At 43.1% G+C, this 108,639-nt stretch overlaps 1 protein-coding gene and 1 long non-coding RNA gene across 4 annotated transcripts; one reads left to right on the top strand and one right to left on the bottom strand.

The window, feature by feature from the left end:
• Positions 1 to 34,277: 34,277 nt before the first annotated feature.
• On the bottom strand, positions 34,278 to 47,211 carry LOC140908661 (uncharacterized). Its single transcript, XR_012157947.1, has 2 exons — positions 46,860 to 47,211; positions 34,278 to 36,239 (listed from the first exon to the last, which is right to left on the bottom strand). It is a non-coding gene; the product is annotated as an uncharacterized lncRNA (long non-coding RNA).
• On the top strand, positions 46,095 to 103,181 carry ELOVL5 (ELOVL fatty acid elongase 5). Of its 3 annotated transcripts, none has more exons than XM_073336261.1 (8): positions 46,095 to 46,553; positions 83,538 to 83,603; positions 86,636 to 86,823; positions 96,605 to 96,682; positions 98,037 to 98,208; positions 99,993 to 100,117; positions 100,669 to 100,803; positions 101,326 to 103,181. In XM_073336261.1, exons 2-8 carry the CDS (start codon positions 83,546 to 83,548, stop codon positions 101,455 to 101,457), a joined length of 888 nt encoding a protein of 295 aa, XP_073192362.1. In that variant the 5' UTR covers positions 46,095 to 46,553; positions 83,538 to 83,545; the 3' UTR covers positions 101,458 to 103,181. The 3 variants fall into 3 exon arrangements, with proteins under 3 accessions (XP_073192362.1, XP_073192363.1, XP_073192361.1); XM_073336262.1 differs by lacking the exon at positions 46,095 to 46,553 and adding an exon at positions 47,090 to 47,110; XM_073336260.1 differs by lacking the exon at positions 46,095 to 46,553 and adding an exon at positions 47,188 to 47,526.
• Positions 103,182 to 108,639: the final 5,458 nt, after the last annotated feature.

Raw genomic sequence — 108,639 nt, 5'->3', positions numbered from 1 at the left:
GCTTTCTCTGTCCTTTCTGGCAAAATTTAAGCATATAAAAGATTAAAACTACAACCATTTTTTTTACTATGATGATGATTTTCCTATCAAGCACAATTAGGCCAAAAGGAAGCTCCTCTCCATGAAGATGCTGCTGTAGATTTTGATGAGAGTGTTTTAAATAATTCCCTGTTATCTGACGAGAAGCAGTTGACATATTTGATGGCAAATTGATTTCTTATGTGTCTATCACCTTTCAGTCGTGTCCTTGAATTGCTAAGATTGGGTTTTTAGGTGTTTTGGGCTGAACATAAAGAAATGGATGTTTTGATGGCGTTCTTGACAAACTGTGGGTTGGTGATTTTTAGCTTCCTTTAGAGATGAGAAGCTTCTTACACTCATGTGCTTTCCTTCATTACTCGCACAGGCCTGTAAGATAATGGAAAAGCTACAGGGAAAGGCTGGGCCAGATTCTCAAGGTCTGCCAAGTTCACTTGGTGCCCTTATGAAGTGCAAAATGAACCTAACATGATTGGGGATTGCCACGAGAGTATCCCTCCCGCAAAGGGGGGACTCTCCACTGGTATAAATCACATGAAGGTTGCTCCTGTGCTGTAATCCTTATCCCCATTTATAGGGGAGGGAGGAGTCATGTTGGGGGTGGGAAAGCAGTGGGGAGAGGGAATGGAGGAGTAGAGCCCCACTAGGCCTCATTCTGCATAGTAATAAGGTCCCTGAGGGTCCCAGCTGTCCCTCTGAAGCTTTATCTTGCACTGGGGCTAACTGGCTGAGAAACAGAGAGCTGTGACCTGAGCTTGGACTCTGCAGAGAATCAAGCTCCTTAACTATTTTTTAATTACACATGTTCCCTCCTCTAAAACATTTGCTGGGATGCATTTTGAAATGTCTGGCCATTTCCCACACATGCGCAGCCACAGAATGGGGTATCTGATCCCATTCACTTTACTCACAACGCGGGCACTCAGAGGCCAAGAACTTGTACTAGTTTTCTTGGCTATGTAGGGGATTGTGAATCCATTCCCAGAGACTGCCATATATCTGCCTAATGAAGAACAGGAAAGCATTCCAGAAAAGACTTCACGAAGAAAGGGGAAGGAATGCTTCCTGGATCGTAGGCATTTCATCATAGTAACCTCACCCTTCTGTGTTTCGAACACCAGCCAGTAATCCCAGCTGCTGAGGACAGAACAGTTTGGTCTGTGATACCTCTACTCTTCTTATCACCATACCTCCCAGAGTTGATCTGTTAAGACGCATCATAACTGTGATATGGTCCCATAACTACAATAGTATTAACATTTGCATATAAGGCAAAACGCATAGAGAGTAAGTGACACAAAACAAAAATGGAGTACCCACATTACTAACACTAGCTGGTAGGCCTGTTCAGACAATTAGAAAGCTTTTGTTATAGAAAATAATGAGACTGAGAAACACCTTGTGCTAAACCTAGGGCCATTCTTAGATGACACCCTAGGGCTGTGTCACAATCACAGGGTGTGATTACAGCTCAAGTAGACATTCCTGAGCTAGCTTTCACCTAGTTAGCTCAGGTTCTGGAGCAGTAAAACCACAACAGAGCAGGCTTCAGCATGGGCTAGCTGCCCAAGTAATTGCCCAGGGTTCTAGGTGGGATTGAAGTTAGCTGAAGTATGGAATACTGTACACTTTGGAGATATAGTAGGCATGGTCGCATGAAAAGACCAATTAGGAAGAAAAAGGAGATGAAGGGGGCTGGCAGTTCCTAAAAGATGTAATACTAGAGGCTCAAAACCAAGCTATTCTGATGCAGAGGAAAGATAAGAACCACCACGGGAGGCCAATGTGGCTGCACAAGGAGCTTTTTACCATTATGTGGATACATAAACTGGTTAAACAACTGTAAACAAAGAATTATTAATTGAATGATGTCAGATTGGAGGGAGGTCTCAAGTGGGGTTCCACAGGGATCTGTTCTGGGTCCGGTGTTGTTTAACATCTTTATTAATGACGGGGATGTAGGTATAGAGAGCAGACTGATCAAGTTTGTAGATGACACAAAGGTTGTGGGTGGGTGCCAATACTTTGGAGGACAGAGCTAAAATTCAGAGGGAGCTTGATAAAATGGAGAATTGGAGTAAAGACAACAAAATGAAATTCAACAAAGACAAATGCAAGGTGCTACACCCAGGGAAGAAAAACCAAATGCACAAATACAGAATGGGGGAAAACTGGCTTGGCAGCTACACTACTGAGAAGGATCTGGGAGTTGTGATGGATCACAACCTCAACATGAAGAAAGGGAGGACTTGTGGCACCTTAGAGACTAACCAATTTATTTGAGCATAAGCTTTCGTGAGCTACAGCTCACTTCATCGGATGCTTATGCTCAAATAAATTGGTTAGTCTCTAAGGTGCCACAAGTACTCCTTTTCTTTTTGCGAATACAGACGAACACGGTTGTTACTCTGAACCCTCAACATGAGTTAGCAATGTGACGCTGTTGCAAAAAAAAACCAAATGCAATTTTAGGATGCATTAACAGAGGCATAGCATGCAAGTCATGGGAGGTAATAGTTCTGCTCTACTCAACGCTGGTTAGGCCTTAGTGGAGTTCTGTGTCCAATTTTGGTCACCAATGTATAGAAAGGATGTAGAGAAGCTGGAAAGGATCCATAGATGAGTGACAAAGATGATCAAAGGGATGGAATTTCAAGCCATACGAGCAAAGGCTGAAGTGACTGGGTATGTTTAGTTTGGAAAAAAGAAGATTAATGGAGGACATGATAGCGGTCTTCAGATGTTTGAAAGCTGCCATAAAAAACATGACAGGTTTCAGAGTGGTAGCCGTGTTAGTCTGTATCAGCAAAAACAATGAGGGGTCCTTGTGGCGACTTAGAGACTAAAAAGCTCCTTGTGTTAAAAAAAAATTGTTTTTAGGAAAGCTAGAGGAGTAAATACATGTAACAAAATAACTGAGCACAGGGAGCAAGTTGCACATGATTGTACTATTGTTTCCTTGATGTTATTATACACATTTTTATATCTATATATATTTTGGTAGCAATTTTAACTGTAGAAAAGGACAAGCTGATCTCAAGATCGGGAAAGGAATCCCTTCCCCAAGGCTGTGCTACACTTTAAGTAGTGTGGTCTATCAATGGGGACGGGGACCAAGAAGTCAGAAGATCTGGGCTCTGTTTCTTGCTCTTCTGTGACCTTCAGCAGCTCTTTATCCTCTCTGTGCCTGTTTCCCAGCTGTAAAAGGGGCTCATTATCATTACTATTTTGTAAAGTGCTTTAAGAACCTCAGATGAAAAATGCTTTATTAGGGCATAACACATGTTTATTTACCATATTATACAGTGCTGAACATTTGGGTCACTGCATTATAGGGGACTATAACGATGCAAGACTCATCTGGCGGTGCCTCCTGCTGGTTGTCCAGGGAATTAGCTCGCCAGCCTCTGGAGCGCCCTCTGTCGGCCAGTGTCTTGCCTGTCACTAGCCCCCCATCTCCCTCCCAGACCCCGGTGCCCCTTTCCCTTGGGTCCTGTGCCCTGGCAGTACCCCCACAATCTCTGGGTCTCCCCTCCCCAGGGAACCCCCTATCCCCACCTCACCTCAGTATATGGCTACTGCCAGTCACCACCTAGCCCCTATTCACTGGGGCAGACTGCAGCATACAAGCCACTCATCACAGGCAAGGGGGGTTTGGACCTGTTGCCTCCACCTACCCTTGGGCTGCCCTGTTGCAACCCCAGTACCCTGTCTTAGGCCATCTGCCAGGCCTGCAGCCTGGGACTTTTCCAGCATGGAGCCTCCCAGCTCCTCTGGCCTTCCCCAGCCCTGCTTCACTTCGGGTACCCTGGCACACCAGACCCATCTCTCTCCACAGCTAGAGGAGACTCTTACAGCCCTTTTATAAGGGCCAGCTGTGGTCCGTTTTGGGCATGGCCCCAGCTGTGCCTATTTCCCCAGTCAGCCTCTAGAGGGAGAAGCCAGGAGGCCACCATCGTTACCATCTATGGGTCCCTCCTGCCTGGCCAGCTGATTGCTGCTCGCTACTGCTGCTGTGGGAACTGCTGCTGCTGTCGGGGAGGAGGAAGAAGAGGACTCCCGTGGAGGGACATTGTGGAGGGGGTTTATTTACAAAGTGAGTGACTTTTGACATCTCTGCTTCTGGGGGGGGTGTGACTTTATTGCTGCTGTGGGAAGCAAGGGAGAGAGGTGTGGCGCTCTCCCCCTTGCCCATCTGCTCCCCCCCATCACCACCCCCACCATCATCGCTGCCCGCTCCACCACCCCACTTACCAACCAGACCTGCTCTTTGCCCCTTGATGTGGCTGATTGTTTCCCCGCCTTCACCACCTGGGACTGTTTGCAGCAGTGGGCAGCAATAGACTGAGCTATTAACTAACTATCTTCTGTTGGTTTCAGAGTAACAGCCGTGTTAGTCTGTATTCGCAAAAAGAAAAGGAGTACTTGTGGCACCTGTCATAAATATAAAGGGAAGGGTAAACCCCTTTGAAATCCCTCCTGGCCAGGGGAAAGCTCCTCTCACCTGTAAAGGGTTAAGAAGCTAAAGGTAACCTCGCTGGCACCTGACCAAAATGACCAATGAGGAGACAAGATACTTTCAAAAGCTGGGAGGAGGGAGAGAAACAAAGGGTCTGTGTGTCTGTCTATATGCTGGTCTTTACCGGGGATAGACCAGGAATGGAGTCTTAGAACTTTTAGTAAGTAATCTAGCTAGGTATGTGTTAGATTATGATTTCTTTAAATGGCTGAGAAAAGAATTGTGCTGAATAGAATAACTATTTCTGTCTGTGTATCTTTTTTGTAACTTAAGGTTTTGCCTAGAGGGGTTCTCTATGTTTTTGAATCTAATTACCCTGTAAGATATATACCATCCTGATTTTACAGGGGGGATTTCTTTATTTCTATTTACTTCTATTTTTTATTAAAAGTCTTCTTGTAAAACACTGAATGCTTTTTCATTGTTCTCAGATCCAAGGGTTTGGGTCTGTGGTCACCTATGCAAATTGGTGAGGCTTTTTATCCAACATTTCCCAGGAAAGGGGGAGTGCAAGTGTTGGGAGGATTGTTCATTGTTCTTAAGATCCAAGGGTCTGGGTCTGTAGTCACCTAGGCAAATTGGTGAGGCTTTTTACCAAACCTTGTCCAGGAAGTGGGGTGCAAGGTTTTGGGAAGTATTTTGGGGGGAAGGACGCGTCCAAACAGCTCTTCCCCAGTAACCAGTATTAGTTTGGTGGTGGTAGCGGCCATTCCAAGGATAACGGGGGTAATATTTTGTACCTTGGGGAAGTTTTGACCTAAGCTGGTAAAGATAAGCTTAGGAGGTTTTTCATGCAGGTCCCAACATCTGTACCCTAGAGTTCAGAGTGGGGGAGGAACCTTGACATGGTGGCACAGTGGTGGGATTAACCTGAAATCATTTTGAGATCCAGTTGAGATTTTTTGAACTAGAAATACAGATTTTAAAAAGGAATTTTTAGGAAGTCCAGAAGGCAGCTTTGAAACTGAAAGCAGCTTGGTTTCTCTCTGCTTTGTGGCCAAGCAGAGACAAAAGGGGATTATCTTGTGAATTGCAGGTTTTCTTTGCCTGGAGGCAGGGTACTTAACTCCTGCAGGGAAATTCACAGTCTTCCAACCCAGAGGTTTTTTTTTTTTTTTCTTTTCTTCCTAAAAGTAAATAGGGGGTGTGTGCTCTACCCATTTGCCTGGAGACAAAAGTGGCAGGGTTTTTTTTAGGATTTTGATTTTTTTTTTTGTTTTACAAGGAGCACAGGTTTGAAAAGAAATTTTTTTCTTCTTTGGGCTGGGTAAGCAGGTTTCCAAGTAGTTGGAGGTTTTTTGCTTTAATTTGGGCCCAGAGCAGAGACAAGGGAATTGTCTTTTTCTGTAGGCTGACAATCACTATCAGAGAATAGGTATTCTATTCCAGCACAGCAAAATTTTACAGCCAAGTTTTGTTTGTTTATTTCTAAACCTCGGGTGTAAAGTTAGTTAAAAACAGAGAGGTTAGAATGACCAAATCCTCAGCTCGACTACAGCTGGAATTAGCCAAATTTCAGGCTGAGGAAAAACAAAGGGAACATGAAAGACAGATAGAACTCATGCGGCTGAAGGAGGAGGAGAAGGAAAAAGAGAGGAAGCATGTGGAGGAGATGGAGAGGATAAAGGCCCAGCAGAATATACCAACAAACCCTAGCAATCCTTCTCCAGGTACCACTTCCCATCCCAGAAAGTTCCCCACCTACAAGGCAGGTGATGACACTGAGGCCTTCTTAGAAAACTTCGAAAGGGCCTGCCTTGGGTACAACATCTCTACTGACCAATACATGGTAGAGCTGAGGCCGCAGCTCAGTGGACCCTTAGCTGAGGTGGCAGCTGAAATGCCTAAAGAACACATGAACAAGTATGAACTGTTTAAATCCAAGGCGAGAGTCAGAATGGGGATAACACCCGAGCAGTCTCGTCGGAGGTTCAGAGCCCTAAGGTGGAAACCAGACATGTCATTTACCCGACATGCCTACCACATTGTAAAAGATTGGGATGCCTGGATATCAGGAGCAAGTGTTGAATCTCCAGTAAATTTGCCCTTCCTAATGCAAATGGAACAATTCTTAGAGGGTGTTCCTGAGGAAATAGAAAGATACATCCTAGATGGGAAACCCAAAACTGTAATTGAGGCAGGAGAGATTGGAGCCAGATGGGTGGAGGTGGCAGAGAAGAAGAAAACTGGTCGCAGTTGGAGCGGAGACCAGAAGGGACCACCCCAGACCACACCCTATTACCGGGGGCCGCCCAAAGCCCCACCTACCTCCCAAAGAACCCTCCAGACCCCTTATCGTCCCACCACCCCGTTCTCCAGCAACCCTCCTCGCCCCAGTGACCCGTCAGCTGGACGATGTTTTAAGTGTAACGAGCTGGGGCATGTAAAGGCCAACTGCCCCAAGAACCCCAACAGATTACAGTTCATTGCACCGGAATCACACCAGAGGTCCACAGGCCCAGATACCTCCCAGATACCCTTGGAGCGGAGGGAAACTGTGAGTGTGGGTGGGAAGAAGGTCACCGCGTGGAGGGACACCGGAGCACAAGTGTCAGCTATCCATGCTTCCTTAGTGGACCCCAATTTAATCAACCCAGAGATCCAAGTGACGATTCAACCCTTCAAGTCCAACTCTTTCAATTTGCCTACAGCCAAGTTGCCTGTCCAGTACAAGGGCTGGTCAGGAATGTGGACTTTTGCAGTCTATGATGATTATCCCATCCCCATGCTGTTGGGGGAAGACTTGGCCAATCATGTGAAGCAGGCCAAGAGGGTGGGAATGGTCACCCGCAACCAGGCTAAACAAGCCGTGAGGCCTAGCTCTGTTCCGGAAACTTCTATCAGGACCCAGTCAGAGGTGATGGACCTGGACCCCAGGCCAATGTCTGCAACAGCAGTAGTGGATCCAGTCCCAGAGACCCAGACGGAACCAGTCCCAGAACCGGAACCAGCCGAACAACCAACACCAGACCCCGTGTCAGCACTGAATCCAGTACTTGCAACCTCAACACCAGAGGGCCCCACCGAACCTGAACTGGCAGCAGCCGATAACCCTACACAAGAGGCTCAGCCGGAGCCTGAATCCCAACATAGTGCACCAGCGGAGAGCGGTTCACAGTCAACAGAAACAGCTCCATCCCCTATATCGCTTCCAGAGGGACCAAGCCTAGGTCCACAATCCCATGAGGAACTGATGTCTCCAGCATCAAGGGAACAGTTCCAGACCGAACAGGAAGCAGATGAAAGCCTCCAGAGAGCTTGGACGGCGGCACGGAGCAACCCACCGCCTCTCAGCTCTTCTAATCGATCCAGGTTTGTTGTAGAAAGAGGACTTTTATACAAGGAAACTCTTTCTGGGGGACACCAGGAAGACTGGCATCCTCAGAGACAGTTGGTAGTTCCAACTAAATACCGGGCCAAGCTCTTGAGCTTAGCCCATGATCACCCTAGTGGCCATGCTGGGGTGAACAGGACCAAAGACCGTTTGGGGGGGTCATTCCACTGGGAGGGAATGGGCAAGGATGTTTCTACCTATGTCCAGTCTTGTGAGGTGTGCCAAAGAGTGGGAAAACCCCAAGACCAGGTCAAAGCTCCTCTCCAGCCACTCCCCATCATTGAAGTTCCATTTCAGCGAGTAGCTGTGGATATTCTGGGTCCTTTTCCGAAAAAGACACCCAGAGGAAAGCAGTACATACTGACTTTCATGGATTTTGCCACCCGATGGCCGGAAGCAGTAGCTCTAAGCAACACCAGGGCTAAAAGTGTGTGCCAGGCACTAGCAGACATTTTTGCCAGGGTAGGTTGGCCCTCCGACATCCTCACAGATGCAGGGACTAATTTCCTGGCAGGAACTATGAAAAACCTTTGGGAAGCTCATGGGGTAAATCACTTGGTTGCCACTCCTTACCATCATCAAACAAATGGCATGGTGGAGAAGTTTAATGGAACTTTGGGGGCCATGATACGTAAATTCGTAAATGAGCACTCCAATGATTGGGACCTAGTATTGCAGCAGTTGCTCTTTGCCTACAGAGCTGTACCACATCCCAGTTTAGGGTTTTCCCCATTTGAACTTGTATATGGCCGTGAGGTTAAGGGGCCATTGCAGTTGGTGAAGCAGCAATGGGAGGGATTTACACCTTCTTCAGGAACTAACATTCTGGACTTTGTAACCAACCTACAAACCACCCTCCGAACCTCTTTAGCCCTTGCTAGAGAAAACTTACAGGATGCTCAAAAAGAGCAAAAAGCCTGGTATGATAAACATGCCAGAGAGCGTTCCTTCAAAGTAGGAGACCAGGTCATGGTCTTAAAGGCGCTCCAGGCCCATAAAATGGAAGCATCGTGGGAAGGGCCATTCGTGGTCCAGGAGCGCCTGGGAGCTGTTAATTATCTCATAGCATTCCCCACCTCCAACCGAAAGCCTAAGGTGTATCATATTAATTCTCTAAAGCCCTTTTATTCCAGAGAATTAAAGGTTTGTCAGTTTACAGCCCAGGGAGGAGACGACGCTGAGTGGCCTGAAGGTGTCTACTACGAAGGGAAATGTGCTGGTGGTGTGGAAGAGGTGAACCTCTCCATGACCCTTGGGCGTATGCAGCGACAGCAGATCCAGGAGCTGTGCACTAGCTACGCGCCAACGTTCTCAGCCACCCCAGGACTGACTGAACGGGCATACCACTCCATTGACACAGGTAATGCTCACCCAATTAGGGTCCAACCTTACCGGGTGTCTCCTCAAGCTAAAACTGCTATAGAACGGGAGATTCAGGATATGTTACAGATGGGTGTAATCCGCCCCTCTGAAAGTGCATGGGCATCTCCAGTGGTTCTAGTTCCCAAACCAGATGGGGAAATACGTTTTTGCGTGGACTACCGTAAGCTAAATGCTGTAACTCGCCCAGACAACTATCCCATGCCACGCACAGATGAACTATTAGAGAAACTGGGAAGGGCCCAGTTCATCTCTACCTTGGACTTAACCAAGGGGTACTGGCAGGTACCGCTAGATGAATCTGCCAAGGAAAGGTCAGCCTTCATCACACATCTCGGGCTGTATGAATTTAATGTACTCCCTTTCAGGCTGCGAAATGCACCCGCCACTTTCCAAAGACTTGTAGATGGTCTCCTAGCGGGATTAGGAGAATATGCAGTCGCCTACCTTGACGATGTGGCCATATTTTCGGATTCCTGGGCAGACCACCTGGAACATCTACAAAAAGTCCTTGAGCGCATAAGGGAGGCAGGACAAACTGTTAAGGCTAAGAAGTGTCAAATAGGCCTAAACAGAGTGACTTACCTTGGACACCAGGTGGGTCAAGGAACTATCAACCCCCTACAGGCCAAAGTGGATGCTATCCAAAAGTGGCCTGTCCCAAAGTCAAAGAAACAGGTTCAATCCTTCTTAGGCTTGGCCGGTTATTACAGACGATTTGTACCGCACTACAGCCAAATCGCTGCCCCACTGACAGACCTAACCAAAAAGAAACAGCCAAATGCTGTTCAGTGGACCGGAAAGTGTCAGAAGGCCTTTAACAAGCTTAAAGCGACACTCATGTCTGACCCTGTACTAAGGGCCCCAGACTTTGACAAACCGTTCCTAGTAACCACAGATGCATCCGAGCGTGGTGTGGGAGCAGTTTTAATGCAGAAAGGACCTGATCAAGAATTCCACCCTGTAGTGTTTCTCAGCAAAAAACTGTCTGAGAGGGAAAGCAACTGGTCAGTCACTGAAAAAGAATGTTATGCCATTGTCTACGCTCTGGAAAAGCTACGCCCATATGTTTGGGGACGGCGTTTCCACCTGCAAACCGACCATGCTGCACTAAAGTGGCTTCACACCGTCAAAGAAACTAACAAAAAACTTCTTTGGTGGAGTTTAGCTCTCCAAGATTTTGATTTCAACATCCAACACATCTCAGGAGCTTCTAACAAAGTGGCTGATGCACTCTCCCGTGAAAGTTTCCCAGAATCAACTGGTTAAAATCGTCCTTGAGATGTGGAAAATATTGTTAGTCTTTATGTACTTGGTAGTATATTTAGAGATGCATGTGTCTTATTAACTCTGTTTTTCCTAGAGCTCCAGGAAGAAATCCCAGCCAGTGTTTCACCCTAGCTGAGATTTGGGGGGGCGTGTCATAAATATAAAGGGAAGGGTAAACCCCTTTGAAATCCCTCCTGGCCAGGGGAAAGCTCCTCTCACCTGTAAAGGGTTAAGAAGCTAAAGGTAACCTCGCTGGCACCTGACCAAAATGACCAATGAGGAGACAAGATACTTTCAAAAGCTGGGAGGAGGGAGAGAAACAAAGGGTTTGTGTGTCTGTCTGTAGTCGTCTTGGCCGGGGACAGAACAGGAATGGAGTCTTAGAACTTTTAGTAAGTAATCTAGCTAGGTATGTGTTAGATTATGATTTCTTTAAATGGCTGAGAAAAGAATTGTGCTGAATAGAATAACTATTTCTGTCTGTGTATCTTTTTTGTAACTTAAGGTTTTGCCTAGAGGGGTTCTCTATGTTTTTTAATCTAATTACCCTGTAAGATATATACCATCCTGATTTTACAGGGGGGATTTCTTTATTTCTATTTACTTCTATTTTTTATTAAAAGTCTTCTTGTAAAACACTGAATGCTTTTTCATTGTTCTCAGATCCAAGGGTTTGGGTCTGTGGTCACCTATGCAAATTGGTGAGGCTTTTTATCCAACATTTCCCAGGAAAGGGGGAGTGCAAGTGCTGGGAGGATTGTTCATTGTTCTTAAGATCCAAGGGTCTGGGTCTGTAGTCACCTAGGCAAATTGGTGAGGCTTTTTACCAAACCTTGTCCAGGAAGTGGGGTGCAAGGTTTTGGGAAGTATTTTGGGGGGAAGGACGCGTCCAAACAGCTCTTCCCCAGTAACCAGTATTAGTTTGGTGGTGGTAGCGGCCATTCCAAGGATAATGGGGGTAATATTTTGTACCTTGGGGAAGTTTTGACCTAAGCTGGTAAAGATAAGCTTAGGAGGTTTTTCATGCAGGTCCCCACATCTGTACCCTAGAGTTCAGAGTGGGGGAGGAACCTTGACAGCACCTTAGAGACTAACCAATTTATTAGAGCATAAGCTTTCGTGAGCTACAGCTCACTTCATCAGTTCACTTCTGTTGTTATCAGTTTATTTCTTCATTCACTAGCAATGTTATGTACCTTACAGCTATGCTCAGGGTTCATTTCGACAACAGCAGCATGCTCATAAACTGTTGCTTACTTTAAGAAAAACTTGTTTGTTCATTTGCGTTTTTTGTGCTTAACTTTCCTGTAAGTAGAAGTGGAGCACACCAACCCCCTGTCCACTCTTTAGGGAATGGGGAATAGAAATTAATGTAATTTGGTTGGAACAATAGAAATATTTCTGAAGAGCTCCTTTTCCCCATTAAGATGCACCAAAGTGTACAAAATGCCATATATGAGCAAAATTTTCTTTTAGCTGGTGAGTAGGGGAGATACCCCAGGAATCCTGGAAAGCTTTATTTTCACGTCAGCTGCAAATTCAGACTCTGGGGTGCATCTTGGGTATTCCTAGAACTTGGTTTAATTGCTCTGTCTGCAAGGGATGCCAAAAAATTGGTAATTTCCAATCACTGCAACAAGAAAATGATGATATTGTCTCTTTAATGGTGCCTGTTTCCATGCATTGGTTGTGTAAAACACTAATGTAATGCATTCCCCCTATAAAGGATATTAGTGTAAATGAGAATCAGACCCAAAAGTCACCTCTCTTGGATTATTCTTTTCAGGTATTATCTGTTACTTAAGGCTAGTGAGTAGCTCAAGATGTTTAATTAAGTTGTGCTATTTTCATAGAAAAAACACTGGGAGCCAGTTGTCAGATCTTGCAGAGAGAATAAGAAATCAAGCAAGAGAATGTATATACATAGTAATTTATTTGGTTTCAGAAAAGTAGCGACACTATGGACTCATATAAACTTGTAACCAGATCTTACATTTGGCTTCTGCAATTGCAGCCTGGCAAAAGCCGTTGAGTTAGCATATCCCTTATAGCGTTATAACGTGTCACAGCATTAGTTTTAGGAACACATACAATATGTTGTATGTATCAGATACCCTTCATCTAAGGATCTCCAAGTGCTTTCTAAACATTAATTCTGACATCTTCCCTGTGAGGCAAGGAAGTGTTTTTAATTAGAAATATGAGATTGTTTAGAGAATAATACAATCCTTTAAACTCTAACTTAATCAAGGCCAAAGAGCAAATAATTGACAAAGCCAGGAAGCTCTGATTCCTCATTCCCTGTTCTAGGCATTAACCCATGCTTCTTTCCTCCTTGGATGTCATAGTTGTCTAAAACCTATCTAGAAATAACAGGTAGTTGTTCTTAATGGCTTAAAATATGCAACTTGCCTCAAATGTGACAGAAGAAGCATTCATATATAGTCTTCGTCAGATATACTGTGTTTCTCTTTTGCACATTCATGTTCATAAGAACATAGTTGCTTTCTTCCAGTTTTCCAGTCTTTCTAAAGCAGCTGTTCCTTGCTAAAGAGCAGAAGAAGCAAAACAGTTTCAACTGCTTATTAAAAATAGAGAGACAATGAACTTCTTCAGGCCAGCTTGCCTGAACACATCTGTCTGATTTTTATTTTCTTATCTTTTAATACAACTTCCAGCTTGAAAAACTGTTTGAGAGTTTAGAGAATGCTGATGCAACAGTTCGCAGTAGTAGTTAATGTGTCTGTTTGAAGATTATGGGATGGATCCTGCCTCACAGTGTGATTGCCTGAGTGTACCTGAAAAAAGAATTTGATCCATATCTTTTTGAATCACCTGATTGAACACCATCAATTCAAGGCTGTCTCATCTTGAGACTTACTAGTCCTTTCTTTCCAGCCGTTTTATCACTGTCCATATTAATAACCATAAACCTGGGAGCTAAAATGGTGGTTCCTCTTCCTTTATTACTAGATGAGATCTGTCTGTATTCAGTGGTTTCACTGAAGCCACTGGGAACGGAGAGCACTCAATTCTTTGCACAGCTGGCCCCATACTTTTATACCACTATAGTGCCTTTCATCCAAGAATTTTAAAGCATTTTTACAAATATTAGCTAATTAACCCTCATAACACCCATGTGAATGCATCTCCCAGCACTGAAATCCATCTCTTGGCTGGGAAACAGCAGCCATTTAACAGTGCACAGCAACACTGCACAACAGTTTAGGTCAGGAAATGAGGAAAGATGCCAAATCCAGAGGAAACTGCAGAGGACAATCTGAGCAGGCAGAATGTAATTATGCAAGTTGGAAGATAGCCAGGATGCCAGTTAGCACCCTACAAAAAGTGCCATGGGATCTCTAATGACCACAAATGATCTGGAATATTTGATTAACTACCATCTCCTTATGAATACAGGGGGCCATATTTTCAATTGTATTAACTCTCCTCTGCATGCAGTTGTGAATTATGCAGACACACATTTTGTGCGGGCAAGTTCAGAGACCTGTTCAGTACAAGTTCCCACCACGTGGAAAGAAAAACATTAGGAAATGACAAAATATTTTCACACACCAGTCTTGCGAAACAAAATGGACAAAAAAAAAAAAAATCACAGCAAAATGCTGGAAGCGATGTTCCAGAGAGTGCCATTTCTTCAAAGCCCTTCCCTCTTTCTACCAGCACCACCTTGGAGTTGCCAAGGTTTAGCTTTAGCCAGCTAATGCTTCATGAAGGTGCTGATTTTGTCTAAGCAGTGGGAGAGGTGGTGCTATGTGTGAGTAGATTTTGGTGTTGTCCACATACCACAGGCATTATTTCACCAGTGGAATAACATGGGGGACAGGACTGAACCTGATAAGACTCAAGAACTGTTGCCCCTCCAGAACCTGTGATCCCATAATAATCCTCCAGGCTTGGTCTGAGAGTAAAGACCTGAGACATTGCAAGGTGTTTGTGGTCACACCTGCAGCTTCTGGAAGGTAGAACAGGAGCAGCAGGAGAACAACAGTAGCCAATGCTACAGAGAGATCCAGCAGGAGAAGCATGGATGTACTTCCCTTTCTATGGACACAAGGAGGTCATCCCCCAGAGCAACACTATTTCTCCATACCATGCCCTGGCCTGAAGCATGACTGAGAGTGATCAAGGTCACTGGCAGCTGACAGGATGTGTTGTGTTATAGCCCTGTTGGTCCCAGATAATATTGCAGACTGGCTTTTTGTTAGCTTTTCACTTAGCTTTCTTAGAAAAGGGGGGTCAGACACTGAGAAGTAGCTTGTGAGATCTTTTATCCTCAGTTGGTTGCAGCTCTAAACACTGGCAAAAGGCGTATGTATCCAAGTAACTATAGCTTAGAATTTCTGTTACTATTTGAAAATAAGCAGATGTATTATCCTGTATATACCACTGTTACGCCACAAAAGATAATAACAAATGTAACCTATATGGGGTCTGTGTCTCTAGCAGGCTCCCAGTGGTTCAGATAGCTCAAATTTCATCCCCTTTTCTGTGCAGTTTTTCCTTTTTTTCTGCCCGTGGACTTGAAACGTTATGTAATTTCTTTGTATTGCATTTCTGGAGGGCACATAACACCTTCTCTTCTACTGTCCTTCAGAAGTCTTTGCCTTCCAGTTACTCTCCAGGTCTTATTTTCCTGTGTATTTCTTCTAGTTCTGCTTTTTTTCCCTCTCTCCTGAGTCATGTAGGTGTGGTTTCCTGTTCACCAGTCATCAAGCTTTATATAGATATAGAAATCTAATATATTTTCCCTCTCTTCTCCATTTATTTGAAAGGAGTACTGCAAACAACATCAACATTGTTCATGCTTTTTATTGTTCCTTTAGGATGTACAGAAATAGATTCAATGGGGTTCTGTTTTGCTGGTGTTTGTTTTTTCAAATTGTTTGTACTTTGTTTTTGTTTTTTGTTTTTTTTCCTGGAGAACTGTTTGGAGGACTGGAGAATTAACGCAGTGAAACAATGTTACAATATGCTAAAATCTAGCTGCAGCTCTCAGCTGTCTAAGGCCCTGTCTGTGCTATCATTCTTTAACTGGGTTTGTAACAGGCTGCATCTACACTACAAAACTGAACCATTGGTACTTCCACTGGTGAGATAGCTGCTGATGTAAATAACTGTCCAGTGTACCCACAGTAGCTATACTCTTTTACTTGCAGTTTTTCCTCCCCTCCCTTCATTCATTCACTCACTCACTCACTCCCAGTTCCAGGCACAAATATTTGAAGTAATGGCTTGTGGGAGACTTCATAGGGCCTTATGAGAACCCAAAAGAATTATGTGAGGAGAAATTGTGATCGATCTGCAAAGCAGGGGACTACCATGTTCATAAGCCACCTCCCCACTGCACTTCCCTTGGTCAGGGGAAAGGTCCTGAGCCAGGAAGTGGTTGGACTTTCTTTGGAAAATTGGCAGCAGAGAGCTGGAGAGAAGCCCACAAACTGTGGGCAGATCTGCCTATGGAACAAGCTGTGATTGCCGGATGATGCAGCTGGGTGCAAGTCTGTGTGGGACATATGGGGGAGCAGCAGCGGCTAAGCAGGGAGCCAGTGCGGAGGGGCCTTAATGAGAGACACTAACCAAACCTGTCCTGGAATCCGAAAGTCCCTATTTGCTGGAACAGCAACTGAAACTGGAGGACACCTGAGGCCTGAAGGGTCCTGACTCTAAATTGCTTGGCCCCTAGGGAGGCAAACAACTGGGTCCCTAGGGGCCAATCAACAGAACTGCTGTTGTTCATGTTGAACTCTGTGTAAGTCTTTTTGTCTCCCGGATATTGGTAACCTTTCTCTTTCCTGCCAGCCCTAGTCAAATATGCTTTCACTGAGCCATATGTCTGAGTTGGTATGGGGACCCACCGCGGTTAACGCCTACAAGGCCTAGCTGCTGAAACATCTGCAATGCTTGCCTCCATGTTGTGGTACACCTGGCTTGCTACTGCACCCTAGGGGTTTGGTATACTGAGCAGCCACAATAATTACACTAGTGGTAGTGATGGGATGCCAACTGACAGATTTGGCTGGCAGAGTTTAAGAGACAGGTTCCATAGGTACAAAGATTTCTTGGTTGGCAGAAATGAACAACTCTGATGTTCGTTGTGTTCCCCTAAGCGCCGAGAGTAGAAATAGACAGGGCAGTGCAGATGGAGAGACACAGTGGCCCATCTTCATGCATGGAATTTACACAGGGGATGGCCACATCTGGTCCAGCTGGATGAATCTTTGTGAACAAGCTGCCCAAATAAATGGCTGGGATGAGGCCACCCAGTTGGATTTTCTTGGCCTACTGCTCCAAGACACAGCCCAGGGGTGTCTGAAAGACTGACACATGATATCTCAGAGGAATATGCTTTTGACAAGGATGTCCGACAGCAGTCTCTGGATTGGACCACAGATCCTGAGCAGAACTGAGCAACTTTCAACAATGGCAGACAAGAAAAGGGAGACTGTCAGCAATTTTGGGTATGTCCATTAGCTTGTGTATGCCTGGGCTTGATGTAATTAATTAAATGTGAGGGAGGCGTCATTTCTTGGCAGACAGAACAAGGGAGGTAACTAGATCAGTAGGCTGAAAATGGAATGTTTGTGCCCAGTTAAATAAGTGAGTCAATAAGCTAAAAGCAGCCTGAGCTAGCTAAGATAACAGGGGCAACACCCAGGGCACCATTTACTAAGAAAAAGATAACAATGGGCAAGCAAAGTTGGGGATATAAAGATGAGGTAAAGAGTAAAGTTGAACAGGGACAGCGTCTGGGCAGTGGGTGCTGCACAGGGATTGGTTCCTGTAAAATAACCAAGCCAATCCCCAAATATGTGGTGCAATGTCTAGGAAATGTAATGTGATGTGTAAATGTGTATAAAGTAAGGGGGGGGTTCTGTGTAACTTTGGATGGGTGGTACACCCTATACCCACCCTCTACATTTGAGTCTGATTAACAAAGTGTAGTTTTGCTGTATGGCAAACTAAGGAACCTGAGTGACCAGACCAGAGAAGAACTGAGCTCTCGGGGAACCAACTGGAAGAGGTCTTGGAGGCTATCCCAACATAGTGGTGCTGTGACTGAGATTCGAATCGAGGTTGCTGTGGCCACAACATGGGGTATCTTTACACTGCAATTAGACACCTGCAACTGGCCCCTGACAGCTGACTTGGACTCTACTCATGGGGCTCAGGCTACCACCTCACAGGGTCCTGGAGCCCAGGCTCCAGCCTGAGCCTGAACAACTTCACAGCAATGAAACAGCCCCTTAGCCCAAGCCCCAAGGGCCTAAGTCAGCTGGCAAGGGCCAGACACGGGTTTTTAATTGCAATGTAGATGTAACCACAGAATACTAACCACTGTACAGTCACAGCTTTAATAGGATTGGCACAGAAACTGGACTGTTTGAAATTAGTATGCTATTCTCAAACGAAGCTGACGTCGATATGCTGTCAGCATTTTAACAGAATATAGCGGCAAAAGTACTGCATCCCTTGAATGAGCAAAGCCAAGAACATTAATGAAGCTTTATTAATTGTATATAATACATGATGTGATTGCTTTTTTAAAAGTATGATATTAAGTCAATGTATTTTAATATTGATATCATGTTTAGTCTGTGCGGGGATACATGCTATGCAAAGTAAGAGCAGCCTTCAGCAATATAAAGCAAGAAAGCTGGCCCTCTTATCACCCCAGAAAAGTTAAACATTTGATACAAAAGCAGTGACATCAGTTGATGCAAGGTAAGAAAATTAACAAGGGTCCAACTTCATGAAGTTAAATATGAAACCACTGCAGCCCATACAGTGTGGAAGAAGTTTGTTTTCCCTCCTCAAATACTGTGGCAAGACAATGCAGGGTCTGGAAAGCCCCAGACTCGTACCACTGTTTGTTCCTGGGGGACACTTACACATGCAGCTGTAATGTCCTACAGAGTTGCTGGTATGTGGGTTCACTCTAGGGAACAATCTCCAAGTTGCACAGTAGATCTGAGATGCTGGGACACTGGAAAGTAAAAACTGCCTATACTGGTGATAACAAGCACTGAGGACCACTTCAGGTATGGACTAAGGGAGTGTTACTTTAATTGGCCTATGTTCTGTTTCACACCTGAACTTTCTGTGCTGATAAATGGAAAGATTTTTCTATTTTGTACTAGTTTTTTGTTGTGTAATTTAAAAAAAAAGCAAATTTAAAATTACAGAAGTATACTTTAAAGGAACAGCAAGTTTATAATGTGGGATTACTCCCTGGTGGCCTATACTGGAGGTAGTGATCTTGCACCCCGTGGTTCATAATTTGAGCCTAGTATTTATATGGTTCAAATGATTACAACTACTGTGGTCTTGTGAATATGTTGCTGGGTAATAAACTTTAAAAAGAAGGCATAGATAGAAAGATAACAATATGAGAGAAATGATTATGAAGAAAAGGAAAAAAAAAGACGGAGCATGCTCAATAACACTGCTGAAGCCGGCTGCCCTCACTCTGTGCCCCACTATCTGCAGGCATGGGTTGTTTCTGCCCAAATAGGAATCACTGTTACTCACTTTGAACCGTGTAAGTCTCTGTACCTGGGATACCTGCAACCTTTCCCTCTTCTGCCAGCCCTCGTAAAATACCCTTCACTTAACCACATTTCTCAGAGGTTATTGGGACACTGCCCCCTCTCCCTCCCGAAGGCCTAGCTGCGGAAGCATCTGCAGTGCTTTCTCCAAGGTGTGGTCTCCCTGGCACGCTCCTGGCTGGGTGTTTGGGTTTGGTGTACAATAACCCCCCTTTCTATCACAATAGAAACTCCCATAATTCCCTGGGTACTGCTGCCAGTTTCCTTTTCTTTAACGGGAAGCCAGGATGCATGCTGCAGCCAGGTAGTGGAGGTATACTGCAGAGAGCCAGGGAGAGAGCAGCAGTTCATGGCAAAGAGCTATGTAACCTCCCCTGCTGCAATAGTTGCATCTGTGCATTTATCGAGGACGATGTTCAGCTGATGGAGCACTGTTTTTGTGTCCTGACCACAACCACAGTGGTTCTCGACCTGAGATGAGCAGCAGTCATGAGCAGCAGGTACCATAATCTGGGGGAGCCTGTGCCCTGCCCACATTCCACCCCCAGACCCTACCTCCCGCTTCCTGCTCTATTTGTGGCTCCAGTATCCCTGTGCTGGCCCCAGCTGGGGCTGGGGCTGCACCACCCACCCTCCCAGTGCTCCAGGGCTGGGGGTGCCAGCCTGGGGTGGGGGCTGGTGGCCGGTGGCCATGGTGTAGGGGAAGGGCTCTGGACTCCAGCAGAGGGGCATAGAAGGTGTCATAAATATAAAGGGAAGGGTAAACCTCTTTAAAATCCCTCCTGGCCAGAGGAAAACTCCTCTCACCTGTAAAGGGTTAAGAAGCTAAAGGTAACCTCGCTGGCATCTGACCAAAATGACCAATGAGGAGACAAGATACTTTCAAAAGCTGGGAGGAGGGAGAGAAACAAAGGGTCTCTGTCTGTCTATATGCTGTTTTTGCCGGGGATAGACCAGGAATGGAGTCTTAGAACTTTTAGTAAGTAATCTAGCTAGGTATGTGTTAATTATGATTTCTTTAAATGGCTGAGAAAAGAATTGTGCCGAATAGAATAACTATTTCTGTCTGTGTATCTTTTTTGTAACTTAAGGTTTTGCCTAGAGGGGTTCTCTATGTTTTGAATCTAATTACCCTGTAAGGTATCTACCATCCTGATTTTACAGAGGGGATTTCTTTACTTCTATTTACTCATATTTCTATTAAAAGTCTTCTTGTAAGAAAACGGAATGCTTTTTCATTGTTCTCAGATCCAAGGGTTTGGGTCTGTGGTCACCTATGCAAATTGGTGAGGCTTTTTACCAAACCTTGTCCAGGAAGTGGGGTGCAAGGTTTTGGGAAGTATTTTGGGGGGAAAGATGTTTCCAGACAGCTCTTCCCCAGTAACCAGTATTTGTTTGGTGGTGGTAGCGGTCAATCCAAGGACAAAGGGTGGAATATTTTGTACCTTGGGGAAGTTTTTGACCTAAGCTGGTAAAGATAAGCTTAGGAGGTTTTCATGCAGGTCCCCACATCTGTACCCTAGTGTTCAGAGTGGGGGAGGAACCTTGACAGAAGGGGTGGAGCCTGAGGCAGAAGGGGCATGGCTGGGGGCTAGCCTCCCCCAGCTGACGGTTCATGTGCCGCCCATGGCAACTGCAATTGGATTATGGTTAGAATGAGGGAAAAGGCTCTTTCTGTATCTCTGTGGTTCATTAGCCCCAAAATTGCAGAGTCAGAACAAAAGGATAATATCTCTGATAAGAGTTATCTAAACTGGTTACCCTATCAGTTAGTTGCGCACCACTGTGGTTTTGTGATTTCCAGAGTGAGTGCTGTTCTCACAGAGGCTTGCATGTCAATGCATTGCTTGTTGCAGAGGCATGTGGTCAAAGTGAACAAAGTGCCAGATATCACAGAGCGGAATAGAATTGGGCTCCCAAAAGGCTGTACATATCAATTCTATCTGTATGCCCATTCCATTCTCCCCCACCACCCATTTCCTCCCACAATCAGCCCAGGCTTCCAGAGTGATGTAGGCCCTAGTGGATCATCACAGCAGGTTTTGGACATACCCATCCTATGTGCAAGTGTAGCACAGAATGCCAGAATTTTCCAAAGGGGTGCACTCCTCTCACCAAACAACATTGCCAATACCACTGCCTAATCTATAGATCCTGCATTTGCAGAGAGGTGGACTGGGTAATCCAATGGAATTTTTCTAATTTCTTTGTTTCCCTCTTGTATTCATCAGAGATCTTTCTCTCTTCTTTCTACTCTTTGGTAAAAAAGTTTAAGTATTTTGCTTCTCTTATTTCAGCCCTATCTTTTGTTCTCTCTAAAAATATACACTTCCTTCCTGTATGTGTGTCTCTTCTTTTGTTTTTTATTTCACTGAAATATAGTTTCACTGTCTGATTCTCATTTACACTAGGTTTCAGAGTAGCAGTCGTGTTAGTCTGTATCTGCAAAAAGAACAGGAGTATTGTGGCACCTTAGAGACTAACAAATTTATTTGAGCATAAACTTTTGTGAGCTACAGCTCACTTAATCGGATGCATTCAGTGGAAAATACAGTGGGGAGATTTATATATACAGAGAACATGAAACAATGGGTGTTACCATATGCACTGTAACAAGAGTGATCAGGTAAGGTGAGCTATTACCAGCAGAAGCGCGGGGGGGGGGGGGGGGGGGGACCTTGTGTAGTGATAATCAAGGTGGGCCATTTCCAGCAGTTGACAAGAAAGTGTGAGGAACGGTGGGGGGGCGCGGGGGAGAGGAATAAACATGAGGAAATAGTTTTACTTTGTGTAATAACACATCCACTCCCAGTCTTTATTCAAGCCTAAGTTAATGTATCCAGTTTGCAAATTAATTCCAATTCAGCAGTCTCTCATTGGAGTCTGTTTTTTGAAGTTTTTTTTTGTTGAAGAATTGCCACTTTTAGGTCTGTAATGGAGTGACCAGAGAGATTGAAGTGTTCTCCGACTGGTTTTTGAATGTTATAATTCTTGACGTCTGATTTGTGTCCATTTATTCTTTTGCGTAGAGACTGTCCGGTCTGACCAATGTACGTGGCGGAGGGGCATTGCTGGCACATGATGACATATATCACATTGGTAGATGTGCAGGTGAACGAGCCTCTGATTGTGTGGCTGATGTGATTAGGCCCTATGATGGTGTTCCCTGAATAGATATGTGGACACAGTTAGCAACAGGCTTTGTTGCAAGGATAGGTTCCTGGGTTAGTGGCTCTGTTTTGTGGTGTGTGGTTGCTGGTGAGTATTTGCTTCAGGTTGGGGGGCTGTCTGTAAGCAAGGAATGGCCTGTCTCCCAAGATCTGTGAGAGTGATGGATCATCCTTCAGGTTGTAGATCCTTGATGATGCGTTGGAGAGGTTTTAGTTGGGGGCTGAAGGTGATGGCTAGTAGTGTTCTGTTATTTTCTTTGTTGGGCCTGTCCTGTAGTAGGTGACTTTTGGGTACTCTTCTGGCTCTGTCCATCTGTTTCTTCACTTCCGCAGGTGGGTATTGTAGTTGTAAGAACGCTTGATAAAGATCTTGTAGGTGTTTGTCTCTGTCTGAGGGGTTGGAGCAAATGTGGTTGTATCGTAGAGCTTGGCTGTAGACAAGGACCTGTGACAGACCAATGTACATTTGCACGCCCTTTAAAGGCAAAGCACTGTAAAAGGGCCTTAGTGCAAATGAGAATTGAGCCCTAAACATCTGTTTTAGCTTTCCTGGTCTCATCTCTGACTTAGGTTATGGCTACACTAGAGCTTACAGTGGTGCTGATACAGCTGTAAGCTCTTTAGTGTGGTGGCTATCACCCTTTCCAGACTACTGTACCCTTTCAGGAGTCTGATTTGTCTTGCGTACCCAAGTTTCACCTCACTAAAAAACTACTTACTTACAAAATCAGTAAAAATACAAAAGTGTCACAGCACACTATTGTTGAAAAACGGCTTACTTTCTCATTTTTACCATAAAATTCTAAAATAAATCAACTGGAATATAAATATTGCACTTACATGTCAGTGTACAGTATACAGAGCAGTATAAATAAGTCATTGCATGAAATTTTAGTTTGTACTAACTTTACTAGTACTTTTTATGTAGCCTGTTATAAAACTAGGCTAATATCTAGATGAGCTAATGTACCCCCTGGAAAAGCCCTGTGAACCACTGCTCAAGTGGATCTGTTCTAAGCTGATGGGAGAGAGCTCTCCTGTCGACTTAATTAATCCACTCCCAATGAGCGGCAGCAGCTATGTTGGCAGAAGAAGCTCTCCTGTGCCAACATAGCACTGTCCACACTGGGACTTAGGTTGGTGTAACTTATGTCAGTCGGGGGGGAGGGGTCATCTATTCACACCCCCGAGCTACATAAGTCATACTGACATAAGTGGTAGTGTAGATATAGCCTCAATCAACACCCTTTTCTCCCTCCTGGTCTGCTAGTGATCAAAGATACCAGTGTGGCTCATTCTTTTCCCTCATGTCTGTTCAGACATTATCTTGTAAAATAGATAAGACTGTTCACTTATGTAACTTTTTTTCCCTACAGATCTCTAAAGTGCTTTACAAAGGCCTCCCCAGTTCATGGTCTCAGAAGAGGCCTGGGGAGGAGCTGCCAGTTTCTGGTAAGGAAGCCCCAAGTCAGAGGCACGGACCTGTTTTAGCTACTGGATTTATTCAAACGGCAGTTTGTTTTTTATTTTGCAGTTGAACTGAAAATTGTTGGTGCAACCAATAAATGGTGCTCCGCAGAAAGGGCCTGAGCAGACTCTGGGTGTGGTGTTTAATCCTTCCTGGGCTGGGGGACAACCTGCAGATACACTGACTAATATTTTTGAAAACTGGCAAACAAAATATGAGCTTCCTGGCCCAGAGCATGTCCACCCAAGAAACAAATTCCCTCAAAATGGGATTTACAATGGAAACACTGACAGTGCTTCAGATGCAGCGCATCGCAGCAGAACAGGACTGTGGACTTTCATTTGCTAGGCTATTGTACCTGGCTTCCGGCTTCAGTAATGTCATCTATTGATTACCTGGTTATGCTATAAACAAGAAATCCACTTCTCACTGAGGAGTTCTGGCTCCCAGATCTCCAGGGTATATTTTAGCACACTCAGCCCAAACTAGCCAAAAAGAAAAACTTTTGTTTGTCGTATATGGTCTGGGCAGACCTGACTCAGAAAGATAGCTTAAAACATTATTCAAACCCTAGGAATGGATACAGTGTCAAATCCTTTTGTGTGAAGTTTGTATAATGGGTAAACACTTGAGACTCTTTGGCAGATATTGACTGGGTACAGTTTGCTAATCTGGTTCTGCAAGCTTTAAAACCAAACAAAGACAAATGATTTGTCTGTAAATGGAGCAGATGAACTTGACTCAGGGGGATGTGGGGTTGGGGGGAGGAGAGGGGGAGGAGCAGGAGGTGGAGTTGACTATGCAGAATGCTGTTTGGAGGGTATGAGATGGCTCAGGCAATTGGTAATGAACTGCAGAGTATCCCACCTCAAAATCCCCAGCCTGACTCTAGTCCCGATTGGTAGTGACAGCATGCTGTTATCATGTGATGTCTGTCTTGTGCTCTCAGTTCATTTCACAGTGGGAAAATCATGTCACAAAAGCCAGCACCACATGTGACAATAGTTGTGTTTATAGGGCAACTATATTCAATCTCAACTATCATTTAAGTTTAGAGATGGAAGTCACAGGGCTAGAACCTCGCCAGCCCCTAGTCAAGGTGGTGGGAGGTAACACAGCCTCTCTTCGCCCAAGTCCTTGTTCTAAACCCTTCTGTAGTTAGCACAGTGTGGCCCATCTACTTCCACTTCCCTAGTGGGGTAATGCGGCCTAGAGGCCGGAGTCCATACAATGCGCACCTAGAGCGGTGCGGCCCAATGGCCAGAGTCCATCTAATTCCCCATCTCTAGTGGGGTAATGCAGCCTAGTGACTGGAGTCCAATCAACTCACTGTGTGGGGCTACCCCTTCTCAAAGGTGGGTGGTCGAGGTAGGGGACCCAGTCCTGCCTCCTGCCCCAGGTCCCGACCCAGGGCCCTGTTGGTGACAAGTTTTCCTCACCAGTGGTCTGGCAGGGATCCTCCTGAAACATGCTGGCCTGAACAGTCTCAACACCATTTCCCTTTATGGACTCCCTGGGTCACTTCCTACCCATTCCTCAGATTCAACCAGCTCCATGGCATCCTCTACAGTGCATCTGGGCATGTCTGGCCTCCGCTTCCTGGGGTGCGGGCCTCTCTTCTGCTAGAGAGAGCGACGAGCCTCCTTCGCTGCCAGTGATCTACCCTGACTGAGCAGCTCTGCAGGCTTTTATACCTGACTTCCAGGTGGACCATGCCCGGCAGAGCCTCAGGGGCAGGGCTTCTTCTGCTAGGAGGGAAGGATTAGCCTCCGCAGTACCAAATGCAGGGACAAACCGCCCCATCACAGATAGTCCCACCAGATCATACTTAAGCATGTTAGCGCGGCAACAGGAGCAAATATGCACAGCTATGGCCTGTGCAGTAGCTCTTCAATGGATAAGTGCTGGCTTTATGTCTTCTGCACCATGCAGACACAAAATATGGTTAGCTTTAATAAGAGCAGAGCATGCATGTCTATTTTCCTTAGGCCAGGGAACTTCATATGGATTTTCTGGTTTATTGTTAATTTAGTAACAAAATAGCCAAGAAATGAAAATATAAATAAATAAGAAATGCTGTTCATTTTAGATTTATATTTGACTTTCAATCAGCATTAGAATTAATCGCTTTTGAATTACCCCCAAGAGCCAGCACTGAATATCTTCTAATTAATTAGTCTCAAAGACTTTAGTATGTTATGAATACACCACCTTGACCCTTCCCCCCATGGAAAATCTCCAAAACACAAGGCCTGATCCTAAGCCTATTGTAATCAATTGGAGTCTTTCCATTGACTTCAATAGGCTCTGCATCAGGCGCACAAACAGTAAGGAAGTGATGAAAAACAAATCAAAGCAAATAAAGAAAACTCAAGCACACCCATGTTTGAATATACATGGGCCTGATTGTGAATGTACTGTTTTTACACTGATATGTACTAAATAGTGCTACATACTATTACATATCTATTGGAGTTACTCTTTATTTACAGTGGTCTGAGTTAAATCAGAACTGATCCCATGGGATGTTATCTAGTATAATCTCCCCCAAATCTTTAAGGCATCTAGAGATGTGAAATGAAAGCACTTTCTTAGGAAATCCAGACTTCTGTTCATTGGTTATCATTAAACCGGATACACAATCCATCTTTTCACCTTCACAAATTATTCTCTCCTGAGAGGAGAGGATGTGTCTAATATTAAATATGGTGTTTTATATTGCTTTTCACATACTTGGTGCAATGTGTGCCGATTCTAAAAGTTTGCACAGGAATTATTAGCTAAGTGAATGTTCTGATTGTTACTGTCATCCAGATCAAAGTTGGGGGTTGGTTCTGCTGTCCTTGCAGTCAATGGAAGTTTAAGTGTTAGCCAGATTGGGTCTTTGTTTTGTAACAATGCAAAAATTGACAATAAATCATTCTTTGCCCATTTTTGTTTATAAAAGAAAAAACAACAAACTTGTGCTCAGTGTTGAGTTTCAAACTATCCTAAATATATAATTCTGAAAAGGAGTTCCAAAGATATTTCACCTTTCTTATTCAAATGTTTCCTTTGTATCGTCTTCCCTTATTGCCACAGCCATGGAATTTCTGCATTGGCAAGTGAATTTTCCAAAGTAGGTGGAAGAGGCTAGCTTTAATTAATGTTGTTTTTTATAGTTGCCTATTCCTTGGGGCTATAGTTATCTGCATCTCGAAAACAATCAAGAGCATGCCTGAGACTTTGAGAAGGGAAACCATAGCTCTCACAGCCAAGGAGACTGCCAAAAATAGGTTCAAATTCAAATTGTGGGAGACAATCACAGTGATCATTTGCTTTAAGGATTCATTGGCTATTAGAATAAATGATTGAAGAGAGGGGCTGAAGAGGCTGAGTCAGTTCCTTATTCTCAGTTCCATATTCATGTTACTAGCTCCTCATTCATCATTCACAGTTCCTTATTCAAAGACAAAATTATTTTAAGATTTAATTTTTAGAAATTTCATCAAATTAATGTGATAAAGATTTAAATTAGTTTGATGGGGTTTCTCCTATCACCTACTACAGAAGGGGAAAAACCCCAGTTAGTGACATGCTCCTCACCTTTGGCGGGATTGATTGATTGATTGCCTCCTGACCAGATGAGGTGGAGCTAGCTGATGATCTATTAAACACTGGGCCTTATAAGCAGATGGCAGGAAGTTCACCAAGGGGAAGAGAGATGCCAGATGAGGTGGTAACTTATAACAGCAAGTAAACACTGGGCATAGCCTCTGGAGAGAAAACAAAGCAAAGCACAGATGCTCGCTTTTTAGGCAGTCTGGATTGCTAGGATTATCACAAAGTTTGCAGGGAACTGTCCAGTTTGGAAAAAATCTAGTCTCTCCCCAAAGGAGGTGATGGCTTGAGTGGGTGCCCTTGGTGGATCTCTGATGGGAGGCCAGGGGGAGAGAGGGAATACAGAAGCAGTTGTCCTGAACTGTTACAATTAGCAAGGAGTTAATTATTTATTAATTAGAAAATCAGACAAGGAGCTAGGTTTTAACTGATTGTATGTGACAAAACAAGCCTAGAGTCACCCCAGATGACATGTCCCTTCAACCATCAAACTGTTCTAAAGCAGCTGGAAGAAGTAACTCCCTGAGCTAACACTTTGTTCCTGAGCAACATGCTGTTACATGTTGTCAAGGTTCCTTCCCCACTCTGAACTCTAGGGTACAGATGTGGGGACCTGCATGAAAAACTCCCTATGCTTATTTTTACCAGCTTAGGTTAAAACTTCCTCAAGGTACAAACTATTTTACCTTTTGTCCCTGGACTCTATTGCTGCCACCACCAAGCATCTAACAAATATAACAGGGAAAGAGCCCACTTGGAAACGTCTTTCCCCCCAAAATCTCCCCAAGCCCTACACCCCCTTTCCTGGGGAAGGCTTGATTAAAAATCCTCACCAATTTGCATAGGTGAACACAGACCCAAACCCTTGGATCTTAAGAACAAGGAAAAAGCAATCAGGTTCTTAAAAGAAGAATTTTAATTAAAGAAAAAGTAAAAGAATCACCTCTGTAAAATCAGGATGGTAAATACCTTACAGGGTAATCAGATTCAAAACATAGAGAATCCCTCTAGGCTAAACCTTAAGTTACAAAAAGGCACAAAAACAGGAATATACATTCCATTCAGCACAACTTATTTTATCAGCCATTTAAACAAAACAGAATCTAACGCATATCTAACTAGATTGCTTACTGACTTTTTACAGGAGTTCTGACCTGCATTCCTGCCCTGGTCCCAGCAAAAACCACACACAAACAGAGAGAACCCTTTGTCTCCCCCCCCCCCAGCTTTGAAAGTATCTTGTCTCCTCATTGGTCATTTTGGTCAGGTGCCAGCAAGGTTGTCTTAGCTTCTTAACCCTTTACAGGTGAAAGGGTTTTTCCTCTGGCCAGGAGGGATTTAAAGGTGTTTACCCTTCCCTTTATATTTATGACACATGTGATACCTCTATCTTACCTATGTTGTATATGCAGGTTTTGACTGACCACATAAGATAGTCAGTCTTCTCCACAGGGGAAGTGAACAAGGCTGTGCCGGAGGGCTGGGGTCAGGCAATGGTGTTGGAAGGTTGCACCCCATGAGTATTGCCCACCTGTTGACACAGCTCTATCCTGACCCCAGCATTTTAGAGAGGCACCAGATTCATGAAGAAACTTGCCTTCTCTGCAAAACTGGGACTTTGAATGCAAATCCTTAAGAATACTTAAATATAGTGTTGATCACTGATGACACCTAACAGCAATAATTGTTCAATTAACATATAGTATTATAATAAACTTAATTGATTCTACAACTTCAGAGTCAAAGTGAATAAGCAAAATGGATTATGTCAGTTGAGTAAATGTCACAGAAAATCTGGCTATTTCCTTCAGAAACTGATGTGCACGATAGCAAGTAAGTAGGAAGTTGCTATAGCCAAGAACTAAATGGCATCTATTCAAATGCCATTCACTAACTAGTCAGAGAATGAAATGTCACAATCCAGGAAAACTTTGCATCTGCCCTCTGTGTAGCTCTTTTCCATGTAGTCTGAATGGACTAATAATTAAAATATTTTAAATATTGATTAGATGCGAGTTCTTTGCATAATCACTTTATCAAAGCAAAGATATTGTTATTACAGATACAAAGTTTTTGGCATAACGTACAACGTGGAGAACCATTTTGTATGTGGTCCAAGTGACAGCTGGCATTTCTACAATGAATTTTGGAGTTAAAAAGGAAAGGAAGTGGAGATATTCCAGTCACAAATGAAGAGTTCCTCAAGTTCCTTGAAAAGGAAAGTGTACCAAGCTACATTGCAGTGTACTAGCAACACTAATGATGCTAGCTGGTTCAACTAATCATAGTGTTTGGGAATAGGGTAGTATCCCTGGAAGTGGTTTGTGAACCATAGTCTAGAGGCACTCACTGTGTTCTATGTTCAGGTTTGCAAATCTGCTGGAGGAGGAGCATTTGAAATTGCCAGGATATGATCTGGATCAGGTTTTAGTCCAGCCTGTGAAATTGTATGCCCCAGAAAGGAGAGTTCAGTTTGTCTAAATTTGCATTTGCACCTATTGACTTGAGGCCTGCTTTGCTGATGCAATTTAGTACAGACTGCGGATTGTCATGGTCCTCAGAAGTATTTCCAAACACGATAATATCATCCAGATAGCACTGAACTCCATGTTGATTCTTCAGAATCAATGACATTTTTTGGAAGGCACTTGGGGCAGATGCAAGACCGTATGGAACACGTTTAAAATGAAATAATCCCTCGTGTAATAAATGCTGTGAGGTCTCTGCTATCTTCATGCAACATAACCTGGTAGTATGCGCTCCGCAAATCAAGAGTAGAAAACATCTTTGCTTCTCGGAGTTCTGCAAATACTTCTTCTATGTGAGAAAGAGGATGGCTGTCAATCACAATAGCTTTATTTGGCTCCTTTAAGTCCACATAAAGGCGAATGCCTCTACCCTTCTTCTGCATCACTACTATAGGTGAAACCCATTCTGAGGAGTCAATCTCCTCAATAATGTCCTTTTGAACAAGTTTTCTAAGTTTCTCTGAAACAGCTTCCCTGACTGAAAATGGTAAGCACCATAACTTCTGTCATACAGGCATCACATTATTCCACATTTTAACTTTATGCAGAAACCCATAAGCACAGCTGAGTTTCTCCTCAACCTGGTGTTGGGTCCCAGCTGAAACTGATGTGCGTACCGCAAGAGTGCTTTGCTGACGAAGATCAATTCATCCATTAAATACCCTGAGATTTAAAGCAGACAGTAAATCTCTGCCAAGGATAGGAGTGCCTTTGTGGACAATGTAGAACTCTGCAGTTACACAGCAATCGCCAAAAGTAACTATTACTGGGAGGCAGCCATGTACTGGAATACGGTTTTTCAAATAGCACACCAAGTGAAGTTTGGGTTCAGTAAGAGGCACATCTTTAAAGTAATGCAAATAGATGGAATTAGGTCATATAGATACTGCTGAGCCAGTGTCCAACATTAGCTGAATAAATGTGATTTGCCTGAGGGTATGGTGGAAATGTTTACAGTGCACTTTATTTGTTCTGGAATATGTGCAGTAGTGATTTTGTCCACGCTCAGCACAGTAACGTCTGGTATTGTAATTGCATGCACCTGTTGATTGAACTGGCTGCTGTGACATACTTTAGCAAAATGCCCAATCTTTTTGCAATGATTGCACTGAGCTACTTTTGCCAGACATCCTGTGTAGCTTGCAAGGTGTTGTGGGGATCCACAGCGAAAGCATGCTTTTACTGTATTTTGAATTTGCTGATTCGGTGGTTTTTCATTAGTTTTCCTCTTGTAATCGTTTGTCTGCAGCGTTAGTGAACTTTTCTGCAAAGGAGTCACAGCCTGGACTGTGCCTCCTGTATCCATGCTCATTATTTTGGCTTCAGCTGCAGCTGACTTAATCTGAGTAGCAATGGTTATTGCTTTTTCTAGTATAAGTTGTGGTTCTAGAAGTAAGCGTTCTCTTACATAAAGCATGGTTGTTTTCTCAATGAGCTGGTCTCCAATCATCTCATCTGCCATATTCCCAAAGTCACAAGTTACAATCAGTCTCCTCAGGGAAGCAATATACTGCATTATAGTTTCCCCTGTTTTCTGCTCACGATGGCAAAATCTGTAGCGATTAGCTACTATATTCACTTTTGGCACAAAAAAGTTCTTTAATGCAGGGAGTGCAGTCTCATATTTATCATCTGCAAGGGGAAAAGTGTAAAATATACGCTGCCGTTCTGCTCCAAGACAGTGGATTAGCAGAGCACGCTTTCTTACTTCAGAAATTTCTGTAGCACTGATTGCAAGCAGATAAGTTTTAAACATATGGATCCAGGCAGTAAAAGCAATTGGAGGCTCACCTGGGCTTTGCAGAAAAGATGCAAAGTGGGTTCAGAGGCAGAAGATCCCTCCCTCACCACCAAAATGTTGTAGCAACCGGGCAAGGTACTAACAAACTTCAACAGGACTTTATTTTTAAAGTGGAAACCTCTTTACCAAGCTGCTGCTGCACCCTCGGTAGCTCTCACTCAGCCTCCTCAACTTCCCCCAAGCCCTTCCTGTTTCCTGTCCTTTCACACTCCTAACAGCCAGTGCTCCCAGTTCTAATAATTACAAGCAGCATCTAAACACCACACATTTTTAACCGATATGATCGATGCTCCAAGCAAGAAATGTACCAAGGCAACTATCTCAACGTTGGCCAAAGCAAGAGGAAGAACTGGAATAATTTTACTGAGGGTTTTCATGAACACCTGCCTACGTTAACACCTGTGGAAAAACTCTGTATCCTGGCTTCCATTAATAAGTGAGCATATTCTCTGAACAGTCTCTATTACATCTCTTATATCATAAAATACAACAAATAGCTTTAGTAAGAGTTAATTTCACATTAAAAGCAACAATCAAGTGTTGAAATGGTCTGTTTTAGCACAGATTACACTGAAGCAGCAGGTTTTAAGTTTTTAATGAGCTAGCAATGACTGTGTCCAAAATTCAGTACATTATAGCAATAAACTGGAGCATACACAACTCTTAACTTGTGTAATTATAGCATCGGGTAGTGATGCTGCAGCTATGAATGCAGAGGCACTTTCACATGTTGTCTAGAAGAGCTTCTGGCACCAACCAGGGTTACCTGCAGTTGCAAGAGTTTCACTTTCCTCTATGACTATTACTTTTGAACAGGTATTTGGGGGATGTAATTGTATGTATACGGGTGCTTGAAGGCTCTGATGTTCTAGAAAGAAGCTCTAAAGTGAAACAGGTACAGAGACATAGTAGCTTTAGAGGTAATACTGTTTTCCTGATTCTAATAAACAGTCTTTGTCAATGTTAAAAGAAAGTAACTCCTTCTGTGAGCCTTTACCTTTGTTTCAATACATCCTGGATTTTTAAATTAACCTTCATGAGGAAAAAGCATCACAGAACCCTACTTTGGTTACAAATTTTTTTTAAAAAGGCAAATCCCAACCTCAATACTTTATTTCAGTTTTAGAAAACTGCCTTTCATGCGTGCCACAGTGCTCTACATTAAATAACAGAACACTCTAAAGAGACAAGCCTAGTAAGTAGAACGATACGTTTTAAGCCTTTTTAAAAGTTGTAATAACCAGCCAACTATTTATATGTCAGGAAATACAGACCACCACTAAAATGGAATGGATAAAAGCCTGATGTTTAAGGCTGGCAAATGGTAAAAATGTAGCTCCTAGACTGGGGTGGGCAAACTAGGGCCTGGGGTCCACATCTGGCCCTCCAGACATTTTAATACAGCCCTCGAGCTCCTGGCAGGGTGCAGGATCTGGGGCTTGCCCTGCTCTGGCGCTCCAGCTGGGGAGTGGGGTCAGGGTCTTGCCCCACTCCTCATGGCTCCCAGAAGCAGCAGCATGTCCCCTCTCCAGCTCCTACACATAGGGGCAGCCACGGGGCTCTGCACGCTACCCCCACCCCAAGCACTGCCCCCGCAGCTCCCATTGGCTGGGAACCACATAGGAACTGGAGCAGGGACATGCCACATGCTTGAGGTAAGCACCACCCAGAGCCTGCACCCTGACCACCTCCTACGCCCCAACCCTCTGCCTCAGCCCTGATCTCCCTCCCATCCTCTGAACCCTTTGGTCCCAACCCACAGCACCCTCGTGTACCCACAATCCCGCATCCCCAGCCCCACCCCAGAGCCCGGTACCTCCAGCCAGAGCCCTCATCTCCCCTCCCCCTGCTCCACATCCCAACCCCCTGCCCCAGCTCCCTCCTGCACACTGCACTCATTTTTGGTCACATCCCACAGTCTGCAACCCCAGCCGGAGCCTGCACCACAACCCCCAATTTCGTAAGCATTCATGGCCCGCCATTCAATTTCCATACCCAGATGTGGCCCTCGGGCCAAAAACTTTGCCCACCCCTATGCAAAACGTGAAGTGCTTAGCCTCACATGCTAAGGACAAAACATTATACTAAATACACAGAGAAACAGGAAGCCTGTTAAAGCCCTTTAAATAATTGAGTCATATGAGAGAAACAAGAACAGTCAAAGATCAAGGACTAGATTGTATAACTTTTATTCCTCTGGCAGGCACCTGCTCACATGAGTAGTACTATTGACTTTTCACCAGCGAAAGTAAAATTTATACTCTTGGGCCCCAGGTGAGCTGTATCATATTTTTAAAAACTACAATTTGGCATGTATAGACACTGACACAATATTCCAGTTGCTAGTTTAATGTATCAGTCTTGCCAGGAAGGAATCAGGTCATGCACCAAAGTCCTGATCCTGCAAACGCTTACACGTGTGCTTAACTTTAAGCACATGTAATCTTGTCAGTGTGACGACTCAAACGGTTAAAGTTAAGCTTGCTTTTAAGTGTTTGCAAGGTCTGGGCCCAAGATCATAGGGGCATAAATTTCTCAGATGTTTAATGAAATAGGCAGGTCTTAACAACAGACTAAATTAAGGCATGAAACCTAGAGCTAGAGCTTGGATAGAAACTTTTAATAAACTGAATAAACAGGAAGTTTGAATAATCAAAAGCTGCAGCCCAAATGCCGTGTCACAGGAACAGAAGAAATGTCAGGTACACATATCTCAAAATACCTTAAAGTGGAAAGATGAGCAAGAGATCTGAAAAACTTGGGATTTCAGTCTTTAAATGTATTTGTAATGAAAGACTGTCCAAGTGGCATCCTAATAAGAAATACAAAGAACCCCAAAATTCAGAAGAGTGTATATTCATGTATTGTCTGAACATATATAGGATAATTAAACTACAGAAGTGTTAAATGAACCAATACAGTGTTATTGTTGATTATTTTTTATTGTGGTGGCCCCCTGGCTGTGCAGCAGCCAAAATTTGGGTCCTGGAAGGGTGGTTTCCCTTTAGGTGAGAAATCAGTGACATGGAGTCATAATGTAATTTATTTACAAAAACGTACACCACCCCTGTTGCCTTGAACAGCAGCAGGAACAAACTATCTGCAACCCTCTTTTTCAGAAACCTCTGATAAGCCACTCTGGCCCCTGTCCTGAAAAGTAACTACCTTTTTGTCTCTACTTCTCTTCAGGGACTCACAGAAACTCCTGCTCACTCACTCCAACTGCTTAAAAACACATAATGTTGCAGCCCCCAACCACTTTTTTCATTTGGAAGTGGAGAACCTTGTTAACTTCACACAGGGAGCTATTGCAGAATACTTATTCTGGTTAATTTCCCCATGTAGAGAAGCCCTTTGTTTTGGAACATCAGTCTTCTCCTACCATTACATAAGATCCAGGAAGGAAAATGAGGCATGCTGCACTAGGATTTTGGAGAGGGAAACAACCCCATCACAACATACTTAGTGGTAAAGTTATATGTATACACAAAAATTGGTACTGGGAAGTTAAGAATAAGGCAAATCTGAAAGCATTTGACAGCTGTTTTTTGTCTGGCTGGTTTTCATTCCTTTTGGTTGTGATTCCTTGTTGGTATTATGTACATGCTATGTCTGGGTTTTTTTTAAAATGAATAAATCAGACCATTTATAAAATGCTTTCCGCCCGACTCTTCCACATTTAATTGTCATGATTCATTGTTTGCTCCAAGCAAAGGTGCTGTCTTGAATCATTTTACTACTGGCCGGGTTACAAGGAAATGCATGGGAACACACAATCACAGATGGAGTCTGACTTTTTTCAGTGTAGCTGCCATTGACTCTAACTGAAGATGAGGGTGCTCAATTGCTTCTGAAAATCAGCACTATTACAGTCTCCAGGAATAAATATCCAAAAGTCAGACAGTGAAAATCTGGAAAAAGTGGGGAAGGATGTCCTTGCAGAAGATTTTTTTATCAGAAAAACAGCATTCTCCTTAGCTGGTGAGTATTCATTGTATTATGGACCTGATCCTATGCCTATTGAAGTCAGTAGCATGGATTTCAGTGGTGCAGGACTGGGCCCTCTACGTCTTCTTTTTGTTTAATTTTTGATCTCCACTCCTGCATCCTTTTTGTGCTTGATTTCTTCCTGAAGTGTTTGTCTCCTAATTAGACTATAAAGACAAGGATCTTGTCTTCACATGTATCTGTAAAATATGTTCACCTATGGTACTGTATAAACATGAATAGTAATAAAATATATAGGCATGTGGTTTCAATTTGTGATGTTTGTTAAAAGTGAATGCTATAACTAATTGCTCCTGGAGAATAAATTAGAGTAGCTGATATTCTCATGGAAATATAGTGTCATAATCATACCTACCCAATTATTCTATACAACGCAGTAGACAAATCCTACTTCAACAACTGTTATAAGTTGGGGAGCTGAAAAAGATGGAGAGGTGCAGCAACCGTTGACTGAATTTCAGAGTCCACCGCTGTAGTGTTGCACCTTGAAATTGTGAGATCTTCCTTCCTTCCTTCCATGGATTGGATTGTGATTAACACTGCAATCCACGCACTATACCCCCAAAAAGAATACAAAGATGTAGTCAAGGATGGGGCTTCCAATCAATAATTCAATGTAATTCAGTTAATACTTCAACTTCAAGTCATTCCCTTGTGCTATTACAATTATAGCACCCAGAAGCTGCTTTCTGCAGTAATTAAAGATATGGTCCCTGTCTGAAAAGCTTAGAATCTAAATTCTGATGTGAAACAACAGTGAGGGGGAATAAACAAATAAAAGACAGAGGAAGAGAGAAGTAGGACAAAGCTTCATGGCCTTTCTGCAGTTGTGCACCTTCTTCAGAGGGTGAGGGAGGGGAGAGTGACAAGCTCCAGGATCCTCTGCCTCAGAGCTGAGGTACCCCTAGAATCCTGGCCCATCCACTGCACCATGAAACAACAGAACAAAACCAGTTCTGCTGCCACGGAAGACACTGTGGTTTATACGAGCCAGGATTTTCCCTGAGAGAGAGAGAGGAGCAGGCTGAGCACAGGCCTGTGAGTTAGAAGCTCCTGAATGCCAGTCCCTGTGAAGATGCAGATACCCTTGCCTAGGCGGTCACTTAACCTCTCTGTGCCATGTTGGTGGATAGAAATGTGGATAGAAAAACTACTGATGACACCTCCTAATCTCAGAGGGGTGGTGGGAGGTTTAGTTTATTCCGTGTAAAGTGCTTTCATGATGATCAGTACTCAGTGTTTTTATCTTCCTTATTTGCCTTTCATCCTTTCTTTTATCTTTATGTCGCTTTTGTCTCTTTCTGGCTCTAGCCACCCCTTCCTTTTTAAAATTCTCCTTCTGCATTTTCTACTGGCTGCCAGCAAGGGCCAGGGGGATGATATCTGATGGAAAGATCCACAGAGCTTGCTGTTTTCTCGGATCAAGGCAATCACAAGGTGGCAGGGCTAACACTGATGCCAAATAAATATGTATGTGCTCCTGAGTGGTTAGGATAAGAAGTGTCAACACTGGGAGGTTTTTAATTACAGTTTCTGTCTGAAATGGGAAGGCAATATAACATGAGAGGAAGATGTACTAGCAGGAATGGGAAATACGAATTTAATTATTTGACCTGGACTTTCGTTGTCTTGAAACTATATATTTTCCTGTTGCTAGGCACCACCTGTTCCTTCTAAATGGTACAGCTGGCTCTGGGAATCCACAGTAAGTTTGATATTTCAACTCAGGTCCAGGTCAATCTAATATTTAGGTGTAATCCAGGCCTTAGAGAGTAATCATTTGCCTACAGCACTGAGTACTGCAATGAGATGTAAAAGAATAAGTGAGAATGAAAATCCCATTACACCCTGTCAGTAAGTCTTCAGTTACTCTTAGGGCAGCAGCTTCTGTGTTAATGTGAATCACAGGAAGTGGGTTAGAAATGTTCAGACAAGGCATGACAGTACATTTTAATGGGTGGGAAATTGGCCACTGATTTCAGTAGGGGCAGGACTGTCCTGACATGAATTACATTGGGATGAGATGGAGAGCAAAAGCACTCTCAAGGAACAGAGTAAATATTAAAGATACAAATGCCAGTAATTAGCTCATCTCTAGGAAAAGAGGGTTAGTTTATTCACAGCTGGTCTTGTGCTGTGGTGTTAAAATAGTCAGAACAAAACTTCAGCCAATCATCTGTTTATAATACCTGCCAAGCAAGAAACATTAAAACAAAAAGAAATTTTAACTTTTTCCACGAGGCTCAAGTAATTATGTAGTTGGACACAGTTGTACAAACAGCATGAAGAGAAGCATTTGTCGTTGGTACAAAAGAAGAAAATACCGTATTCAGTAGAGGGAGTAGATATTGAAATTTAAACCTTATTTAATACAATATTTGATTTAAAGAGATCTGTAATCATATCCCCCTTACCTTGCTGATAAAAAACCTGAAGCTGCCTAAGTAAGCCTGGACAGAAGCCAATGAAACATAAGATTGGGGATTTTGGACTAAATGAGAGAGTGGCAAATAATGAATGGTGATGTCTATGACCTTCTAATCAAATAAAATATAATATTTTAAAACATTTATTTAGCATTTATGTGATCCATTTATATCTAGCAGTGCCTGGGGCTTCAAACTGACATAAAATTGTAGCAGAAAAAATATCTATCAATCCAGCTCCATACCAATGTAGAATTGTTCCTTGAAATATATATTTCCATTTTTTTGTCCCCACTATTTGAAATATCTCCAGGGATGGGGCTTTCACTACTTCTTTAGATTGTTTCATGGTTCTCTTATTGTCAGAGATTTCCACCTAATATTAACAAATTATTACTCTCCGTCCTTGGTATTTATACCCTTAAATATTAGTAGTTATTTATTATGTCCCCCTTAATCCTCATTTAGCCAAGCTGAATAGTACATATTTAAAGAGGGAGTGTGTCTAATGACTACAGCAGTAGCTGGCATGTCATGACTCAAGTTCTGTTTTCATGAAGGACTAGTCGACTTCTCCCCAATTTCCGTAAGTGCTCAGCCCTTCGCATAAACGTTGTGAGAACTCATGTTTATGAAGTACTTTGAGATTCTTGCATGAAAGATGCAAAATGAATGCAAAATATTATTTTAAACTTCCTTAAATCTGTCTGTCCAAGTCCCTGATCACTTTTGTTGCTGGGCTCTGACCTCCTCCTACTTCATCTACATCTTTCTGATAATGAGGTGCCAATAACTTACTGAACACAGCATTCTACCTGCAGTGTCAGTAGATTTCTGCAGAAAGGGGCCATTGTGTCATTAATAAGAGTAACATTTTCAATCATGGTGCAGTTGTGATGCATGTTCCAAACCCCTGACCTATGATGTCATGCCTCAGTATACACAGCCCCAAAATCTGACCTCTGCCTGAGCCTTTGGTTAAAGTATTACTCTTAACACCAAAGCTACATTCCAAATCTGAAAGGCTCTTAAATAATTAAACCACAATCAGTTTGTTTGCTTAATTTTGATTACCGGATAATTCTGAGATTGCATTTCACTTTTAATGACCTTGCCCTCTTTTCCTGATTGATAACAAGGTCTGCTTGGGTACCCTCTAGAGATGTCTGGGTGAGCAGGGAAACAGCTGCTGATAGGCCACTTGCAAACTGTCACACTGCGAACCTGCTAGCAAAAACAAAACCCCCCTTCCGTATCTCCCTCGTTCCCTCCACTAACCAATAATGGTCCCTCCCTCCCTTGAGTGCTAGCAGTTGTGGGAGAAGGAGACAATCAGGCAGCCCATATGCAGACTGGGCCTAATGCAAAGCCAATTGAAGGCAATGGAAAAACTCCAGTTGACTATAGTTTGGGTTCCGAGTCATTTTAGTGCTTTTATACCACAGTGACGGGGCACTTGACAGATATGGAGTTCACACCTTATATATCTGCTATGGAATAGTCCCGTTAGCACCTTCATTCTGCCTCAGAGGGCATTACTGAGCTCCATCTATCTATCATTGGAAGCAGTATCTCTGCTCCCCGGCCTTCTGCTTCTCTCCTTTTTACAGGCAGCTCTGGAGTGATACTTTTATTTTAAAAAATACTAGATTGGGTCTTAATTATTTAAGTATTTTTCAGATTTTAAAAGTTGTTTTGGTGAGAAAGTAACACTTTAAAGAATCATAATTCATCCACAAACCAGAGACACAAATGTGTTAGACAGCAGACTGCTGGGGCCCAGGGAGTGAGTTTATTTAAAGCACATTTTCAAGCCAATTTTAGCTCTACAGGTGTGAACACACCTGTTCCATTCTATAGGCATGCAAAGACAACTTAGCTAAAGTGGAAAAACAGCCCTACTCCTTCTCCCATTAAAATCAATGGCAAAACTCGCACTGACTTCATTAGAAGCAGGACTGGGGCCATAGGCTGAAATGAATATTCCTCCAATGTCTAAAAGAAATGGATTTCAAATTTAAGAGCCTCTTAAGTGGCAACTTGTTTGAAGGGCTGCAGCTGAGATATCTTGAGCTTGATTTATCAGAAGTGCTGAACACACTGAGTTCCAGATGAAGTCAACGAGGGAATGTGAGTACTCAGCCCCTTGGAAATTATGGCCAAGTCTCAAGCCATGCACCCAAAGTCACTGGATGCTTTTAAAAATGTAGGCCTTGGTCTTTCAGACATAATGTGCCTTGTGAATTTAGGGTTCAAGACAAAATCCTTACTCTGACAATGTTCTCTATAGACTCCTTTTAATTTTTCTGTTAATAAAAGAATGCAATCAATGATGCAGGAGCAGGTGATTAGAGACAGAGAGAGAGAGAATGTGTGTGAGTGTACGTGTTTGGAATCTTAAAAGGGAAGATATCACCCATCCCCCTTTTCTCTTCTACACTTCTGCAATCTATTCATCACAATAAAATACTAAATTTGAAATCCGTATTACTTTTAGCAGTTTATTTAATAAAGAGATCTACAGTGATATTCCAGTCCAATACCGAGACATGAACTGGCAGATAAAACTTGGAATCTTACCAACGTGCACTTTATATCATCCATCTAAGAGCCATGATAGACAAAGTATTGCTGAAAACTGGCAGTGAAGGGCATTTTATAATTACAGTACTAATGGAATTACTCCACCAGTTACTAACTTTCCCAGTTTAGATTTTGAAGTAACAAAATTGGAGAAAATAACGTAAGTAAAACTACTTCAGTAAAAATCCTTTTTTAGCAGGTTTTCAAAGTTACAAATTTTTTTTAAAGCTTCTTAACTAGCAATAATCAGAAGATGCAATTGCTATCTCCCTTACCATCCACACAAATCCTAGTTTATGTTTTTTAAATAGTCTGCTGATAGTCAATTTGTAGATTATAGTAATTGTTTGTCAGAGTGATTTAGGACTGAAAAGTTGAGTGTTTTAGGCCTGCCCTATCTAGTGGCAAAACAGTTTAAAGCTGGTTGTGGACAACCAAGGGTAAAACCCCCATACATCCTTTAACTTAGATCTCTACTTTAGATACAGCAATTTTATTTTGTTTTTTATTGGGTTTAAAAATGATTGACCCTTGCCACTCTAGCCAACCAAACTGTGTTATAATCTTGTTTTTCTGCAAAAGTTTAAACCAAACTTGGGGCTTGTTTACAAGTATAATTCTGTGAGTCCATGTAATGGACCATTAGGGAATTGTGACATAGGCTTAAACATGATTCCCTAATGGTTCTACGACATGTTGTCCCAAACAAAAATACTGTGTCAATCCAATCGTCTAACTCAGGTAGTCTCGTGCTTTAGATGGGCCCTTTAAAGTTGTTTTATCTGTGTAGACTCTATGCTAAGGGGACTGAGGAAAACAAGGAAAACCCTTCCTTCCTCCTGGATCTCTTCGTCTGTGCCTCTAACTCAGAGATTTACAAACATTTTAAATAGTGTGGATATGAAATAATATCCATTATCTCCCCCTTCTACTGTAATTTCCATTGATCATTTAATCTCCTAGTCACGACTGCATAAAATCCTCATGACATCTACAGCAATTGCTTCTATACAGTAATGTTAGTCAATAATTTCAAGAGTATTTAAGAGCCAGTAACGTGATCAGCCCGCTCTCCATAGACTACCAGTGATCCACAGACCATAGTTTGAGAATCTCTGGTGTAACCACTGAATAACTTTCCAACTCTGGAGAATGCATTTTCCCCTGCACCCTCCCATATTTTCCATTATTATTTTCTAAATGCTACAGCATACTCTTTACTATGCCCCTGAACTTCGTCACCTTTTTTATGGATTCCTCTCTCCTTCTATTCTACTAAAAACATATGAATTTTCTAAATCACTGTTTCTATCCGTCTTGGGGGTTTCAATCACATCCACCATTGTAATAACTAAGGCCCAAATTCACAAAGGTACTTAGGTGCCTATCTGCCTCTTTAGGCCACATTTAGGTGCCACTGACATTCTCAAAACTGCCACTCAACTGTTGCCTAATCCCATAGGCATCTAAATCTCCTAGGTGCCTATGTTCCTACTGGTCAGCATTTGCAAAGTGTTGACTCCTCCCCACAGCAAACAGGCTGCTTGAAGTGCTAGTACAACCCAATGCCCTGATGGCCCCAAAGGGTGATTCTCAAACTGGAGCGTGGTGGGGATACGCCTACCTTGCCCATGGGGCCCAATCCTGTAGGCATGCTCTGAACACATCAAGGACCTAATACTTGCCACATCCCACAGCAGGAGGGCTGGATGCAGACCACTGATGGGGGAGGGGAGGCAGTATATCATCTGTACAAAAGACAGCCTGAGGCAAGCAGGTCAAGAATTTTTTTGAAAAATGTACACGCATCCTGGTAGTTAGGACAATCACCTAGGATGTGAGAGACTTGGGTTCTTGTCCCTGCTCCAGACTTCTACCCAAGCCTCACATCCCCAATGACTACCCTAACCACTAGGGGTCTCTCTCAGCATCTCCTGGTGGAGCTGTTCTGCTTTGTATAAATATTTATTGAAGCAGGGACTTGAGTCTCCCACACCCTAAGTAAGTGCCCTAACCAGGGATTTTTCATGAGTGTTCATGGCTGAGGAGCCCATCTGGAAGGAGGCATCTATCTCTGGTCTGTCAGTCAGATGGCTAATACCCAGATCAATGGGAGTTAGATCCCTCAATGTCGTTAGAGGATCTGGGCCCTATGCGCTGCTGCTGCTTTGCTCAGCATTTCACTTCCGGCTAGCTTAGGTGACTCCCTGCTCAGCTTGCTGGCTACTGAGAATCCCTTCCTTAGGTGTCTCTCCCCCCATGCTTTGAAAAGGGAGCCTGGGTGCCTCTTTTGCAGCTGAGAATTCTACTAGGGAGCAGTGTACATAGAGATTAGGCATTGCACAAAGTCCCTTTGTGAATCTGGACTTAAGTGCTTCTCAGGTAAATTTGATCCTCAATGAATTTCATGAAGTCTGCTTTTCTCCCTCCCCTGATGAAGTGAAGCTCTTCTTGGGATCTGCAACTTTTTATTTAATTTATCTTAACAAGCAAAGAGACTCACAACTTGCTCATTCAAACACTTCAGGTGAGCTCACTCATACTCACTCAATTTCAGCTGACTGGCTGCAAGATGCCTTCATTTACTTTCATTTGTGAAATTCCTTTTTGAGGCGGGAGAGACACATCAGGTAAATACTGATCTCCATTCTAGACTCTAAGCCAGTCACTATCCCCAAATTTTAATATATTATGTTATTACCAAAGAGATGTCAACATCCACACATTACTATTAGTTAAGGCTACGTTTTAGTCATGGGTATTTTTAATAAAAGTCACGGACAGTTTGTGAGCAGTAAATAAAAATTCATGGCCAGTGACTTGTCCGTGACTTTTACTAAAAGTACCAGTGAATAAAACTTGGGAGGGTGGTCCCTGCTTGAGGGCCCCATGGGTGCTGGAAGAGGGTGGCCCGGCTGCTTGGGAAGGAGTGGGGTGGGCGGCAGCATGTGGCCCAGGACCCCTGCTGATGCTTGGGGGGTCTGGGTGGTGGCACATAGCCTGGGAACCCTGCTGGTGCTGGGCGGTGTTGGTGAGGCCAGCAGGCTCCCTACTTGACTCTGCACCTCCCCATCCCCCAGCAGCAGCAGAGTTTGGGTTTGGGATGCAGAGCATGGAATGGGATGAGGAGGGCTCTGGGTGGCTCCCCAGAAGCGGCGACATCCCCCTCGCTCAGCTGCTAGGTGGAGGAGTGGTGGGCAGGCTGCTCTGCGAGCTGCCTCCACCCAGAGCGCTGGCTTTGCAGCTCCCATTGGCTGAGATCTGCGACAATGGGAGCTGTGGCGGCGGTGCCTGCAGGCGGAGGCTGCGTGCAGAGCTGCCTGGCCACGCCTCCACCTAGGAGTTAAGTGAGGGGGATGTCACCAGTTCCGGTGAGCCCCTCAGGTAAGTGCTGCCCAGAACCCGCCTCACCCCATCCCGTGCCCCAACCCCCTTCCACACCCAAACTCTGCTGCTGGCAGGGAGTGCAGGGGCCTGAGACTGCCCCAGCAGCAGCCGGAGTGCCTGGCGCAGGGGCTGCCTGCGCTGCCCCCTGAGCTGGACGCACTGGCCGCTGCAGAAGTCACAGAGATCACGGAATCCGTAACTTCTGTGACGAACTTGCAGCCTTACTATTAGTTTATGTCACAATTCACCACATTCCTTATCCACCCATATACTCTCCCTTTATTTATTGTCCTTATTTCGTGTGTTAAAGTCTATCTAATTTGGATGGCAAACACCCCCAGGGCAGGGAGCAAGGGAATTTTATTTCTCTATTAAGTACCCTGCACACTGGAGAGAAACCCAAGAATATATTTTAACTATGGATACTGTAACTTTTGTAAACACTCAGATATTCTGGTGAGGAGTTGGATAACTAGAGAGAGAGAAAAAGCGGATAGTTATCTAGAATTGTATTTATTATATGACTCAAAAACCATATTAAACTACTGTAATGTTATTAAGGTTGCACAGTCAAGCACTCAAATGTTAGGAAATGGCAGAATTACATTTGACTATGCAACTTTAATTCAACTCCTTATGCATATGAATGATACACTCTTTAATTATATGATCACATGATATTTCTCCACCGGACCTATGCCTCACTCAGTGCACAGGCTACAGCATTTCAAAGAAAAGGTCTCGCTTATGTTTTTCCCTAATCTCATTCTCAGAAACAGCTGAACTGTTTTGGCTTAAAATTTTCCCCAAAAATTTAGCCTGAGGCAGATACTTGGCATGCAAAATTTCAGTCCAAACTGTTGACGTTCAGCAAAGTTATAAGCAACTAAAAACAGGGTCTTATGAGGTACATCTACAATGCAAGTGAAGGTGTGATTGTAGTGCAGGTCGGCAAACCCTTGCTAGCTTTAATCTAGGCAGCAAGGGTAACAACAGCAGTGTCGATGTGTCAGCAGGGCTAGCGACCAGAGTACAAGTGTTCTTGACACTGGCGGAAAAGGGTCAGGCAACCTAAATAACAGGCTGTTCTAGAAACCCTCTCTGTTTGGCAGTGCTGATGTGATCAGAAAACATCAACAGGCAACACTGAAAGAAGAATGTATAGGATGGTTACTGCCAGGCTGGCCCAAAATCCTACCTTGCCCTACATGTTACCCCTTTGCTCCAGACATCGCCCGAGCAGGATCCCATGGGTGAGAGGTTTTTTGCAGGAGTGGGTGGGTGAAATTCTGTGGCCTGCGTTGTGCAGGAGGTCAGACTAGGTGATCATAATGGTCCCTTCTGACCTTAGTATCTATGAATCATTAACCCTTGTGCAGAGTCCTGAACGCAAGCCACGCGGAGTGCAGCGACCTCCTGCACCATTACAGGCCCGCTCTGCCACCCGCTCTCACTGTAGGGGGTAAGATGTCCAGATGTCCCAATTTTATACAGCCAGTCTTGCTATTCAGGGCCTTTTCTGACACAGGAGCCTATTACCCCCATCCCCTGTCCTGATTCCTCACACTTGCTATCCGGCCACCCTAGCAGGGGGCGGGCAGCGTCTGGGCTGACCCCCGCTGCGAGCTGCCAAGTCAGCGGCCCGCGCTAGCAGCGGGGAGGCGTGGGGGGGAGCCTGGGCAGCACCTCCCGACAACAGCCCCGATTGGCCGCCTCGGCCGCCGGCTGACTGGAGTGATGAGCCGAGAGTTTGGGTTTCCAGCGGCAGAGAGCAGAGAGCTCAGCCCGGACCCGCCCCTCACGCGGGGTGGGGCATGCTCTGAGCAGCCCAGGGGGCCGGCTGGTTGGGAGACATAACGGTCCGGGCCGGGCTGTGCAGCTTTTCTCGGGTGGGGCCTAGAGGGGAAGGGCGCGATGGGGCGCAACCAACCCCCAGCCCCACAACTCACTGACTCCCCCAGCCCCACCGCCCCCGCCTCCTCTGGGGCGGACCTCGCCACCCCAGCCGCTCCTCGGGATCGTGCTTCCCTTGTCCCCGCGCCGCTGCTCCGCCGGATCGCACTTTGCCCACCAGCAGGCGCGTCTCCGCCATTCGCTCCCAGGCTCCGCTGCCACCCAGCCTCGCCCCCTTCTCCCCGCCCCGTCTCTTCCTGTCCCCGTGGGGCTCCCGAGTCCCGAACGTTCCATCGTCCCTGGATTGGCCCTGGCGATCATGACGTCATAGCGCCCCCCTTTCTAGACCGCTTCTCATTTGTCCCCAGCACCATTGTTACGTCACAATCAGCCCACGATTTACTCAGGGGACCGCACTTCCCCTTCTTCCCCCCGCCTTCCTCCGCGCGGCGCCCGGCCCGGCCCTTCCCTCCCCGCCTCTGCAGCGTGACAGCGCCGGCCGGCAGCCGCTACCTCGCCGCCTCCCTCCTCCAGCGCTAGCTGCCGCCGCCCGAAGCTGCTCGCGGAGTGAGGAGAAGGTAAAAGTCCTGCCGGGCAAACTTCCCCAGAGCCTCCGGGCAGGGCGCCTGCCGCCCCTCCAGGCGGCCCGGCAACTTGTGCTGCCCCGCCCGGCCCGCGGAGCGGCGGCTCTCGTGGGGTGGCGGCGGCGAGCTGGGCCCCCGCAGCAGCCTGTGGGAGCCGCGGCTGGTGGTTAGGGTGGGCGCCGCTGACAGACGGTGCGGGCTGGAGGAAGCGGCGGCGGCCGGATGGTGGAGGGAGCCTGGCGCTGTTTCCAGGCAGCGTTCATGCGACCGTGCGGTTGCACGCAGTAAATAAATAAATACCTAAAATAAAAATCAGAACATGAGAGGGCGCGCGGTGCATCCGCCGCGCATCTCTGGGCTGGCCGGCGGGGCGGTGCTGCGTCCAGGCCTGGGGGGGCTGGAGCGTACTGCCGGGAGCTAGCGCTGTTTCCTGTGGGGAAGAGTGGTGGGGAGCAGCCGGAGCTTTTTCGATGGCCGGGAGAGACGCAACAAGTGGTGCCTCTGGTGTGCTGCTGCTTGCGGGAATTTGCCACTCCCATGCTCGTGGCCAGGTACCGCGTCTGCACCGAGAGCTACTTCGGACTCCTCCCCAGCGCCCTGCTCCCGCTAGCTGAGGGGATCGCGACCATTTCCTAGTTCCGGAGGGCAGCCGTGGTCTTGGGGCTGGGTGCCCGGAGTTCTGGCTTTTCGGCTGACTGGCTGCGTGGCCTCTAGTTAGCCCCGGAACCTCCGTGGGTCTTGGGTTTAAATCCCCGCTGTAGCATGGGGGTTAGAACCCGCACCTCCTTCCCAAAGATATAAGGAACGCTTGCAAAACATGCTGAGATCCTCAAACGGACGGAGCTGCGAAAGTGCAAAGTGGTGTATCATGCTGGTGGATAAACTGAACATGCCAGATTGACTATTACTGGGGATTTATTCCTGATCTACAGTATATTGCCATATGAATGGAAAATGTGTTGGTTTGGTAATGTCTGAAGGTTTTTTTATTTTATGGAATGTAATTAAGTGAAAGCAAATGGGGGGGGGGGGGGGGGAGAGCACAGACCTTCCCTTCAAGCTTTTTCTTGAGTACAACCACTCAAGAGTGTGATGCAATTTCTCATTGCCATGACTACTGCATCCTCTTTAACTTCAGCAGCAGCTGACTTTCTCCTTTTGCTTACTTGACGCATAAGTAGAGAAAGAGGGAATATAGAATGGAAAGCAGGGAAGAAGTGTTCCCGGAAGTCAAGGTGTTAATCATAAGGGAATTGTAATCATTTGTAAAATATCCCCAAAGGTGCCCCTGAAAGAGTTAGATAAACTGCTCCTGAGGGAGGGCTAAATCCCATTATGGAGTAAGAAGATTTCTGCGGCGTTTCCCCCTCATGTGATCAAATACCATATGGATTAGTATTCTGATGGAAAGAAACAAATTCCAGATTGAACATGTTCAGTGAATAAGAACAACAGGCAGATTTTGATTTTAAGGAAGCTCCACAGGGCATTAGTATCAGATGAGGAGGAGTTCCGTAGAGGTGACTGGATATGAACAGTATTTTGGCAATCTAAATTTAGAGCTGGTGGGGAATGTTTTGATTAAATGTTTTTCTGCCACAAAATTCCAATTATTCAAAACTGAAACTTTCGGTGGAAATAAATCCATTTCTGTGAGAATTTCATTGGGAAGGTTTCTTCAGTCTAGAATGGAATTTTTGGTCAAAACAAGAGAGACACACTAGATAAGCTCAGTAGTTAGGGCACTCATCTGAGATGTGGGAGACTAGTCCTTGCTCTGAATCAGGCAGAACAGGGACTTACTAAATATTTTTTAGGCCAGACAGCAAATCAGGTAGAGCAGAGATTTGAACGGGGGTCTGCCACATCCTAGGTGACTGCCCTGACCACTGGCTATTCTGTGTATGGGTGTGTAAGAGAGAGATCTTGGTTTTTCATGGAAAAAATTCAAACGGCCTTTATTTCATTCTGTATTAGAATTAAAACAATTTCTGAAACCTGAATTTTTTTGCAAACAGGAAATCTCATTTTCTGGCCAGCCCTAAACTACATATACTTTAAAAAGGGAACAATAAATACAGAATTTTCCCCTTAAATTCATGGGGGGGGGGCGGGGTGGCAAGCCATTATATTCCATTTATGCAAAGCCATAGAGGTATGCAATTCTTTTAAAAATGTGAGAAGACTAGGTATCCTGAATAATTTATTAATCCTTGTGTTACTTAACTAATTTAGATTTTAATCAGGTGAAAGAGGAGACAGGATAGTCTCGATGACTGAAAGGCATTGGTGTTGGGGCATTTTTAAAAAATATAGACATAATGCTTAAGGTATTGTATATTGTATTTTAGGGAGAGGAAAGGTTGTCAGCAAAACTACACATTAAAGCTTTGTGGAAGCCAGCTAACTAGTTCTACTTCTTCTCTAGTTCAGTCCCTCCACCTCCTTCCCTAAACACATTAGTCTTCAGAGCCCCTAATCTGACTTTTAAGTACACCCTACCAGCCTATGTCCATGTTTATATTCTTGAGAGGTTCCATATTGTAGCCAGCGCCCTTTCAACGGTAACTTTGTTGTTGTCAAAAGACACAAGACATATCCTCTCCAGAGGTGAGCATGTTGGCTGCACGGCACTCTCAGCCCAAGGAGCAAGAGACTAGCATAAAGGGCCTAACGAGTTTTGGGAGTGCACAATACAACTATTATGGCTCCCCCATGTCCTAACTGACATCTGTTAGTGGGGGAAAGAGTCAGATGCCTGCCTTTGATCAGCAAAGCATTGATGGCTGCTGGTTAAAGTGCAATGCAGGAGGCTCAACAGGGGTATTATTGATTAGGGAGTGGGGGGAATTGATGCTACTGTAGATAAGGTGCTGGGCTACAGAGTAGGAAGCCACTGAAAATGAATGTATGCTACCTGAAGCACAGTTATGCAGCTGAAGCTAAAAGAAAGTAGGTGTAGCTGTGTGAGGAAATGAGTACTTGTGTTACAGTAACTTTCAACAAGGCTTTGTACTTGTAGTATTTTTTCACAAAACCTTCCACCATCACATTATCACTGGTGGCAGCAACTGTTGGAGTACTAGTGTATTCAGGCCATTGGCAGCTGCTAACATTTTAATCATTTGGTTTACTCTAAGGCTTGTGGACTTGGCCTGGTGGTGGTTTATGGCTACAAAATTTTAATGTAGATTCAAATGCTGTACTGTATAGGTATTGAGTTGCTAGTGTAAACAGGAGACAGGTATTCAGATTTTCATGATGGGGGGGGTGGGTAAAACATCTGAGCTTTGTCTGTACTCATATTTACACTATTGTCCTGCCTCATTGGATCTTGTGTACACTGGTAAACTTCATGGCTACAAGATACCACCGGTGTAGCTTTGCCAATGGTAGTAGTGATGGAAGCTGTAATAGAGACAGGAATCAAGCGTTTACCACTGTCCTCTAAACCTGTTCAGCAGCTACGCCTGGAGTTCTGTAACATGGATGCTAATTTTTCTAAGGTGGACTAAACAAGGTTTGGGTAAGGAGAGATCAGCATCTTTTGATGGGGAATTGGGACAGTTGCCAAATGGGGACTTGTACCTGCCCCGTGTGATGGGAACTGCACCTGTGCTAATAGGATGCAAGCCAGCCACAAATGTCTGAGTATTAGTATTTTTCTGCATCCGATGAAGTGGGCTGTAGCTCACGAAAGCTTATGCTCAATAAATTTGTTAATCTGTAAGGTGCCACAAGTACTCCTTTTCTTTTTGCGAGTATTTTTTTGAAGACTTTTGATGCCATTAAACTACATGGGTTAATCTAGAGGAAATAACTTTCCACCTTTGAAGCATGCCTGAGCCTGATAAAAGGACATTGTAGTTAAATTACCAAGCTTACATTTTAAGATTGTTTTTAGAGGTGAAGACTTCATTACTGGATAACAAGACTCACAGGTCAAGTAAACTGAAACAGAAGCCAAAGTTTGCTTATATAACTGAATTCCTTGAAGGGTACATATTGCTTAACAATACACACTGAAAAACTCAAGGGGTGTCTTTCTAAGTGCCTGTTTAATGTCTTTATTGAAAATGAGTTAATACAAATCTTCTGCATGCCAATGTGCAAGTGTAACTGCAAAAGAGGATAGTAGCAAAAATAACTGATGTGAGTTCTGTTGTGTAAGATTAGGAAGAGACTGACAAATGGACCTTTTGTTCTATTATATAGTGCATGCTGTGTTTTAAAACAGTTACAATATACAAGTGTCATATAAAATGTATTTTATATGTCCCATCTATTGATGTATCAAGTATCTTGCCTGTTACATTGTTTCACTGTTAATACATTGGTGTGGAGAAGTGTAAACAAGGTCGGAGGAGTTCTCATTTCACATACCTGTTCCCTGTTAACATAAGGGTTAGAATCAAATCCATTCAAATAGGAATTTTCCCTTCTCTATCCACTTCTTTTCCTCTCTGACCTTCATTTTATGTCATCTAGATGAGGAATTAAATAGAGATGAAGTGATTAATTGAGTTGAAATATGCAATTATGTCAATTAAGAAATATCTAATTTGATAAGAATCCCAGATGATGGGGCTCCAGACCAGAATATCTTGAAGTGGGTAATCTTTTGTACCTCAGTACTTATGGTTGTTTGGAAATGGGTTGAAGACTCCTGATTTTAAAACTCAGAAGTAGTTTTTTTTAAAGATTTCAAACCTATTTCATGTGCTTGCTGAGGTTCCTAAAGTAAGCATTTTTTTTTAAAGTAATGGGAGTTACAATGTTTAGGCCTGGGAAGTTTAAAGTAGTTGGGCTGTGTTCTAAACTGCCTGTTGGCAACCCTCTTGCACTGTAAATACATTTGTTGCCCCTAAATATAGTCCTCTACTGGAGTGATGGGGGCTGAGGTTTTCATCCTCCTGGACTGGACCCCAGCCCATGCAGAAACAGGAAGAGGCTCATTGAGGACTGGGGAGGCCCTGACCAGCCTGAAAAGGAGCAATAGCCTCTGCCTGTCTCCCTGACAGAAGGCTCTTGTATGGGGTGACCACCTTATCAAGCAGAGTGCCCTTACATGGGGAGGGGTTTCTGAGGGATTCTGGTGAAGTGCCGCTGTCCTAGCTGAGACCTCTGTTGGGGTGATGGAATCCCCTATGCTTACACGAAATCTCTGCCACCCAGAAGAGTTAGTGATGGAAGGACCCCTTCACATATGTAGCGCTTTCATGGGGCTCCTAGTGTTCCTAGTTCCACATGATGGTGGCTATTCCTCCACTACCCTAACAGGTGGCAGCCGGGCCCCCTCCTTTCCTATAACGCTGTTGGCAGTGCTGGCGTTGTTTCTTTGTAGATGTACAAAGGTGCTCCATGTGTAATTCCACATTGCCTTTATAGATGGAACACCTGTCTTGAGCTGGTTTGCAAGGCTACCATGCTCCATCAAAGTTCCACTTGATGATGCCGACAAGAAATTGGCAAACTAGGCATATACTTTGATATCTCTCATGCTATGTGCATTAGTAGCATAGTGACACTGAGTAACCGGGTAATCTTACTGATATTGCCTTTGTCCTTCCCCTCTCAACCCTTCTACACTGCTTGTGTTGCCTCCCTTCATTGTTATGTCTGAAATTAGTTTGTGAGCTCTTTGGGGTAGTTTTCCTTTCTGTATTGTAAGGTACTTAGTGTTCTGTGGAGAACACTAAAATATTAATATAGGGGAATGTCATGAAATTGATGATACTTAGTACTTTTCATCCATAGATCTCAAAATACTTCACATGGTGAGTAAGCATCTGTGAGAGATTGACAATATCCTGAACAAACTGTATGTAATTAAGATAAACGTTGTTGAATTAAGTTAACCTGATTGAATTAAGGTTAATACCTTTGGTGTACATTGTATTCAGATGCACTGTGTATGTGTTTATTGAGTAATTGTGTGACTTCCATGAGAAGGGTAAATAGGAGAACAGAAGGGGCAGTCAAGCAAATTCACTCAGGTTGTGAAATCTCCAAAGAAGCCATCCCCATTGAAAAGGTTTGCATATACTAATTGTCTCTGGAAAACCAAATTTTGAACAAAGAAAGGGGGTTTTGGATAAATAGCCTGGTTTGAAAGTGGCTCAGGGAGGCCTGCTTCATGATCAGGACCCGTGGTGCACAGAGGTCCCCAATCCTTTGGGAAAGATTGGAAGAACTTGGCCTACAGAGGTCCCATAAGACGCTGTGCTTGTTCTGAGTGAAATGGTGACGAACTTTTAACAACAAAGAATCCCCCTGGGGTGGGGGTTTGAAGGCCTCTTTGAGCCAGAATCCATGTTAAGGCTGAGGTTAACTGTAGTAAGCTTATTAGCATGCATATAGTTTCTTTTATTGTTTTTGGTGTTCTCTGTAATGCTTTTTACCTTAATAATAAAATATGCTTGCATAGACAAAACTCTGTGGTACTTATAACTGTAGCAATTACACCCGTTAAGTGTCTCTGAAGGAGGAAAGAAGCAGATGCTTTTGGCAACTGGTCTGTGCTGGGAATAACACCGTGAAGGCAGGGAACTGTATAGCTTGGACATTCCCAGTTAGAAGGGAGAGAGATGCGGGTCCCCACACAGAGAGTCAGTGGCTTGGGAGCCAGTGGGTGCCCTTGCTGGACCTTTGAGGGAAACACTGGTACAGTTGCCCTGAACTGTGACAAGATCATCTCCATTTTTGCATGATGATGATCATTGTACAATTGTAAAATATATAATTTGTAGCATGTGATAAATTCCCCTGTTTGCTTCAGGCTTCTCAACTAGCTTCTTGTTGAAAACCTACAAAATCCTTTTACCCTTCAGGTTCTTGCAAACTTTATCAGGTAGAATCCAGCACTTTAGCTCTGGAAATAATTGCCATAATAAAATAACAGTAGTCAATGCCTACATTTAAAAAATAACCAACTATTTATGTTTTCAAAATTTAAAATAGCTTGTTTTGCGTTCAAATCATCTCAATGAGAGTACTTAAAAATGGTTCATCTAAATACTGGACTACTTCAGGAATATGATTAGTGAAATGACATATCCAAGAGGAGGGGAAGGGAGTTGTCTAGATTGCCTCCTCTAAGGTTCACTAGTACTGATCAGTTTAAATGAGATATTTCAGTATTTTTAAATGCACCTAAGATTGTTGATAAAACTTTGTAGCAGCTCCCTATGTTTTCATTCTTACAATAAAATAGATTTCAAGGAAGTGTTTATTTTCAAAGATAAATTGAATAGGCCTTGTGACTTACAGATTTACACAAGTAGAATCTCTCTCTGTTTAATTAGTGAAATTAACTCTCCTAAATACATTCCCTTGGTTTCTCTGATTGTGTGTAAAATAGGAGTTCAAGAACAGACTAGTTCAAAGTAAATGAGTACTGAAAGCTTCTCCAGTGCACTTTGGTGTTTATTAGAGAATTATTTGTATTTTCCTAAGATGGTTAACTTGTATTAAACACACAGCTCCAAGACATTTAGAGAGAAAAACAGCAGTGTAACCGTTTCCCTTACCGGTCCTCCAAGCTTAGCAGATATAGCTATCTAGAATTGCTAACTCCAGTTAAAATTGAATCAGACTGTTTCTCTTGAGCTCAGTATTGCAAGTTAAAACAACAGTCAATCAGTCTGGGCACTGCATCCAGGGATTATATATGCTTTTTACTAAAGCAGAACTTTTACCTCAATGGCTATGCTTCATTAATGGTAGCTACTTCAATGACCCATCATGTTTCTAGTTGGTAGGAATACAAACAACTTGCATGGACTCTAGTTTCTCTGGATTTATTAACCTTTAGTTTAAATTACTACACAAAACACCTGTCCAACAGATGGGATATTTTTTTATGTTGGTTTGGTTTGTGAGGTTGCAGTAAAGCTTGCAGTAAATGAAGCTGGCTTGTTGTTGCTTTTTTGATGTAATGTCAAACTATAGATCAGGAGTCTTAAATTTTTCTTCCCATGATCTAAAATCCAGCCACTTTGTCTCTGTAATCCCCCATCCCAGTACCCTTTGTGCCACTTCTGCAATGATTTAAATGAGGTGCTAATTTTCTTACCTCAAAGGATCTCCTCTCCTCTCCCTTCTGCTCACTACCTTGAGGAGAAAAGTAGCACTCTTCTTCTCTCTGTGGTTTGAAGAATAACTCCTCTTGATCTCTGTCCACAGGGTTAGAACTCCTGTTGTAGAATTAAGGGGATGGACTTCAGCTCAAATGATGCTCTCCTGGCTGTTAAGGAATATATGGCATGGGGGACTAATTTTGTTAGTGTCACAGTTCTTATGCAAAAAGAAAAGGAGAACTTGGGGCACCTTAGAGACTAACCAATTTATTTGAGCATGAGCTTTCGTGAGCTACAGCTCACTTCATCGGATGAAGCTTATGCTCAAATAAATTGGTTAGTCTCTAAGGTGCCCCAAGTTCTCCTTTTCTTTTTGCAAATACAGACTAACACGGCTGCTACTCTGAAATAGTTCTTATGGATATTGCTGATGGTGATGCTTTGAAGGGTTTAAGGCAAACTGGCAAGTACTGAGATGAGGAAGTAAAAATTTAATTTCATACAATGTACAGTATTACTTGGATTTATGCCATTCATGTCAATAAACTATTGATGAGATAAGTGGCTTTCCTTTGCTTCCACTTTAAATATAATAAGGAATATGAAATATAACATTTAAAGTGTTACAACTGAATCTTTAAGTAGCAGATGTTTACTATGAAAGTCTAATTGTGGTTTGTTTGTTTTTTTCTTGAACCACAGGCTTAGAATGTTTATTCTTTCCTGACCACAAGTGCTGCTTGCTGGCACCAGCTCTGAATTGTTTGCCTCAGACTAGGGCAGCAGATCTGTCCATCAGTCCATGCTTGTACAATAGCTTTCTAGGTTCTGCTAAGCTTTACATTTGTCATGTGAGGAGCACCGTTAATTGCATCCATAAGTTCTTGATTATAGGAAAGGCAGCTCTGTTTGTTACAGCAATCAGAATTTCCTGTTCACATCAAAAATATATATTTTCTGGACCGGAAACTAACACTGACCAACAAGCCTAGCAACTTTAGGTTTGGGTCCACCATTTTCCTTCTTTGTCACTCTTTAATCACTTCTCTGCCTATAAAAATGTCTAGCCATACGCTTATTTACATGATCTGCTCTAGTGGCTTTAACAGTGTCTTTCATGTTCATTATTTTAATGATAATTCTGATTAAGTTTCTCACTTTTCCTTATTCTTTAAAGCCTGTCTACACAGCAGCTGTAATTACGTTTTGTAATCCATTCATGACATTATAATTTGAACTAGCTACAACAAACAAGGCTGAGCTGTGCCCACACAGCTGCTCTTTTCACAACACAGTCACATTTGTGCAACCATGCCCACCACACTGCCTACTGATGTTTGTGTCCATGCAGTCTCAGAAAATCTGGGCAGCTCTTGTGTAGTCCCTCCACAGGGGAATGTGCATGGGAAATGCACACAGAGAGCAGCACCAGGAGCCCCTGGAGCAATGCACTTGGGCACACCCTGCCACACCGAGCTGGGAAGAAGTGTTATAGCCAAGCTGGCTATATATACATGTCTAGGAAGCTGTATCTACACGTAGAAAACCAGGATGATGAGCCGGTTATAGGAAGACAACCGTATTTCAGCCTAAGTCACTGAAAGGGTAAAACTGCTTAACTGCTACATTTACTTAGGGAATATTAACTATACTGTGTAGGCAAAAACAATGTTTAGAGTCAACTGCACCCCTGAGGCTACACACTTTAAGTTATCCTGAAAAGAGCATTGTTCTGACTTTTGAACCCTTCACCAACTACCTATATAATTCTGAAATCTTCAGAACTGCCTCCTGAGCAAGACAAAGCCCAAATCTTTTAGCCTTTACTTGTGACAAATTCCTGAAACCTATATCTTCATTGCCCTTTGTTTTGTCCTTTCAAGGGCAATAATAATCGTCCTTTGAAACAGAAACCAGAGCAAGAACATGGTACTCCAGCTTAGGGCTGACAGTGCCTTATAGAACAAACATAGCTTGTGTTGGGTATTTTTTTTATCCTTCCATTGATTTCTCAGTTTCCCATTACTGGGTGGTTTCAGTGGAGAGGTGTGTGTGTGTGAAGAGAAACATTAGCATTATTTCCAAGGGTTTTTCTATAACTCTGGCTAAAATCAGTTGTCTAGTTGTCTTATGTCTACGCTAATCCATTCACTAGGTAATTTATTAATATATATAATCATGGAGCAGTTGCAGGACTTAGCTAAAGTTGCACAGTGTAATTTGTTTACACTAACTCACTCTGTTGCTGGAAAGAAAGAGACTGGTGGAAGGAACAGAAGGTAAGATTACTCAGGGAAGAGGAAAGGGATGCAAGACCACTTCCCTGTTCAAGAATTTTTTATTGTTCACTTTATTTATATATAAAATATCATTGGCTGTTGCCAAGACTGTAAGTGAATGGCCAGTTTGAGGTGACTTATGAAGAGGTGTGGATTATGCCTTTTTTTCCCCTCCCTCCCCCCCCCCCTTCATCTTTTCCTGGCTATTCTTTCTTGCTTTTACATCTGCCCATCCCATCTGGTCTGAGTGTCTCTCTCTATCTTAAACATTTACTTTGAAAAGCCATTTTCCCAGTCACAGAAAATTCTTTGGGAGTTTGTCTTGCAACAGTAGATAGTCCAAGGTTGGATTGTGTGATGAGCTGCAGCAGGGGGTCCCCATCTTTGATCTGGGGGCAAAGGAAAGGGTCAGGACTTTAACAAGCATCCTCAGCAAGGTTGCAGCTAAAATCATTGGGGTGCAGCTTATACATTTTCTTCCTACAGTTAGTTTAAGCAAAACTATGGACAATTTTGTTTTTCCCTTCCCTGTTCTCCCACCAAATTATCAATTCCTGAGTGTGGGTTAGTGAACTCCAGAAGGGTGGATTAACCCTAATTATCTAGAATAACATTGCTAACTTCATGTTTGTTTTATAAATGGCACATCTGTATGCTGAGATTAGGTACTATGGTGATAGGTACTCTAGAAAAACCTTTAATCATTGGGATTTACTTTCTAACTTTATTCCTTAAGAGACATGGCTTGGACCAAAACATTTTTTAGCTTTCAAAAAGTGGTAAGCATTAGAATTGCAGTGATTGGAAAAAGGTAAATGGGAAAGTTGAATGAAACAGCAAAGTTTTCATACAAAAAAAAAATTCCGGTGCAGCACTGTATGTGAAGACAAGCCCTATTTTTCTATTGCTACAATAGACATGAATAAAATTTGTATGGGTACATAAATGATTTTTGTGTATAAGATTAATGATTTAGGTCTGAGCAGAGAGCTGTGATGTTTGATATTAACATGACAATACCTCAGACTTCCTATCGAATTTGGTCTTCTGTAGATTGCTGGTTTTATAGTTTGGCTCAAATCACTGCTATGGACGTCAATTTTCATTTTAGGTGTAATATATTATGGGTCTCAAAGCTAACTCCTCTAAATACAACCCCTTTCTTCCAGAATGTTCACTTTCTGATTAGTCTGAAAGAGGCAGGAAGCTATCTTCACTGACTCAAACTGACTGCAAGCAAAACAATGTGTTTTAATATGGCTAAATGTATACAGCCAGCTGCAAAGAATGTAGGGCATATTTATACGATGGGGGTCTCTACTCTGGGAAGCAGGGACTCTGAAAAAGATTTAGGGGTCCTGGTGGATAATCAGCTGAACATGAGCCTCTAGTGTGTCACTGTGGCCAAAAAAGCAGTGTGATCCTGGAATGCAGAAACAGGAATCTTGTGTAGGAGCAGTGAGGTTATTTTACCTCTATATTTGGCACTGGTCTGACTGCAGCTGGAGAACAGTGTCCAGTGCTGGTGTCCACAATTCAAGGAGGTTGATAAATTGGAGAGGGCTCTGAGAAGAACTACAAGAATGATTAAAGGGATTAGAAAACAGCTTATAATGCTAAACTCAGAGTTCATTCTGTTTAGATTAACAAAGTGAATGTTAAGGGGTGGCTTTATTGCAGTCTATAAGTACCTAAGTGGGAAACAAATAGTTAATAATGAATGGACTCTTCAGTCTAGCAAAGACAGATATAACACAATCCAATGACTAGAAGTTGAAGATAGACTAATTCAGCTGGAAACAAGGTGTAAATTTTTAATGGTGAGAGTAACTAACTGTTGGAACAATTTACCAAGGATTGTGGTGGATTCTCCTTCAATGAAGATTAGATGTTTTCTAAAAGATATGTTCTTGGAATTACTTTGCATAAGATCTTTGGCCTGTGTAATACAGGAGGTCAGACTAGATGATCACAATGGTCCTTTCTGGCCTGGGAATCTATTTAGTCATTTGGCTGAATCCCTGTATTTAAATGTCTATTATTTTTTTCTATATACTTTAATTTTTATCAGTTGTGTTTTTCTTGGAATGTGATACTGTTTTGGGTTGTGCCAAAACATTGGAAGCTGGCTTTCTTTGAGAAGTCTTACAATATATTTGGCCTTTTCACAGCTAATACTCTCCCCTTCCTTAACATTTATTTCTGTCTTGTCAAAAATCTGATTCCTGAGTTGGATCCATCTTTCTTGTCTCCCTGTTTAAGACAGAAGCAAAGTGAAATACCTTTTGTAACAAATCAGCAGTTTCCTTAGTCTTCTGTATACTCCACCAAGTTTGGCCTTTTTTTCCTCTTTCAGTTCACCTTCTTAAATATAGTCTCAAAATCAGAACTATTTATAAACTCTACTTGACATTCAGTGTTTCTTTTTGCAATTTTTAACATTTTTGCTCTCACAGTTTTACAGTTATCTGATCGTCCATATTTTTAAAGATGTGTATAACATACATCTGTTACATTAGCTTCTGTTTAATAGCGTGTAAGTAATTCTGGTTTCTGATTATACAGACATCTGGTATTTGTCTAATGTATATTAAACCTTTTTGCTCTCATGTCAGACCTGGTCTTTGCTTAAAACTTAAGTTGATATAGCTATAGAACTCAGGGACAGGGGTGCTGGAACTAGGGGTGCTGGGGGTGTGGCAGTACCCCTTGCCTTGAAGTAGTTTCCATCATGTACAGGGTTTACAGTTTTGTTCAGTGACTTTCAGCACCACCACTACAAAAATTGTTCCAACACCTCTACTCAGGGGTGTGAAAAATCTGTATCCCTGAGTGCCATAGCTATGTTGGGCTTGTCCCTGGTGTAGACACAGCTAGGTCAATGGAAGAATGCTTCTACCATGCTTTGACCTAGCTACCATCACTTGGAGAGGTGGAGGTCTTACAGTGACAGGAAAAAACCCTTACATCGCTGTAGGCAGTGTCAATGTTACAGGGCTATGACTGCATAGCTATGGTGCCGTACCTGTGATGCTGTAGTCCCTGCAGAATAGACAGTCTCATTTCTCTTAATGTCAGACTAGTCGGTGTGGAACCTTAGGGCAGGTCTACATTACAGGTCTAAGTTGACCTAAATTATACAACTCCATCTACTTGAATAACGTAGCTGGAGTCAACTTACCTTAGGTCGACTTATTGTGCTGTCTCGACCACGCTGGGGGTCGACAGGAGAAACCCTCCCATTGACTTACCTTATACTTCTCATTCCAGTGGAATACCAGAGTCGATGGGAGAGCAGTTGGTGGTCGATTTAGTGGGTCTTCACTAGACCCACTGAATTGACCTCCGGTGGGTCGATAGCTCTGCGTCGATTTCCCGCGCTAAGTGGAGACAAGCCCTATGATCTGTGTAGCAAAGCTTAGGCAGAGGTGTTTTAGCCTGGTGTACCTTGTTCTGAAGCGTGAAGACTGCTTTTCAGAACACAGAATGGCTCTAAGATGAGTTGAGGTCTGTCTTCTCCTTTTTAGATGCCTGGTTAGTTTTTGGAGCAGACTCTTCTGTACCAGGGATCGGCAACCTTTGGCACGTGGCCCACCAGGGTAAGCCCCTTGGTGGGCTGGGCCAATTTGTTTACCTGCCGCATCTGCAGGTTCGGTCGATTGCAGCTCCCACTGGCTGCAGGTCACTGTTCCAGACCAATGGGGGCCGCAGGAAGCGGTGGCCAGCACATCCCTGAGCGGTGAACCACAGCCAGTGGGAGCCGCAATCGGCCAAACCTGCAGACGTGGCAGGTAAACAAACTGGCCCGGCCCGCCAGGCATCTTACCCTGGCAGGCTGCGTGCCAAAGGTTGCTGATTCCTGTTCTGTGCCAAAGGGCAGTGTTTATCCCATAAATCATTAAATTTTTGGATAGATGCATTAAAATAGTAAAACTTTGTCCATCCAAACTTTAAAAATTTGGGTTTCAGTATAATTGGCTTCTTTGTGCAAATATGACACTATTTTTTTGAATGGAAATGATCATTTTTTAGTGCTTTTCGAATATCTGGATTCTTTTGAAATTCTTGTCTATTTTGTGGTGGTGCATGATGAAGAGAGAAATGATTCATTGTACCAAAGTATTTGTCCCCACCTACTGGAAAGAAAGGTAAACTGATGCATTTGAGCTTGCAGAAACTAAATTTTACGGAAACCAGAAAATTACCCTTGCATAGCGCCAGAGGCTTCACCAGTGGACTTCTGTGAATGCCCATCCTGTATCTGAAATCCTAGCTTCTAGGGGTCACCTTGGTGGCTGCAGCACATTTGCAAGTTCAGGGTTTTGCATAAAGCAGCATTTTTCCAAAGTGTGGGGCATAAACTAGCTGAGGGGGCTTGGAAAATGTTAAAAGCTGACATCTTAATTTATACAACACCCGGCAGGGTTGCAGGGTGCGCATATGACTAGTTGTTTGTTTTGGCGGGGGGGTTCAGTTTTCAAAAGCTTGGCAAATGTTAAAATGTGGTGACTGTATACATTTTGTACACCCACATTTTCATTGAAAGTCTCCCCCAACAACTTGATCCAAAAATCTATTACTAGCAAATATAACTTTAAGCTTTTATTAAACTCATGCACCACAGCAGTGAGATGGGGAGGGGAAGAAATGGAAAACTTAGGTGGAGGATATAACAGGCTGATAAAAGTCTTTGGGAAATTCTCAATAACTTTTAAGCAGAGCAAGTTCCTTAGTGGACTTTGCTACAAATTGTGCATTTAAAGTTTCGATATTATGATTGCACTAAGCATTTCCACAAGTTGTGTTGAGTTGTCAGTTTTTCCATGTAGTTGATTCATGCTGTCTCCTGCCTGTGGAGACAAGTAACCTGTATGATTGCTGCAGAATACAGGAAGTTGCAGTGTTTGATGCATCCTGGAACAGAGGTCGCTGATGAAACATTATCTTGAAAGCAGAGCCAACATCTGCATAAGGAGATTTACAGATTAAAATATTTCTGTAGTTACTCCACTGTTGGGTGGACAGCTTTCACTGGAGTAACTGACTGAATTCAGAATTTTGACATGGAAGATCCCATGTCAAATCAAACTGAATGTTTAGTTTAGTTTCACACTTCTTGCAGAAGCCAATATCATGTGCTTTTGGTAAAGGTGAAGACCCCAATAACTCAACTACTATAGCCAGTTTTACAGTGGTAAAGGGGGAAAACCTATGGGTGAGAATTCCTGGTCCCCATAGGTGATCTCCCTACACCTGGTAGTATGAGATCAGGCTATTTTATTATCTTGCATAGCAACAAATGTTGGTGATAAAAGTATTTAGCCCTCCTTAAAAATCCAACCTTAATCCTTGACTCTGAATTTCTGTGTCAGTAAATTTCACGAGTTGACTACATGCTGCTCCAAGTAGTATTTCTCTTTCTTGATTCCAGACTTTGACCACTCCTATTGTCATTTACATAATATGAGGACACTGGATGAAGAGAACAAAAAAGGAGGAAATGATCATTCATTTTGGCCTTTATAACTTCGAATGAATTCCACAGTCAAGTCCCTTCTAGCTTTTTTTAACCACTTTTCCCAGTTAAACAATCTTAGTTTATGATAGGGCGTGTCACACCTATTATGGCCCTTCTGCAAATAGGTACAGGAGAGATCAAACCTTTCTGGAAAGGAGATCATGACCAGGCACATTATTACAGCAGCGTGCTTTACTATTTTTCAAAATGATAAGCAAATTTTTGACATTCTTTTTTAAAGTTGTTTGTTTTAACTAAACTTACAGCTCTAGGGTTATGTTTTGAGCAACATATGACGATGACATAAAGACTGCTACTGGAGTCCTAATTCCATTTTCTTCTTCCGTTCCCTCTCCCACAACTATTCCATCATGTTTTGTCGGGTTGGCTGAGGCATTCACTCTTGCTTTTTTTGACAGCACAAAGGATATATGAGAATACTTTTCTCCATTGTTCAACGGCCTATAGTGAACAGTGTCCACTGGCATAATGTCAACATCTTAGAATGAAGCTTAGCAAGCAGTGGTGCAGCCCTGATCATATGGTTTTAAGTAGTTTATCTTACAAGACCACAATGTTGCAATATTAAAGACATTTTTAATTTAGGTTTTCAAAGTGTCCTCCTATATCCCCAGCCACAAGTGTTCTCTCAGGCATTACCATCTGTGATGCTGTAACTGTTGCTGTATATCCCTCGGTGAACACACTATCAACCTCCTCCCTGCTCTGTCACCCTCAACTTTCTTCCATGCCTCTTCCTATTTGTTTCCCTTCTTTTTATTGGATTACGGTATCTAGTCACTGTATGATCCCTTAATAATCTCTTTTTAACTAATCCTGTTTATTGGATAGCTATCCTCTGAGCACTCTTGCCAGGCACAGTATTTCACTTGTCCAGTAGCAGTGTAATTGTTCTTATTCTCTGAACAAACAGAATGTGCATACTTGAAACTAATAAATCAAAAGCCATGAGCAATGCAACACCTGAAATCAAAACTAGTTCCTGTAGGTTCTGTTTTTCTACTTGAAAGTCACTTGCTAAGATATTTTTTTTTCATATTTCTGTTTCAGACTTGGCAAGATGCCATTCAAAAGCTGCTACAACAGTATTTGTGCAGTAATAGAAGGGTATACTGATAATGAGTGACCTTTTACAGCTGTTAGAAAGTACATTTCTGCTTTGATATTCATAGGGATCAAACTTCTTTTGGTGTTGTGTAGGAGTAATGTTCCCCCTTGCCCCCTTCTCCAATATCTTAACTCTTATATTTGAAATCCTCTAACAGTTCATTAGACAATCAAAGATATAGATTTCTTATGGACAAAGGGCAAAATTCTTCTCTTGTATGGCAGTTTTCAGGTCTGCTGTTCTATGTAGATTTCCTGGTAGGCCCAGAACTCCCTTTGATGGTAGTGGGAGTTCTGTGCTTGTAGGGAGAGTACAACAGTGTTGCTGGAAACTGCCATGCAGAACAGAGAGCGCACTACCCAGAGCATACCTTTCTCAATACTTGAGGAGTGGCCTGGTGATTGGACCTTTAAACTCTCTTCTCAATAAGTGTTTTCCATGCATACCTGTGGATTTCAGCCATGGAACTGTGTGCATTGTGGGAGAGGACTGCTTACTTAGCCTGTGCATTTTTTACCAAGAATCCCCGTTGGTGCAGACTCCAGGACACCCTTCTTCACTATATCTCTTGTTAGAGGTTGAAGGTTGAGATGTTTTGCATGGAAATTCACAAATATTCTGAGACTCAAGTGGTCTACTGTATTTAAAAAGAGAGCGAGAGATTAAAACTGTTTGTTTGCAAAACATATCCAGTCTTACACTCAGAAAAAAGCAACGATGTAGATAGGAATGATACACTTTGGTTTTAGCATTCCTTTTGACCAAGTATGTCAGACTCATGCTGTCTTTTGTCCTCTCTCTTGCCCATCATTTATTGCCTGTGATCCTTTTGATCTGTCTTAAAATCAGGCATCACCCTATGAAAATACTTACCCATTTTTATTATGGTAGTATCCAGACATTCCCATCAAGACAAGGGCTCTGTTGTGATAGGGGCTGAAAGGTAGACCTGCTCCTACTTTAAAAAACTTACTCTAAGAAGACAATTAACCTAATATCTGCTAGCCTGAGAACTAAGATGAGTATGAGTGGGGTGAAAAATATGTGCTTGGTCACACCCCCATGGTCATGTCCTTGGAGTTTAAAGGAATAAACCATTGCCTGGTGTCTATCTTGCGCTGATTTAATTGTAGTACCTGTCAACTTTCTGTTATGCATTTAAAGAATGTTAGTTACCATGCTTCTCTTGCGCTTGTTTTATCTTCCTTCCTCTCCTGGCTTCTTTCTTTCTCAGTACCCTACCTATTTCTCTCTTCTAATTTATCCTATCAGACCATTCCACATTCTCTCAGCCACTAGCTTACAAACTCTCTCAATCCCTTCCCGTCCATTTCCTCAATTATAGCACTTTGAAAACTTTTATTGTACAACTATAATTGTTAAACTGCTAAACTAAGATAAGAGGCCCCACTATCCATGGACAGCACCCTGGTGAGAAGTCAAAATCCCTGGCACTTGGAAGGTGCTTTTACTTCTCCCAGGGGCTAAACTTTTATAGCCTCTGGCTAGTAAGTATCTAGTAAACTAGAAGGGGGTTGTTCCTGAAGGCAGAAGGAAAACTCTTAGGGATCCCTGAATTCTTCCTTAGTCTTTTCTTAATAGATCTGCACTGGTTTCTGACCTCCCCCTTTTTTAGTGAGAGAGTATCCATTAGACTGGAATAGGGTACCTCTTTCTAGCAAGGAGACTTGTAGATTGTTCTGCTTTGCTGCCTTGTCTCACTGTTCCGATTAATGTATTGTATTTAGTACTAGGTGTTCCTTGTTCTTAGCTATCATCCTTCGTTTTCTCCTTCAGGCCTAAGATACTTATCACAAATAAATCATTGTCCGTTATCAAGAGACTGAAATGTAAGATAATGTCGTGAACTGGATTACTAACTTTCAGCTTGAAAGGGGAAAACGCATCTTTCTTAGGGCATGGCTACACTTGCAGATGTAGAGCGCTTTGAGTTAAACCCACCTTTGGAGAGCTCAGTAGGGAAAGCGCTGCAGTCTGTCCACACTGACCGGAACAAGTGCACTGGCATGGCCACATTTGCGGCACTTGCACCAGCATTGGGAGTGGTGCATTATGGGCAGCCATCCTACAGAGCACCTCTTCCCATTCTGCCACTGTGGCTTGGGGGTAGGGGGTGCGGGGCATTCTGGGTCCTGTCCCAATGCATCGGTTCGCATCCCAGTGATCCCTGTGCTTCCGTCCACAATTGGTGCCATCTTTCAGCGTTTTTTGTACTGCGTGCTCTGTCTTCCCTTTCAGTCTGCGGGAATGGAGCCTGAACTGCTGAGGAGTATGCTGATGAGTCTCGCCAGCATGTCACGTTGGTCAGTCAACTTATTCCTTATGATCCAAAGTGACAGTGAGGGCTCTGACGATGATACTGACTCGAGTAATGCATCTGACACGAGTTTGCTTGTGGCATTCATGGACATGCTCACCACCATGGAACGCTGCTTTTGGGCTCGGAAAACAAGCACTGGGTGGTTAGATCACATCGTCATGCAAGTCTGGGATGACAAGCAGTGGCTGCAGAACTTTCAGATGAGAAAAGCCACTTTCATGGGACTGTGTGAGGAGCTCACCCCCACCCTGGGGCACAAGGACATGAGATTGAGAGCTGCCCTGACCGTGGAGAAGTGGGTGGCTATTGCAATCTAGAAGCTGGTAACTCCAGACAGCTACCGATTGGTCACTAACCAGTTTGGAGTGTAGAAGTTGACCGCTGGAATCGTGTTGATTCAAGTTTGCAGGGCCATTAATCGTATCCTGCGAACCGTGACTCCGGGTCATGTACATGACATTGTGGATGGCTTTGCACAAATGGGTTTCCCTAACTGCGGAGGGGCGATAGATGGCACACATGTTCCAATTCTGGCACCAGCCCACCTAGCCTTTGAGTACATTAATCGGAAGGGGTATTTCTCTATGGTTCTCCAGGCGCTTGTGGATCACCGTGGGCGTTTCGTTAACATTAACGCAGACTGGCCCAGAAAGGTGCATGACGCATGCATCTTTTGGAACACTGGCCTGTTCAGGAAGCTGCAAGACAGGACCCTTTTTCCAGACCAGATGATCACCCTAGGGGAAGTCAAAATGCCCATTGTGATCTTTGGAGACCCCGTTTACCCTTTAATGCCGTGGCTCATGAAACTGTACACAGGAAGCCTTGACAGCAGCAAGGAGCTGTTCAACAACAGGTTGCGTCAGTGCAGAATGACAGTGGAGTGTGCTTTTGGCTGCTGGCACTGTCTGTATGGAAAGCTGGACCTGGCCAATGACAACATCCGCATGCTGTACCCTCCATAACATTTGTGAAGGGAAGGGTGAAAAATTCACTCAGTCATGGAACTTGGAGGTTCAACACCTCCAATTTGAACCTGAATTTGAACAGCCAGAGAGCAGGGGTATTAAAGGGGCCCAGTGTGGGGCTGCAAGGATTAGGGATGCCTGGAGGGAGCAATTTGAGGCTGAAAGCCACCAGTAATGTCTGGTGCCCTGCACGGGAGTGAAGTGCAATGGTTCCAACATTAGTAGGAATCAGTGTTTGCTATGCTGACTTGCAGTGCCTGTTTCTTTCCTGGGCTAAGGTATCTTTTACTTTATGCAATAATAAAGTTTTCAAAGCCAAAAAATCCATTTATTGAAAAGAAACACAACTGCTTGGGAAACAGAAAGGGCAAGGGGGTGGGGAATGGGACAATCACAGATTTGCGTGTGCCCTGTTATCATACTCGGCCTTCCTGCCTGGAGTGCCCTGCAATGAGTGCTACACTGGAGGCTGGCTAAAATGCATGGTTATGGGGTTGAGTGCAGAGAGTAAGGGTCGTAGTTTTCAGGGCTGGGTGGTGAAGCTACAGGTGTTGGAGGCAGCTGGTGGTGGTAAGAACCCGGATGTTGGGGAAAGTGGGTTGGAGGTGACATGGGGGCGCAAGGGAAAGAGTTTTGGGACAAGGGCTGCAGGGTGGGTCGGGCACAGTAGTGCTCCGCCTGCATGGCTACGAGTGCCAGGATTGAGTCCCCTTGGTGCTCCATTATGCTGATCAGCCGATCCGTGCTTTGTGCCGGCACTCCTCAGTCTGCTGGCGGATCCTCCTTTCACTGTCCCGCCACTCCTGCACTCTTCTATTTTCATGACTTGAATGCTGCATTACTTCGTGCAACCTGTCTTCCTTGCTTCTGCGTGGCCTCTTTCTGATTCTTTGAGTCTTTCGGCTGGTGATAACAGAGACGACTGAGATCTCAAGGTTGCCTCTGTAAAGGCAAATAACGCTTAACAGAGGCAGCTTTGTTCACACCAGACAGAGCAATGATTTCCCCGTACTTAAGGGCAAGCACAGTCTACGCTATAGCATAATTTGCCTGTCCCAAAGCGAGCGCACATAACCCAAAGGAGCCCCAAAATGGTGAGTAAGCCCAGGGTCAAGCGTGACTGATTGTTTCATGGCTGTACTGCCCTCTGGGTTTCTGTGCCTTGGGGAGAGCCAACAGCGGCAGGGGGCCCCATACTGAACACTGCCCCCACATTTTCCACCGGAGTTCATCCTGGAAGATACCTCGCTGCTGAGGGTGACCTGGGAAGCAAGGGAGGGTCTTCTACTGCAACGCAGATTCTGCCCTGGCCCATATGCAGCTTGCCTGTGTGCAGCAATGGTCCCCCCCCGCCCCTCATGGCACAGTGACGCAGACAAGTTAGTCTTACTGGGACAAGGAACACGGTGGCTCTCCCAAGAAACCCGCACAAACGCATTGTCCAAGCTTTGCTGCTTCTCCTCCTCCTCCTGCCTTGTTGAACTGGGCTGTGAAGTGTCCATGGTGGTACTCGGAGTGGAGGTGGGGTCGGCCCCAAGTATTGCATCCAGCTCTTTATAGAAACGGCAGGTCGCAGGGGCAGCACCAGAGCGGCTGTTTGCCTTGCGGGCTTTGTGGTAGGTATTCTGCAGCTCCTTCACTTTAATCCTGCACTGCAGTGCGTCCCAGTCATGGCCCCTTTCCATCATGTCCCTTGATATCTGCCTGAATGTATGGTAATTCCTACGGCTGGAGGTCAGCTGGGACTGGACAGCTTCCTCCTCCCAAACACTGATGAGGTCCAGCACCTCGCCATTGCTCCATACTGGGGATCATCTGGTGCGTGGAGGCATGGTCAGTTGGAAAGATTCACTAAGAGCACTTCACACCTTGCTGAGCAAACAGGAAGGGGATTTTCAAAATTCCCAGAGAATTTAAAGGGCGGGTCTGATGGTTGGTTGCCTGAGGGCAGGGCAGTAGAGCTCAAAATGATGACCAGAGTGGCTAGAACAGGCATTGTGGGGCACTTCTGTGCACTAACAGACCAGGGCATCCATACTGGTGCCGCAGCGCTCCAGCGCGGGCACACAAAATGTTATTCCACTCGCCGAGGTGGAGTACCAGGAGTGGACCAGCTGTGGAGTCAGTGCGCCCTACTTGTCTTGCCAGTGTGGATGGGTAGTGAGCTAGTGTGCCCGGAGCTCCTTTAATGCACTGTAACTTGCAAGTGTAGCCAAGCTGTTATATGTTTTCAGTGTTCTTGTACTTGCCAGTTACCTGCAAGGCCTCTAGGATTTTGGATAGGTCTACACTGCAATTAGACACCCACGGCTGGCTGATGCCAGCTGACTCCAGCTTATGGGCCGGGGTGCCTGTGACACTCTGTACCTCGGGGAACACCCAGCACCTCCATATTCACCCTTGTAAAATGATTGTGTGGTACCAATGCAAAGTTTGTCATGTTGGGTATCTTCGGAAGGTTCATGATGCACAGAACATTGTTTTACAGTAATCTTATAGTAAGGTTATAATTTCATGTATGTAGTTATGAGGCTGCAAATGTATCCTCGTGGCTTAAAATAAGCCCAGGCAAAAACTCTCCAAGAGGTGAGAGGCAGTTCACACCTCATCAGGGCATGTGTGGGACAAACCCAGCCCAGCCTCACGGGAACAGAGGACACTGACCTAGGCAGCAACAAAAGAATCTGTCAGACTCTGAGTCACTTTGGTCAGTTTGGAACTGCGATGAGGTAATGCTCACCTGACTCTGAAGGAGGGGAGGGGGGGCAAAGCCAAGAGGGAAGAAAGGACATGATAAAAGGGGGAGCCATGTGCACGCGCTCACATGTGCTCTCGCTCACGTGCTCTCTCTCTTCCACTTACATCTACAGACACCACACCAAGCGACTGAAGTGCTGTTCAAAGGGGAGAGCCTGGCTGAAGGGCAACCGGCCAGTCTGTAGTGAGAAGCATCTAAGTTTGTAAGGGCATTGAAAGTGTTAAGATCAGCTTAGAATGCATTTTGCTTTTATTTCATTTGACAAAATCTAAGTCAGATTTGAAGTGATAAGTCAAAATATAACTTTATAGTTCATAAATCTGTTTGTTCTATGTGAAGCAGTGTGTTTGGTCTGAAGTGTGTCAGAGACTCCCCTTGGGATAACAAGCCTGATACATATCAATTTCTTTGTTAAATGGACAAACTCATATAAGCTTGCAGTGTCCAGCGGGCATACCTGGGCACTGCAAGACAGAGGTTCCTAGGGTTGTGTCTGGGACCAGAGAGATTGGCTGGTGTCATTCGGTTGCAAGTAGCTGGGAGCAGTTTACATGCCAGAGGCTGTGTGTGAACAGCCCAGGAGTGGGGGTTCTCACAGCAGAGCAGGGTAAGGTGGCTCTCAGAGTCGAGGATTGGAGTGACCTAGGAGATCATCAGTCCGGATAACACCAGAGGGGAACATCACAGCGCCATTTCAGATTTCGGGGGGCGGGCAACTTTAACTGTGATTCCAAGGGCTACTTAGGCACCTGAAAACTCTAAGGTTTTTTTTGCAGATAACTTAGAAATTAGCTGATAGGAGCATTGTATCTAATTTGTATATTAAAAGAAGAGGATTGAATAAATATTAGATCCACTCATCTCTAATACTAACATGTTCTTACATCTTGTGTCAAGTCACTTAAGTAACACTGGTTAGGTTTAAAATTGTAATGTATATCCTTTGTTACTAACTCTTGAATACAACAATTGTAGAAAAATCTAGATTACTTTTTATTGCCTTTTTGCAGTTCACCAAGCTTGGAATAGATCATTTAACTTTGGAAACCACCTATTAGGGCAAGGCCCTATGAGATTATACAGCCTGGGGCTCTAGAGGTGTCCTCCTACTACAAATAGACTAGAAACTGACCTTAAACAGAAGTGAAACTGACACTTTCAAGTCACTCCAATAGTATTGCCAATCCCAAATGTTCAAAAATGATGAATCAGGCTCCCCAAAAATATGAATTTGGTTTAAAATCATGAGATTATGTAAAAATAACAGATTTGGGTTTTTTTATTTGCTTTCTGCTTTGAGCCTTTAGGGTGCACTGGGGTCACGTTTTGAAACTTTCTCCACAGCCACGAGGACTAGAAACTTCATTTTTCTTTAAGAATGAAGGCTGAAATCATCACATAGCCACTTGACTCCAGGAGCTGAGGCTTTAAGGAAAACAATTATCATGAGACTCACAATAAAATCATGAGTTGGCTACACTACTACTTCTGTTTAAAGGCTAGTTACTTTCCAGAAGGCTCTTAAACACAGCACTACAGTGGCAGGTGCAGTTCTCACAGGAGAATATTTAAAACCAAACACCAAGACAATTCTGTATTTTAAAGTTGAGAAAAAAAAAAACAGACTTCTGAGGTATATCAGGGTCACTGCAGGCAGGAAAGGAAAACAAGCAGGCAATAGGAGCTGTGGGCAGCTCTTCCTTTAGAAAGAAAGTTGGAGGGTCAAATCTTCTAGTCCTTAATCAACTAAAACTTCTGTTGCCATCAGTGCCTCTACTCCTAGATAGAAACATCACAGTGAACATGTAATAACGTGTGGTCAATAACTGTACACTTCATACTTCAATATTTGAGCCATCTTAACTAGAGTTACACATCTTATATGCATTGGCTCAGGGACTGGATTTTCTGGCATATTCTGAACAGTGTTGAGCACACAGATGATGCCCAGTGAATAATGCATATCATGACAATAATCATCAACTTTATGGACTCTGGATGCAGTTTCTGTTCTTTGTTCTGGAATTGGCCCAAATACAGCTGAAACCCTAAGAATTGGAGGCATAAACACATCTGATACTTTCTCATTCCTTTCTTTTTTCAAACTCTGAATAAAAAATGACTGAACAAAATGGTTTTCAGTTAAAATGTAAAATTGCACAGCAGCCATTGCTGTACAACCCACCTAGGGCACCATTGGGAGTTAAGTGATCTCCTCTCATCTGACTCTCATTCTCCATCCTTCCTAACCTCTATGCTGCTTTTCATGCTGTCAACCATGATATCCATCCTGGGACCATTTGCTGGAGTCTCAGAGAACTGGCCGCCTTGGTTTTGCTCCCATCTATCCGAGTGTGGTGTATTTTTGTGTGTGTGTGTGCAGAGAGAGACAGAGGCTGGTCTGCTGGATAGGGAGCTGGCTCTGAAAGTCCTGGGTTCTACTTCTCCCATGGACTTCCTGTCTGACTCCAGGCCAGTGCTTTAAGGACAGAAATTCAAAGGTTTTTAGGCACCCAAAGATGCAGCTAAATATCTAGTGGGGTTTACAAAGCACCAAACCTATGTGCATTTGAAAATCTCACTAGGTGCCTAAATACCTTTGAAAATCTGACCTTTAGTCTGTGTGTGCCTCAGTGTGCCATCTGTATAATGGGGATAATAGCACTGCTCTACCTCACTGAGGGGCTGGGAGGAGAAATAGGTTAGACATTGTGAGGCATAGCCTCATACCATGGTGATGAGGTCACAGAAGTACCACAGAGAGTGGGAACTTCTCTATACGCTGCTAGCCCTTCCCTGGGTTTGATCCCTTCTTTTCACCTACGTCCCCAAATCTCCCCCTTTTCTGAATGTAACCTAGGCTCAGTGCTTTGCTGTATTTTTCCTGAGTCCCCTTTGTTCTCTTTAAAACAACCCCTCCTCCCTCTCCCCCCCACCACAGAGGGATTCCTCTTTTACAGGCTAAACTTCCATATCCTTAATTTAATCACCCTGCCTCTGTTTGTTTGTAAACAAAATACGGACTCCCTGCCTCAAGGGCACCTCTCCTCTGCAGAACTTACATTTAATACTAAGGGCACGTCTACACTGCTGCTCAGAGAGCGCTGAAGGGAAACTGCTGTCGGGTGTTCACACTGCCAGCTGCCTTGCAATCACTTGTTCACACTTGTGGCACTTGCACTCTGGGCAGCAATCCCACAGAGCACCTCTTTCTCTTGTGGGCAGGCAGAGGGGGTCACAGGGCATCCTGGGTCCTGTCCCAATGACCCATGATGCATTGCTTCGTATCCCAGGAATCCCTGTGCTTCCATCTGCATTTGGCGCCATCTTTCAACTGTTTGTGTACTGTGCGCCCTGCCCTTCCGGGGCTGCAGGAATGGATCCCAAACTGTTGACCAGTATGCTGCTTGCTCTGACCAACACATGAGTGGCAGTGGAGTTATTCCTCAAACTACAAAGGCAAGAGGAGTGCGACCTCGATCTCACCATGCGTAGTAACTACAACACGAGATTGCTTGTGGCATTTACGGAGATGCTGACCACAGTGGAACACTGCTTTTGACCTCGGGCTCGGGAAACGAGCACTCTAGTGACGACCTGCTAAATCAACTGCAGATCGTTCTCCTGTCGACTCCTTCTGAATCTGGTGGAGTACAGAGTAGGGAGAGTCGACAGGAGAGCATCTCCTGTCAACATCACGTAGTGTGGACCCAGCGGTAAGTAGATCTAAGCTACGTCGATTTGAGTTTCAGTATTCACGTAACTCAAATTGCGTAGCTTAGATCGAATTTCTCCTGTAGTGCAGACAAGGCCTCAGTCTATTTCTTTTTCTTTAGTTCCAGGTGAGAGCCCTGTGTCTCTGTGAACTCAACTCTTAGCACAGCTCTTCCCTTTGTTCTCCAGCTCAGGGTCTTTGCTCTGCTTCCATGCCAGAGCTATGGGGAAATCTCCTTTCTCTTGGCTGTTGGTTGCTAGCTGTGAATGTTCCAGCCATTTTTGTTTCCATTGTCTCTTCCCCATCCTCCATTCACATGTGTAGACTTAGCCACTTGGTTGGAGACCCAAGGAATCTGAATCCAACATCTTGTTTCTTCCCTTTACACTCAGTGCATTGCAATACAAAGACCAGAGGGAAACGGGGGCTTGCACAGGAATCCTAAAAATATCACCAAAATTCCCATATTTGTCACAGGTGCCCATAGTTCAGTTCCTAAATACCATTGTAAGCACTGAATAAGTGGCCTGACTTTTAAAAGTGTTGAGCAGCGGACGCTCCCACTGATGTCACCGAGAGTACATGTAGACTGCAGCTGGGAGTGTGCTTCCCAGCTCAGATAGAGGGACCCTAAAAATAGCAGTGTAGGCGGGAGTAGCGCACGGGGGGCAGCTTAGGGTAGCCACCTGAGTACAATCTGCCCAGACCGCCTGGATATGTACTTGAAGAGCTAGCCAGAGCCACAATCATATTGTGCTAGATTGAGCAGGGCTAGTGCATGTCTGTCTAACCAAGCTGGGAAGCAGGCCCCCAGCTGCAATGTAGATGTACCTTGCCAATGGCTGGCTGCTCAAGACTCTCAACAGTAGATTTTATTTAATTCCTAAACTAGGATTTAAGAGCTTAATTTTAGGCACCTAATTTTGGAAATCTTCTGTAGCAAAGGGGGAATTCTGTTTACTGCTGCAGAATGAAGAATACACAGGACACTGCTTATAAGTACTTAAAGCAGGGAACTTACTCTTGATATTTGGCATATCCAGCCCAAAATGCATTTGGCTTTTTAAGAAATACTTGAGTTCACAATTAATTTTTAGACCTGGAAACACTGACAGAAGTAGCAACTATATTAGTCTGATCAAGAATGTTTGGAATACAGCATGTTAGACATAAAAATACATACTTTGATTCAAAATAGTGGGAAAGAACTTTCTTTATCACATTAAAAAAAAGTTGGGGAAAGATACAGTACTTTGTCACATTCAGTGTAGCTGCTAGTCAAGGACAAATAAAGAGGTGAAATTCTGTATCTAAATTGATTGGAAGAAACCCAGCTGCACTTTAAGTAGTTGCAGAAGTGTATGTTTGATGTTAACCCTGCTGATTTGAGATTGTTCATAAAGTCTATGCACACAAGCCAGGGTACAAAAACAACTGGTGATCACTGTGTAACCTTTCACCTGCATTTTTATTTGGCATGTGAATGAAGGCAAATCGGTGGTCATCTGTTCCTGGATGAAATTGTAAAGTAGTAGTAATCCCTTCTCAGAAATATGATGTGACATTTTATCCTGATTATAATATAACACAGGACAATAGAATGAGACAATACAAAATGCTTTATTGGACATATTTTACTTTTTCTTTGTTTCACCCTGAATGCATGGCAAAAATTGCATGACTTCGAACTATCTCCAAACCTGAAGATTGATTTATTTTATTTATTTTTGAAGGGGTCTCTGCCTGCGACAAAGTATTTATTTAATAGGGAAATCTCCCAAAGGCTTGACTTGTTCATTCAAAATGAAATTTTTCCCTATACAGAGATTTTTATTGCAGAAGTGGAAAGTCAGAGTTTAAAAAAAAAAATCTGTGTAACTTTTTAAAGATGGATGCTGCCCAAAGACATTAATAGCTTTAAAAATGAAAATAGGTGGCCAAAGAAATACGATCCATGGGAACATTTGTTATGTCTTTTGGAATAATACACTAACTAAAGAAGAGGGACAAGCCATACTTGAAATTATCTGTAGTAATGACAAATATATTTAACATTACCTTCTGTTTCTGGTTATACAGGAGCTACTTATGACTCTAAACTTCCCATAAAGTGTTCTTTTTACTTAAATCTGTACCAGCATAAATTATATGTTGTGTGAATGTAAAATTGCAGGATGGAGAATTAAATCCATAGTGTCATATTGAGTTGTGGCAGACAGCAAAAAGAAAATATTTAAATATTACCTCCTTGGAGTGTTGTCATTTGTTCCCTGTCTGTGATTTAAAAAGCTGAAGGAAACACTGATATAGAATGGAATTTTAGAAGGCACTATATCCAAAACAGTCTCCCTTTTCACTTGTAGTCTGCTTCATAGAGATTTGGAAGACTGCATGAAAGACTGCCCTATCACCCAAGACTTTTCTTTCAGAAATATGCCAGATTTAAAACAAAAAGCCTAGGTGGAAGAGCATACTCTTGGTACAGGGTGCTGTGAATTTCATAGGACCCATAGGAGGTATCAATATTTCACTTAAGCAGGAAAGGGTTGTAGTAGGAAAGGAGTGTTTAAAAGCATTGGGCCATACCCTGTAACTCCCTTACAGCTGATGAAGCTATGTTGATTTATGCTAACTGAGAATCTGGCTCGTTGTTTCTTTCTAAGGGAGAAGAGGTTTGGAGCATTAACTGTTGTAGGGAAGTTTAAAAAAAAAAAAAAAGGCTGGAAAGACTTGAATAGTCACAGCAATTTGGTTAAGGCTCACAATCTGTTTGTTCCAAATCTTTCCTCCTGAACAACTTCCATCTTGACATGTTATCTCTCATTGATTGGATAGAGTTTGACGCAATCTACCTGGTGCTGATTCTATTGCCATTTCCATCAGTAGGTAGAGCAGTAGGGACGGGCTGTGACCTTGGTCTTCCTGATCTCAACAGGCTTGAGTCCCAAGTTTAGTCTCCTTTTGAAAAGTCAATGACTAGGTTGGTTTTAGATTGCATTGTCTCGTGTCCCATTTATAACCTGTCTGGCTGAAATGGATTTGTAGAGTATGACAATACTGCCACGCCAGGTACAGAAAGTGAATAGTTGTGAACCATGGAGTTTATGTGTAAAGAGTTGACTGCCTGTGTCTGTGCTAAAATGACACATTTTTGCTCTGGGAAGAGGAAACTAGCAACATATATAGACTGATCTGTCAGTACACTGAAGGAGATTACTACTTCCACCCCACGATCACATAGCTGTCGTCTTCAGACTGGTGAGTGCTTCAGCTTTTCCTCATAACTGTAGCTCAGCTAGCAGAGTCTTTCTGGGCCTTCTTCCCTATGCATCCAAAACTGGCTGTGCTTCCCCAGATGATACTTCAAAATCATGATGATACCCTTCTGATACAATTCAGAATCGTGTTTAATGCCTTTGCTTCACCTGCACAATGCATTCCTGTCATCACATTCCTGCTAACTTGAATCTTCATGTTTGTTAAATGACTTCGGTTCTTTACCCAGCAGTATGCAGATTCCTTTAATGATTTTGTTTGTTTTATATTGCCAAGCATTTGTTTACACCAAAATCTATCAGATGTTTCACAGCCCACTTATGATGTGTTCACGTATTTCTGAAAACTCTCAATTATTGCAAATGCTGCTGTCTTTGGCCAGTTTCCCCACTTTACAGGCACTACCTGAGAATAGAGTATTTGTGGTATGTTGTCCGATGCTCCAATGTAGTTTAGATAGATCTCGTACAAATACTGTTAGTAGCCATACAGATATTTAAAAAAAAAAAAAGCTAGATCAACAATTTTTTAAAGTTTTACTATTTAACTCTTTTGGGAATGCTTCTTCTGGGGGTATTGACAACCTGTTTCACCAGTGTTTCCCTTATGATAGTCTCTTTTGAAAGGTTGGGGTGCCTTTACAACCCATCAGTGCTGTGACAGCAAACCTGATATTAATGACAGATTAATTATATATGTACATTGGGTCTTTGATCTCCATTCCGTAACCTAAGATGTAACCATTCTTGGGTCAATAATTTGTTTAAACTCAGTATAATTTTGTGAGGACCGCGTCAGTGGTTGTCCCCTGCCTACGTACACAATGTTTATTGGGACACCATTCGGTTTCCCTTAATATGAATGCCTGGGAACTTCACTGTGGAAATCTGTTGCATATACCTATTGAATAATTTCTTGACTCTAAAAATTAACTGTAACAAAAAAACCCCCCCAAAGTCATGTCTACATGTATAAGCTTAGAGTGGTGGCACAGCTGTACTGGTACAGCTGTGCCGCTGTAAGATTGCTCCTGTAGCCGCATTATGCTGACTGGAGAGAGCTCTCCCGTTGACGTAATACAAACAGCTCAATGAGCGGTGGCAGCAGTGTCGGCAGGAGAGCATCTCCTGCTGACCTCGCACTGTGTGCACACGATTGCTTATGGCAGCAAAATTTACGTTGCTCAGGAGGTGTTTTTTCCACGCCTCTGAGTAACAAATGTTTTGCTGACATAAGTGCTAGTATAGCCAAGGCCTTAATGTCTCTTAACTGTTCTTCAAAAGACTTGAAGCTTAGCAAAAGAGATCGCTTTCAACTGGGCAGTCAAGAGGACTGAGCATTTTCTGGGTTCTAATCCTGGTTCTAATTTCTCCCCTCTGTGGTTTGGGCCCTTTCTCTCCATCTGTAAAATGTGGATAGAACCTATTTGCCTAAATCCAGAGGGGGTTGTAAGAATGTAAGATAGGGAATAATTAATGTTTCTACATCTTCAAAGAGCTTTAAATCCCTATATAAGGGGTAAGTATTTTGTATCTCTAGAGAGTGTGATCAAAATGTGGTTTGTCCGGGACTTGGATTTCCTAGATTCAGGAATATCACTAATTGTCAAATATAAGCACTTTATATAGGCATATGTTCATGGTTGCTCCAACCTTTATTTTCCAGTGCTAGAAAATGTCCATTAAAAGATCTTAAATATCACACAGATTGAGTTTTTACAACTTCATTTCTCCAGGAAATTGTTGTTGTTTTTTCTGAGGTGTTAGTAAACTTTTTTTTAATTTAATTAAAGAACTGCAGCAGTTGAAGCAGAGTTTAATTTTGTATAGTAACTGGCAAGAAACTTGAAGAATGTTCCCATGACCCTCTGAAACAAAAGCTGACTGTTTCAAAAGAAATTCATTTATATAATAGAAAAACAGAATGAAACTTTTTGTTTTTGTTTCTGCAGACTGACATCAAGGCTAGTTCATCCTGCATTTGTACCCTTTTATTCTACTACATGATGATAATGGAACAAAAAAGGTTACATTAGAGAAGCTAACTTGGTAATTGAGACTTCTGCAGAAAGACTTTCTACTGTGGAATGAGTTTCTCTTCTGTTTTGTGAATGGGACTGAAAAATAACTTCACTTCGTTTTCCATAGTTACCCACCGTCGCTATACTTCAGCACTGTGCAGTTTTTAAAATTACTTAGCTCTCTCATGTCTCTGCTACCCTTTTGCATAAAAAAAGATTGACATTATAAGTGTCAAACCAGTTTTGTATATGAATTCAGTTAATGCTATTAATTACTAACTTTTGATATGCTTCTTTTATTTGATTTTTTTTCTTTAAAAATATCAGAATAAGAAGCCGATTGTGGTTTATCAAGTGATGGTGTTATGTAACTGAATCTATTTGTTGTTAGATCAAAGTAATGGCTAATAGGATGAGCAAATAAAGATTTCAAACATAAAATTGATGGCCTACTCGGGCGTATTGCACCTTGGGGGTGCATCTAAAAACAGAATGACGGAAGATTTTCCCCATCAGCTGATTACCTTCTGGGAAGTTAAGTTCCCAGCCTTGTTCTATATAGCCTTTGTTGTGTTTGGATCAGAAACATATTGAAGCATAGCCTTTTCTGTTCATTTTTCTTATTCATGGGAAATCAGTATTTTAGGGTGTCCAGGACATTTATGTGGTCTCTGGTAATTTGCGTAGATCCAAAATTTTGATCTAATGTTAATATTCTGATGGAGATGCCCATGGCTTGTTTCAGTAACATTGCTTATAAGAAGATTGTATTGAAATGTAAAAACTCATCAAAAATAGTACTGGAAAATGGAGAAACTAATGTCATTCTATATACCTAAAATTATTTTAATCAATCACTTTATCTCAAGCAGGCTTCTACATCTGTATATGGTCCAAATTCAAAGAACATACTGGAGATCCTGCTATAAAGGGACTTTAATAGTTGGTCTCTCTAGAGCAGTGAGAAAAGATTGATGGAGTTGGGTGTTGCCTGTGTGTGTGTTCTACACACTCTTTTTTTGGGAGTGGGGGAAGACTTGAGATTCCTTCTAACTCTTCCGTCATCGGGCAGAGAGGGATATAGAGAAAAGAAAATACAGTGTAATTAGAAGTGGAGAATTTCATTTGTTTTCTTTGCAACAAGAGGTAGAAGCTGCCTTATCAAAAATGAAATTCCAACTCCTACTTGCCCTCTAGGCAAATATTGCAATTTTGAAATCTGTTTTGCAGCCCAGCGTGCTGGGCTTGGGACAGGGGAGTGCATGTATCATGTTCTTATCTTCTGCCATTTCAGTTTGGTGAACAGAATTCTTTGGAGTAGTATGAGGAATGGTGGGAAGACTTTCGTGTTTTCCCTCTTTAAGCGCTGGGCTTCAAAAGGTTATTGGTTACAAAAGCAGTGTGGTATCACTTTCGGGGGGGGGGGGGGATCCTTTTAAAACATAAAAGCAAACCAAAGAAGAAAAGAGGCAGGTAATTAATGTCACTTGTGCACATGGGGAGTATTTCGCAAATCATTATCTAACATGGTGAGGTGAGAGATGCCTTTCCCCAGCTGAAAGATGGGGATCATTAACTTAGACCACTGAAGGGTTTCTTACTACTTGCCTTCTTGTTGGGTTAATGTCCTCACCTATTTTGGAGGCCTACTGCTAAAAGCACAAAGAGGTGTTGCCACCTGTTAAGATTTGTTTAAATATTTAATGTAAAGTTCTGTAAACTTTACATGGAACTGTAAACATTTAGAACAAGGACACTTCCTGGGATGATTTTTTTTTTTTTTTATCAGCTGATTTAGAAGTTCTCTTGCCAGAGCTGTTTTGGCATCAGCTCTCAGCATTTGCCCTTGGGTTGTCTCTTCTTTATTTTTATTTTAAACATTGTGTGCAATGTTCCATTAGACTTCTGTCTCAGACATCCAGCAATGGGATTTAACCATCTCTGGTAAGGCTGTTCTTAAAATTTTCATTAGTTAGGGACTACGTGTGACTACGTGTATCGTTGCTTCAAACGGTCACACGTAGTGAATAAAAAAATAACAACATGTTGTGGGGGTTTCACTGTCTCTCCCCCCAGAAGCTGAGGATTAAAACACTAACACTGAAATTTTGAGAACTATATTAAATAACTGAAGAGACTACTTTAGCAGCAGGTAAACAGTGAGCAAATTACAGCCTCATGAGCAAAAAGACCATTTTGTGAACAGCTGACTATGGCCAATAATCTTTTTTGCAGATTTCAGGCACTGTACTTTGACTTTTAGACGTGTAAAACACTTCAGCAGTGCCGCTTCACAATAAAATGCCAGTAACACATACTTTATATTTAGGAGGCTGATGACCTTTTGACCCCTTCTCTGTATTGTGCTTTCTGGTTCGGCTTTATTCTTCTGGTTATTTTGCCATTGTAGAAGTTGTTAGAACTGGAGCTTTCATCTGTTCTAGTAAGTTGTCTTCCTTCTCTCCTCACCCCACTCCCTCTCCCCCAACCCTCCACACTGTCCTATTCTTTCAGACTTTCAGTCAGTTTAGTTTTATGCTGCTGTCCATCACTGCAGAATCTGAAACCTTCCACATGGCAAAAGCGAAGAGTAGTGGACTCTATGGAGTCTCTGGCTCTTCCTTTCTGATTGATTGGGAGGTTGTCTTTGTTCAGTCAGTTTGTTTGCTCCATGGGGGGGGGGGGGTTGTTTTTTTGTGGAGGTGGGGGGAAGGGTAATGTTGTGGAAGCCGCCCATTGCAAGGAAACCGCTCCTAATTAACTGAAAATGTCTGTGAAGTTATTAAAAATTCCACACACACCCATACATTTCACACTTCAACTAGTATTTTTTACTTTGCTGTTCTAAACCAAACACAGCACTTGAGTATTGCCAGCTCTTATGACTTTTATTGTGGGTCGCATGATATTTGGTATCTTGCATAAAGCCCTGCAGCACGTAGCTCCCCACCCCAGCTCGCCTCTACCTCCCTGGGCCTGAGCACGAAGCAGCCTGCTTCTCAGCCCTCCCCGGCTTCCCACGTGAACAGCTGATTCGTGGGAAACCTGTGGGGGGGGGAAGTGGGGAGGTGGAGAAGCAGAGCCGGGCGGCGCATTCAGGGGAGGAAGCGGAGGTGAGCTGGGGCCAGCCGCGGGGCAGAGAGCTGCCGGTGGTTGCTCTGCACCCACCAGATTTTCCAGGGAGTCGGTGCCTAAGGCACCACTTCTGATGTTTTCGGTGGGGGGAGCGGCCGCTCCTCGTGCTCCCCCCCCCCTAGCTACACTACTCTGGCTCTTAGGGGTGGGGCATGTTGGACATGGTGGCCCACGAGACCCTCCTGCCTGGTTCTGGGGGCAGTCGGGGAGAGGGGTGAAAGGGGTAGAGGTCCGGGGGGGCATCAAGGAATGCGGGGGGTTGGATGGGGCAGGGGTCCCCTGGGGGGGGAGGGGCATTAAGGAACGCGGGGGGTTGGATGGGGCAGGGGTCCCCTGGGGGGGAGGGGCATTAAGGAATGCAGGGGGTTGGATGGGGCAGAGATCCCCCGGGGGGTGGGCCACAGATCCCCCGGGGGGTGGGCCACAACCCCCTCATGGGGTGAGGAGGGAACCGGTTGTTAAGATTTTGGCAGCTCATCACTGACCTTAACTGTCTGTCTGGACCCTGCTGATGCAGTTCGTTAGTGAATCTGCTCAAAGAAGGGTAGATTGAAGCATGCCAGGGAATTGTTAGTGCCCGTCAGCAGGCTACACATGGATGCTTAATTTGTGGCAGGCTAGTGCAGGGTGGCTTAATTTAAATCACAAAGTGGAAAGCCTCAATTTGAATTATCAATTTTTAATCTAATTTCCATTTGTGCTTCAGTTATTTTCTAAAGGAAGGTGCATTCTTGTAGGTTGATATAACCATTAAAATATGTTGATTTACAACTAAATAGAGCCTTTATGTTGGACTTGGTAGCTTTTTGCTACCAAGGAGGGTACACTGTTATATAGATTTAGTTAAGCAGCTATCTAGCTTAATATTTTAAGATTCTTACTAATTGTACAATGTTGGTATGTTAGAAAATGGTGAATAATGTATTGCTTATTGACTAGATAATTAACTTTTTGCTCATGAATTCTGTAAAGCTGCATTAAAATGGTAACTGAAATTTAATTAAACATGCACAACAGCATATAAAACTTATTTATTAAACAAAGCAACTTTAAATGTTCAGCATACATAAACGTCACTGTTTTTTCCTTCCCCTTAAGAGCTGGAGAGTAAGTTTTCATGGTAGCTGAGTCATAAATATTAATGATCTAAGAACTGAGCCAATCAGAGTTCAGGTAGGGAGAAACTATAAAATAGGAGTATGAGGCCATCCAGGTGGGATCAGTGGATGACCCTGATGAGGTACATGCTGGTGTCTCTAGAATCAGAAGTTGGTTCGCAACATCAGTGGTGACTTTGCCAGTCTTTCGCACCTAGTAGGACAGAACCCCCACAACCCCTCCCCAGGATCAAGCTCTTTATCCATATTTATACCTTTGTGCCATATTTATAAAGCTTGATCTCAAAAGTTATTCCGTGCCCCCTCCTCCCCCCGATTCTTTTTTTATAGAGAAGTAGCCTTTAACTCAACATTTTGGTTTCATAGCGGCTCCTGGATTCAGCACATGTATTCTTTATTGAACTATATTGGAGGTTATGATAAGATTAAGGCCTTAACATAGTTTACATTAAATTCAGATTTAATTTTAAATAGGTTGATTTTTTTAATAAAAAATTATTTAAATAACAATGAAAAAATACAATTTAAATCTTTTTTTCTGAAAAAATCATTTAATCCAACATGGGCTAGCGTGGGTGGATTTACGCTGTAGCTTGCCATGACCATTATCACAGAAATAACTTTTCTCACTCTGTTTTTATAGGCTGTACAATGGAATCCCTGGATCAAACAATCAATAGCTACCTGGATGTCTGGTTCGGGCCAAGAGGTAAGTTGTTTTATAAATATGTACATTTAATTTCTAGAACCAATGTTCAAATGCAGATATTGGAGTATAGAAACTGCCATAGTGGAAGAGATTGGCCCTCTAGTATCCTGAAGCTAATAGTAGTTTGTGTCAGCTGCTTTGGTGCCCATAAACACCCAATTGTGCGAAACTGTGATGCTCAGAGAAGAGGGCTTCTGACGCTACTGAGCGATCGGCTTATGACTTGAAGAGTGAGAAATGACAGACCTTGAAACTTTATCTGAGCTAATATACTGCAGCTGCTATTCTTATTCCTATAAATGTCAATCTGTTTTTTGGTCTTACTCAGCTAGTTGCCTCAACAATACCCTGCAACATGAAATTCTTCAAATTAATTAAATGTTGCATGAAAAATACCCTGTTTTTTAAGTTTGTTCTTCAGGAAGTACCCTCTTGTAACGAGGGAGAGGATAAATAGGGATGTCTGAGTGGTCTTCAGTAACATTCATTAATTAAAATGACACTATCTTATCTCCTCATTTTCAAATGAATAGTTTTGTTTGGTCTTTTATATTTTTTTCTCATGTCCCTAATGCCTTATGCTCCTAATCTGTTTTGCTTACCTTCTTTCATTTTTTTTCTTTTCTCCTTTTTGAGATGAGATGATAAAATGAATACCATATTCTAGCTGAGGAGGTTCTATCTGTTTTATGTACTGGCTTTATAATATGCTACATATTTGTCATGTTTTGAAAACATTGATCTGAAAAAAAGTACATCAAAACAGTTTGCAGGCTTTCCCTCAACCTCCACAAAGCTTTAAGGCTTCATTTTAGGGCCTCATTAATGATCTGGATGATGGGATGAATTGCACCCTCAGCAAATTCATGGATGACACTAAACTGGGGAGAGAGGTAGATATGCTGGAGGGTGAGGATAGGGTCCAGAGTGACCTAGACAAATTGGAGGATTGGGTCAAAAGAAATCTGATGAGGTTCAACAAGGGCAAGTGCAGAGTCCTGCACTTAGGATGGAAAAATCCCATGCACTGCTACAGGCTGGGGACTGACTGGCTATAAGCGGCAGTTCTGCAGAAAAGGACCTGGGGATTACAGTGGATGAGAAGCTGGATATGAGTCAACAGTGTGCCCTTGTTACTAGGAAGGCTAACTGCATATTGGGCTGCATTAATAGGAGCATTGCCAGCAGATCGGGTGGAGTGATTATTCCCCTCTGTTCGGCACTGGTGAGACCACATCTGGAGTATTGTGTCCAGTTTTGGGCCCCCCATTACAGAAAGGATGTGGACTAAATTGGAGAGAGTGCAATGAAAATGATCAGGGGGCTGGGGCACATGACTTATGAGGAGAGGCTGAAGGAACTGGGCTTGTTTAGTCTGCAGAAGAGAAGAGGTGAGGGGGGATTTGATAGCAGCCTTCAGCAGCTTGAAGGAGGGTTCCAAAGAGGATAGAACTAGGCTGTTCTCAGTGGTGGCAGATGACTGAACAAGGAGCAAGGGTCTCAAGTTGCAGTGGGGGAGGTCTAGGTTGGATATTAGGAAACACTATTTCACATGGTGGGTGGTGAAGCACTGGAATGGGTTACCTAGGGAGTTGGTGGAATCTCCTCCTTAGAGGTTTAAGGCCTGGCTTGACAAAGCCCTGACTGAGTTGGGGTTGGACCTGTTTTGAGGAGGGGGTTGGACTAGATGCCTTCCTGAGGTGTCTTCCAACCCTAATCTTCTAGGATTCTGTATCTACACTGCAGTCATGGGGTGTGATTGCAACTCGCACAGGCATACCTGAGCTAGCTTTAATGGAGCTAGCTCAAGTATCAGAGCAGCTGAAGCTGTAGCTGAATGGACATCTGCATGGGTTAGCTGTCTGAACAGGTGTTGAAGGTTGTGGGTGGGCTTGTGTGGCCTGTGCTGCTGTGGTTTTAGTGCTCCCGAGTACAGCTAGCTCAGCTAGAATAAAGCTACTTCAGGTATGTTTGTGAGCTGCAGTCACACCCTATGACTGCAGTGTAGATTGCCCCCAGACTGCAGTATGGCTTCTGAGCTCCACTAAAATAGAGCTGGAGCCTCTTCACTGCCACAGGGTGTCTAAACTGAATTGGTGTGAGCTCGTATTAGACTGTTTTTTGATCCCATTATAGACAGGCCTCTATGGAATGGGACAAGCTGACAACTTCTCCGTGACTATTTCTTTATGTGTATTTCAGTTCAAAAAGCGATTTTTGTAAAAAGAGCGTCATATTTGTTTGAATATTTTTATATCCATATCAAATTTGTTCAGTTTACTGTTTAAAAATGTTTTGTCTACTTGCCAGTGTTACAACTCTCCCTGGAAATCAGACTGTCAATTGGGCTGTTTTCCTTCTCATGCAACACGAATAAAAAGGTTCCAACAGCCAAATTATGCTGTAACACTAGTGTAAAATCAGCGTCCTGTTTGGGTTTGCACTAGTGTAACTTACTGCTTGGAATATAGTGTGTGATGCACAATAAGGAATCCAATTCCCATTCCTAGCCATGCTGGCTCCTAAGGACTAGCAGAAATAAAAACCGTAAGAATGTACTTTTGTTAATACAGTAAGCGGAAACTAGCTATGTTGATATATTAGTCTTTCAGGGAGAAAGGAAGAAACAAATGGAAAAACAGCATGGTGAAGTTATCTGTTTTAAAACTTATTCAGAATCTTCTTCTGTCCCAACTACCAAAGATAGATTTCAAGTAATAGTTTAAAACACTTAGCAGCAATAACTCCCTTTTGAAAGCAGTGTTTTCTTTGGGAGCAGCATTACTTGCTTTTTGCTTAGCGACAGTGTGATTAAATGTAACCTTGCTATATATGAAAGTTATTGTGTAATTAAGAACAATCAGCATTTCTTGTAAGTTTTTATTTGCTGTTGTTCCATCAAGCATTTTCTTTCATTCACATTGGTTCACGTTAGGTGACTGAGAAAAATGTTTTCCTGACATAGTAACAATGTTTTAAATATTTCCATGTACTAAATCTCTGTAGTAAATTTTTTTTTCATTCTATTTCAGATCCCAGAGTAAAAGGATGGCTTCTTCTGGATAACTATATACCTACTTTTATCTTCTCTGTCTTATACTTATTAATCGTATGGATAGGACCAAAGTACATGCAGAATAAACAACCATTCTCATGCCGGGGAATTCTAGTGGTCTATAACGTTGGACTTACGCTACTGTCACTTTATATGTTTTATGAGGTAGGAGGGTTTTTTGGTGGTGTGTGTGTGTGGGTTTTTTTGTTTTTGTTTTTTTTGCAGTACCCTATTTAACCCCCACTTACACCAGAAACCTGTCTGTTGTGCATATTGTTGTGCTAAACTTGGTAAAATAACTGCAGAAATGTTGCAACAATTCTTCAGAGGTGTCTTCTCCAAAGAAAATCACCATTATTACTAAGTTTCTACAAGCACTTCCATTAATACCCTCGAGGATGGTGTGCAAAATCTGTACAGACCCAACAGCAAAATAAGTTGTTCTGAAATGTGAAGCTCTCCTTCAGCACACAGTGGAAGAGGAAAACTCAACTTTCTTGACTTGTTATAGTCTACAGGTAAACCTCGGTAGTATTTGAGTAGTTCCAAACTACTCTCCTAAAAAAGTACCACAGTCAAGCTGTTCTAAGAATGGGTAAAAAGAAAAGGAGTACTTATGGCACCTTAGAGACTAACAAATTTATTTGAGTATAAGCTTCCGTGAGCTACAGCTCACTTTAGCTTATGCTCAAATAAATTTGTTAGTCTCTAAGGTGCCACAAGTCCTCCTTTTCTTTTTGCGAATACAGACTAACACAGCTGCTACTCTGAAACCTAAGAATGGGTAGTTGTATCACATCTCACTAGGGAGTGTGGAATATAATTTTTTTTAAATGTATTACATCCACATCTTAATCTTTGCTTTTGCACATTTGAGAATCACATGTTCTGAATCATCTTGGTTGTTCAGAAACAGAAATATGTTAGCACACTTGGGATTCCATTGTTTTAACAAAGTTAAAACCAGATTATTTAATATAATTCCTTAACTTTGGGTGGTACTGTGTGTTTGTTTTATTTTACAAGATAGAGATCCAGAAACTATAAATTCTATCCTATCCCATCAACCAGATCAGTAAGAATGTTCACAGTTAATATGCTGGGGTTAAATTTTTTTCAGTATGTACTTAAAGTAATTAACTTTGATTTCTTTTTTAATATTTTAAGCTTCATATCACTTAAATAATTGTGTAAATGTGATAGGTATATGTATGATAGGTATGTGTATTGTTACTCCATGCAAATATGTTTAGTGACAAATTAAGCATAAGCAATATCACCACAGACTTCATGACAAACATATTAATTTATGGAACATAGATTCATAGATATTTAGGTCAGAAGGAACCATTATGATCATCTAGTCTGACCACCTGCACAACGCAGGCCACAGAATTTCACCCACCACTCCTGCGAAAAACCTCTCACCTATGTCTGAGCTATTGAAGTCCTCAAATAATGGTTTAAAGACTTCAAGGAACAGAGAATCCTCCAGCAAGTGACCTGTGCCCCATGCTACAGAGAAAGATGAAAAACCTCCAGGGCCTCTTCCAATCTGCCCTGGAGGAAAATTCCTTCCTGACCCCAAATATGGCGATCAGCTAAACCCTGAACATATGGGCAAGATTCACCAGCCAGATACTACAGAAAATTCTTTCCTGGGTAACTCAGATTCCACCCCATCTAATATCCCATCACAGGCCATTGGGCCTATTTACCATGAATATTTAATTACCAAAACCATGTTATCCCATCATACCATCTCCTCCATAAACTTATCGAGTTTAATCTTAAAGCCAGGTAGATCTTTTGCCCCCACTGCTTCCCTTGGAAGGTTATTCCAAAACATCACTCCTCTGATGGCTAGAAACCTTCGTCTAATTTCTAGTCTAAATTTTCCTGGTGGCCAGTTTATATCCATTTGTTCTTGTGTCCACATTGGTACTGAGCTTAAATAATTCCTCTCCCTCTCCGGTATTTATCCCTCTGATATATTTATAGAGAGCAATCATATCTCCCCTCAACCTTCTTTTAGTTAGGCTAAACAAGCCAAGTTCCTTGAGTTTCCTTTCATAAGACAAGTTTTCCATTCCTCGGATTATCCTAGTAGCCCTTCTCTGTACCTGTTCCAGTTTGAATTCATCCTTCTTAAACATGGGAGACCAGAACTGCACACAGTATTCCAGGTGAGGTCTCACCAGTGCCTTGTATAACGGTACTAAAACCTCCTTATCCCTACTGGAAATACTTCTCCTGATGCATCCCAAGACCGCATTAGCTTTTTTCATGGCCATATCACATATACAAGTGCAGATTTCTTTGGCATTATAGTAAGTGTAGATAAAATTCCCATTGCAGCTGATCTCTTCTCTTCTAGTGCTCAGAATAACACTCATATTTTCCACATGACATTTTTGTAACAGGGTAGGGGGATGGCCTAGTAACCACTAAGAAGTCTTTTCCATTACTAATGTCTGATTCTGTGAACTTAGAGCACTGGACTGAGACTCACGGCACTGGGTTCTGTTCCTGGCTCTGCCAGTGAGCTACTGGGTGACCTTGTGCAAGTTACTTTCCCTTTACAGCTTCCCCATCTGTAAAATGGGGATAATGATACTGATCTCCTTTATTAAAGTGATCTACTGATGGAAAGCACTATACAAGCTAAGTATTATCATTATTATTAATTCATTTTTTTACTTAAACGTTATTCCTTCACACTATTCCATATACAATATTCTGTAAACTTTATATGATGTAAAGCCTTTATAGTTATATTACAGTTGAACTGCTTCTCTTTTGCATAGCAATCTCCCTGCTTATTAAGCACCATTTGCCTTGTCAACTCAACTAAATCAAATGCATGTTTATATTTTTTTAACACTTGCCTGGCATTACTCATGTGGCTTGGAAAACTGCCATAAATTCACATAGTCAGTGTGAGTTCTTTGATCTGGTGAAAGGAAAAATAAAACCTCACCTGTAGGCTATATGATCAGTGACTAGAGCTTAAATTTAAAAACTGTCTTTTGAACATAGTCTTTGCTACTGCAAATATATAATGCAACTTGATTTTCAGTGTTAGCATTATATTGAGTGATCTTGTTATCTGTGTGAAAATATCCATTCAGCATTGTCTGGCCAGACTACAACTTTATTCACTTAAAATATCTGGAACTGCCCAGCAAGAAATTGTACAGTGCAGCTCAACATCCTTTCCTTAATCGCTTCCATTGATTCCCAACCATGTCCCAGCTATCTCGCTGCTGAGACCCCAATGTCCTCCCCTTACTTGAGGTGAAAGGGGCTGGAGGTTGGCTCTTCTGTCCAGATGTAGGAGCCCCAAACCCCTATTCTTCAGCTCCCTTAAGGGATGCCTTCCTTCAAATCCTTTCCCAATCCATTTTATCCAATAACTATATCCTTTCCATAGAGTACCTGCTCTGGCATCTGTCATGAGCTCTATGTACTGAGGTGCAGCATTACAACCTAAGTCCCTTACTCCACCCGACTGGATCCCAAACTTATTGTGGGGAAAGACAAAAAGCCCACCCCGCTTCGGCCAATCTGGCAGCGAGGGAAAAATTCCTTCCCAGCCCCCCAGGGATAAAGGTAACTAGCAAAACAAATCAAAAGGGAACCTGGTCCTTTTGTCATTTTCATGGGTGAGTGAATGCTGCCAGCCTGATCCCTGTAAAAGAGGAGCTCTCTGGGGCTCCATGGGGTATAAATCAGACATGCCAAACCCACAAAAATAAACTGCAGAAATTGGGCGCTTTTTTTGTTGTTGGCTTAATTGGCTTGTGAGTTGCTTGTTGGCTAGTTTTTGGCTTGTTGTAGCTTTTTGCTTTTTTTTTATCAGCTTCCGGCAAGCAGGAGCAAGGGGCGTGGGAGGGTGGGGGGGAAGAGTCAGGGGTGCACAGCGAGCCCACCACAGTCCCAGACCGCAGGCCGGGCGGGATCTAGTCACATAGAATGTTGGGGTTCTAAGGGATTGGGTTGTTTTGACCTCGTTTTGAAATAGGATTAGCTTGATTTTTGGCTTATTGTGAAAGTCAGGGTGATTATTTACCGTGTCAAAGTTGGCAGCTGTGGTATAAATACTCCCCAGATGTACACTCTTACAGCCAGCAGGAAGGGCAGTGCAGTGGCCTTCTCCTGGCCTGGCCCCAGCTGCACACTGTCCTTCCTGTCCATCTCTGTAAGCTTTCCTTCTCCCTACCTGTTGTAGAGGAGCCCTTAAAGGGAAAATACCTCTTTTCTTCCAGCTAGCCAGACAGAGACCTCCCCCCCGACCCTGTGTGGTGAGCACATTAGTGGGCGTGATATAACTATTTTTATAAACAGGCACCCACAAAGCTACAGTGCTACACAGGGTACTGAGGCCATTAACATTTAACGTATGTTTTAGTAAATTTTAAATTTGGTGACTTAGCGTTTTGTAACCTAAACTACATTATATGTATACAGTGCATTTCTGTTCAGCACCTAAGAAAACTTCTAGGGTAAAGAAAATCAGTTCTTCAAACCCCTGGATAAACCCCTTTCAATAGACTCTGCATTGTGTCCATATTTATGTAGTCCTACAATGGCAGAGTTGAGGGCAAGCATAATAATGGTGTGCCAGCTAAGACCCTGAACCTGTGAAAAATTTCACATGGGAGAAGTCCTACTGACTTTGGACAATTTGCTTGCTTAATATTAAGCCTGTGCATGTTTGCTCCATACCACCAATGTTGACAATTCACAATTTCACTGTAGGAGAGCATCTCTTTTGCTAACGAGACGTATCAGAATGTTCATCCTTTCCAGCATCCTGTTTGAAAAAGTAGTGCTTTTATATGAAATTTGGCAATAATGTACTATGGACACTTCATTGTATATTCATATTTGACACTTATGTCTACGACTTTTTTAAGTACATAAAACATTTAGCAGCTTGCAGTTACTGTACCTGATATTGTATTTGGAGTCTTGCTGCAATTTAATTATTGTGAGTCATGACAGGAACACCATTTGCTAATCTTGTTTAAAAGAATGAGTTTTCTAGAATCTGAGATAATTGGGTCAGCATACAACTAAGTCAACATCCCAACTAAGATGTGATTAAACTTAACCAATGTGGCTTTCTGTCCTTTAGAACTGAGCACTTATTTGTAAAGACAAATTTTTACACACTTTTTCCTTCAATTTGCTTTCGTAGCCCTGGTCTACACTTGGAGGAAGGGGATCGATCTAAGTTACGCAACTTCAGCTACGTGAGTAACGTAGCTGAAGTCGACATACTTAGAAAGACTTACTGCGGTGGAGACACCACGGTAAATCTGAGTCAAGTGCTGCCGCTCTCCTGTCGACTCTGCCTGCGCCTCTCATGGCGCTGGAGTACAGGAGTCAAGAGGAGAGCGCTCGGGGGTTGATTTATCGCGTTTAGACTAGACGCGATAATTGATTCCTGCTGGATCGATCGCTGCTCGCCAGTCCGGCGGGTAGTGAAGACATACCCTTAGGATCAGAAAAATAAGTTTGAGTTTTTGCCTCTTCTCCATTTTCACCTAAAATTCTTGTGATCTGAAGTCCCCCTGTTCACTTGTATTTGCCAATATGCAATATCTCTGGGTCCCTTGTTTTAATTGGGAAAGCTTCCTGACAGCATGGAGACTAAAGTTCTGTGTTTGTATCAACAGAGCAGCAAGTTTGTACATATTGCCTCACTAACGTGCCTCAGTCCAGACCTTCTGTTAGTGCAGGTTACACTGTACAGTTTTATTTTGTGCAGGGTCTTTGACACAAACAGTAACCCCAAAACACTTTATAAAGTTCAGTAATACAATTACAACATTAAAATAAAAATGAAAGCAGAGAGGGAGAAAGTAACAGGCCATAACCAAGGGACAAAAACAAACTCTTAACTGTAGGGTCTTCACTTGATGTTAAAGATTCTGCTTTGGTTTCTCAGAACTAAATGACCATACTGTTAATTTGGAGTAGCATTTTTAAAAATTGCCTTTAGAATAGTTAACTTTGTGTAATTTAAACATCACATGCTCTCTGTATTTCTGCTGGAAACTGCTCATTCATTCCGCTACAGTCAGTCTTTTGTAGACAGCTGCATTTCATAAGAAAAGACCTGTCCATGATCTAGCATTGACAGTGTCATTAGGAAAGAGTTGAACTCCACTTGGGTTCCTGCCATATTGAAAGTACAGCTACAGGACTTCCCTAGTTACAGCTGAAAAGTACAGAGATTCATAGGTCCTAAGTGGTTAGGGGACCTACCTATGCTGTAAACACAAGATTAGTGATTCCCAAGTGAGTCAAGACTTATTGCAGAGCCAGTCAATACCAGCGGTAAGGTGGCCTAGCCTCATCTCCTGTAAACAGAGAGTAGGTGTGGGAGACAAGTTAGTAAACTGTTGTTCATCAAGTGATAGCACAGAATTGTGCAGGTCATGTAGACCGTAACAATATAAACAATGTTTCATTCCAGTACTTGCAGCTATGTAAATAATACATTTGAGAACAATTACTGGTCCGGTCAGTGTGTCCCATGTGTGGCTAGTTCCTTAATTGTCCTTTTAATGTGTGCTGAAGTAATGTAGAGCTAATGAATGTGGCTAAAAGAAACTTGAGTAAGTTAGCAAAAGCAAGCATGGTTGATTATTTTTCATGTTTTAGAAAAAGCAGAGCATATTGTGAGCACTTCTGGAAACAAATGAGTAGTAAGTTATTTGAAATAGTCTCTGACTACAGGTCCGTCCTTGCCTTTAAAAGGCTGCATCAGAACACCATTGGTCACTTTACTTAAGTGGAAGAAACTTCATACCAGGTTTAATTACAAGTTTAAAAAAAACCTGTTTGGATTGCACTACTCAAACATACCAATTACTCTGGGAAAATAAGCTGATGGTATGTAGGGTTGTTGACTAACTGGAATAAATACAGTGTAAATGTTGTGGTTAGTCCATTTTAATGGCCCCTAGAATGATGAGAATTATGTAAGCTTTTTCTGCACAATGTGCTGAAACAAGATTTTATGCTACTTGACTAACTTGAGGATGCTAAAGAATCCATATAACTTTTCAGTCTTCAGTTATTCAAAGCTCTTTTCCTGCTGTCATAATTATGGTCTCAATGCAGCACCCACTGTGCAGATATGAAGTTGGTTCTTTGGCATGCATCTGCTTTTAAATGTTTATGCACACAGAGATCAGGGGTCTTCTCTTGGGTGAGAAGTACAATAGTAGAATTGTATTTTCCTTATGGGTAAGCAGTTGGTTAGACTGACATAAAGCAGAATAGATCGATATATTGCTATTGGAGGTTTTTTAGCTTATCGCTCCATGCAAGGCTGCAGCTGTCCTCCGATAAGAGTTTCTCATTTGTGTTATGGTGATGCTCAGTTTGATTCTTTCACCCATACATTCATAAGAGGACTCTAAGTGTATGTACTAGTGTATCGTTAATTGCATGCTTTAAATGGTGGTGTTAGTGTTGAAGATCAAAAATGGTGACACAAACTGACTTCGGATTTTGTTTTGATTTTTAAAGTAAAACTGTAACTGTTCCAAAGAACTTCACATATTTTGGAAAAAAAAAAATTAGGGAGAAAAGTGATGCTCTAGTTGTGAAAAAATTGACATTAGAAAGGGGCAGGCCATTTAAGTGGTTAACTTCTATAAGGTATAACTAGGACTAATTTACTACCCACTCTCCAATTCTGAGGTACATGCAAGTAAATTAACACCTCTTATCCTTATCTTATTTAACTACATCATTTTCAGTGGTTATGTAAAACTCTTTGTAACCCAAGTCATCCCTAGTGACACTGGCAGGGAAACCCTATATTAGCACTTTGTTGGCAAGTACTGTGATTAAATGTTCTTGATAACCCAGTTCCAGCATGAGTGTGGATGGGGCCAGAAATGGATGACTCTTGTTCTGAATACTCATTTCTGAACTTTTTTTCCTTTTGCACCTGGAAATTATCTAAATCAGTTATCACTCTTCTTTTTTTAAAAAGAAGTGCCCAAAATGCCAAACTTTATAATCACATGGATAATTTAATAGAAACATGCATGGGGGATGGGGAAGACTGCTGGGAATCTCTGGGTATGTCTACCCAGTGAGCAGCAGCCCAAGGCAGCAAGTCTCGAGCTCAGGTTGACAGACTCGGGCTTACAGGCCTTTCATTATGGAGCTACAAATAGCTGTGCAGACATTGGAGCTCAGACTGAAGTGCGGACTCTGAAGTCCCTCCTCAGGCTTCAGAGCCTGAGCTCCAGCCGGATCTGCAATGTCTACACAAGTGTCAGGGGTAGCCATGTTAATCTGTATCCACAAAAACAACAAGGAGTCTGTTAGTCTTTAGGGTGCCAACAGATTTATTTGGTCATAAGCTTTCGTGGGTAAAAAACCACTTCTTCAGATGCATCTGAAGAATGCATCTGAAGTGGTTTTTTACCCATGAAAGCTTATGCCCAAATAAATCTGTTAGCTGTGTAGACATTTTAAAGACTATTCTTAGTGGAAGCCTGAGTTTGTTGACCTGGGCTCTGAGTCTCGCTGCCATTCGTTGTGTAGAGGTACCTTATGGAAATCTCTACACTGCGATTTAAAAACCTGCCTCTGGCCTGTGCCAGCTGACCAAGGCTCCTGGGGCTCAGGCTAAGGGGCTGTTTCACTGCAGCGCAGACTTGTGAGCTTGGGTTTGAGCCCTGGCTCTAGGATCCTGTGATGTGGGAGGATCCCAGAGATCAGGATGCATCCCGAGCCCAAATGTCTACACCACAGTTAAACGCCCCTTAGCACAGGCCAGCCGCAGGTGGCTAATTGCAATGTAGGTATACCCTACAAGGCTAGAAGCAGTCAAACACAACCCATTCCGTTCAAGAGCTGTAATGGGAACATAGTAGCAAAGGAAAAATAAATGAAAACTTACAGCTTGGTTCAAGCTGTTAATGTACATGTGATGGGGGTGCCCGAATCTTTGTAATAGTAATTTGTGTGTACAAGTCTTACCTCACACAATGCCAGGAAATCGATAACCACCTACATAACGCAGGTAGTCATTTGGCTGGCTGGAACAAGGCAGCATTGAAAGGTTTAATATTTAAAGTAATCTTGAAGAATCAGAATGTAGCAGAATACTGTACTATGGACACTTCATTACATATTCATATTTGACACTTATGTCTACAACTTTTTTTAAGTACATAAAACATTTAGCAGCTTGCAGTTACTGTACCTGATATTGTATTTGGAGTCTTGCTACAATTTTATTCTCTTCATGTTTTCAGACAATAAATCATTCTGAAAATGTGAATAATTTGACACAATGGAGGAAAGGTGAACTACTTCCAAACAAGTAAAACAGTTAACATGATTTGAATTCAATACCTCTTGAAGTATTAGGCATGGGGAAAGCTTTGGTACAATGGAAATGTTCAGGTATTATTTTTGCCATCAGAAGGCACTGGGCATGCAACATAAGGGCTGTAAAGCTCCAGCAGTTTTCCTTTCCTAGTACATACACTGTGCACATAAAACTTAGTATCTTTTCTTCAAAAAAGACAAAACTTACTTTTTGTCAATTTTCTGCAGAAGTGGGGCACTTAATCAGCTAAAAAATGTTTTTGTGCTCTAAAATAGGTTTGTTCAAAAACACACACAAATCTTTCAAAACTTGATGGGGATGGGACCTTCACCTGTCCTGTTTAGTCCAGGACACAGTAATTGGAGCAGGAAGGGTGGTGGGGAAAAATATGGAACTGTTGTTAACTTGGTGTTCAATCACTACCATGATTCAGTTACTATTTGGGGCTTAAATTGTAACCTAATGTCACATTTAGATGTCCCGGAATCGGTCAGTAATGCTGCGGCCATGGTTCAGGTGTACTGTCAAGTGCAATATTTTTATCAATGATACCTTATTCTTTCATCTTGTCAGCTGGTTACAGGAGTATGGGAAGGAGGATACAATTTCTTCTGTCAGGACACACACAGTGGAGGTGAAGCTGATATGAAGGTAACATTATTTGTTATAACTCTCAATTATTACTTTAAATTTTCTCTTTGCAGATGAGTGAAGAGCAGAACAGGATTTATCTTTATCCACATTAAACAGGCCCTCCCCCTTTCCCCCATTGTATTCAGTGCACAGAAAGTACATGTTGAAACTTGGCAGTTAGTCCCTAATATGATCTAATCACTAGGTCCCTACCAAATTCATGGCCATGAAAAACGTGTCACAGACAGTGAAATCTGGTCTCCCACTGTGAAATCTGGTCTTTTGTGTGCTTTTACCCTATACTACACAGATTTCCCAGAGGAGACCAGCGTTTCTCAAATTGGGGGTCCTGACCCAAAAGGGAGTTGCAGGAGGGTCACACGGTTATTTTGGGGGGCTCATGGTATTGCCACCCTTCTGTGCTGACTTCAGAGCTAGGCAGCTGGAGAGCGGTGGCTGTTAACCAGGCACTCAGCTCTGAAGGCAGTGCCCTGCCAGCAGTAGTGCAGAAGTAAGGGTAGCAATACCATACCATGCCACCCTTACTTCCGCATTGCTGCTGGTGGCAGCTCTGCCTTCAGAGCTGGGCTCCTAGCCAGCAGCTGCTGCTCTCCAATTGTTCAGATGTGAAGGCAGCGCCTCTGCGAGCAGCAGCGCAGAAGTAAGGGTAGCAGTACTGCAACCCCTCCTACGATAACCTTGCAACACACGTCCCCACAACTCCTTTTTGGGTCAGGACTCCTACAATTACAACACTGTGAAATTTCACATAGCTGAAATAATAAAATTTATTATTTTTTTTTAAAATCCTATGACTGCAAAATTGACCAAAATGGACTGTGAATTTGGTAGGGCCCTGCTAATCACATTTGGTATTTGAAAAGACCTCCTGAGGCTGGATTCATGTTTGACACCTACTATGTCCATTACTGCGGCATCTGGATACACTTAACATTTTAAAAAATGTTTTAAAATGAGTTTTTTATAACAACTCTTCTCCTCCCCACACCTGACCACCCTGCTGTGAACTGCTTTTCTCCTCTACACATCATAGAAGTGTTTTGCTGAGGATGGGGGATGTTTTCCACAGAGAGCAAAACAGGAATACGTTGATGAAACATCCTGCCTTGTGTCTCAGTGCACCCTAGGCGCACTTTAATAGCCTCATAAAATATTTTCTGTCATCCTTCCGTCTCAATTATAGCTGCCTCTTTAGACTCATGTCTCTTACAGAAAACTTGAAGCAAGGAATGTGCTGAGCTTTCCAATGAATCGCCATGAATATCTAGAAGTAGTGAGATGTGTTCTGTTGACTTGAGAGAATTGCAGGGACAACTCGTGAATTTCTTATTTTTCCCTCCTCTCTGTGTAGATCGTACGTGTCCTTTGGTGGTACTACTTCTCCAAACTCATCGAATTCATGGACACTTTCTTTTTCATTTTGCGAAAAAATCATTACCAGATCACTGTTCTTCATGTCTATCACCATGCATCCATGCTGAACATCTGGTGGTTTGTTATGAACTGGGTGCCTTGTGGTCACTGTAAGTACTATGGAGGAGAGAACCTACAAGAGACCTACGTTGTTTTATTTAAGGCCAAATTGTGCCACAGGATGCATATTAGCAACTCACATTGGCTTCAGTCTCAGAATCTGGCCCATCTTGCTTAAAATGCAGCAAAAAAAATTAAGGTGCTTTATTAAATTACAAGGAGTACCAATAGTTGCAGGTATGAAACTGCCTGTAGGCCCTTCCTGCAATGACTGAACAGTGGAAGCATTTCGGTGTAGACAGAGAATGTATTTCCTGTAAAACCTAATCTATTTGCCTGCTGCTGTAGAGTGGCTCTGACACCTGTCAGAGTGTCAGCTGTGCTTACTTGCTTTTACAGCACATGCAAATATTCAAGCAAAGCTTCCAAGGAGAAACAAGTTTTAAGTCAGGCTTCGAAGCCTGTTGCAGGTATGTGTAAAGTGGCTAATTGCTGGAAATCAAACCATGTCTGAATCCATCAAACTTTGCTCACTCAGGATGTCTTTCCCTTTAATTTACTCTAGTCTATGGGTGGCCATAACAAATTATTTCAGTTAAAGTCTTTGTCCCATGGGCACTCATGAACTTGACTGTATGCTCTTTTGCCTCTTCCCCTGTCTCCTCTTTTTTTTAAAACCTTACTAAATACTGTTGGCCTTTTGCAACCTCACTTGGATTCTTTTAATTTCATTTGCTTTTAACTGACCTTGTATCCCAAATGTGTTAGCATAAAAATATGGGGGAGGCGACAGTAATGTAGAGGGTGGGTCAGTGATTTTGTTGATTAGACCTTAGCATAGCTTTGCTGAAGGAAAGTTTATATAGGATCAGTCTGTGTCACCAACGTGGTGTGCATAAGAAATACCAGTTGTGTGAATAGAAAAACTGCAAAACCCTCAAAACTCTTCTTGCAAGCAGAACAGTCCAGAAACTGCACTTATTTCTTACTGTCAACATATGAGCAAGTAATATTTAACTTCAGAAGCGTGCATGTGTAACTATGTTGTTGTAGAGCAGTGGTGCAGACCCCATTGGAAATCTTAGACAGAGGGTCGGCAGATCACAGGTTGAAAACCACTGTTCTAGAGAGAAGTCAAGCACCTATTTGTATTAGCTTTACAACAGTAAAAACCGCACAATCACACATTTAAGTGGTCTTAAAAATGCTTGATTACTCCCTGTTTATATTGGGTTTTCTTTTTTTCAAGCTAGCTGTTCTACTCAGGCTTTGATAGCATATGCAATTTAGTGATAGGCAGCTAAAACTTAAAATCCTTTAATGACAGAGAAGCCATTGTAAACAAAGGCAAATAAAGTGGGTAAATTGAGCTTTTGAAAATCCCCAGAATATTGTCTTGTAACCAAAAGCAGACTCCTAGTTTCAGTGGAAATGCCTAGCAAAGAAGGATAGGTCTAAAATTAGACCTGTGAAGCTTTGGTTTCTGGACATGTTTGTGCACCTCCCCCTCTTGCCTCCTCAATTTTTTTTGAGCAGAGAGAGTTGAAATGAACAAGAACCCTAGTTGGATAAGTGGAGCAGACAGGTAGGCGTGGAAGGTTGGCACAAAATGCACTGATCGTGTGCACAGTTACAAAGGCCCCTGAGCTTAATGCCTATTTGAGAGTCTGACTCTCTTTTAGCCTTTAGTTTTGGGGAAACTGATTATTTAAAAAGGTCCTGATGATGTTTAAAAAGTCACCTTCTGTGGCTGTCCATTTTAGCACTGTTCAGGTTCCATGTGCCAACTTGTGTTGTGTATTAAAATACCCTTTCTTCCCCTCTCTGTCTTTAGCATACTTTGGTGCCACTCTTAACAGTTTTATCCATGTCCTGATGTACTCCTACTATGGGTTGTCTGCTATTCCAGCTATGCGCCCGTATCTGTGGTGGAAGAAATACATCACTCAGGGGCAGCTGGTGAGTTGTTCAGTTTTTGGTTCCCTGCCAGACTTCTCTGGATCTGGAGGAGCTGTTTTTCTATGCCTGTAATAAAGGGAGGGTCTCCATAGTGGCCTCAGGTAAGCCAGCACAGATGTCCTATAGGAGGGACCCCAGGAGAGCCACCACATGCTATGGTCCCAGGTAATGTGACAGTGGATTTCACCTCCCAGATCTTTCCACGTTCCACCAATCTTGAACCTGAATACTTCATTTGGATGGGTGGATTTTACCCTTTTAATCCCTTTAAGAAAAATAACTCCTGCACAGGATTCACTAAGTGCTTTGAGGTGAAGCAATATTTGTAAAATAAAGAGCTTTCAAAAATAACAAATACAGTATTGTGGTCTGACCAAAGGTCTGTCAACAAATGTTTACTAAAAATCCCTATTCCTGGTATAAAGGCAAAATCTCTTCAGACTCATTTTAGCAACCATTTTGACTTATTTAGAAATTATTTCACTAGTTCTTGGTCTGTTGGTTTGTTTCCCCTTTTCACTACTATGCTTTTATTTTTTTTCATCTTTCAGATTCAATTTGTCCTAACAATCTTCCAGACAAGTTGTGGTGTTGTTTGGCCATGTGCCTTCCCTATGGGATGGCTGTATTTCCAGATCTCCTATATGATTTCTTTGATTATCCTCTTCACAAATTTCTACATTCAGGTAAAACAAATGTTCGTTCATTCATTCATTCTTTACACCAATCTTATTTGAAAGCCTTGACACATGTGGTTTTCCCCTCTTCAGTATAAATGTTTTTTCACTATTGGCACTTGTCAGCCCTTCTTCATGTTGGGGTCCCGTATGCTATATGTGCAGCTCAGGGAGATTAGGAATTTGAATAACATGATCATAACATCTAGGAAATTTCTCCAAATCTTGACTTGTAAAATAATCCTTTGCCAGAAATACATAAAACTATTTGGAACTGTTTGCATTGACGCTTGCTCCCCCCCTGCCCCCCCCCCCAAAATACAGAACACTAGCATGCTAGCATTAAGTCTCTGGCTCAAAAATTCAGCATAATAGCTACTGGAAAAATGTATCTCTGAATGTGTTGAGGGCTTAGTGTATATCGCAGTAATCAGGGTCCTGTGCTAGGATGTGCAAGTCAGTGCACATGTTTAATTGCTCTGAGGGAACAGGCCCTTTGTATGTGACTTTGTGCACATCTATGTATTTTAGACTTACAAAAAGAAGGCATCCTCCAGAAGGAAAGAATATCAGAATGGCTCTACAGCCGCTGTGAACGGGTACACAAACAGCTTTTCTTCCCTCGAGAACAATGTGAAACAAAGAAAACAAAGAAAGGATTGAAGACCAAACTGAGAAACCATTTTGATACCACAGACAACAAAATAATCTGATTGTAAGCACAATAAGAGTTGTGCACTGATATCCTAACAGCTACTGTAACTATTCCTGCCTAGAATAGTGTGATTTATGTAGGACTTAACCTGTGCAAACACCCTAGAAACTGTATACAGTTAAAGTTAATAATTCTAGGCATCACTGACCCCGCTATAGACTGTGGAAGGGAGTATTATTGTAGTATATGACACTGCTGTTGCCTTACTAGTGACTATAATAGGTGCTGAATTATGATTCACAGTTTCAAAACACTGTAATCCAAACTCATATTTTTTACTGTAGATTATGCATGTGATTGTAAATGTAATTTGTACAATGTTGGTTTCAGTAGGTAAACACACATGCCTTAAAAAAAAAAAAAATTGAAAAAGCAGGGCCCAAAGCTTATTAATGCTTTGAAAATTAGGGTACGTTTCAACTTTGAGTTGATTGACATTTTAATAAGTCATTTAGAAAAATCCACTGATCGGTTTACTGTACTGTGTGTAGTGCATAATATTAAGTATCTCCTACACGTTACAGTGAAATTGGAAATAGCGCCTTTAGTTTTGTATATTTGGCTTTAATTGACTAAGCAGTCACAATCAAGATGGAAGTTTATTTTACCTTTTTAACAGATCTTATTTTTTTATTTTGCATAATGCTTAAGCAGGCCAGCAAGACTTAAATATTAATTGTCTCTAAAAGTTCGAGGATATACAGGGAAACTACATCCTGGTTTTTTATTTCTGTGAATTGCTAAATTGCAAAGCAGTTCTTAATACTGGAAACTGCCAGTTTCAAGCATTGTGGTACCACAGCCATATTCATGTTTCAGAAGTGACTGGATAGTCTATGACCTTAGTAAAGTTCTTTTAAAAATGAAGATAAAGGATGCTTTTCAAATGTAACTATTCATATTTAAGTTGGCATTTGTGTTGCTATTTGCATAGCATACTTTGTCATTCTTAAAATGTGCCTAGCTCACAAAAATACTTTTTTTCCCAGAAAGTAAAATTAAACAGATTAAGTCACACAGAGACAGATCAAAAAATAAACCTTTGGAAATGTGCTGGAGATGAGTTTCCTGAGTGTAAGCTGTGTAGATCACCTGTAACTTTTTGGCTTATCTACAGGTTTGTTTAGAACTGCTTGTTAAAATTCCTATTAATGTAAAATCTTGCCTTGCACACATGAGGAGTCAGTTGCAAATACCACCTCTATAGCTGGTATGTTATCTACTATCGTGGAGTTTAGATTATGAATACATTTATTCATTGAGCTCAGAACATTTAACTAATCATGCAAGACATCCTGTTGGTCATTTGCTTAAGTTTGTATGTTAACTATTTTATTTGATATTTATATAAATATCAGTTTTACCATCTTTAACTTTTTTTTAATTTTTTGCACATCTGTTAGGGAAATAATGAGTTTTCCTGTTAGCCTTGGGGGTTTTCTTTACTTGTTTTAAAGGAGACACAACATCTGTTTACATTTTACATTGTCAAAGCTTGTGTGTCTTCATTTCTAGGTACTGGTTTGCACAGTCTTTACATATTTCAGTACAGCAGCTGTAATGTTCAAAATACGCTGTCTAAGTGTGCTAGAAATAAACCCTTAGCTCATCTGAATATACCTACATTGTTAATGTTTGACATTGTTTAATCATTAAAACATTTTTGATTATCTCTGGCCAATTCCATAGTGCTTTATTTTATGCATTTGATACTGCACCTTATTTTGTATGATGCTAAGAGAGAACTATCATGGTCTTTAGAAATAAGGGGGAACTACAAACACTTACAGAAATTTCACACGCATACATCAAATAACTAACTCCTTACAAGAAACATTGACAGCTACCAAACACATAGCAGTTCCTTGGCTATAATTGTAGAAATAATTATCCACATGGGTGGATTAAACCTCTCAGTGGAATTACTGTAGAGTGGGATGTGTGGTCTGAGCACAGGACAAAAATTATAGTCCCAGCCATATCACCTAATCTTCCTGACTCGGAAACCCAGTCTCTAAAATGGCAATAATGCCTATCTCAAAAGTACTGAAGAACGATTAATGTTTGTACAGCCTTCCCTAAGATCTCGTGCCCTTATCTGTGTGCCCTAACTGTACCAAAAGCATTTAATTGATCTTATACAATGGCCATCACCATGGTATCTGAAAACCTCACAAAATCCATGAAGTGTATGCAACTACTTGTATGCTGGTTTACACACGGAGTGATTCAGGAACAGCTGTTCCTGAATCATGTGTAGACAAGTGCTAACTCTCTTCCCTCCAGTCTGCATGCTGTTATTGTGAGAAGGCTGAATCAAGGAAGTAGGCTTTGCTTTTTGCTCTGAAGGTTATTCTGATGTCTTCCAGGAGTGAGTTCCAGTTTTGTGGGCCAATAACTAAGCAAGCTCTGTCTCCTGCACTCATTAATTTAACGCTTGAGGTTGACAGAGTGGAGTGTAGAACTCCTGGGGGGCTTTGATCACATTGGGCAATGCAATCCCTCAGGTAACTAGCCTCTTCCATGCCTAGCTTTTAAAATGAAGGCTAAAACCTTAAACTGAACCTGATATTCCCTGGGGAGTCAGCAGAGAGAGTGGAGTACTACAGTGATGTGCTGTGAGGAGCATTTGTTGCTGGGCAGCTGGGTTGCTGTATTCTGAACTTAACAGTTCCTTTTAAGGGCAGTGGCTTCATCGCTACAAAACAATATAATAATTAAGCCTTGCAGTCATGAATGCCTGGTTCCCTGTGGCTGTATCCAAATGCAACAAGAGAGAATGCAGTCTTGGGGCCAGCTGTCAGTGGAAGAAAGGGTGTAAATTGGAATGTTCCACCCACACACAGCCAGGTTTCCTTACACAAGCTAAATCACTGTAAGATGCACAATGGTTCTCTAGCTGTTACATACTATATCTATTGCCTGATAGTAAATGAAAGGTTTGAGAGGGTGTGTAGAGTCTATCAGCCTTCACTGTACTATACTGAGCAGTGAACAGATTGGGGCAAAAAGCTTAGCACTTAAATAGAGAGTGGACAGCCAGGAAACCTAGTATGTATTCCCAGCTCTGCCGCTGACCTGCTTTGTGACCGTAGATTTGTCATTGCTCCTGCCTGCCTCAGTTTCCCCACTTGTGACATGGGGATTATGATTTCATTAGTAAAACACTTCGATGGATGAAAAGTGCTATATAAGGAAGTTCAATTTTAATAATAGATACAACTATGACTGCTGCCATCTTGGCAGGGAGTGAACTGGGGACCTCTAAAAGCATAAGTCTCTACAACTCAGGCTAAAGAGCCAGGCTCTGTAGATTATTCCCTGTGGACTGGACACAGTGGGGACCCACAACAGACACAGGCATGGGGTTCCATGGTGCTTTGGTATCTACTTGAAATTGTATTGAATGACCTAAATCACATCTACTGGGTTAGGATTCTGTATAGCTAATACATGTTGGCTTGCCACACTGCTTCAACAATATCCAGACCTTGGTGTGTTTCAGAGCTGAATGCTTTGTGTAAATAAACAGGAAGCGGAAAGAAGGGCTGATGGATTCCTAGAACATACTGTTCTGAGTAAGGCCAGTGTGAATAGGTAGATATCCCTGTGTGTTGAATCATGAGTGCAGCTGCTACCACTGCTTCAGGGAATATGCTATTGTTCACTTGGATGCTAGGATGGGGGAATTCACTGTGTGTGTGGGGGGGGGGGCGGGGGGGAGGGAGAGGGAACAAGCTCTGGAAATGAAAAGTAGTAGTTTTTTAAAGCAACAGCAGGCATTGCATCAGTGCTGTTTGTTCTACTATTTGCCTTTATCATCCGGCACGGAAAAAACAAACGAGTTGTAGGCATGCAGTCTGGGATGTGCCTTAGCATGTGGGTGCCCTGAGGACTGTAGGGTGATCATCATCATTTGTGACTCATGTGCAGAATGGTACGTGTGTAAAGAGAGAGTTGTTATGCCTTTGTCTTCACTGCAGATTTAATGGGGTTCAACTGTGGTTTTCCCTGTTCACTCAGCCACACACCATGGGTGGAGACTGGGGGGGCTCTGCCCCCTCAAACTGGATACATTGCAGAGGCAATGTGGGGGGGAGGCGCAAGAGGTGGAAAGCGCCCAGCTTTCTCCCTTAGTCTCATGGGTGGTGGGTATCAAAAGTCAGGGCAGGCTAAGCCTCCCCTGACCCAGGCCATGTTCCTCTGTAAGGCCCCACCTCCCTTCCCCTCTACCCTAAAGCTGGTGGGGGTTCAGCTCCAGCTGATGGCCTGGAGCTCAGTGGTCAGGGCCAGCAAGGGTGGTGCTCAGCACTTAGGTGGGGCCGGCGCTTGGACCAGACCAGCGCAGCTGGGGCAGGCAGACTGGGGCTCCTCCCACCATGGGGGAGCCTCAGATGGAAGGGGTGTGGCCATCAGGCTAGCATCCCCAAAGGGGGGGGTTTCACCCCCACCGTCCATGCTTAGCCCTGGTTCCTCCCTGCAGACGAACATTAGGGGTGGGGGAAATGGTGATGAAAGGCACTCTGTGCCTGCCGGTCAGTTTGCCCACGGGCTGCCTAAGGGGAAGGCAGGGAACAGCTCCTGTTGACTCCCCACACAGCCCATGAGGGAAAACTGACTAGCAGGTACAGAGCACCTGGCACTGCTGCACGCCCTCCCTCCCCCTCAGCTCCCTGGGGGGCATGGAGGAACATAGATGGGGGCAGCTAGGTGTTCTCTGCTTACAGGTCAGTTTCCCCGTCATGGTCTTTGTAAGGGGGAGGGCAGGAAAGCAGTAACCCAGGCAGCTGAGCTGCTTCCCGAGTGTCTGTGTGGTGTACAGCCCGGGTCAGTGACAGAGTGAATTACTCCCAGGGAAATTGGAATTCTGTGCCTGGCTCAGCTGCTGTGGGGAGGAGGGCAAAAAGGGACTTCCTCTTCCCCTGGAACAGATAGGACCAGGTAAGACCCACACCTCCTTTGCTTTCTGCCCCCATCACTCCTCAGCTGCAGAGGGAAGAAGTCGCTGTATGGGAAGCTTCCAATCCCCTTGCATTTGGACCCCCTGTCAAGCCCCCACCCCAGACATTTGAATCCCTACCCCACTGAGCCTCATGCCCCTGCAGCCAGAGCCCCTGCCAAACTCCCCCCCCGGATCCTTTGCCGAGCCCCAAATACAGAAGTCAAACTACACCTATGCCACAAACCTCAATCTGTGCCATGTAGTGAGGCAGCCAACATTGCCCTCATCCTCAGGCTGACACGAAATGGTTTATCCTGTGTATTGCTAATCCAATCTAACTGCAGTGAAAATGTACATGATGGTCCTTCAATCCCTTGCTGGAAAACACCTGGGCACCCCTCCCCGACTACCCTCTTACCATGTACATGTGCTCTGACCCTGACAAAGTGGTCTACCTTCATGTCTCTCTGCTAGTGTCCTCAAGTCCCCTGCTGCTTGCTGTTTCTCTGGATTCACCCATCTCCAGTGGCAGAACAACGGCCAGTAAGAAGCCCATGTAACAGAATAAAGCCACGTGGTTGGGGGATCACACCAAAAACTGTGCGCCAAAGAAAGCAAAAAGTACAACTATAACTCCTCAAAGAGGAATATTGAACTGTATGATGGTATATGTCAGCAGTGGCTGGCTAATCACAGGATCAAGTGGACTGGATAGCAGTACAGGGAGACGATAAAGGGGCTCAAAGTGAGGTACCAGAAGACAAAGAGTAAAAATAAGGAATCCAATGCTGCCCAATATATATAACTGGACAGCCATGAAAAGCTGTGGCCAGAAAGTGGTTGGTGACTGCCATGGAGGCAACCCGCTAGTGAACAGCAGTGGTGAGGGAAGCTGTCAAGTCGAAGAAAGAGGCCTTCCAAGAAACACTTGTGGACCAGACTCCTGAGATGACTGAGAGGTACCAGCTGGCCAAGGGGGCAGCATCTGTGGCAGTCGTTAAAGTGAAAGCCCGGGCTAAGGAGGTGTTTGGAGAGACCTTGGAGAATGACTACCAGGCAGCCTCAAAGGTATTCTGGCAAACCATTTGTCCCTTTAGGAGGGGTCGGCGGGACATTGCCCAGGCTGTTCTCCACAAGGGTGATTGTTGAAAGGTGAAAGGAGCACTTTGAGGAACTGCTCAACCCAGTGGACAAGCCCTCCCTTCAGAAGGCAGCGCCGGAAACCTCTGGTGAGATTGAATCTATTTCTGTTGTTAAGGTTGCTATGGTGGTAAAGTGCCTTCATAGTGGTAAGGCAGCAGGGGTGGATGAGATTCCTCCGGAGATGTTGAAATCACTGCACAATGTTGAGGTGTCATGGTTGATGCACCTCTTCAATGTTGCACGGAAGGTGGGTGCAGTATCTCTAAAATGGCAAAGTAGTGGGGTGGTCCTGTGTAGTGGGCCCTCACTCTCCAGTGGGGATGAAGGCCACTTTGCCTTGTCATAAGGGGTGGTAGTCTTCGGGCTCAGGTCACACCGGCGGGGCTGAGCCCTACGCAGTCTATGGTTCTGGGCCTGTCTAACAGAGGCAAACGCACAACAATAGTCTGGGGCTCCTGGCCCCACCCCGGGGTGGAGCAGCGCCCAATGTAGTCCTTAGCCTACAGTGCCTCAGCTGGGGCTGACACCAATTAACAGTCTGGGGGCCCTAGGTCTCAGGGCTGGGCCAGGCTGGTAGCAGGCTCTGACTTAAGGCTCCAGGCCAAGGCAGCCAGCAAACAGACACAGTCAATAGGTCTAGCCCATGGGACAGGGCAAAGCAGGGAGCAGGCTTTAGCCTTAGCTTGTGGGCTCAGGCAGCCAGCAAGCATACCCAGTCTCGGGGTTCAGGTCATGGTGAGTGCCCACACAATCTAAGGGCTCCTATGGGGGTTGAGCACCCAGCAGGTAGTCTAGGGTGCTGGCTGGGACATTCAAGGGTTGCAGGCCTCCTGATAAGGCACCATATGCAGGCCTCCTGTCAAGGTTCCTTCCCCACTCTGAACTCTAGGGTACAGATGTGGGGACCTGCATGAAAGACCCCCTAAGCTTATTCTTACCAGCTTAGGTTAAAAACTTCCTCAAGGTATAAACTTTGCCTTGTCCGTGAACTCTATGCTGCCACCACCAAGTGTGTTAAACAAAGAACAAGGAAAGAGCCCACTTG

The sequence above is a fragment of the Lepidochelys kempii genome, chromosome 3, assembly GCF_965140265.1.
Source record: "Lepidochelys kempii isolate rLepKem1 chromosome 3, rLepKem1.hap2, whole genome shotgun sequence".
Classification (NCBI taxonomy): domain Eukaryota; kingdom Metazoa; phylum Chordata; order Testudines; family Cheloniidae; genus Lepidochelys; species Lepidochelys kempii.
This window is presented reverse-complemented; position numbering and strand designations above follow the sequence as displayed.

What these genes read in the sequence shown, in the direction of transcription:
- ELOVL5 (XM_073336260.1), top strand. An exon ending in GAGGTGAAGCTGATATGAAG is followed by an intron (nt 96,683 to 98,036) that starts GTAACATTATTT and finishes CTCTCTGTGTAG; the next exon opens with ATCGTACGTGTCCTTTGGTG. An exon ending in CTGGGTGCCTTGTGGTCACT is followed by an intron (nt 98,209 to 99,992) that starts GTAAGTACTATG and finishes CTCTGTCTTTAG; the next exon opens with CATACTTTGGTGCCACTCTT.